The 144,179-nt window shown below is 40.7% G+C and overlaps 1 long non-coding RNA gene across 1 annotated transcript; it reads right to left on the bottom strand.

Annotated features, from left to right (window-relative positions):
- Nucleotides 1-82,091: 82,091 nt before the first annotated feature.
- Nucleotides 82,092-143,363, bottom strand: LOC122218577. Its single transcript, XR_006202012.1, has 3 exons — nt 143,275-143,363; nt 139,680-139,765; nt 82,092-82,409 (listed from the first exon to the last, which is right to left on the bottom strand). It is a non-coding gene; the product is annotated as an uncharacterized LOC122218577 (long non-coding RNA).
- Nucleotides 143,364-144,179: the final 816 nt, after the last annotated feature.

Raw genomic sequence — 144,179 nt, 5'->3', positions numbered from 1 at the left:
GGCAGACTGATGAGTGAGAAGAGCAGAGATCAATCAAGTTCTTTGAGGTCAGTCAAGCTCTTTTCAAGCAAAGGAAAATATAAGTTACTTTACCAAAATCCTATAATTCATTTAGATTGTTTCCTTTATTCCCTCCTCCTTGCTTTTCTTTTAATTGGTTATTTCCTATTATAAACACCAGTGAATATCTTTGAACATTTTATCTGTATGTACTTGCATGATTTACTCATAAGAAAACTCCCAGAATTAAACATTTGAGGTGGAAGGTAGGTACATTTTTTATCTTTTAATACATACTACAGGGTGAAATTCCCCCTAGAATGATTATATCAATTTGCATTCCTACCAGCAGCCTAGGAGAGTAATAGGCTTTATATTCCTGGAGCTTATAGCATAATTGTTCCTCATTAATCCTTCCTTCTCTAGCATTGTTGAGACAACCTGCAGATCCATCATACCCAATTCCTAGACCTTAGATAGAGACTTCCAGGACTCCTTCAGTCTACCATTCCTGATCTCCAAGATACATAACCTTTCATGCCAGGCCACCTCCATCATATGCCTTATATATGCCTGAGCTCTGACCCCGTATGCACTCTTGGTCCCTGCTCTAATAGATTGCTTGGGATCTCAGTTTCCTACAAAATGAGACTCCTGACTTACTATTAAATTTTCCCTCCTAGGAGCTGAAGACTTTCATTCCTATATCTAGATACACTCTGAAAATGGTGGACAAAACCTACTGATGCCAATTGATTCTCTGTACTTCTTAAGGTCACCCACCCTGAAATGAATGTCACTGTGCTTCATTTACTTATAAGAAGACTCCCAACAGGCCACCTTGAAGTACCTTGATTACATTCACACTTTTAAAAAAAAGTACTTTTCTATCATAAAAATCTTCAAAGCAATATCCAAAATTCATTTTTACAACCTCAATCACATCAGAGACATTCATGCATATTGAACACAGAATAAATAATTTGCAAGAAAGAATAACCTTAATCTGAACACAGTTTGAAACTCTTCATTGTTGCAAGGAAGAATATCTTTGCTTGCTGCAAGTGAGCTATCAGAAAACGAGAACCTCTTTTACTGAAATTTTTGAACTTACATTTTATAAAAACCTAATCTACTCCAGGTAAGAAAAAATCCTTTAATAGGAATAGATTAAAAAGAGGTTATATTTTAATTGGTTCTGCATATTTTGTGAATAAATGCATACATCTGCATTTTATTTTCTTACTTTAATGGTACCATATTTATAGTGTTGCATCATAAATTAATAAAGATGTATGCCTTTATTGGGTCTGCCCATTAATAGAGTTTTGTGTGGAATATAGCTACTGTATACACGGTATATATCTCATAATATGTAATGAGATGTCCAGGGAGAGGATAAGCCATATGTACACACATTACTATTAGCTAACTCTATGCAACATTCTTATCTTAGAATTTGATTATCTTCTTGTGATGTGCAGATACTAATCCCAGTTTCCTCTTATTCCCATACCTTGCCTCAGAGCAGTATGGAAAATCTAGAAAAGTCAGTAAGGAAATAATGGAAAAACACAACATATTTTATATTTTAGTACCATCATCACCTCACTCACATACACAGAAAAAACCTATAAGCAGGGTCATTAATTTGTTCTTACAACATAGGCAACAGGCAGAGAGAGTACGTTCACGGGATGGAAGCATGCCAGTGCTCCCTCCCTCACGATCAAGTGACCTTTTTTAGCCAGACAAGAGGATATGGAACAGAAATCTCAAGCGAGGAGTTAGTTGGTTTTCTTCATTGCTTGCCATGAATGGCAACCTGAAACGTGAAGTGGACACCTGCATTGCCTTGTCAGTCCAGGGAGCATGAAAACTGATGCTGTTCATTTTATTCCCTTGACTGTGGCCTCATATCCCAGCCATTCTTGCAAGTCTCATCTCCAATGCTGCCTCCTTCATGGAAGTGTTTTCTGATCTCAGAACAAATGGGAGGACTCTTTCAATCTTCCTACCACCATTTGTTTTCTGAAGGTGTTTTCATAAACTTTAATGTAAAATCAGCCTATGTGGAGGAGTTGGAAAGGCTTATGGGGTAAGATAAAAGAGGCACATCACCCAGAGGAAGTCAGGGAAGGTGTAGGATGTAAGAGATATATAAAGTAACATCTCAAAGACAAAAACAGGCAGACTGGCAAGTTGTTTCCAAACATCATTTGCCTAAATTTCTTAACTGAGTGCCTACTGTGCACCAAAGAATGTGCTAAGTGCTTTCAATGCTTTCACATGCTTTCTCTGCTTTATAAATTTCATTTATTCAGCATAAAGCTATGGGGCTCTCCTTGACTTGCGTCTTCTCTCATAACCCACCTATAAGCCATCAGAAAATTTTGTTGACTCTTCTGTTAAAATAAATCCAGAATCTAACCCTTTCCTACCACCTCCTTTCCCTTGACTGAAAGACTGAAATAGCCTCCTGATCCTTCTCCCTTTTTTATAGTTGCCCACACTCCTGATCCTCCCGTACTTTTACGATTGTACTTTCAACCTAAGTCAGATTATGTCACTCCTTAATAAAACTCTATAACGCCCCCACCCCCTTATCCTCACAAAAAAATCCCAAATTCCTACAATGGCTAAAAGGTCCGACACAAACTGATCTTTCCCTCTCATTGCCTATCTGACCTCATTTCCTAAAATTATTCCCAAGACTTACTCTGCTCCAGTCACACTGGCCTTTTTGCTCTTCCTTCAACATGTCACACTTGCTCCTGCCTCGGAGCACTGCCTTGGCTGCGTTCTGTCCCTGAACTGATCCTAAGCTATATGCTGGCAACCTTTCTCACCTCATTTCCTCAAACCTCCATGAAGCCTATCATATTTAATACCGTAGCCCCCTCCCTAGTCCCTATTCCCAGATTCCTTCTATCCTGTTCTACTCTCCTTTTCCTCCCATACCATTTATCAACTTGTCACATATTATACAACCTACTTCCTTATTACATCTCTCATTTAGTTTCAGTCTCCTCCCCCCAGAAGCTGAGCCAAATGAGGACAGATATCTTTGTTTTGTTCACCAAGATATACCAAGCTCTATTACAGTCTTTGATGTAGAGTAGGCAATCAATAAATATTGGTCCATTAAATCAGTTAAATTATTTATTTCAATGAGTCTATGAGGGAGGAACTTTCTTACACTTTTCTAAGGAGATAATTAACTGCATTATCTATTCACAGCTAGTTAATGTCAAAGTAGATTCAAATATACTCCAGAAGTCAAACCCTTAGTCCCGACTCTCAGACTCTTACACATCTGTAGTACTATTCTGTGATCTCCTTGAGGACAGAACTGGTATGGATTTCATATATCTTGATATTGTATCAGTGATACATACAGCACCCTGCACACAGTAGGTGCTCAGTAAACATTTATGTAATTGTGTTTGGCCAACTTTTCCCAAGCAAGACAACCTTGTTTGCTACAGCGGTCTTTCCGTGTTGGCTCTTAAAACACTTCCTTAAGGTCATGTGCTTAACCTAGGAGTCATAGAAATTATCTGAGTAAACCAAGGTTCAACCTGGCCCAGTGGCTTAATCAATGCCACATGGCTGCTTAGAGAAAAAGTCAACACTAGGTCCCAAATCTTCAGACTCTGCAGTCATTTTTCCTTTCGTGGTTTTAATTTTTAAATGGAGACATGTCCATACCGTTAGAGTGCAAGTATATGAAGGCAGGAATTGTGTTTGTCTCTTCCGTGTGCCCTGCAAAGGATGTATGCCAGTGGTAGGTCCCCAGAGGGTATTCAATAAATACTTGTTTATTTCCAACATGGCCCAAGTGGACTGTACGAACAGTCCAACCAATATAATTTACCTGGATGTTCAAGCAGAGATAATGACGGCAAGTAAAAAATGAAATAGCCCCACAAAAAACATCTAATAAGCCATCAATTTTACCTTTAAAAGTGATCACAGTTTCTGAGATGGGGTTGGGAATTAAATAGAATCTGGAAGATTTTCAATCAATATTCTTCATGGTTTTCATTTTAATTTAAGGGGGAAAAACAGCAAGGCCTTGAGCAAGACTGATAGATTGCTACTTGATCAATTCTTTCCTTGTCCCAGTTGTAAAAACAAAGCCATAAATTATACTAATTCTTATTTTGGCTAAATAGCTTATTTCGGCAGCATAGGTGGATGGTGACGGCCCAAGTCATCATGGATTCATCATTACACAAAGCCAAGAATTTGAGTGTTAGAGCTGTTCTCCCTTCTGGGGCATTGTCAAAAAAACTGTGGTCCTCTCAGAGTCAAACTGAAAGCCTGTTAAATAATTTAAATTTTTCATTTGTATTCAAATAACTTTTTCTTCCTTTCTGTAGCAGTTTGAGAATAATAGCATTAATTCTCATGATTGATAAGACCTGACCCAATACTATGTCACTTTTTAGCTTAATTTTTCTTACTAATGTATGATTTTTAACTTATGCAAAACTAGTAAATTTGCTTTGGGCATATGTTAATCTCAAAGGTCTTTCTGACAGTGCCTGTAACTATAGGCAGATGTTCCTTGTCTAATAGGAAAATGTTACACAATTCTGTAGCATGATCAAGAAAATTAAATGAAATCTAAAAAAAGAAAAAAAAGGAGGGGGTGGACATAGAAAAAAAGCATTAAAAGAGAAATTGATATGAACCTGAATCCCATCTCAGCCCTGCCACTCTTTTAAGCAGGCATGCCTTGCAAGAGGAAGCCATTTTCCATGAATTAAATCCACAAGTGACCTTCAAATGCTAAGGACTTCTGATTGAAACTAATATGAAAATTTGGATTTGCTTCATACCGAGTCCCCCTAATCATCTTCTTGCCCTGCCTTAAATCTATCTATCCGCTCCATCCTTGCCTTAGAGAGAAATTGGTAAGGAATTGGCTCACATGATTTCTGGGGGCAGACAAACCTAAATCTGTAGGGTAGGTTGGCAGTTTAGAAACTCCTGGGCAGGAGCAGGGTGATTTCTATGTCCACTCACAATCTATTTACCTATTACAGTCTTGAGGTAAAATTTCTTCTTTTTCATGAAAATCTCAGTTTTGCTGTTAAAGCCTGTAAACTGATTATATGAGGCCCACTCACACTGAGGGCCATCTCCTTTACTTAAAACTGATTGTAGATGTTAACCATATCCACATAGTCCCTTCAGGACAACACCTAGATTAGTCCTCAATAACCAAGGACTATTGTCTAGCCAAATTGACCCATCAAACCAGCCATCATAGGAAGCTTACAGTTTAGTGGGAGAGATAGACATTGAACAGATAAATACACATCAGAAGAATCACAACTGTGTTGTGAGGAACACAGAGGAATTGGGCTAGTCTAAGGATCACCAAAGGCTTCCCTGCAAAAGTAACATTCAAGCAGAGACCAAATAAATAAACAGTAGTTGGCCAGGACAAAAAGGAAGGGATGCTTTTCAGGCATTCTGTATGGGCTTATACAAAAGCTGAGTCAAGAATGAACCTGGCACATTTGAGAAATGAAAAAGGGACGAAGGTAGCTGGAGCCTAATAAGCCTTGCACTCATTGTCCTTAGTGGACAAAGCAGAGTTACTGGACAAAACCAAAAGCTTTAGTTTCCATTGGATCCAAGCACCAAGACTAGATACACTTAAGATATCTTTGGGGGAAATAGAATTTTTCTTAATCCATTGACCTATGATTAAAATCTTCTCACATGTAGAATAAATACTTTGTCTTCTGAAAGTTCTTAGAATCAGGTCCTGCCTTATTATCTTGCTAGTAACTGCTCCCACTTGCCTTCCTTACTACTGTGTATCTCTCATGCCTTCAATCTCAAAGTTGCCAATACTGATCTCATCTCAAGGCCCTTGAGCTTGCTCTTTCTTCTGCTCTCATCACCATTCCCTAAGATTTTACAGAGCAGAACCCTTCTCAGCTTGAAGATCTTAGCTCTAAATTCCAATCCTAACCTTCCCAATTTCACCATAACCCTCTATCTTCTTTCCTTAATTTCTATCTTCATTCACTAGCATAGAAAATCCATAATAGCAGAGACTTTGACAGTAAGCATTTCATATGTATTTTTTGAAAATATGGATTTAAATCTTCTGGTAAATAATCTTTGAGTTTAATTTTATTCATCTCTAGAATGAGACTAATACTGCATATTTTCTCTGTCAATATGACTGTGAGGCTGTGCAATGGAACATGTACTTAACACAATTGTAAAATTGTAAAGGGCTGCAACGGTGATTCTCTTATGTACAACCAGAGACTAAACTTTTTCTGGCTGACTTTGAGATCTTTTTGTATTTTTGGTTTTTGCTTGGCTTCTTTGCCAACAAATCCATGCCTCTCAAATAATAAAAGAGCTAGAAGGGGTCATGATTTAAACAATGTCCCAGATAAGCCATCCCAAGGTAATGAAAGATGAAGAAAAACTGTTATAAGAATGTCCGATTGTGAAGTAGCAGAAATGTTCTAGACTTATGCCCATTTTTTAGTTGAAAAGAAATGTCACAAAGTATGCTGGATGAGTAAGAAGAACACAAATTATAGAGTAAGATAAATGATGGTCTAAATCTTAGCTACTTGCTCAATTTTTATAAAATGATAAAAGTACTTAGCAAAAAAAGGTTGTCATGAGGACAAACTGAAGCATATATAAAAGCATATATCACTAAGCCTGGCACATCATAGGTGCTTAAAAAAATTATTATTACTGCTGCCAAAATAACATTCAGAGGGTGAGCATAGTACCATGTCATCCATATTGATGGACTGTGGGTGATCAGTTCAGATTATGCTAGAAGAAGTCTGGGAAGGAACTACTGAGTTATAGACACCAACATAATGAGGGCCCTCTAATGACTTTTAGCCACCAAATAAGAGCATTTCAGATGTTCCCAGACTCAATAGCTTTGGGCAGTGGCTCCAGAACTCAGAATTCCTCCATATCTCCTGATGTTGTTTTCATCTCAGTAGAAAAGGCACTGGCAGAGAAAATGTGGAATCTGAGCTGAGAGTTGCCCAGCCAAGAATGATAATATCTACTCTCTTTAAAAAGAAGCCAATTCTTCCTGTTTCTTGTAGATGGCTGCTGTATCAAACGGTATAGCACTTTCAAGGCATTTTTCTTCACTTGATGAAAATTTGATTCCTTGGTTCCCTCCTCCTTATTGATTTTCTTTCTGTACTCCTCTTGAAGTCTGCCTCTTAAAAAAAAAGTTAGTCTATATGCAAGACCACAGAACAAGGACACTTGGAAAAAGAGGGGAGTATTGACCTGGCTCCCTCACCTTCCCCAGAGCCTCTCTTTAGTATGTCCTCAAGGAGGTCAGCTCAACCACTCTTCCAACTACTCTTAGAATTGATTGTGGTCCAATCAAAAATGGAGAAACCACTGCCTTGGGATCAGACAGCAACTGTTTTATTGGTCTGTATGGTTGGTTGACTATTCGTAGACCATAATTTTAATGTTTATGTAAAAAAAAAATAAGACAATGCTTCTTTTAGTAGAAAGCTATGGCATCTTGTTAAATGTCTAAAATGTTTGGGAAGGCAGATTTTCTATAACTAGAACTGTTCTAGAAGATGGGATACAACAAAACATAAAACACAGATCCTGCTTTTAGAAAATCCTGCCTTTTAGGGATGACAGACCACAAAGCAGGCAATTTCTTTACAGGGCAAGTTATGAGAACATTGAGTGACGGAAACAAAAAGGCACATAATCTAGATAACCAGCTGGGGAGGGGAGGGCTACAGATGGCTTCCTAGAGGAATGAAGAAATACAACCCAGGATGCAGAAACCCCCCCTTCACATACAATGTCTGAGGACACCTGAAAATAAGATCAAAGGCCAGACACAAGGATGCAGAACTGCAGACAATATCTGAATCATGGCGTCACATGGAAAAAAGTATGGACTGGAACCAGGTTTCTAGATAAGAGGCAAATTCTCATTGTTTTTTCATCTTTGTTTTGATTTTGAGGAAAACGTGATCAAAAGAGGGGTGATAGAAAGACAGTGCAAGTAGTCCCATTACCTGAGATGGCAGAGTCAGCATTTAATGAAATCCACTGCCTGCGGGAAAAGACGGTGTGGGACTTTGCAACAGACGTCAGAATTGCTGAGTCTTTGCTCCCAAGACTCAAAGAGCCAGAAAAAGTGCTCAAGGCCATGTGCCACCAAAGCTTCAAGCACCAGCAGAAGCTCTTTAAATCATGTTGTGTATCTGACTCTGAAGATACAAAAACAGGAAGAGTTATACAAGACTAGTGAAAAAGAAATTGAATAGCAGAAAGAAGTCTTGGGGTCTATTATTATGTTGAACATTCCTTCTTGCTTTATATTAACATTTTGTCATAGATTATATTATTTCCTTTACTAGAATATACTTAATAGTGTTTACCAACTGGTTTCAATGAAAGATGTTTTATTTAGAGAGCATTTTGCTTTAAAGGTGGTCATAGCAAGATCACTGGGTCTGTGTCTGGAGAGACCTGTGCTCTCAGTTAGGTTCAAGAGGCTCCTGGTCAGCCCTGAGACCATCTCTTGTAATTAATTCTGATCTGCAGAGGCGAGGCCACCTGGATGCTTTCAAGATGATAAACCAATTTTACCATGGTAAATGTGGCTAGGAATATTTGGCCTAGAGAAAGAAGACCAGTATAAAATGCAGTGAAGGAAATTACATATACATGTATAGATACATATTTACACACACACATACATACATACGTACGTATACATATACATGTATCTGTAGACAAATACATACACGTTTGTATGTGTATAGCATACAATTTTCTGTATCAGCTTGATTATTTTCTCTCTAAAACTTTTCTCTCTAAACCTTAGTAAAATGGGCAAAGTTCATGCTTCTGTGTAGGTCTCCCTTTAAAAAAAAAAAAGAGGACACTTTTGATCTACGGGGATGGGGATAGTAATCAATTAGTAATTAAAATTCTCAAAATGTTCCGACATTTTTTTTTAACCTCTGAGGATCTTGGCTGATTCTTAAGACACTCCAAATTCATTTCCAGTCCAGGAAATTCCTTCGAAGTATAAAAAATCAATCAATTTGGAATTTTCTCCCTAAGCTTTCTGTTGTGGTAGTTCTTTTCCTTTGTTTCAGCATTATTCGATGACGGTGTTTGGGGGCAGGAAAGGAGCTCTGGTAATCAGAAAAATGTACTGTCAGGCAGTTAGAGAGCTGTAATAACCAGGCCTGCCATCGGATACAAAAGTAATCATACCACCCTCAGTCTTTCTTCTAGACTTTTTGGAAAATGGAGGGTATTAGACTTGTTATATAATTGCCTAGAAAAGTTTAAGGAATTAAAAATAAAAAGATTTAACTACAGGGTCTTAATTTCTTTTGAGTTTCTCCTGGTTGATAAGTTACCCTTCCACCTTACTTCTCCCATATTCCCCATATGTCTTCTGAGCCTCCTAATAATGCAATTTGATGTTCAACAATTGAATAAAACATAATTTGAGTGGGAATTCCTATTAACATCCAATATTCATTTACAGAGTCTGTTTTCCATTATCTTGCTATTCCCCTCATGTACAGTGCTGATAATGTAGTACAAAATCTGCAATTATAAGTGTCCTTGGTGAATACTACATTTGATGCTCAATAGAATATTCCTGGGGAAGTCTGCACATGGCAGTCTGGCCAACCGAGGTTTCCATTTGTCTTAGAAGCATATGGAAAATATGATCTTAAAATCTGATTTTATATTTTCAAGACTTATCCCCATACCCTCCCCTTTCACCCTTTTTAAGAAACTGCTTTGTAGTAAAGACAAGAGGGCAATTGCATCCCAAGGGAAGAAGCTCATTACAAAGTCTTGCATACTCAAGTATCATGGATTCACCCACTTAGAGGTGAGAACAGCTCTTTGAGCTTCACCCCACTTGAGTAAAGTATCCCTAATTACAGTTAAATTACTTAAAATTCTATAAAGAAAGCACCAAATCTAGTTATATTGGTAGAAGAAAACTTTTTAATGGTATTCAAACTTGGGTTTTAAGTGCTTCTTTCCACTAAAAGGATGAACCAGAATGAAGATCAGTTTAAAATCAAGGGAGAGAAAGTATCCTCTTAGGGAAAAGGTGGCCTTGTCTACTCCCTGCACCATTGAGAGCTGCCCACTGGCTAAGCCACTGTTTCAAGCATTACTCTCTGGGGAAAGAGACTGGAGAGAGAGCCAAGTGAATAATTGTCTCTGACGGAATTTATAGTGATCTAGAAATGTCAGGCTGGTTACCAGGTTCAAATTATCATGATAGATAAGCAAAGCTCTATGGGGATTTCCCTGCAGAAAAAAAAAAGAAAAAGTGACCTCATATATCCTGAAAATTCTGGCTCTTTAAATCAGCAGACATTTGTTGAGCACATACTCTGTGCTAGACCCAGAGGGAAACAGAAGAATGAAACCTGTATCTATGGCTCCCACTACTACAGAGACTGCCTAATACTTTAAATATTCTTTACTTTTAGAATAAAACTTCAAAAACTTGATAGATCCAACACACGCGCATGCACACACACACACACACACACACACACACACACACACACACACAATATACATAAATCCCATCTCTATCATCATTCCCTAACCTCAACCACGGATAAGTAGTCCATACAAAATATTTTCCCAGCTTCTTTCTAAGATCTAGACACAGGCTTCAGATACAGATTTAAGCACTTGAATGCTCTCAGCATGAAGCAGTAGCTAAAAGAAACTGAGGATGTGTTAAATAGATCATAAGACAATATGCTCACAGGGTTAGAGAGAATTAAGGAGTTACTGAACAACCATATATAAAGTAAGATAAAGGGTTTGCCTTAGCCAAAATTAATCAGATCATCAGGACATTTAGAACCTCTACTTCTAGGCAACTATACCAAAATATATTCATCACCTACTAGTTAATTAAATGGAAATCAAATGAACAAATACTTTGCTGCCAGAAGACTGGAATACTTGGTAGTGGTTATCTGTATTGATCATGGTCCTTTTCATTAGATCTTCCTGGAAGAGATGATTACAAGTAGTTGATGGAAACAAAACGCACAGACATGGGTGGATGTTTGTAGTGGGGAGAAAAGCATGTATCAGCACCTCCTCCCAACTCCTAGGCCAGGCTGTCCTAAATCTCCCAAGATCAAGAGTAGATTTAGGTTCCTCTGTATTCATTGCTCAGATTTCCTGTTCCAATGGTTTCTGAATATCTGCCTTGCACCACCTCTTTTGAACCCCATCTTTTTATTTTCGCCATTATCTTACCGCTTTGCCCTACACTGAACAGGCTAAGGTTCCTTCATTCTGCCAAAATAAACACTATCCCAATACTTTGGAGTGTAGCAGCCTTTTGATTAAAGTTGGGGGTGACAGAGAAAGAAGTGAAAGCAAAGCATAGAAATGATCAATGCAAGTTTAAACACTAGACTTCACTCCCCTAAAATTTCAAATCCATTCCCACCATGGAGAAAAATTTTGTTGGTCATGCCCTCCTTGAGGATCCTATTTCCTGCCAGTTTCTCAAGATCCTCTCCAGATTCCTGGTGTTTCTCCTCTTTTTCACCCTTCCCAAGCCTTCTTTCAGTGCTACCCCCACTTCAATAGAGCTGTTATGAGTAACAATGAATTTTCTGAGACTGGTTATGCAGAGAATAACTTTCAAACCACACCCAAGAGGAAAGACAACTCTTTCCATTATCAAAAACCGCCATTATGGTCTTTTTCTAACAAAAAACAAGCCATCCTTCTTTTTTTTTTTTAAGATTTTTTTATTTGTAAGTAATCTCTATACCCAACATGGGGCTCAAACTCACAACCCCAAGATCAACAGTCACATGCTCTACCAACTCAGCCAGCCAGGCATCCCATGACAAGGCATCCTTCTTAACAGGAGTTTTTACTTCCTTTGACATCAAGAGTCTCATCTTGTGGCATTCTTTTCAAAATAATATATTTTCTCTCCTTTTTTTTCATCCAGCCACTCTTTCAATAAAGAGTTTTTCAGTACCTACTATGTAAGCCACTATGCTGAACTTTGGGAAAAACGAAATCGCTTCAAATAAATAACTCAATTAAGCATTATCAGATCAAATACTTAAATTTATTTTTCTTCATCTCTACAATGGTTATGAACATCCCCATGAATGGCTCAATTAATTTAGAGTCTTCTTATTTTGGATAATGACTAGTTGGAAGCTGATTATTTGAATTTAACAGCTTCATTTTCAAAATAATGAATCCTATGCTTTCAACGAGCTGTTTTTAAATTTCTCAAAATGCCAGGCATAGCTTTAACAAGTCTGAAAAACATGATCCTATCATAACATACGCTCGTGTCTATATGACAACACAAAACGATTTCCTGAATTTAACACTGTCAACACAATAAAGCTTTCTGGCCATGTTCTTCTGTTTTATACAGAACTTTATTAGTCTCGATTCAAATAATTTAATTTTCAAGTGTTTTGATACCAATTGCAAACACCCTTTAGAGAGGAGATACATGGTAAGGAATGTGAAGAACCAATTTAATATGTTATTACCTAGGGATTATGTATGCAATACTTAAGTATTCCTACTTGAAGGTGTGACAGTGAGCTTTTATTTGTTTGTTTGTTTGTTTGTTAGTTTTGGTAAATGTATCATGCCAAATGTACCCTTTATGATGATAACAGCCTTGGGTGTTTGGAGGAACAGCAAAATAACTGTCTCAATTCATTGTGTGTGTTAGTCATGACCCAAGTGAAGGAAATGTGGTAGGTTTGTGTCAGCTGAGTCAGAGTGAACACCACAGCCTGGGAAAATTATACTTTGTCATAATGATATCTGAACTAAACTTTCCAGGTATCCACGCTAAATGGAGTGAGTCACTGCTTGGGCAGTGCATTCACAAGGTCCTAAATACCCATTTCTAACTACAATATAAAACCTACCTCATTTCCAGAAATGATCAGGTTTTATGTCATCCTATTATCCTCCATTTCTTTCTATCACATATCAGATTAATCTCCTCACAGAAGGTGCTCTCCCTCCTGGAATGATTTCATATATTGTTGTTCCAAGGAGATCAGGAAAAAGAAAAGCATTTGAATGTAAAACTGCGTTGGAAATGATTGCAAGGGGGGAAATGGTTTGTAATAGCAAAAAGGAAGCCTTGGCTCAGGCCACTGAGAATAGTAGCTCTTTCTGACTCATTTTTCTTGATTGGCCTTTTCTCAAAATGAAATCAAGGGTAGTGCGTTTCTTGGCTTAGTAGTGTTCCACGTTCCAATGTGCTTTACTATGGGATTTTTGGAGCAGAGTTGGTCTTAGTAAATTGTGGTACGGGTTTTTTATGGATTCACCTCCTTGCTCCGAGTTTCCTCACCATCCTTTTCTCTTAAAATGTCATTTCCTAAAAGCCTTCAAGAGCCAAAAGAAATCTAATGGTGGATTTTTCAGACACTCTGACATTGTAGATTATGGACCTTCTAAGGAGAAGATAAATCATATTCAATAGAATATAGTTGTAAGTATACAAAGGATGGCCACATTTGGAAGAGCCATGCATTTTCACACTGCTTTTTCAACCCATTCCCTCCATGTTTTTTTTTCCAATTTGTATTTCCTTTATTAATGAACATTTAAGTTGAACATGGTGATCTAACCTTCTTAGTGAGTGTCTGCTATGAGCCAGGCACAATTTTTTTCTACATACACAATCCATTTAATCTTCCCAGCAATCCTGCAAGGTAGGCATTATCATGCCTGTGTTACATATCAGGAAATTGAAGTCCAGACAAATTAAGTAAATGACACAAGGAGCTGTCAGTGCTGGTCTTGACTCAAACTCAAGCCTTTCTGTCTCCAAAGCTATGTGTTTTTCAATATGTCACTTTACTTCTCATGTAGCTGTGGGGATTACTCAAGACAGACAAGATAGAGCCAAAAGACTTTGTGTTACTCTGAGTTCCGCAGAATTCAGATAATTTTCTCTTCATATTTACTTAGGATACTTAAGTACAGATTCAGTATTTCTTACACCACACAACTCATTTTAATCTCATCGATGCCTTTTTTGTCCATAAATTCTTTCATTCTTTCTTCCTTTAAGAGGAAATGTAGGTTTGTGTCAGCTGAGTTGGGTCTTGTCTCCTCAAATCTTATTTGATTTGTAGAGAAGGAATGTTAAGAGCAGAAATCAAAACAAATACCTTGATACCCCATTCTGTGGAAAACTTTCACTAAAATACTCACTATAGGCCATGATAGCAAATGCACACTCCATTACTATAAAAACAAACCCAGAGAAAGAGAACTGTGGCCTGAACTTTCCTGCAGAAAGAAGGAAAAAGATTGGATTGGGCTTTATGTAAAACAGACCTTAGTCTATAACCACATTTGCCACTTTCTGACTAGGGACCTTGAGCCAATTACTACTCAGGCTTTCTCAACCATGGCAGTACTCAGTCCTTGTTTTTATCTGCAAAATAAGCTTAGAACCCCCTTCATTTATAAGAAAGGTTAAATTAAATAATTTATGTCCAGCATCTAGCTAGCTAGTTAGATAGGGCTCCAATATGTTCCTTCCTCTTCTACTCTTTCTGCCAACCTCTCCTCCCCAAAACTTGCAATCACCCTGCCTGTAAAAGTCTATTTTCTAAGTAACATAAATTTTGATGGATTGAAATGTTTCTTGTGTCTTCTCTCATTGAAGAGGTAAAATAGCAGCCATGATGTATAGGATCAATGTGATTGAATTATTTGGAACTATTTTGCTCCTGGAAGAGGCCATCTCAGATGGACAAGTACAATGTTCGAGCTGAATTTCACCATAAGTCAGAAACCATTAATTTAACATGACTCCTCTTCCCTCTCCCCCACTCTTGTTTTACTTATTGATTAAAAGGGGGAAAAAGAGTCTGTTGTAGTTGTACAACAAAACAGAATCATGATAAACGCTGCTGAGTTAACAAGTTCCCCGTGGCATCACATCAAGCTGGACATGAAAAATAAGAAAATAGGAGACTGATATCAGTTAAGGTCTTGAAATCAACTTCATATGAGACATTTCATTGTTTCTGGTTACCCTGCTGTGTTTCTGAAGGCCTGAAGCATGGTAATAAATTTGACAACCCTACCCAATTTACCAAATCCTAGCAGAAGACTAGAATATAAAATCTATCTACGCTGGTAGGTGAGATATTGTTTAGCAAACTTTCTCAGTGAAATAAGATGTGTCTGGGATTTTTTAAATGCTTATTTATTTGGATAACAGGGGGATGGTGAAGAGAAAGAGGGAACGAGAGAATCCTATGCAGGCTCCATGCTCAGTGCAGAGCCTGATGCAGGGGTCAGTCCCACAACCATAAGTTCACAACCTGAGCTGAAATCGAGTCAGGTGCTTAACCAGCTGAGCTACCCAGGCACTCCAATGTGTCTGGGCTTTGAATTATGATAAATATAAAGACATTTAACTCCTATGGGACCTTACTATTTTATTAACTCTGAGTTTGGGGGTCTAAAAACTTGGCAACATGGAAGATTTTGGCTTGGGAACACATAAGAGCTAGGAAATTATCTTGATTGTTTTATGAATTTGACTCACTTGACAGCATTGTTATTTCAATTTCTTTTGAAATAACATTTGCCATCATGGCATCAGAAATTCCAACATCAACCACCCTGACCTTTAGTACCCCACTCTGGGGTACAAATTGGCAAATTTCATATTTTATATATATATATATATATATATATATATATATATATATATATATATATATATATATATATTTCCAAAGTTAATTACCTCATCTTCATATGACCAGATGACCCTGAAATTTCTTAAAGTTTGCTTAGAGGCCTACCCTGCTCAATAATTCTTCAGTGAAGGAAAACTGGCTGATATGATGCACCCACTGGAAGCCCCATTTCCTATGTGTTGCTTTGTTGGGGGTTGGCTATACAGAAACTGCATTGCCTGGTGCCATCCCTCTCCACTGTGGTGATGGGAACTGGCAGTGGTAACTTAAGGTTTACTAGAGGAGAAAGAAAAATACTTCTACCCAGTGTTAAGCTCAGTCAAGGCCATCTTATGCCATCTGGAACCAGAGCATCTGATGTTTTATCTCTTTAACCCCTGCTGTCGCTCTAGATCTCCATGCAGCTCCTAGGATTTCCTGAAAGAAGACAATCTCATTCCTTCAGCACACTTTATGTTCAGCCAAGGGTGTTCAAGCTTGGACTTCCCTAAGGTCAAGTCTTGAACTTACATTCATACATTACATTATTTTCACTGAGCACTGTCTTAGCTCAGGCTGCTGCAACAAAATGCCATAGCCTGGGTGGCTGATGAACATCAGAAATCTGTTTCCCACAGCCCTGGAGACTGGAAGCTGCAGGTCAAGGAGGCAGCAGGGCTGGGTTCTGGGAGAGCTCTCTCTCGGGTTGTTGAAAATTGCCTTCTCCTTATACTCACATGTGACTGAGAGAGGCCAAAAGAGCTCTCTGGACACTAATCTCATTCATGAGGGCTCCACCTTCAGGACCTAGGTCTAACTACTTTCCTAATACATCACATTGGGAGCTAGGATTTCCATGTGTGAATCCAGGGCTTGCAGGCCATACAAACTGAGTCAATTGCAAGCATCAATCATAAGGAAAACTTAGTTTCAGCTGTTGATAATCCAATCATGAACTAGGTACAACCATTTGCCCTCCTGAAGTTTACTTTATTTCTGTTAAAGCACGCCATTCATCCCAGAGTGTCTGATTTGGGAAGGGCATTAATGTCCATCCATTTGCTGAGCCATAACCAGTGCCCAACCCCCAACTCCCAGTGACCTAAGCCCATGCACTGAATTCAGGCAAATTTCCTCAAGTCCCCTGAGGACCTATTGTCTTTTTCTGACAACAAACTCCATTAGTAAACAGATCACTGGATTCAGATCCTAAGTCCATACCTGCCAACGAGTTACTTAAATTCTGTCTCTGTTTCCTTATCTATAAAATGGAGATAATAACAGCACCTACCTCATAGAGTTCTTATGAAAGTGCCTGTTCCATACAAAGTGTTACACAAATGTTGATTAACTAACTACCATAACAAGTGAAGCTTTATGTGCTAATCATTATGTGCTCATTATTCTTTTAAATAGTTCATACATATTAACTTATTTAATCAAAACACTCTATGAGGCAAATTCTTATATTAGAGATGAGGAAACAGGCCAAGAAAATTCAAATAATTTGCAAAAGTCATACAGTTGTTAGGTTGTGACTCTAGGATTCGAATGCAGACATTCTGGATCCAAAATCAGAATTTCTCAAAACAGGGATTTTTTTTAGAGCAACATGTTCAGGAACTTGACATACTCTTTTTTTCTAAGTTGAGAAGGCTCTTATATAAATTCTCCAGGCAGCCAAGACACAAATACAGTCTTTTCCAATGTGATCCACTCTCTTCCAATTGGTAGTCTCTATTACTGAACAAGATTTTAGTTTCCTTCTACCCACACTCTTTGGAAGGAAGAATTCTAAGATGGTCTCTAAGTATAGGTAAGTATGTACTCTGATGTATATGCCTGTATAATGACCTCCACGTGGTTATAAGCAGGACCTGTGAATATAATGATGTACATCATTATGCAGCAGAAAGGATTTTGCAGATGTAATTAAAATCCCTAAACAGTTGACTATGAGCTAACCAAAAAAGAAATTTCACTTGATGGACTTCACTTGTTTCAGATGAGCCCTTAAAAGATGTCAGAGTTTGGGGCACCTGGCTGGCTCAGTTGGGAGAGCATGTGACTCTTGATCTCAGGGGTTGTGAGGTCAAGCCCCACACTGGGCATAGAGATTACTCTAAAAAATAAAATTTAAACATATCAACAAAGATTTTTTTAAAGATGTCGGAGCTATGCAAAGTTAACCAATTCTACTAGTGGACTTAAAGGAGCAAATTGTCATGTTGCCGAGGGAGCCACGTGGCAGTAAACACAGGTGGCCTTCAGGAGCAGAGAGTAGCCCCAGTTGAGAGCCAGCCAGAAAGTGGAAACCTCACTCATAAAACCACAAGACATTAAATTCTGTCAACAGAAAGGATCTTGAAAGAAGACTGTTAACCCCAGAAGAGAGCCCAGTCTGCCTTCTGAGATATTCAGAAGAGAACCCAAGAGATCCCTGCGCAGACTTCTGTCCTAAGAAAGGAATGTTGTTTTGGGCAGTGATTGTCTGAATATGACACACAAAGTACAAATAACAAAAGCAAAAATCAATAAATAGGACTCCATCAAACTTAAAAGCTTCTGCACTGCAAAAGAAATAACCAAATGCATAAGCAACCTTTAGAATGGGAGAACATTTTTGCGATCCATATAACAGATAAGGGGTTAATGTCTAAAATATATAAAGCACTCATACAATTACTAACAGCAAAACATCCAACTGAAAAATGAGCAGAAGAATTGAACAGAAATTTTTCCAAAGAAAACATTCAAATGGTCAACAGGTACATGAAAAGATGGCCAACATCTAATCTAATCATCAGGGAAATGCAAATCCAAACTACCTCACCCTGTTAGAATGATTATCGTCAAGAAGACAAGAGATGACAAATGTTGGATGTAAATAAAAGGAAAGCCTTATACACTGTTGGTGGGAATATAAATTGGTTCAACCACTATTAAAAAAACAATATGGACGTTCCACAAAAAATTAAAAATAGATCTACTCTATGACTCAGCAATGCCATTTCTGATTTTATACTCAAACGAAATGAAGACAGAATAACAAAGAGGTAAGTATACTTTCAAGTTTATTGCATCATTATTCATAACAGCCAAGATATGGAAACAACCTAAGTGCCCATCAATAGATAAATGGATAAAGTTGTGATAAATATATATACAACGGAATATTATTCAGCCATGAGAAATAAGGACATTCTGCCATTTGCAACAACTTGGATGGAGATCATATCATGATAAATGAGATAAGTCAAAGACAAGAAATATATGATATCACTTATATGTGGGATCTAAAAACGCCAAACTCATAAAAGTAGCAAATCAAATGGTTATCAGGGGATGAGAGTGTAGGGACAGGGCAGATGTTGTTTAAGGGTACAAAGTAACAATGAGTAGTAATAAGCCCTGGAGATCTAGTGCATAGTATAGTGAATATTGACAACAATATTTTGTTACAATCATCAAACTTTCAAAGACACTAGAACTTAATGATTCAAGAAAGTACCATTATGTAGCATGATAGAGGTGCTAATTGTCACGACAATGGCAATCCTACTACGATATATAAATGTATCAAATTAATATATTATACACCTAAATTTGCACAATGCTATATGTCAAACATATTTTAATTAACAAAAAGAAAAGAAGTGGACATTGTTATAATCCACTACTTTCGTGCTAATTCATTATTCAGCAATAGCAAATGAAGACAAAGGGGCACCTGGTTGGCTCAGTCACTTAAGTGTCCAACTTCAGCTCAGGTCATAATCTTGTGGTTTGTGGGTTCGAGCCCCATATCAGGCTCTGTGCCGACAGCTCAGAGCCTGGAGTGTGCTTCAGATTCTGTGTCTCCCCTTCTCTCTGCCCCTCCTTCACTTGCTCTTTGTTTCTCTCTCTCTCTCAAAAATAAATATTTAAAAAAATGTAAAAAAAAAAAAAAAAGGAAATGAAGACATACCTCATTGCTTTGTATACTGACACAGAGAAGAGTGACTCAGTGTGATAATTCAATTGCATAAGAGGATTTTCCAAACTCAGCAGAAGCATCTGATTCAGTCTCTTTACTATTCAAGTGAAGAAACAAAACTACAGGGGAAAAAGCTCTTCGCAAAATGTATACTAGAATCTATGTTACTCAAATTCGGTTTCATGCCTGACGTAGAACATGCTAAATGTAGAACTGAGACTTGGAACCAGGAATGTGCTTGTCTCCATCCAGTGTGCTCTTCTCGGAACATGAACCCTTCCTGCTGAATTGCTACCAGCGATGAGAACTGTGTGGCCAGAGGAAGACGTGGAAGAACCCTTCTTTATGGTTACACTATGGGACTGGCTGAGTGACTGACTTCCTGTGTAGAAAGGTTCCATGAGTGCAAAGATAAATGGGAAATAATTAATTTTTATATGTGAGTTGGATTTCAGTTTTGCCCTAGAACATATGCAGCTAACATCCAAGGCCATTTGCAGGCTCAACAGAGTGAGAAATGAAAGGTTAGAGTACATAAAAGGAGCTTTCTAATAGTTTAGTTTTCAATTAGTGGCCAACATTATACCCAGCCCCCATTTTATATTAAGAGGCTCATGCTGTGGTTGGTTACAGGCAGGGACCTGACTCTGCATCCTGACTCGTAACTTGAATCTAACTTTGAACCACTTTCTAGGTGTATAACCTTAACTCATATGTTTCAGTTTTCTCATTTCCAAAATTAAAATAATAAGTATAAGTATCTCATAAGGTTTGTGTGTATTAAAGAAGTCAATATAAGTCCAGAAACAATGCCTGAGATTATGGTCAGCACTCATAAATGTGAGCCAGGATTTCTTATGTTTCAGCCCCTAAATACTTGGTTTGAAAAACAAATACCCAGACACATCAATTTGCCAGGTGCTGTTATTGGGATTTTAACACATAAATTCAATGAGGGTATGTTTTCCTTCAGTTACACACAATTTAAAAAAAAATTTTTTTAATGTTCATTTATTTTTGAAGGAGAGAGGAACATAGTGTGAGTGGGGGAGGGGCAGAGAGAGAGGGAGACACAGAATCCGAAGCAGGCTCCAGGCTCTCAGCTGTCAGCAGCACAGAGCCCGACGTGGGGCTGGAACTCAAGAATCTCGAGATCATGACCTGAGCAGAAGTCAGACGCTCAACCGACTGAGCCACCCAGAAGCCCCTACATACCACTTTAAATGTCAAAAGAGGTGTTGTTTCACAAGTGACTGTTTTGCTTAATTCAGAAAAAGAACTATACTTGAATAAAGCCATTCAGTGAGTTCAGACACCACTCAAAGTGGATTCATAGAAAATTCCATGCCAACATTTTAAACCAGAATATACCTTGTTAAAGAACATTAGTGCATTACCCTTTGTTTGATTAAGTGTTGAGGGCAGGTGATGCCACGATGATCAACAGAAGAATCACTAATCATTTCCCCCCAAAACTGTGCGTTCTAAAGTTCCCTAAAATTGGACTAATGAGATTCTTAACTTTTTGGAAACACAAAATTTACCTATATGGACTAAATGAACTTGTGATCATTTGTAGGAAGCCGATAGTGTGTTCACAGAGCTACAATATTACCTAGAGACCTATTCAAAATACTCAACCTCCAAGATAGCACAAGGTTTTTTGTAAAGACCTACCAGTGCTTACTGGTAAAATAGCACTCCTATCTGTTAAAGCAAAACACTCTACCCCAATTCGAATTCCACTATTGTGGCTGGGGTTTGATGGGGACTTGGGGTGGAATTTATGCTAAATCATGGAAAATCTATTTATCAAGACATGCACTGGGATGAAGGATGAGGGATCAGGGTGCATTTCCCCAAAGGGATTTTGACAAGAAATATCACAAGTGACCATTATGAGGGAGCTAATTAAATTCCAAATGGGAAGTCTGAGATGATGGTTTTGAACGTTTCCAAATCCTTCCACGTTTTGGGGAAGGCCTATGTGTGTACTTACAAATTGACCTGAACATTCTGCATCTCGATCACTATGAAATATGCAAAGTACACGAAATTCAGTCTCTCCCAGAGAATCCCAGAGAGTCACTGTCTCTCTGTTATCACAGCGCATAATTTCTTGCTCTGTGTGTGACAGGTGACACAGAGAAAGTGGTAGTATGCTGTTGCCAAAGTAACAATGTCTATTTGCGACTCTGCCTGTCAATTATCCAACTGCTTTCTTCTGAAATTGAGATGTGTCTAGTCTACACAGAATGAGCTCATCAGTGACTTAGGTTTTGGATAATCACAAGTTATTCGTGAGTTTATGTTCATTGTTGTGTGTGTGCTGATAGGCAGAAACAAAGACAATGTTTCAATCTTAAATGCTGCTGAATTTCTGCCTGCAATTCAATGGGAAAAACTCCCTCAGGTTAGGGGAAGCACAGCAGTTAAAAGTAGATTGCAGTTGTTATAAAAATACTGTAGGAGAAAAAAAATACTATAGGAGAAACAAGAAAGACACTTAAATCTGGATTTTCAAAATACTAGATGTTATCTCCTTTCGCATTCCTTTGTCAAGAAAGAGTGGCTTTGCCAGTAATGAACCCTCAGTCATATTTAGCATGATGCAAATTTTATGAGACAAAGATTATGTACTCCTAACCCAAACAAGTACCTCATCCCCACATGTTAAAGCTAAACTCAAAACTAGACATGTCTAATATTTGACCTCGTAGCAAACATATTTTTTTTATCTGACCTCCATAAAATGATTCTTACAAAGAAGTTGCTTATTATGAAGTCAACAAGTTTTAGTTTGTGGAAAGTTATTCCTGAGTGAAAAATTTAAAGCCTTACCCACAGGCTGCAGGAAATAATGTCAGGGTTCTGAATGATCTGACAAAACCCAGAGGAACACTGAAAACATCTGCTGTTCCATTCATACCAGGCAGCATGAAAACACATCCTCCTACTACATCTCAGAGTTTCAGAATCCTACCATTAATTATTTGTTCACACTAGAACTTAAGGTCCACAGACATACTTTGTCTATCTTGGTCATTCGTAATAGCTCAGTGCTTAAAACAGGATCTGGCATATGATACTCAATTAACACTGAAACTTACTTCATAACAGGTACTTTTAAAGGCAACTTACATGTATTTGCTCATTTAATTCCTTCAACCACCCAATACGTAGATGCCAGTCTTATTCTCATTTTATGGACAGGGAAACTGAGGCACAGACCATTTTCACACTGTCTCCAACATAAAGCAAGTAGAAAGTAAAGAGTTGGGTGTAGAAATAATGTAAGGAGAAAGTACCAGAGGGGAGTTGGGTGGAGTGATGGGTGGAATAGATGATGGGGATTAAAGAGTACACTTATCATGATGAAATATAAAATAAAAGAATAGGGGCGCCTGGGTGGCTCAGTCGGTTGAGCGTCCGACTTCAGCTCAGGTCACGATCTCGCCATCCGTGAGTTTGAGCCCCGCGTCGGGCTCTGGGCTGATGGCTTGGAGCCTGGAGTCTGCTTCTGATTCTGTGTCTCCCTCTCTCTCTGCCCCTCCCCCATTCATGCTCTGTCTCTCTCTGTCTCAAAAATTTAAAAAAAAAAAAAAAAAGTTAAAAAAAATAAAATAAAAGAATAGAATAAAAGAATAAAATAAAATAAAATAAAATAAAATAAAATAAAATAAAATAAAAACAAAAGTAAAGAAAGCCTGGTTTCCAAGCTAGCCATACTGGCCCCAGAACTTCTACCCTGATCACTGCATGCTGATTAAATCAATCACAGAGAAAAGATTCATTGGAAAACATGGGTATTTACAAGAATTCTATCTAGGATCTGAACTCATAAATTACCCCAGCTATTTCAACCCTCTCTATAAAATGGAAGAAGTGGGACACAGAGCACCAAAGTTTATCACCAGAATCATCAAAATCACCACAGGGTCCCTAGCGGCACTACAGTGCTGACAGCGAACTAAATACTTAGTTCCTGACCATCCTATATCACTTCTAACAGAGTCTTTAAAATTTTGTTAATGTTTATTTATATTTGAGAGAGAGAGAGAGAGAGAAGAGAGCATGAGCATGAGCGGGGGAGGGGCAGAAAGAGACTGAGACAGAATCCAAAGCAGGCTCCAGGCTCTGAGTTGTCAGCACAGAACCCAATGCGGGGCTTGAACTCACGAACCACGAGATCATGACCTGAGCTGAAGTCGGATGCTTAACTGACCAAGCCACCCAGGCAGCCACTTCTAACAGATTCTTGTTCACATGTGGCATAGAAGACAAGACACTGAACCCAGGAACTAGGAAATGACAATGACTATCATTGATTAAACATGAACTTGAAGCCAGCCCTTGTCTGGACACAAACCTTGTTACACTATCTTATTTAATCTTCATACAAGTCTATGGGATATATATTTTTACTCCATTTGAAGGTAATGAGGTTAAAGAATTTCATCATATGGTACAAAAAGGATTTGGCCCTGTCATAGGTCATCGTCTCTCAGTGGTTGTTGAGCTCAAGCCCCAACCTCTGCCTTTGGTCTGCAGCCCAGCAGTGTGATTTTGATAAAGTCCGTTAGCAGCTCTCTGACTTATGTGTGGTCAGCTATGAACGTGGCAAGGATAAACAATAACAACAACAATAGCGTTTTATTATTCAGCCTATCCAGCTATTCTCAAGGTTGTTATAAGAAAAATATATTTAAAAAAAGAAAAAAATATATAAAGTGACCAGATTAGACACTTTAAAATTCATAGTGTCAGGGCACCTGGGTGGCTCAGTAAGTTAAGCATCTGACTCTTGATTTCAGCTCAGGTCATGATCTCATGGTTCATGAGTTCAAGTCCCACATCAGGCTCTGCACTGATGGTGCAGAACCTGCTTGGGATTTTCTCCCCCCATCCTCTGTCCCTGCCCTGCTTGTGCTCTCTCTCTCTCTCTCTCTCAAAATAAATAAATTAAAAAAATTTTTTTTTTAATTTATAGTGTCTCTCTCACTCAGCTACTTCCCATCCTACGTGTTCTACAAAATGAAATCAATACAAACTACAAAACCCAAAACTTAAATAAAATCTGCAATTAAGGGACACCTGGGTGGCTCAATCAGTTTCGTGTGGGACTCTTGATTTGGGCTCAACTCATGATCCTGCAGTCATGATTGAGCCCCATGACGGTTCCCTGATGGGAACAGAGCCTGCTTAAGAGTCTCTTTTCCTCTTCCTCCGCCCCTCCCCTCCCTCAAAAAAAATCTGCAATTAAAATAGACATCACGTTGATTTTCTTGTGGCAAAATTGTTGGTAAATTTGCTAAAGCTGGACTGTGCTCATTTCCTCAGACCCCACATTAGCTGTTGGCCTATTTGATAATCCTGCATTTGGAGGCAGGTTTATAAAATGTGAAACGCTCTGTGAAGGCAAGAATTCACCTCTGGCGTGACTGTTAGTATCATTTTACAACTAGTTGTCTTCCCGCCAAGCTCAAGAGCTCACTACCGTGCATCGTTCTAGCTCCACGCAGAGTCCACGCCTAGACACGCGCGCCGAGGGAAGCTTTCCCTGATGCACCGAGGCTGAACGAGGTGCGTCTCTTCCGCCTTCCCAGAGCGCTCAGCCCTTACCCCTGTCACAGCCCATTCTAAGACTTTGGGCTTACGAAGTAGACAGCAAAAGGAGAGAATACCCCCCTGCTAATCCACACCAGAGTTTGATGTTTGAAGCACTGGATCAGATTCATTATTCCAGAACGTGGAAGAAGAATGTCTGGCCGAAAGCCCCTGCCTGCACCCATTCCTGTTGCCTCTATCCCAGTAGCCACAGCCGCACTGCGGTGATAATGACCTCCCCAGGAGTTTGCCGACTTCCCTCCTGGGAGTGAATTCAAAAGAGGAACTCAGTGAGCGGTGTTTGCTTAACAGCCTGGCCCTCCAGAATTCATGTAGAAATCAATGACACACAAGGCGCCTTAGCACATCCTAATGGGATGAAGCCTCACTAAAAAGGCCAAATGAGCAAAAGGACGATTCGATTTCCAGGGCAGAGACCAGGCTGAGACAGAACACAGGCGAGAAAACCTCCCAAGGTGCGCTAAGACCGAGGCTGACTAGACAGGAGGTCTATAGCTTTCAAACCGCTACAAACTGGAGAAGAGGAAAAATCATTAGTGAGACCTGCCAGTGACCCTAGTCTGAGCGCTGAGCGCCGGCCAGGGGCTGGCTGGGAAATTCTAGAGAGGGAAAGGGAAGAGATAGAAAGCCATGTCTCTGTAAGCCCCTTTCCCTAGGAGCTCTCCTGATACACAGAGGAAGGAGGGGGTGAGGCACCCGGAGAAAAGGAGCGGTACCCCCAAACTGGTGGTGGGAACTTGTGGGGTCTCCCCCCCGACACAAGCAGTGAGAAGGTGAATGCCCCAGGGTCTCAAGGGTGCCAAGGAAAGGGTTGCACAAGGAGGAGGAAGATGGGGCGAGGCTCTGTAACATTCATAAAATCTGAGATCTGGGAATTTACCCTCATTTTTTATCAGAGCATAATTCTAAGAGTCAAAGGGTATGACTCTGGTTTAACCAAAAAAACAAAAAATAAAAAACAAACAAACAAACAAACAAAAAACAGAAAGAAAAAGGCAGTCCCCTTCTCCCGTTCTTCCCCACCCTCACTTCCTAACCTCTAGAGCCACCACCTTCAATTCTTCAGCTGTTTCTTCTGATATTTACCACCTCATTTCAACATAAGAAACCTATTTTGCTCTCTCCTGATTTTGTAGTTATAGACCTGCCCTTAATTTTTTCCTCCTAAGGGAGACTAGGGTTGGATTTGCTCAACGCCCTCTGTGTCGATCGTTGCTGCATTCTCAAACTCTGTCAGAGCTCCAAAACACTTCTCAGTAAGGTCACACATGCTGAAACCTGCTCCGCTTTTTTCCTTGGGGACATGTCTGTGGGGCTGGTCACCCACAGGGAACAGGGGTCCCCCCCCTTGGCTGGCTGCATTGTAGACATAATGGGCCTCCTCTTCTTTTACACCTCTCTCTACTCTCAGGGACCCTCTGTTTTCTGGATGTCATGCTTTTTGGTTTATTCTCTCATCTGCCCCTATGCACCCAGTGAGAGGCCACGGTAATGAATCCACGGACGTCTTTTTGCACGCCAGAAAACATTATTCCACGCTCAGACTTGATTTATGGTTTGGTTGAGAATGTGGTTCCAGTTAGAATTCATTCTCCTCAGGACTTTGAAGCTTTTCTCTGTTGTCTTCCAAATGCCAGTGTTGTTACTGAGAAGCTTGATGCCATTATAATTCCTGATCATATGTGACTGGCAATTTTTATTCCTGTCTGGAAGCTTTTAGAATTCTCCCTTTAGTGCTAATGTTCTGCATTTTCTTGATGATAGGCCTAGGTGTGGGTGTTTTTTCTTCATTCTGCTGGGCATGAAGTGGGATTTATTAATCTGGAAACTTATGACCTTCAATTAAGGGAAATAATTTGTTCTATAAGGTATTAAAGGGAAAATGTTAAAAATTCTAGATTCCAATTAACATCTTTTGGAACCTAATCTCAGGACTGATGTCCCATCTATTGGCCGTATTCTATTTGTTAGAGGCTGGTCAGCAAATTCAAAAGGAGGGGATTACACAAGCATGCACGGACCAGGAAGGGGATCATTGGGAGCCATCTTGAAGGCTGCCTACCACACCTTGCTTAAAAACAGACAAGAATCATAATCTCTTCACTTGATCTGCTTCTCCTGAGAATGAACCTATGTTTTCTGATGGCAGTTTGAGGCCTCAGATCTGATGGAGGGGATTTTCCTGAGAGAATTTGGGGGGGGGGGGAGGATATTTGATTTTCTTTTCCATAGATAAAAGTTTAAAACACTATTATTATTTTTTTTTTTTTGGTCAAGGAATGGAGAGTCAAACACTGCATGAGTAAATATGGTGAAAATAGTTTGTATTGCTATGGAAGACTTTTTCCCCCCAGAACAGCAACTACAATAAATCTATGAGATGACCTTATCCTACTAAGAATATTAACAAGAAAAATTACTAATAGGAAAATTAAGGTGAAGATTAGGATAATTAATCATTCAATTAATTTGAACAAAATATTCATTTGTATTAATAATTGAGGTGTATAAGGATAAAAGATTACTTCTCCAAACCTATACAAATCGATGTATCAAAATTTATTTTCACTTCGCCAACAGAGACATTCATTACAAAAGTGATTATTCAAACTCAAATACAGTTATCTCATTTCTCAAAGAGAAGCCCAAAAATCCAGTAAATTAAAATTTGAGTTTTGAGGCTGTTTCCATAACTCCATCACTTCCAGTGGGGAAAATACCAGGCATTGAACACAATCTTGTTGGTTAATTAAGTTTTTCTCACTTCTTGCATTGATCATTGGAACTACAGCACAGCTAGCTTTCCTTTCCCTATTTGCTGTAAGATAGACTAATTATTAAAATTTCCCAAACTCTGGGGAAAATGGATTATAGACTTTGGATTCAAATGTATAATTGAACACCTGTTCTCCCCTCTAATTCTGTGTGTGTGCACGCATGTGTGTGCATGCGTGCACGCACATGGTGTGCCATAAATGGGCTGAACTTTATATTATTCCTCTCTCACACACAAAAATATCATAAGTTAGCATTGCTTGTCAGTTAGGTGCAATATATGAGCTATTTTGAGTTCAGTCAAAGGTGACCAAATGTGACATTTTATTTAAGTGAGTTAGAAATTGGATGGGCATTGTGTGACACCTGCTCTCTCCGTGCCAATAGCTTACTTCCTATTATCAAATTCCACTCAAACTTAAACCTGTGGAAATTGACCAGCCCTGGAAGCAGTTATATGGTACAAGAAATTTTGGCCATGCTATTAAACTAAACTTTCCTTATATGCTGATGGAGTAGCTTATCATTTATTTGTGTGTTTTCAAACCAATGCTGAAATATTATTCTAAAATACATTTTAGTTAAAATAACAAAATTTGTGGCAAACCATAAGAGACTCTTAAATACAGAGAACAAACTGAGGGTTGATGGGGAGGGCAGGGGAGAAGGGAAAAAGGCTAATGGGCATTGAGGAGAGCAGTTGTTGGGATGAGGATTGGGTGTTGTATGTAAGCAATGAATCATGGGAATATACTCCCAAAGCCAAGAACACACTGTATACACTGTATGCTAGCTAACTTGACAATAAATTATATTTTAAAAAATAATAATAAAATTTTTATGTTTTAAAAAAAAACATTTTTTAAAGCTCCTGTTACGTGTCTACCACCAAACTAGGCATAATGGGACTGAAGGAGTAATAGAAATTATAATCCAACATTTTGCTGGTAAAACATAGCACATACAAGAGAATTTCACAATAGAAGTTATTCTATTCTATTTCCCACATATTCCTTTGGACTATGAAACTTGGAAGCACAATTCATGTTCTATTCTTGGAAGCACAATTCATGTTCTATTCAGTATATCACCAGTGTCTAACACAGTGACTGGAACAAAAAAAAAAAAAGATGCTTAAAAGATGGCTAATGGATGATGAATGAATCAATAAGAAAATCAATAATTAAATATGTAAATGAACCAGATGCATGATACAGAGTCCTATGGGAGTCAAACAGAGGAATATATTCCTGTAGGCTAGTGACCTAAGGAAATTATATAGGTAAGAGATGGGGTACCATAGATTGAATGTGTTGCCCTAAAATTCATACGTTGAAACCTAACCTCCAATGCAATGGTATTAAGAGGAGGGCCTCTGAGGATCATAAGGCACGGCCATCATGAATATGATTAGTGCCCTTATAAAAGAGACCCCAGAGAACTCTCTCCTCACTTCCACCATGTAAAGACACAGGGGAAGAACAGAGGTCTACGAACTTGAAGCAGGCACCCACCAGACACCAAGTGAGCCAGCACCTTAATCTTAGACTTCAAAGCCTTCAGAACTGTGAGAAAGAAATATGTTTCTTATAAACCACCCAATCTATGGTATCATTACTGTGTCAGCCTGAATGGACAAGACATGGAATTTACTCAACCATTGGAAAATTAGGAATATTTTGGTAGGATAGAAAGAAGACACGACTGATGTTGAAGTTGTTTTCCTGAGAAAATACCTTTCACCACGTTTTCCAAACACTCAGACACCAAGAGGTGGTCTCATAAAGACTAACTGGGCTGGGTTGAAATCCTTTCCCATTTCCTAGCTGTGGCAGTGTAGCTCACTGATTTAATTTCTCTACCTCAATTTGTCATAAACATTCTAGGAAAACTAACCAAACTGAACGAACTGCAATGATTAAATGGCATATGAAACCAAAGGGCTTAGAGCAGTACTCAGCACACCGTGAGTATTCAATTGGTGGTAGCTAGTTTTGCAGACCAGCCAGCCCCCCACCAAATTCTGTCACCTCTTTCCCATTCTACAGTGTTGTGACTGGAAAGAGGCTGTGCAGTCAAAGACATCCCCAGCCTTTCTGCACATAGGTGTGACCGAGTGTCTAGTTCTCACCCATAGAATGTGAGAAGTGATATGGTCCCTTCCAAAACCTTCTTTGGGAAGCATATGTGTCTTCTCTGGGGCCCTTTTTATTCCTTCTTCTCTCAAATGATTGGGCCCTGTAACAATTCACTAAACCATTCATTATGTAATGAGGCCTAGAATAATTTACTACTGAGAAAATTACTGAAAACATACCTTGCCATTATAATTAGAGACTCTTCGAGTTTCATCAGGATTACCTTACCTTCAATTGGAAATAGCCAGTAGGATAAAGCTTAGGTATCTTTTGACTTTGCTTTCTTCCTGAGCAAGATGGGACACAAAGGCCACAGGGTTCATTTGTGTGGGTATGTCCTGAAGTCAACATAATTACAGAAATACGTTCAGTGATCATCATGTCAAGACAGCAGGAATTATAGATCGTTTCAATGAGAAGAAGCCCCACTTTGAAAAGACTAACTTTAATAAAACTTGGCTTTGCTCTAACCAAAACATCTAATTTTGAAGCATCTTCCAAGAATGCTTATCACATTGCCAATCAAAAAAAAAAAGCATCACATGATTGGTAAGATCTTAGAGAATCCATGTGTATTAGTTTGCTGGGGCTGCCATAATAAAGTGCCAGACTAGGTGGCTTAAACGATAGAAATTTATTTTCTAACAACTCTGGGGACTAGAAATTCAAGATTAAAGTGTCAGCAGGGTTGGTTTCATACTGAAACCTGTCTCCTTGGCTTATGGATGGCTGTCTTCTCCTTGTGTGCTCCCTCTGTAAATGTCTGTGTCCTCATATTCTTTCAAAAAAATTGTAATGCCTAGTTATTTTTAAGAGAGAGTGAGAGAGACAGAGCACGAGCGGGGTGGGGTAGAGAGAGAGGGAGACACAATGCAGAGCTCGAACTCACAAATTGTGAGATCGTGACCTGAGCCGAAGTCGGACACTTAACTGACTGAGCCACTCAGGTACCCCTGTGTCCTCATATTCTTACAAGGACACCAGTCCTATTGGATTAGGACTTACCCTAATGACCCTATTTTACCTTAATTACACCCTTAAAGATCCTATCTCCAAATACAGTCACATTCTGAGACACTTGGGGTTAGAACTTCAACATATGAATTTTGGTGGCACACACTTCAGTCCATAAAACCATGTGATCCAGAAATGGCCAAATTCAAAAAATTGCAGGGCTGCCTCTATCAAAAACATCATCCTCCCCCAAACTGCCAGTATCCCTTCTAATATGTTTCAGATAGTAACGCGCCTCATTTTTCTCCTTTAGCATTAACTGGATGGAACTACCACGGCCTCCCAGTGGTTCCAGTATCTAAACTTCCTTTCTACCTAATACATCTACGAAAAGTATCTTTTTAAGAAGCCTTTTTTGGAAACCGGGATACAACTGATAACCTCAAAGAGTGAAGTGTTTATTTGCCAGACACACAAATTCATGGTGCTTTCTACAGATGTGTCACATGTCACACATGATGTTCATTTATGTTTCTGCTTTCATGAAGGAGGGAGCTCTATACATCATAGGGTGTCCTTGCTTTGTCCTGAAACCCCAGACAACCTCCGGCCCTGGGCTCGTTGTCTGCTGCCCTGAAACTGGGCTCTTTCATCGGAGCTAGGTTTTGAATCACAGCCTCTTCATGTGGTTTTGGTTAGGAGGAGACTGAATACAAAGACATCTTCTACACAGATGTTCCCTGGTGTAAAAGACGATGAGTTTTGAAGGACTTGATTGAAATTTGGACAGAAGTTACATGTTTTATGAGAAAAGTAAATCATCTTCCCAGAACAGTTGGAAGGGGTGGAGTTCATTTATGTCTTGGCTCAGCTGGCAGCTATCTGGGCACTTAAGAATGAAGTAAATCATTTAATTGGAAACTCTGCAGTCACCTTTATGAATGCTGCTGCTGGACAACTGTGGATTCCACTGGCCAGCTTGCCACATTGGAGGAAGAGATTAGAATCACAAATTTGTGAAAACTTTCCAATGCTGGAGGAAGCATTTCAGCAGACTAATGTTGAAATGATAATATCTAGTCAATTTGTCAGAAGTCTGTAGACACTCAAAAATACTACAAAAGTCTGCCGAAAATTACTTCTGTTGAGATGGAAAAAGGATTCATAAGTCTTTTTCTTGCAAACATACATAGCATCAATGATGAAACTTCTGGAAAGATACCCTTTGATTTGAGGACAAAGGAAATGAAATCATACATTCAAGCCCAAAAGAAAGAGTCTTGGAAATATCATAGTGTTTCATAAGTGGTGTTTCAAACCACTCTCACATAACAAAGTGCGTAATGAAGCATAATGAAGATGAATAAATACTCGGTTTGCCTCTTATTCCTTTATAATTCGGGGTTTTCAGTGCTATTCCTATGAAAATAAAAGTCAAAATCAAATGGATATCAAAGATACCTGTACATCAGTACTTCAATGTGCTCTCTACAATCTTACCACCTCATTATAACCTAACCAAACTGATATTAGGACAGTTTAGATCTTTCAATATTTTTTCAGAAAGTAGGGATAATTTTTATATGAAAAAATATTATTTCTATTCTTCATTATGAAATAAATTCCCAATCAATTGCTTTCATTGCAGTAATATAAGTTTCGTTTTAGGAAGCAAAATCAGGTCCTAACAAAACTGAGGGTTCACATCCATCTGGATTTCAGAGCTAACCCATGACTGCTATATGTCTCTCACCTCCCCCTTTTTGGAACTAGAGTGTTTACTACAGCCGTCCTATCTCTATACCAGCATTGTATCTTGGGTGTGTTAGGAGCAGACAACTTGCCCTTAGTTCCAAGATTTTTAGCTTAATAGAAACTATAATCAAGAAACCAAATCCATGGAATCACATGGATTTAAATGATAAAGCTCACTTAAATGATAAGCTCCTTGACTCAGAGCCTGAGCCTCAGGCCCCAGTGTAAAGACTTAGGGGGAAGTTTGGGAAGGAGAAAGCATATTTTATCAGTGGAGTGGTAAAAATAATTTGTGGCTAAAGGGAAGAATGGGGTCGTTTCAAAACGTACCAACATTTGTGGACCTTATTCCCATAGTGGGGATCCATGCCTGGTTTTCTAGGGACAGTCTGGGGGATGTCCAGCTGGGGACATCCAGCTACCATGTAAAAGTCCAATTTCCCTGGGACTGACTGTAAACACCAAAGGTAGTCATTCTGGAGGGCAACATTGCTAAACTCTCTATCAACAGCCAGGAAAAATGACCAGTCATGTAAATGAGTCATTGTGGAAATCCGACCCTGTTAGGTATTCCAAGGTCTGATGGGTGACTGCAACCACATGAAAGACTCCAAGTAAAAATGGCCCAGCTGAGCCATCCTCAAATTCCTGACCCCTCCAAATCATGAATTAAACGATTATTTTCAGCCACTTAATTTGTGGATGATTTTAAACAAAGCAGTAGAAACTTAGAACAGCAAACAGAAAATGACTCGGGCTAATTTCAAAGAAAAGTAACTTTATTGGATCCATAAATGTGGCTCATGGAGTCAAAGGGGCAGAAGCCAAGGCATATTCTTGGATGCAGGTATCAGAAACTACTTAGCAGTCTCATCTGAGTCCTTCAACTAAAATGAATGTGTTTAGCTCAGATTGCTATAACAAAATACTGTAGACCCAAACGACCATAGACTGGATGGCTCAAACAATAAACATTCATTTCTCACTGTTCTGGAGACTAGAAATTCAAAGTCAGTATGCCAACACAGCCAGGTTCTGGTGACGGCCTGGGTCATATCTGATAGACTAGCACCTTTTCATTGTTCCTCACATGAAGGAGAACAAAAAGAAAAACAAGCACTCTACTATCTCTTCTTATAAGGCACTGACCTCATCGTGAGGACGCTACCCTCATGACTTAATTACCTTTCATTAGCCCCATTTTCAAATACTATCACTTTGGGGAATAGAATTTCAACACATGAATTTGAGGAGGGGACAAAAACATACATTCTGTATCAGAATGATTACAAAAAAAAAATTTTTTTTCCATTTTTCCTCACCCAGACTCAAGTCCTTGATTGGGTTAGCTTTTGGCCATTATCAACAATTTGGACAGAACAGAGGCATAGTATTTACATTTGTAATTCTACTGTTTCAGTTAACTATTGCCATTATAATGCTATATCATAATGATAATAAGCAATCCTGAGTCTCAGTGGCATATACCAAGAAGTGTTGATTACACAAGCATCTAGCGTTAGCTCAGGGTCAGCTAGGAAGCTCTTCTTATCGGCTGAAATTGCCCACATATCTACTATTAGCTTACTGTTGGGTGAAGTCCAATGGCCTCAGCTTTATGTGCCTCTTTTCTACATGTCTCTCATTTTCCACCAGGCTAGCCCAAACGTTTTCTCATGTTTACAGAGACACAAGAGAACATGAGAAACACTCAAGGTCTCTATATGCCAAGGCCAGAACTGGCCTACCTTCACCTCCACCACATTTCAGAGGACAAACTTATACTTAAGGGATAGGGAAAATATACTCCCTTTTTTGTGTGACAGGAACTGCTAAGTCACATGTCACATGGCAAAGGCCATGGATACAGGGAGGGGTAAAATGCTGGGCCCATCAAAGCAACCCTTACAAAGGCTACACATAGTTGGTGGGAAAGCATTTATCAGAAGGAATCCACGCTGCCAAAAGAGGTTTAGGTTAAATCTGAGAAGCCAATTATAACCATAAAGTAAATTGTGTATAAAAGATTGTATGCATGTGTGAGTGTGTTTAGATTTCTTTCACTAAGTCGTCTAAAGTTTTCCTCAGATTCTCACACCAGTTTTAGAATCAAAACAACAACATTCACATAATCAGAATACATCGTGGCACTTCAGTCCCAATACATTAGCTATAAAAGTTTGACACAGCTCTGCACTACCTGGGCCTCATACTCTGTCTGTAAGCTGAAGGTGTTGCTTAGCTACTTAGCATTTATTAAGCAGAGTTTCCTATTATTCTTCCATTTTTCAAAAACCTCTGTGGACATACAATTTATTGAGATAGTAGTTTGTGTTTAGTCGTCATATATTCAATAACTCAGAGTAGCAAGATTAAAAGGGTAGACACTGAAACCAGGCAATGAAAACCTGTCGCAAATGTTTACTAGCTGTGAGAATTGGGCAATTTACTGAACCTCTTTGTGCTACAGTTTCCCCTTTCTATAAAATGGAAACAATCACAGTAGTATCTACCCCTCAGGTTGTAGAAAGGCAGAAATCACAGCCACTGCTGGAACTTTTTGTTCTAGCAACATACTATGGCTGTAATCCAGAGACAGGTTGCCAGCACTGAAACACTAGGATCTTGTTCATGCCCCAATCCCTGGCTCTCCTCACCCCTCCAATGCTGTTGGCTCTGTATCAGAACACCGCTATGTGAAAACCAGTACCATGGCTGTGCTTGACAACAGAAAATAGCAGCCATGGAAAGATCACCTGTGCCTCACTCTATCTTTCAAATCTCAGGTGAGTATATCATATTGGTAGAAATAAATTATATTCACAACTGCAGCTGCAAAGGAGCTTACAAAATGCAAGGTTCTTTTCTGCCTCTCCATCTCCTGCAGTAGACCAAGGCAGGAACCCCTGGAAGACACCATGCTCATTTTATCAGATCTCTCAAGGGAAGACGAGGGAGGAAGAATCTTATTTCCCTTAGGGTGAAGATTGTGGAAGCCATGAAGGCAAGGGGAGGGCAAAATCTCCCAAGAGGAGAGGATGGCTTTCTGTGGCTTCCACACAGAAACAACAGAACCATAACCACCACTTTGGAAACGAGTCGGAGCACACTCGTGTAGACCTCACCTCATCTCTGAGAGACATGAAGCCTATTTAACCTCAGCACTCACCTGCTACTAAAATCCTAGTATCATCCTCAAAGACACTGGTGAGAAATTAATGAGATGATGAATAGGAAAGCAGTTATTGCAGTAATGACAAAGCTACTGAATTCCATGGAGGGTCCCTCTGAATCTCCAAGGGCAGGGAATGTGCCCTGTTCTCTACTATTCACATGCATGGTGCCTGACCCAGAATTAGATGTCAATACATATTTATAGATTGTACCAACCAGAATGTACAATTCTACTGCTAATGATGATGCATAGAAATCTGGGGGTTAAGGAAGGGAATAAAGAGAAGAAATTCCTTTACAAAAATCATGGCAGAGAGGATATCTACTTTGCCTCTATGGAGAACAGGATTTTATCTGAACTAGAAGAAACATTTAGCAATCATTCCAATGAAGAGTGAGTTCTAAAGAAGCAAGATATTATTGCCTTTTCATATTAAATCACTATGCAAAGCACTTAGACTTCTTATTCTATGTTTCCTTATGCACTCACTTATTTCATAAATTTCTGAACCTCATCTTCATAGCTTGCAACCTTCAGAATTAACAGGACAGGTAAATTGGGTTCATTTGCTGCTTTGTAAACTATTATTTTACTACTTCTGAAATATACTAAAGAATATTAGGAGAACCAAGGCAATTCCCCTGTTTTCATGCATTTTTTTTCTAAAATCAGACAGTGTGCCAAGTACAGGACAGTCAATAGAGTATAGCCAACAATTCCTGAACCTCTACTCTGCCACTTACTCTGCTGGGCTGCTTACATAAGACATCTTTAAAAAGACAGAGGCTCTACATCAACTGACCTGTGTTCGTGCCACACTATCACAATGACCACTGTCACTTATCTTCTTTGAGCTGCTGTGTTCATAATTCTAAAAGGGTAAAGCCCCTGAACCCTTCCATAGGGCTGTAGATAATATCTACAAAAGCAAAATGTGAAAAATGTAAAATACTTACCACATTAAGAGGTTATTAGCACTGAGCAATTTGTAGAGTTTTAATTATTGAACTAGTCAGTTGATGTACTAAGACATAAATATTTCTAAAATACAAATTTGAATACCTGAAAATGACTTGCAGTTTGATGAATTTTCAAAAATTTAGCATGGGAAATATCAGTGACAGGTCACAAATTAATATGAGAAAAAGTAAAATTAAAATTAGAAACCTTTCTAGAATTTATACTTTTAGTCTAACAGTCATGCTACAACTACCTTTTAAAATTAACAAGTTCCTAACATTCTTTAAAAGTAAAGGATTCTTCACAATAACTTTTATGGAAATTTGTACTTTGCTTAAGCTGATAAAGACTCATATCAGATAGATAAAATATCTCTAGAGAAAGAAAATCAAATTACATGCATTATAAACTTCAGACTTGCAGACAGCAAATCAAATCTGGCTTGTCTATAACAATTACAAATCATGGAGTTGAATTTTGAATTACCCAAGTTTTGACTTTAGTGTCTCCTTAAAGTCCTGCTGAAAGAAAGAAAGAAAGAAAGAAAGAAAGAAAGAAAGAAAGAAAGAAAGAAAGAAAGAAAAAAAGAAGAAAGAAAGAAGAAATCCAACAGTTGTTAGCAATAAATGATTTTGCAAAATATAACCTGTCAATCTCTGAATGCCAGACTCCATATTGATTTTATCCAGCAAATCTGTAAGATGCTTGTAGAGGAATGAATATCATTTACATTGTCCAGGTAGGTGTTCTTTTAGATGCAAAAGCAATGACTTTAATATGAAAGAGAAACAAAGAGGTTGGCTTTTCATATCTCTAAAAACAACTGGTGATGGAGAAGCAAATGATTATTTTAGTGAGAACTTCTAATCAAGGTCTAAAATATCAGAAAATAAAGCTAAACTTAAGAATTAATACTGTACTGTTGGGGGGGAATGCAAACTGGTGCAGCCACTCTAGAAAACGGTGTGGAGATTCCTCAAAAAAAATTAAAAACAGAATTACCCTATGACCCAGCAATAGCACTACTAGGAATTTATCCAAAGGATACAGGAGTGCTGATGCATAGAGGCACATGTATCCCAATATTTGTGCTATCAAATATATCAACGATAGATAGATAGATAGATAGATAGATAGAGATATAAAATATATCAACAATTTGTGCTATCAAATATATCAACAATAGCCAAATTATGGAAAGAGCCCAGATGTCCATCAACTGATGAATGGATAAAGAAGATGTGGTTTATATATACAATAGAATACTACTTGGCAATGAGAAAGAATGAAATCCTGCCATTTGCAGCAACATGGATGGAACTGGAGGGTATTATGCTAAGTGAAACAAGTCAGTCAAAGACAGTTATCATATGTTCTCACTCATATGTGGAATTTGAGAAACTTAACAGATGACCATGGGGGAAGGGAAGGAAAAAAAAAATACTTACAAACTGAGAGGGAGTCAAACCATAAGAGACTCTTAAATACAGAGAACAAAATGAGGGTTGATGGGGGGAGGGCAGGGAGAGGGAAAATGGGTGATGCGCATCGAGGAGGGCACTGGTTGGGATGAGCACTGGGTGTTGTATGTAAGCAATGAATCATGGGAATCTACTACCAAAGCCAAGAGCACACTGTGTATTCTGTATGTTAGCTAACTTGACAATAAATTATATTTAAAAATATATCTATTCACCTAATAAATGGAAAGAATATTAGAGCTCATCTTGCTATTTGCAAGTAAAAGTACAGTGAATCAAGAAAATAAACAAATAAAAACAATTAAAAAATAACTAGTGCTGTAGGTTACTGCTTCACCTCTATTTTATTTTCATTTTGTCATAATTAATTCCTCATGATTGCCTATTCTCTCTCCCCTTAAAGTCTTCCTTTGCCAGTTCCAGCAGGTGGGATTTCTCTCCCCCAAGAGTGTTGGTGAAACAGAATGGTCTTCCTAGGTCTCCCTCTCTTGCTGGCTCTTTGTTTAAAGCATCTACCACCACAAGGACAATTAAAATCCACATGGGGATATTACAAAGCTTTGAAGTCTGTCATCCCAGTTGCCACTGAGCAGATGGCTTAGCTCCTCTCTTCATCCCTCCAACCCTGGGCTTGGTAGCAGCTTCCCACAATTGAAATTCTTGAGGTTCCCTTGTCTTCTGGTTGCACTTCCTAATGTCTTCATAAACACATGTGATAGATTCCTTTTATTAAATTAGCTAACATGGTTTCTGCTGGCAGGCCAAATCCTCTCTGGTAAAGGAGGATATGCTGGTGATTCTTTCTTCATCAAAGGCCTCACACAAAGTCACTTAACTACCTGGTAGCAACATTTTCCATGCCTCCAGTTCTGGTGAAAGAGTCATGGCAAATTTCAGCAAAACTCTAAGAAAGTCAGTGAGGTGGTTACTTCTAGGAAGATCAAAAGACCCACAACTGGAGTTTCAAACTTCCCACTGGGCTGGGCTGGTGTCAAAGAATTGCTTAGCTAACCAAACTCTCCAATAGCATTTTACTTTACAATTTGTACAGGTTTTTGTTCTTTATTATTATTATTATTATTATTATTATTATTATTATTATTTACTTATTTTGAGATAGAGAGGGCTGAGGGGCAGAGAGAGAGGCAGAAAGAGAGAATCCCAAGCAGGCTCTGCACTGTCAGTGTAGAGCTTGACATGGGGCTCAAACTTACTAACCATGAGATCATGACCTGAGCCAAAATCAAGAGTTGGACACTTAACTAGCTGAGCCACCCAGGTATCCCTGCACAGTTGTCTTAATTTCATGTAAGGTGATAAGAAAAGTAGTTCCAAGCTTCACATCCATCTCTAGAGTGGGTGGGCATGGTCTCTGAATTCTTCCTATTTAGCAATTCTGGAGAACCCTCCACATTTATATATATAAATGGTGAGCAAGGTAACTATGTCACTGTTTCAGGAGCTTTAGATTTATCCTTTCCCCAACACCTGTTCCTTCTGGACTTTTCTATTGAAGTCTACAGCAACTCAATTCTATTTGTTCCTCAGTTCCAAATCCCTAGTATCATCTGTAATGCTCTCTTTCTGTTATACCCTACATCTAACCCATCAGCAAGTTCTCTTGACAAGACTTCTCATCCCTTCTGTCCCAGCATATTCCAAGCCACCATCATCTTCTGCCAGGATGGTTGCAATGGACTTCAAAGTGATCTCTTTGCTTTTGTTCTTGCACTCCTATAATCCCTTCTCAACACGGCAGCTAGAAAGACCCTTTAAAAAATGTCAACCTCATTACATTATCCCTCTACCTAAAACCCTCAGATGGCTCTCCAACATGCTCAGAGAAAACCCGAAGTCTTTACTATAAGATCTAGAATATCTTATAAGATCTTGAATGGTACATAATCTGGACCCCCCTGTTCTCCTTTGTACCCTTATCTCCTACCCACTATCCCTCTTTCCAAGTCCATTACAGCAGCATGGGTACTTTCACTGACCCTCAAATATGCAGGTAAGCTCCATGCTCCCATAATTATTACAAGAGCACTTCCCAAATACAAATTTTAAAAGAGAATCAAGACATAAAGGAATGTAATTACTCATTAGAACATACAAGTTACATGGGGAGAAAATTTCCAAATGTCCTTGATAGCTCTCTATCCCCAGCTTTCGAAAAGCTCAAATGCCTATAAAAAGTGGTCACTGTTGAGTACAAGTGTTTCAAGGTTTCTGCCCAAGCTTTGCCTCCTGTCCTGGTGCTCTATCTGAATCTCTCAGTTTCCATCACTCACTCAAGCTAGTGTTTCATTACCTGTCTGTATGAATCTCACCTTGGTCTCTAGATGCTGTCTTTCATATCTCCATTTGCTCCACCATAATTTGCTTCCTGAGGGCAGATCACACTTCCAGCCCCATGCCCAATTCCAGCCCTGTAAATAATAGGTTTTAAATTGTAGTTTAAGCTTCCAATTTTTGAACAGAGATGACTCTGCCATTGAATAGCCAAATAAAGATTACAGAGAAAAATACCAATACAGACCCATATTTGAAGTCATTGTAGGATTGTGTTTCAGACTTCAGGATTGGCTTAAATTAAGCTCCATGGAAACACAGCATTATATGCTCCTAACCCATGTTTTAAAATGGTTTCCTGAAGTCACTGGAATAGTGATAACATTTGAGCCCTCTTGGCTGAAAGAAAATGAAGAGAAGCCAGGGAAATCAGAATGACATGGAAGTATTTATCTATTGCCTATAAGACACAAGAACTTAATATAAACATAGATGGCATGGAGAAAAATGAGTAAGAGGTGTATTTGGGATATTTGAACTTCTAGAAAAGAGTCACACAAAAGATGAGAAGCTCTTTTCACATCCTCCTCTCCTAGACTGTTAGTAAGCAAGCCAAAGTATGAACAGCCAGCATCCCCATCCCTGTTTCTCTTGTTCTTTCCCTGATAGATGCTGTAGTAATCTTAGTTACATTGGGGAAATGGTATAAAGTCTCGGTCTCTCCCTCTTATTAAAGGAGTAAATACTCCTGAATGTAAGGCATGATGTGGTACATTTAACAAAATCTCAGAAGAGAAAACAGAAATGGGTTCATAGACAGGTGGGTTTTCCACTCTCTCCAAATGCTTGAGACTCAAGTAAATAAGCCTTCTCAAAGGAGAAGGTTAATAGGGTCAGAGAAGGTAAATGGAGTCAAGGAAACTTGCTTCATCATTTATCAGTACAGAAGCCTGGATAGAATCTCCATATTTAGCATAAACAGTCATAGGAGGGGAAAAAAAGGATAATGAAGAGGAAAGAGAAGGTGAAGGAAAGGAAAAATAATAATGGAGGGAGACACTGAGGATGAAACACACAACAAAGATTTGGGAGAACTTTTTATGCCATAGACCCATTGTAGAATAGACTCAGAATGATATTTTTAAACTCATGAAATGACATACCTAAGGTTGTAAAAGGATCTAGTTACACTGTAAATACAGTTAGCAAATATTAAAGCAACAAATTTGTGATACAAAACATATGTGCTTCTTTATTATTCTATTAAATACCAATATACAATGGTAGCTATGAAACTACCATAGTTTCAGAGTGGTGATAGACAAAGTATTACAGGACCTCCATAGTTGTAATGTAATGTAAAAGTAGCTGTGATTTCTATTGATGACAAGGTCATAGTACAGCTAATGTGACTGACGGATGTGGCCAAAATTCATAATGAAAGACCTGTTTGATTTTAGCTAGAGATCAATGAAATTAAAAATGCAGTATTTCCCCCATCCAAGTTCATAGTACCTTGCCATTCTACTCAAGGATCCTTTGGGAGTCTATAGACCCCATACTCAGAGCCCCTGTAAAACACATATAAACCAAGGAACAAAAGGAAATTTCTTTGGAATGCCTCACACTGAAACTAACTAGGAAAAAATACCGATGAAGACTTTTGCTTCAAAAGTTTTTGTTTGTTTGTTTGTTTGTTTGTTTGTTGTTGTTTATGTGACTATACCCAATGTTCAAAAACTTCACTCTTTCTTAAAAAAAGAAAGAAATACAACTTGATGGACAACTCAGTTCAGTTTATTTTGAGGATTAAATAAAGAAATACAACTTTGCTACTTGATGGACAACTCAGTTAGGTTTGAGGATTAAGTAGAGAAATACAACTTTGCTACTTGGACAACTCAGTTCAGTTTGAGGATTGCTTCTGCAAGGCGAAGTTATGGATTTCATTACACAGCACATGTTGCTGTTTTGAGCAGTTTAGGTTTGGTTTTTATTTGTTCGCTATAATCTATAGAATGGGAACAAGATACCTGTTTCACAAGGGGGGTTACTGCTACAGATACACATTAAATGAATCCTCAAGGAAAGTTCTCTTCCCTTTTCATTCTTTGAACACCAGTGAGATCTTTGCACCAGCCAGGTTCCTGACAAAATGTAGCCCCTAGTCATAGGACAGAAATGTGAGAATTGATTGATATAGATCCACCTTCAGCACTTAAAAAAAAAAAAAAAAAGCATAAGGCTTTAACAGTCTCAGATAGCACCGGACGTTTAATTCCTAAATGCTGACATCTTATCTTTTTGGAGAAGTGAATTTTTATAGGGTTCATTTTTTTCTGAATAGAAATTATGTTTGGATTTTTAATAGGAATTACTTGTATCCAAAGAGATCTTTTAAAATGCTGACAAGAGCTTCTAGAAACACTTAAATTCCAAGGCTGAACCAGTTCCAGCATGCATTAAAACAATGGTGGAAGGAGATGAACTGAAAGGGCTACTTTCTTCTGTCTGGACTTGTGTACAATGCTTTTAAAGTCAGGAGTGGGGCATAAGCTCAGGGGATTAAGGATAATTCTCAATTTGGCAAGGGAATTTCCTTGAGGCAGGAAACACTAGCCCGAAGTGTATTAATGTACTTATGAAAGTGGTTACATCATTGTGGTTTGGGGAGTGATTTTTAAAGCTTAGCAAAATACAAAATTAATTTTTTATTTCTTTGTTCCAGATTTCTCTTCAAATCCCTACTGTGATAATTAAAAAAAATCTGCACTTTTGCTGGAAGCATATCCTTTTCCCAAATTTTGTCATTTGTTCAAATTTAAATTCATTCTCCCAAATATTTATCAAGTCTCTCATGTGTCAGATGCTGTGCTAGGAACCTGTCATACAAACTGGAGTAAGAGATGGTCATTCCCATCAATGGACTTAATACGGCAGATGGCCCACATCCAAATTAATTGCAACAGGTCCCTCAATGTATCAAAGAAATCACTGCACTCTCATGTTGATCTAGCATGGTTCATAATAGCCAAGACGTGGAAACACCCTAAGTGCCCATCAACAAATGGATAAAGATGTGGTATGGACACACACACATGTAAAGTGGAATGTTAGTCATGAGAAAGAAGAAAATACTGTCCTTTGCAACATCATAGAGGGACCTCAAGGGCAGAGAAGTCAGAAAAAGACACTGTATTATACCACTTAAATTTGGAATCTAAAAAAGCCAAATGTATAAGATCCAAGAGTAGAATGGTGATACCAGAGATTGTGGATTAGGGGAACTGAAGATCCATTATAAACCTGCAAGGGTACCACCTTGCAACTGGTAGATAAATAAGTCCTAGGGATCTCATTCACAGATAGTGATTGTAGTTAACAATACCGCATTATAAACTTCAGAGCTGCTAAGAGACTACCAGATCTTTTTTCTTTAATGTTTTATTTATTTTTGAGAGAGAGACAGAACACAAGCCGGGGGGGGTGGGGTGCAGAGAGAGAGAGAGGGAGACACAGAATCCGAAGCAGGCTCCAGACTGCGTTGTCAGCACAAAACCCAACACAGGGCTCAAACTCATGAACCGTGAGATCATGACCTGAGCCAAAGTCGGATGCTTAACCAACGGAGCCCCAGGCCCCTGAGACTACTAGATCTTAATAGTTCTCATCACAAAAAAAGAAAGACTAATTATGTGACAGAAGTGTTAGCCAATGCTACGGTGGTAACATTTTACAATATATAAATGTATCAAACCAACCAGTTTTATTCCTTAAACTTGCATGTTACACATACGGTTAAATGTTGTATGTCAATTCTATCTCAATAAATAGAAGTCAATTATTAACAAAAGTGTTTACCTAAAAAAAATAAATCCATGGACTGGCGAATGGATAAAGAAAATGTGATATATACATACAATGAAACGTTATTAAGCCTTACTTAAAAAGAAGAAAATCCTGTCATATGTTACAATATGAATGACCCTTGAGGACATTACGTAAGCGAAATAAGCCAGTCACAGAATGACAATACTCAAATACCGTATGTTTCCACTTATATGAAGTGTCCGAACCAGACTGATAGAAATAGAAAAGAGAAAGGTGGTTGCCCAGGGCTGGGGGAAGGGGAGGTAGGGAGTTGCTGTTCAATGGGTGTAGAGCTTCACTTAATGCAGGACGGAAGGGTTCTGAGGACCTGTTGTCCAACAACGTGCATGTGGCTGATGATACTGTACTGCACACATGGAAATGGTTTGGCTGATTTTATGTGGGGTGTTTCTTTTGTGTACAATAAAAAATAAGAATTGCACTAGAGAAGGTAGCACTGTTAGAGAAGTACTGAAGATGTAGACTGGAATGTCAGCACGGTGGAGGGAGCGTGAGGTGCTATCTGGGAAATCAATCTGGGATGGCTTCCCAGAAGATGAACAGCTTAGGATGAGATGTGACTGAGCACAAGTTTACCAGGCATGAGGCAGTGAGGACCTTGGGGACCCTACAAGGAGTTCCAAAGGGCTAGTGCAGAGTACCAGGTGCTGCTAAAGAGGGGTCTGCCGAGTTGGAGAGGAGGCAGGTGTGGGGCCAGGTGCACTGAGCTGAGACATTCTAATTGGAAAGAATGCTACGCATGAGAGAGAGCTCAAATCTTGGTGTCTTAGCTTATGTTGCTATAACAAAATACCATAGACCAGGCGGCTTACACAATAGACATTTGTTTTTCATAGTTCTGGAGGGCGGGAGGTCTAACATCAAGGTGTCAGCAGATTGAGTTCCTGCTGAGGTCCCTCTTCCTGGCTTGCAGATGGCCGCCTTCTCCCCGTGTGCTCACATGGCAGAGAGAATGGGGTTGTGTTTCTCTCTTCCTCGTCTTCTAAGGACACTAATCCCATCCTGGGGGTCTCACCCTCATGACCTCAAGTAAACCTGACTACCTCCCAAAGCCCCCACCTCCAAAGGTACCACATTGAGGGTCAGGGCTTCAACATTTGAATTGTGGGGCAGCGGGACATTCATCCTGCAATCCTTGGCTTCACGGACAGCAGACAGCTGGTATGGTAAATCTAGAAGAAAGACCACTAACTACAAACTTGAGAAAAGCAGCAGAGCATTACTCCCAGATTTGTGGACAAATAGTGCAGATCTGAAAGGGTATCTGAGGTGCTAGTTTGGACCTCGGGCTCTAGATTCTGACTGAGGTGGGGTCATATTCTGGCTCTCTGGTTCCTGGCAGTCGTGTGGCCTTAAGAAACCCATGTGGGGGCACCTGGGTGTCTCAGTCGGTGCAGCTTCCAACTCTTAGTTTCAGCTCAGGTCATGATCTCATGGTTTGTGAGTTCAAGCCTTGCATCAGGCTCCATGCTGACAGTGCGGGGCCTACTTGGGATTCTTTCTCACCCCCTCCCTCTGCCCCTCCTCTCTCGCTCTGTCTCTGTCTCAAAAATTAACTTAATTTTTAAAAATGCATAAAAAAAAGAAATTCATGTAATGCCTCTGACCCTCAGGTTCCTCATCTGTGAAATGGCGGTGAAAAAAATAATACCTACCCCATAAGGAGTCTTGGAATACCTAAATAAAGGAAGTTTAGTGTGACATCTGGTGGAAAATAAACATTCAATAATAATCCCCATGGTTGTTTTTATTATAATCTGACCCAAAAACTGCAAGCCACTCAAGAAAAAGCAGAACTAAAGAAGTTTAGATCACAGACTGACCTTTTAAGTATGCTACTTGGTAACAATCATTTTTTTAATGTTTATTTATTTTTGAGAGAGAGAGTCCACAAGCAAGGTAGGAGCAGAGAGAGAAGGGGACAGAATATTTGATGTGGGCTCTGCACTTACAGCAGTCAGCCCAACATGGGGCTCATATCAAGAACCTCGAGATCATGACCTGAGCTGAAGTTGGCCATTCAACTGACTGAGTCACCCACCTGCCCCACCAATGTTTTGAAGCTATCAATGAAGAAAACCCAGACACAGCATTTGCACACACACATACACCTTAAACCTCTGAGTAGAAAAATGCAGCAAATCTACCTTAGTGTGAACTGTACTTAATAATGTGCTTATTTGCATAAACTCCCACACATTAATGTTAACAGATGTACTGAAGAAGATATCCAATAAAATGCTAAGACAAAACAAAAAATAAGTGTCATCATTGTTTAGATCTTTTAAATATTCAGTAGTTCATTTTCATTTGTTTTTTTAACTGGCACAATTCTATTTTTACCTCCTTACGTAAAACATATCCAAGAAATGCATTATCCAAAGTAATTTCATTACTGGAAGAATATTCATTAAAATGTTCGTGAAGTCACGTGGTTTTGTATAATTTGCACTTTGTTCAAAACCTTTCAGGACTAAAGCATCTCGAATTTCAGAGTAGTAAACACCCTAAAACCTGTTCCCCACCTGCACTTCTTTTGGATGAATACTTTTCAATGGGCAAGAAGTCTATGATCCCAATCCAATGTTAGACCCAGACAAGCTGGATTCACTCAAACCGTTGTCAAAAACCAACCCCGGGACTTTGAAGCCAAAATAGAACACAAAGAGAGTTTGGGACAAGGAAAAACAATAGCTTTATTGCTTTGCTGGGCAAAGGAGGCTAGAGAGGCTGTGGCCTTCAAAGCACTGCAAGCCCCCTCCAGCCCTCCCTCCCCCCAGGAAGGGGCTGAGGAATTTTATAGGGAAATACAGGATCTGGCTGGTTTTGACAGGATTGTGTACTTGCTGCCAGGCTCCCTTGTCCTGTCTTTAGGGTGGTCCTGGGTGCCTGAAATAAAAGGCTGAGGAGGGAGGAGAGGAGGTTTGCAGAAGAGAGGGAAAAGGTTACTTTAAAATAGAGCTTCACTGGGGCGCCTGGGTGGCTTGGTCGGTTAAGCGTCTGACTTTAGCTCAGGTCATGATCTCACACTCCGTGAGTTCGAGCCCTGCGTCAGGCTCTGTGCTGACAGCTCAGAGCCTGGGGCCTGTTTCAAATTCTGTGTCTCCCTCTCTCTCTGCCCCTCCCCTGTTCATGCTCTGTCTCTCTCCATCTCAAAAATAAATAAACGTTAAAAAAAATTTAAAAAAAAAAAAATAGAGCTTCACTAAAGCATTAGTGCAGCCATTTTGATTTTTGTTCAACTTCATGTTTTTAAATGGTTTCAGTTCCCCCGCTGTCATTGTATGCTTTCCAGTACTCGGAAGAGGGGTGTCCTCTACTCATCTGGCTGCTTCCTGCTGGTCAGGGGCCATGTCAGGGGATTTTTACTACAGGAGGCTTTTCTACAGGAGTGTTTTTTACTACAGGAGTGTTTTTCCCAGTCACCTTTTTCTACCTCTTAACACAGATAGGGTGTGTTTACAGACATAAAGAGACAATAAAAGATGACCTTTCGCAGTGCATATAGACCTGAGACCAGAAATAAAAGAGTTAGAAGAAAACAAAACAAAAACAAATGTTTGAGAAGATGGATTTAGGCCCATCTGGGATCCATGAGAAAAGAGCTAAGAACAAGTTGGTCAGTAGGACCTGCACCCATTCCCTCCAAAAGAGAAGGGTGATGAGCTAGAGATTATTGTAACCAGGTGGACTGTTGCCAAATTTGTTCCACAATAGTTTCAGCTTGGGAAGAAGTATTTACGTATGCACATCAGGATGTATCTGCAATGGCATAGACACTCCCTTGCTCGGCCACCTTATAATCTAAGGCCATGTGATTCCAAATTGCTTTTATGAATATAATGGATTATTATGTCCCTATACATCACCACTTGGGATCGGGAAACCTTATCAGTAGTCCAGTGTCCATTAGGGAGTCAGATACAGTTCTGTACTGCATGTATGAATGAGTCACAGTGATCCAGTGTTGACTCTGTTCTTGGAAGGCAAATCCAGCACTCAACAGCCTGTGTAGATGAGGCCCATGTCTGAGCAATGCGAACTAGGGAATTATTTCTCGACCCTGCAGAGAAGGCAAGTAGAAGGCAAAGTGTAAATAACATTACACACCTATTTTTTTCTTAGATAAGTATCTCAAATCTCCCAAGGGTTGACTTTCCCACTGGGATTGGTTGGCTGACTTAATATATGGTGTAGATCACTTGTTTAACTCAAGTATGATGCGCCCAAGGTTTTATTCCTGCCAGTTTGAGGGATGCATGGGTCATCAAGAGAACATTGTGGGGTCCTTTCCACTTCTCTTCCAACTGATGGTTTGGGCCCTGTTCTTTCCAACTTTTGAGTAGCACCTGGTCACCAGCCTTAAAAGGGTACAGTGATGCTTCCATCTGTGCAAAGTTAATAACTGATTCAACTATTGGACGGTTTTAGTTTTGTTTCCTGAACCAAATGCATACCCTCCCTGCTATCTTGGGGAGTTAGGAATGGTCTATCATACAAAATTTCATAGGGGCTTAATTGGAGCCCACTTCTGGGGGGGGTCACCTAGATGCAGAGAAGAGCAATCGGTCTGATCCCATATCAGGTGTGTTGCCTAGCACAGCTTTCCAATGGTCCTTTTTAAAGTACGATTCATTGTTTTCTGTTTTTCCCATAGACTGGGGCCTCCGCGATGCATGTAATTTCCATTTAATGCTCAAGACCTTACTTATGGAATTGCTGCTGCAATGGAAGATGATCCATTATCACTTTGGATAGAAGTAGGGAATCCACATCTTGGTAGTACTTCCTTGAGGGCTAATAATTTGGCCTTTCATAATGACGTGGCTAAGAGAAGCGCTCTTGCTTCCATAACACGCTAGCCACTCATCACATCATATCCTGCTCGGCGCTGTCTGTGATCAAGAAGACTAGTGCCATCAGTGAACAAGTCCCAATCAGTCTGCGTCAATGGCTGGTCAGATAACTCAAGCGTGCTGGAGTACACGATTGCAAGAACTTCCAAAAAATTACGGAGAGAGACTGGTTCAAAGGAGAAGGCAGCAGAGTGGCTGAATTTCAAGAGTTCTCGGTATTGAAAGTGACATTTGGGTTATCCAAAAGAAAGTGCTTGCTATTTTCCCATTCAGCCTGCAGTCAACCAATAGCACTCTCCCCCTTTTGTTCTCATAATACTAACACTTGGTGGGGCACATGTATAACAACGGGCTGACCTAACATGAATTTCTGAAGCCCTGAGGGAGCACACCCCAACAATGTTGGATTCTTACCTGCACCTCTGGGTCTTGCCATTCAAAAGCCAATGCAATTGAGACTCACCTTCCAAAGGAATACAAAGGAAGGCATCTTTGAAGTCCAACACCATAAACCATCCATAGTCTCCTGGTGGTACACTCAATACACCGCACAGATTGGGTACTGTAGGATGGATATCCTGAACTATTTCACTGATAAACCCTTAAACCTTAAACAAAGTGATATTCCTCTGAATGGGGCTTCCTCACCAGTAGAATGGGAGTGTTGCAGGGAGACTGACAAGGGCTAATCAGTCCATGTTGTAAAAACCAATGGAGACTCAGTTGTATGGCTTTTAATGTTTCCTCCTTTAAAGGATTCTGTTTAACACAAGGACATTTTACTCCTTTTAATGATACTACTGCCAGAGTGGCTGACTTAGCTCACCCAGATATTCCCATGTGCCCAAACAGTGGTGCGCACTTGTTCATAGATATCAGATGGTTCTGGGCCTTCTTCCTTGTCTTCTTGGGTTATCAGCAGGAGCTGGAGCTTTAAGGCATTTTCAGGTGGAACTTGTAACCACAAATGGCATTTCCCAGGTGAGAAAGCTATCTGAGCATTTAATTTGCATAAAAGGTCTTGCCCGGAAAGAGGAATTTGGACAGTCAGGCTTGTATAAAAAGCTATGTCTCAACTTCTGTTCACCTAATTTACATTCCAGTGGTTGTAACAGAGACTGCTGTTGTGCCTGTCCAGTGATGCCCATCATGGACATAGAAGGGCTTAATGAAGCCAGTTTACTATTTTTTACTTAAAAAAATTTTTTTAATGTTTATCTACTTTTAAGATACAGAGAGACAGAGTGCAAGCATGGAGGGGGCAGAAAGAGAGAGGGAGACACAGAATCTGAAGCAGGCTCCAGGCTCTGAGCTGTCAGCACAGAATCTGACGTGGGGCTCGAACCCACCAGCCATGAGATCATGACCTGAGCCAAAGTTGGATGCTTAACTGACTGAGCCACCCAGGTGCCCCGCCAGTTTACTATTTTAAGACCATATAGGTTACTCCAGTATCCACCAAGATGTCTATCAACTGGGACCCGCTGTTAATTGCAGCCAGGACTCCTGTAGGGCTATTCTAATAGGGACCAGAAGCCCCAGGTCCCTTCATTCACTATCCCTGTCCAATCCTTTACTGAGAGTGACCATCTGTTTCCCAGACCTTTCAGTCTGGCCTTCCTTTCCCAGTCTATAAAACCGTGCAATCTCACTTCCAATGCCTTTCTTCTTTACAATATGCACATTGGTCTTTGCTTAACCTGAGATGGGCAAAATGGGCAAGGTCTCTGGGACTCGTTTTGTTTGTGTCCATTTTGTTTGTGTCCCTTTTACCAGGTGCTGACAGCAAAACTCAAATAAGCCGTGCCTTTTGTTTTTCCCTAGCATTATAAGTCTTGTAAGCCATCACCACCAAATGGGCCAGCCCCAGAGTCATGGCATCCTCAACTTATTTAGCTTTTGTCTGATGTCAGCCTGATTGACCAGCTATGTATTCTCAGGGGCCTTGGGATCTAAATTGGCATATCAGGCTATATGTTTTTTTAGGATCATCTTGACATGAAGGGTTTTGAGATTTCCAATTTAACAAATCCAAGGTAGAGAATGGACTGTGGGTCCAGTAATAAGCAGTCAGTTGGCCTTGCCTATTCACTCCAACATGTAGTTGGTGCAACATAAATTGTCCTGCCCCCACATCAGGTGGGCCCTGTCCAAATTGGATGCCCTGTTGGGTCTTTAAGGGAAAGACCATACCCATTCCCAGGTCATAATATGGGGGTCCCTCTTGTTTGCACCCTCTTTCCGCCCTTCCACCTAGTAATGAAGGACAGAGGTGTGGAGAAACAGTCTCAACTCTAGTTCTTTCTTCCTGTGACCGCAAAGGGGCTGCTGACTGTGGTGGTGCAAGGGGCTGACTGACCATAATTTGGATTAAAAGGATTCATTACACTCGAAATTAACAAGTCCTCTTTTATTTGTATTCTGGGGTTCAAGAATCGTCAAATACGGAAGGTTGCAATTTGCTTTGCACTGTCAACTTACTGCTGGTTGTACACCATCTTTGTTCTGCAATTGCAGAAATGCCTGTACGTATGGAATCTCTTTCCCATTCCTTTGACAAAAGAACTCCAACTATAATAACAGTATAATAATTCCAGCTTCCATTCAGTGGCCACCTTTCCTCACTTTCCAAAACATACATGGGCCAGGCAGTATTACGGTAAAACACCAATCTCTTTTTTGACATAGAATCATAGCTATAGGTCCACCCATCAGCTAAGATTCTCCCTAGGGGGATGCTTAAGTGAAACAGAAGCAGCACCTCCCACATTATGTCACATACAAAAACCATGCATGCTGTTCATAAAAAATCAAGCCCCAAAGCTCAGCCGTCTGACACAAGCTGGTATTCCGGTCCCCTCCCCAAAAGTCAGAGTTCCACAGGCTCAACCAAATGGCTACCTAGATACACTGAGAGCGCCAAATCAAAACCCCCTATTTGGAGGCAATCGAATGGGAGGAAGAAAGCTCCAGCTTCCTCTGTCCCACCAAGCCTGTGGCCAACAGCTGTATGGCACCTGCAACCTGAGAACCTCCATTTTCTCCTGAACTACAGGCAAGATTCAAGGGGCCTCAGTGTGCACACTGGGGGACTTACCCCCAATTACAGCCAAGGAGTGGCTATGTTTCCCTTTCCCTACGTGCCTTCTTCTCCCCAAAGAAATTTGGGCAGCCACGAGCAGGGCTGGGAATTTGGGCAGCCATGAGCAGGACTGGCACAGGAAGGTCCCCAGAGTGAAACGGATTTGGTGGCTGTTGAGGCAGTCCCGGAATCTGCTCCCCATGGGCTCCTCAAAGTACTCGTTTGGGCTTTTAGAACAGAGTTGGAACCAGGGAGCAATCCGCCTGACAGAAAACGAAGTCCTCAGTGGTCTGGCCTCCACAGGTTGTTTCTAGCTCTCTGCTCCTCCCGAGGGCAAGCTGGTGCAGAAATGGATCAAACCACACAGTGTCCCTTCGTGGTCACCAAATTTGTTGTCAAAAACTGACCTTTGTGCTTCGGAGCCAAAATATAAAGTTTGGGATAAAGAAGAACAATAGTTTTATTGCCTTGCTGGACACAGGAGTATACAGAGGCTATGGCCTTCGAAACTGCAAGCTCCCTCACACCCCGCAAGGAAGGGGCTGAGGGGTTTTATAGGGAAATACAGGATCTGGCTGGTTTTGACAGGATTGTGTACTTGTTGCCAGGCTCCCTTGTCCTGTCTTTAGGGTGGTCCCGGGTGCTTGAAACAAAAGGCTGAGAAGGAGGAGAGGAGGTTTGCAGAAGAGAGGGAAATGTTACTTAAAGATAGAGCTTCAGGGAGCCTGGGTGGCTCAGTTAAGTGTCTGGCTCTTGGTTTCAGCTCAGGTCATAGTCTAGTGGTTTCGGGAGTTTGAGTCCTACATGGGGCTCTGCTCAGGCAGTGCGGAGCCTGCTTGGGATTCTGTCTCCCCCTCTTTCTTTGCTCCACTCCCACTTGCATTGTCTCTGTCTCTCTCAAAATAAATAAATTAAACTTAATTTTTTTTTTTAAATCAAGCTTCACTGAAGCATTAGTGCAGCCATTTTGATTTTTGTTCAACTTTAGGTTTTCAAGTGGTTTCAAAACCAAATACACTGAGAAGCTGCTCCCAACATAGGTGTCTTGAGGAAGGCTGCGTCTCTCCCCTACTCCCTACTGTCTGCGTAATCCTGGGATATGAGACACCAGAGTTGAAAGAGGCTTTACAAACCCCTCTAACCAAAGAGTGGGGGAATGAGAAGGCAGCCACAGGAAGTGACTGCCCAAAGGCACATAACTTCTGCAGCGGCCAGGACGAGTCCCAGAGACCTGCCCCCTCTATTCGACAACTCTGTATCACCCACACCTTCTCCCCATCAGTAAAGCAAAACTGCCTCTTCACATTGCTTCTTCATAGACCAACACTACAGGAAGTACTGTTCCTTCCAACACCACACAGCACCTTGCACTGAGTTGGGAATAAACCAGGGTGGGGGAGGGGCTAGCCCCGACCTGCCACGGCAGCCAGCCTTTGAGGGGCAGGATTCGAGGGTGGTTGACAGCCCAGGCTCCACAGCCTATTGTCCACTTCCAAATTCCTAGCTTCTGACCTGGTCTTCCCATTCTGAGAAAGAAGAGTGGGACACTAGTTTCTTGACAGAAATGCTGTAAGGTTTTAATATTGCACGTAAAACACTTTTCACATGGGCTGACGTGAGTGTCACCAACTCTACCCAGTGAACGGCTGCTGGCGGCAGAAGCAGTTACTGTAACAGGGGTTGTGCTGGTGGTAATAATCACGTGGTAGAGACAGCAGTAGTCACTCATGGAAGAAATGGTGACCATCGTGGTAATAACAGCAATAGCAACAGCCAGCGCTGGAGTAAGGTAGTTATCAGTACTCACGGTGTCATTGATGCAATGGTTAAGAACCCTGGCTTATGGTGCCTGGGTGACTCAGCTGGTTAAGCGTCCGACTTCAGCTCAGGTCACGATCTCACTGTCTGTGAGTTTGAGCCCCACAGTGGGCTCTGTATTGACAGCTCAGAGCCTAGAGCCTGCTTCAGACTCACTCACTCTCTCTCTCTCTCTCTCTCTGCCCTTCCCCTGCTCATGCTCTGTCTCTCACTCTCTCAAAAATAAACATAAAAAAAAAAGAACCCTGGTTTTGGGGGAGGCATCTGGGTAGCTCAGTCAGTTAAGCATCTGACCCTTGATCTCAGGTCATGATCTCACAATTTGTGAGTTTGAGCCCCACTGATGGCACAGAGACTGCTTGGGATTCAGTCTTTCCTTCTCTCTATCCTGCCCCCCCCCCCCCAGCTTGTGCTTGCTTTCTCTCCCTCCCTCCCTCTCTCTCCCTCAAAATAAATAAAAAACAAAATAAAATTAAAAAAAAGATCCCTGGCTTTGGAGCTGGAGGAGCTCCACCCAAACGAGAAGGGGTAAGATCTCTGTACCATGCTCGTACAAAGCACACACACCTGCCCACAGATCGACTGGTGGTAAAGGCAACGAGGTAGCAGCGGGGTCCAAGAGCCGCTCCCAACAATGGCCCGCCCTCTACAGGAAGGTTGAAGAAACCTCATCCTTACAGGCCTGGTGCCGTGGCACTCCGCCAAATTAGACATTTTTAGAAGCACGCTGACATCTGATTTGCAAACTTCCTTCCCAGTGTCTGGGCTGAGAAATTGTTCTGCGCTTCAAAACAGACCTGCACTTCCTGACGGCAGCTATTGGTGCTCTGCAGGAGGCAAGCAAGGCCCATCTGGTGAGCCTTTCTGAAGATGATGTTAGCTAGAACCCTATGGGTCGTCACCAGGATAAGAGGGCTATAAGCTACTAGCAGAGGGAAAGAGGGGGAAGGAACTAAAGCAGGGAAAGAACATCCGTTTCCCGGAACAAGCAGCCCTTACCAAGAAGACATATGGCTACCACAAAATACCCCCTTGGGCAAGCAGGTTTGAGCTGACTGGAGCTGAACACCTGTGCAAAAGCCCCTCCAGTCGCCCTAAAGTTACCTTTAGCTCATTCTGATACCAAGATCCCCTCCTTGGGGCACCTGGGTGGCTCAGTGGGTTAGGCATCCGACTTCAGCTCAGGTCACGATCTCGTGGTGCCTGAGTTTGAGCTCCATGTCCAGAGCCTGGAGCCTCCTTCAGATCCTGTGTCTCCCTCTCTCTCTCTCTGCCCCTTACCCACTCATGTCTATCTCAAAAATAAACATTAAAAAAATAAAAAGTAAAAAAATTAAAAAATTAAAAAGAAAAAAAAACCTTTGCTTTCAACACTTGTGTTGTGTTCAATTTAATGCATCCCACAGGGTGAACCCTTGAGTTCAGTTATACAATTTGTAACCATTCATGCTAAACGTTTAACATTCATGCCAAAAGACATCAGCTAGCCTGCCCCATATATGGAGAACATACTTAAGAATCCACTATGATTGGAAACATTTCATTCTTTTAAAAAAACATTATCTTTGGGGTGCCCGGCTGGCTCAGTCAGTTGAGCGTCCGACTTCAGTTCAGGTCACAATCTCACAGTTTGTGAGTTCAAGCCCCGCTTCTGGCTGTGCTGACAGCTCGGAGGCTGGAGCCTGCATCAGATTCTGTGTCTCCCTCACTCTGCCCCTCCCCCGCTCATGCTCTGTCCCTCTCTATCTCTCCAAAATGAATAAACATTAAAAAAAATTGTTTTTAATTATCTTCTTCCTATTTTTGGTAGTTCTGAATATTAAATATGTTTTCCATGGGTTCAAAAGTACCTACATATATGACTGCAAGTGGAAAAATAGGGGATAGAAATCATGTACTGGTAGTTTTTCCATTTTCATTTGTGTCTGAACTTTTAATATACATGCAGAGACATAAAGCATTAATGCGAGTCAAAATGTTTCAGTAAACAGGTGCCACGGCTCAACTTTATAACAATTATAAATAAACCTGTTAGATTTTTCTGGACGATGCCAGCATTCGGATTTTTTTTTAAAAGAGGTCAATTTCTTATTGACAGTAAACAAACAAAACAAAAACAAAAACACTGGCTTTGGTACCAGAGTGTCTGGATTTGATGCATACTTCTGCTGCATACTGGCTAGACCAGTTTTGACTAATTATTCAATTTCCCCAGGTTTTCTTTCCTTCATCTGTAATATGGTAATAAGAAAAGTCACATTTTTTAACTGGCAACAAATCATTTGACACATCTCCTATCAACAGGTGGAGTCCATGTTCCTTCCCCTGGAGTCTGGGAGGGCTGATGTCTGCTTCTACCCCTAGAGTCCCATGGAAGGGACACCATGTGTTTTTCCTGTCATAAAAGGCTATGAAGTTTCCACCTTCTTCCCTGGATCACCAAGTGCCATAAGAGAAGTTACAACTTCCCCTAGGTGTCCATGTGGGAGAGGCTTGGTAGAAGAAGCACTTTGCGTGACAGGCCTAGCTATGCCCAGACTTCAAGCTAACCATCCGTCCCTGTCAAGGAACCAAATGTATGAGTGAAGAAGCCATTTTGGGAATGGATCCCCGAGTCTCAGCCCCTTCCGCCCCCAGATATTTGAGTCTTAGCCGAGGCTCCAGACATTGCGGGTGGATAAAAGCCGTGTTTACTGTGACCTGTCTGAATTCCTGACTCCCAGAACCTGTGAGCATAATAAGAGGGCTATTAGTTCACACCACTCAAATTGGGGAAGGTTTGTTAGGTAACATTAGTAAGAGGGACAAATAGCACCTACGATTATTTGGTGCATTAAAGGTGTTAAAATTGGTAACACACTTAGAATAGTGCCTGGAGCATTGCAACCCCTCAATAATATAAAATTATAGTATTATCGATACTTTTTTTTTTTCTCTCAGCTCTCCTTTTTTGCCTTTTTCTCCTTGTCCTGGGTCTCACAGCTCCCTGCCTCCAATTTTAAATTGCTACCACCAGCATCTGTGGGATGTCTTTTCCCTCAAAATTGGCTGCAGAGCTGGATTCAGTACCTCTCTACTTTCCTGCCACCCCAATTTCCTTCTCAAAGCAAGGACATGTGTCTTTCTGACTGGATGTTTTTATTACTAATCACTATGAGGAACAGACAAAGGAAAACCAAAATGAAAAAAATGCAAAAAGGTACAATGTGTTCTGAATTTCATAAAGATTTGAAAGCTGTGGTCTCCTCTAGAGACTTGGGCCTTGTTCAGAGATCATCAGTAGGAGTTTGGTCCCCTTTCTGCTCTCTGTCCTCATTCCTAAAGTAAAATCAGGACATCCCCATCCCCTGACCTCAGAGGAAGAACATAGTGACTCATCTATTCCTCCTTGAAGGTCTCTGTGCCAGCACTATACCTGAAGGATATTTGGTGGAATTTTGGAAGAAAGATGGACAGTCAAATAAGCCTCTCCGAGAATTTTTAGAGAAGTGTGATAGTAACCTCAAAGGACTTCTAAGATTGGAATGGTCACATTCCACCATTCTTCAAGCGAACATCTGTTCTTTACCTAATTTACCCACTGTTTCTCCTTTAAGCACTGTAATTCCTCTTCAGACTTCCATCTTCTCCCCCTCTTTTTCTCCTTCACACAAGTTCAGTCCAGCCCATTCTGCTCTGGGGGTGAGTCACTTAATCTCATTTCCTCCGTCAAAAGCAAACTCCCAACACAAGCAAAATCAAAGGGCTCATTTGCCTTTTTGTCCAGTGGGCTTATCCAGACAGGATGGAGTAGGTAGAAGTCTGTTGAAGGCCAGATGGCCTCCAGTCATGGGAAAGCATTTCTGAGGGGCAGAGGTGCCCAACCCAGTTAAGGAAAGGAAGAGAGCGCCAGCCCCGGGACAGAGGAGAGCAGGAGCCACCTCAGGCGAGTTGCTGGAAAGCATATCTTCTCAGCTTTGTCAAGTGCTATTTGTACCTGAAGGTCAGGAAAGGAAACGGATCTCTCTGCTGCATTTGATGGCATGGATTCCATCCTTGAAACTCCACTTGTTGTCTTCCATGGCCTTCTCTTCCCGTTCTTCCCTGGCCCCACGCCCTTCCTTCTCTTCCTTATTTGTGGTTCTCCTTCCGCCCACCCTCAAAATCTTGAGGCTTCAGAACTTTACTCTCACCCTGGCTCTTCATCTCACATCTCCTCTGGGTGATATCATTTATTCCATGGTTGTTAATTTCTGTTACAGAAGACCCCCAAACGTCTGTGTGTGCCATGTCTATCTGGCATAGCTGACCTGTGGGAGATGGTCTATCATCAAGTAATAAGCTACTGCTGTCTCTGTATTTACACAATGGCATACATACCTACAGAAAATGGTCTTTAAACAAAATAAGACATAGAAGACAAAGACACTTATAAAGCATACTGTTAAGAACACAAACTCTAGAGCCAGAGTGCTGGTCTCTGCTCAGTTCTTCCACTAATCTTGAGACCACGAGATTATCCGGGGAATTCTCCGCATCTCAGTTTTCTCATGAACTGGTGATGCTAATTGCAGTTTTCTCATGGTATTTTTGTGAATATCAAATGAGTGACGATATACAAAATTCTGAGAAGTGTCTCTAGCACCTAGTAAGCATTTACTAGATTGTTACTATTATCATTAATTATTTTTACAATAATTATTTTTTTTACTGTTTACTATTTTATAATAATAATTATTACTCATTTTTTACTTTCTCTTTCCCCAGCCTCTGTAAATATCTTTTGGAAAAGGATAGTCTTTGATCAGTCTTTTATTCTTCAGGAACTAGGACAGAGGTAGGCTTCATTGTAGATAGTCGATGATATTTAATGAGTGAAATAGCAAATGGATGTAAAAAAAAAAAAAGTAAAAAAACTGGAAGGTTGAGGTGGGTGACTGAAAAGAAGTGGAAGGACAGAAGAAAAAAGGACAAGATTTGGATTAAGAAGAATGAGTCTTATAGGCCAGCAAATTCTGACAGGAAGATAATTTGAATGAAAAATTACTAGAAGGGAATCGTGCTTCAGAATTATTGTGTCCTGTGGCATGGCATTTGATGAGAAATTCCCTTTTGCACTTAAATCTCCAAAGAAATTTCATCCGGCCCTCATGAATCAGTTTCAAAGTCAGGCTGAAGCATGAGTTTGGCCGTTGCCAAAGAGCAGAGAGCCGTCTTTCTCCAACCATTGGAGAGAGCGTGGCCTTTTTCTCACCGGGCTGTCCTCTTGGCCTCTAAGAAGGCCTCAGCGTCCTACTTGTCAGAGAACCCTCCGGATCCCTGCCTGCGGGTGGAATGAGCAACAGCGGGAGATGAAGTTTTGACCCATGATAACTTCACCCACTCAAATGGAAAGCAGGGAGCGATCTGAGGGCAAAGGAGACAATTCCTGTGAAAACGTTCTGAGAGCTTCCTAAGGATGAAGCTCTCTTTTTGTGAAATCTTGTTTTCGTTTCTTGTTAGAGAAGCTTCTTTCCAAAGTTCTTTTCAGCTGCTTTAGGATTAAAATTAGCATGGACTAATGAGAAAGCATATAATATGCCCCTCCTCAAAGGAATATGAAAGAAATGAAAAAATAATTTAAAGACGTGCCTAGCAAGGACCCATTCACAGCTCCTCTCTTCAAGTTATGATTTCCCTTGCCCAACCCCCACTTCATCATCTGTAATTTAGAGCCATTGTGCTTTTACCTGAATTTGAGACCTGAGCAGGTCACTTCCTTATTTTAAACCCTTTGTCCTGCTTGGCCCAACCTACTTGGTCCAGACTACCTCTCTCAAAACTCTTGTCTCCAACTCTGGACTCTATGCTTACCCAAACACTTTCAACTCTCCTGCAGAGCAACCTCCATGTTTGCTAGATTTAAGAAGTTAAACCTACTAGATACCTATTTAAATCTGAATTTTCAATAAAATTTTTAGTAGAAGTATGCCCTATGTAATATTTTTAGGACCTATCTATACTAAAAAATTATCCATTGTATATATAAGGTTCAAATTTAACTGGACATCCTATATTTTCCCTGGCAGCATTCTACCCCACAGCCCATCCTTCAGGACACAACTTCCTGAACACATCTTCCTGCTCTCCCCAACCACCTAAGTCTGTCTGAGCTGTGCGGCTTCTCCCATGTTTACCCTTTTTATAGAACTGACTACACTCTTTACAATTGTCTGTTTACTTCTAAACCTCCGTTATTAGATTATAAATTCTACAAGGTCAGGACTTATGTCACATTGATCACTCTATCCCCAAAGCCCAAAAGTGCCCACAGTATAACAGTTATTCAATATTTACTTATTAAATGAACAGAAATTCACTGTTTACAAAGCACCTTCACAACTCAGCAAATTATTTCTATAGTTTATAAATGGAAACTTGTTTTCTGCCCCAGAGTAATCCAAGGGGATCATTTTAAGTATCTGTCAGAGCACTTTATACTTTTGATCAAAATCTTCCAATAACCTGTTACCATCATTAGAATAACCCCCCAACTTCTTTATGGTTCACAAGTCCCTGTGTGATCTAACACCTGGCTGTTACCTCCAGCTCTCTAATATCAGTCTTCTCCTTGCTCACTTGTCACCAAGCACTGGTGTCCGCGATGTCCTTGTCTTTGATGCTTCCAACCAAAGTTCTACTTCAGGGCCTTTGTGCTTGCGTGTCTCTCTGCCCGGAATCCTTTCCTCAGGTATATGCAGGGTTCCCTGCTTCACTTCCTTCAGACTGGAGAGTCTCCTCCTAGTGAAAGCCTTCCCTGACTACCCTCTCTAAAATAGGCCTCTTGTCACTCTCCAGGTCTTCACCCCACATAAGTTTTGTTCAGAGCACTCGTCATTTCAGAAGTAAAATATTCAAAGATGGCAGAGGAAGGGCTTGCTACCTAAGGGCTGGGTTACAGAGTAATCCAGGAGGAATAAAAACCACAAACAGAAGAAAACGTTGAAGTAAGTGACTGATTAAGAGAGAAACCATGGCTCCTGCAAAGGTTAGTTCAACTTTGTCCTTTTGGTCCCTGTGATACCTCCAACCTCCATCACCAACGTGGCAATAGACATGTTTAATTGCCTACTCAACATCCATTCCCACTTTCTCCCTTGCTAACAAAACACATTTTTGTTTGGAACAACTGATTTCAGTTGTATTTCAGTGGATGGATCATTACCTGATCTAAGCCAGGAGGTGGTAAATTTTTTTCTGAAGAACCCGATGATAAATAGATTAAGATTTATAGACTGTATGGTTGCCATCACAATGTGCCATTATAGTGTGAATGCAGCCATAGAAAATATGTTAATCAATGGGTGGGGTTGTGTTCCAATAAAACTTTATTTACAAAAACAGGCAACAGACAGATTTGGGCTAGGAACCACAGCTTCCCAATTCTTGATCTAAGCTATCCTGTTCCCTATATTCCCAGTCTGCCACATAACTAGAAACAGGTGATTCTTTAACAAACATGAGATGAGGGATCTAATGGCTGGCTGCGGGGGAGGGCACAGGATGGTTGCAGGACTAGCTTTCACTTTCCTGACAAAAGAAGAGGGATGACATCTCTTTCTTTTTCTTCTTTCTTGGGTTACCACTAATATGGCTAGAGCTGCAGCAGCCGTTGTGAAACCATAATGGATAGGACAGGAGAATTGCTGAGTCTTAGCCCTGCCACCACTAAATCCTTGATCAATAGCAGCCTACCTCCAGAGTTCCTGAAATGTGAGAAAAGGAAACACTTGCTTACTAAATCTACCCTAGTTTGGTTTTCTGTTGCTACCAGCCATATGCATTCTTAATTGACCCAAAATACACATGCATGTGCACAGCCATGCACATGCACAGAGAGATACACACTGGTACACAACAGGCATAAGAGTGTGTTCACCAAAGTGTTAACAGTAAACATCTCTTTCCCAAGTATCTGGTGGCCTCTCCTTTATACTTTTCTGTTCTGCATTATTGTTATAATCACAAATAACTTAGCATCTTTTTTTCATTTTAGGAAGAAAGAACAACTTTTCATTGTTTGGGCTCTCTCTGCTGATTTATTCACAAGAACCACTAACTTATTCCCTAAAAGTCCCTTACCTGTGCAGGAAAAAACAAGCAAACTTAAAGATCTGGCAAAGGAAGAGGAGGAACCAGGCAGATGGCCAATCACTGACTCAACATAGCAATGGCAGTTCTGTTGGGAAACTGCTCACTCAGACCCTCTTAACAGAAGAGTCAGAAGCTTCTTCCACTTGGTCCATCTCCATCCCTATTCTTTCTTGAGAAGACATTTGGGACTTGTTTCAAGGGTTGATTTTTGCATATTACCATCTTCTATGGTTTAAATTGTGCTTCTAACCACCCCCCACCATGCCCACCAAAGATAGGTTGAAGTACTAATCCCCAGAAATTCACAACATCAACTTATTTGGAAATAGGGTTATTGCAGATTTATTATCTAAGTTGAGATCACTCTAGAGCAAGGTGGCCTCCAATCCAAAACAGCTGGTATCCTTATAAGAAGACAACCTTACATGAAGACACAAAGACACACAGGGAAAATGCCACATTAACCACGAAGGCAAAGATTGGAGTGATGTGTCCCAAGCCAAGGAAGGCCCTGGATTGCCCATAAACCACCAGAAGCTAAGAGGAGTCAAAAAGGATTCCCCTACAGGCTTCAAAGGGAACACGGCCTCACCAATACCTTGCTGGCCCTCTGAACCATGAGACAATAAATTTCTATTATTTAAAACCACCCAGGTTGTGGCAGCCTTAAGAAACTAATAGAGCGTTTTTGTTTTTGCTTCTTTCTTCAAAGATAAAAACAATTGCTAAGCAACTTTTGAAAACACAAATATCCAGAAACGTACTTCACTTCCCAAACAACCTTGTGGAATAGGTGAAACTGTGTGTGGGTGTTACACATATATTTTTTAATGAGAAAATTAAAGATAAAAGGTTCTTTTTAAAAAAAAAGTTTATTTTTGGGACAGCAAGAGGGTGGGGGAGGGGCACAAAGAGCGAGACAAAAGATTATTGGATAATTGGAAATAATTGTCTCCCAATTGGAAATAATTGTCTGGAAAGACTGTGGTCTTTAAATTCCTCACCCCCCCCCCCAAAAAAACAAAGGATTCTCGGGGAAATGTACAACCAATGTAATGTCTGGGGCATGAAATACACAACATCAACATTGTCCATAACATTGGACAGAAAGAATGCTGTCATAAATAATAAGGCGTTGACAAAAAGACACAGGATTAAACTTGAAAGGCTTTCCGTGGGCCACCGATGGGACCGTTTAAGCACCAAAAAGAAATTAATGACAGCAATGTGGTCAAAACACACAAATAAATAACACTTCATGAATTCATAATAATACCAATGACAACAACAACCAAGAAAACCCTAATTGGTCACCTTAAATTGTAGCAAAACCACCATCCCCATATTCTGAAGCCTAATGAAGAGAAAAAACTCAGGCATTTATCCTGCTTTTTGTATACCAAATGTTTTCAGGGAAACTAAATTATTGATAAAGTTCTTCCTTAGAGAAGAATTCCAGCTAATGAATGCAGAAGGAATGATTAAAAAAACAAAAAATAACCAGCATTTTGTAACCGCAAATGACAACAGATCTGAACAACAATTATCAACAGCTGCTGAAACCACTAGGCACCAGTCCCTGAGAACGTTATGGGTCCCACTCACAACACCTGCATCCGCTTGTATTAGTGATCTATCCCTGTCCTAATACCACACATTTAGCAGCTTAAAACAACATACATTTTGTACCTCACCGTTCTGTGGGTGAAGAGTCCAGGTGGGCTTGGCTGGTCTCCCGGCTGCAGATTTTAGAAGACCAGAACCAAGGTGTCAGCCGGCCTGGGCTATAACTGGGAGACTCTGGAAAGACCCGGCTTCCTAGTTCATTCAAGCTGTTGGCCACAGAAGCTTTGGATCTGGTGCTGCCCTTGGCTCCAGAAGGCTTGCTCAGGACCCCATGGGTCACAGCCAGCGAGGGCACACCACACCTCTCATGCCCTCAGTCTCTCTCGCTTCCCCCCTACCTCATTCTGCATCTGTCTCCTGCTTCTTCTGACTTCGGCTGGGAAGGTTTCCTGCCTTTAAAGAACATGTGACTCAACTGAACCCACCTGGACAATCCTGGCTCCTCCTATTGGAAGGTCTCTAACCTTAGTTACAACTACAAACTACCCTTTGCCCGGTAGCATGACAGATTTACACGTTCCAGGAGTAGGGTACAGACATCGTTGGAAAGTGGGGGAATACTTGGCCTACTATACCACTGACCAAGTTTAACCTCACTAAGGTGAGGCTGTTCAACCTCACTAAGGTGGCCATCATATAACCGCCATGCTGTGAAAGGATTTCATTCTCAAATGGAACTGGAGGATAGAAAATGGAGAATTTCTTGCATGTGTCCTCAGGAGAATGAAACTTAACAGACTGACAGACTGGTTTCCCCCTAATTCCTGATTTATAGAAAACCAAAACATCCCTCAGCCAATGAACACCACCAAGAACCTCCACCCACCCCCAAGCCAATAAACTTGCTGCTTGAACTCTAGCTAAACTCCCCTCTCTTTGCACTCCCTGACCATAAAAACACCTGACCCTAAACCCTCAAAGACACACCTGTAACTTGCCATAGTTTGTGTGACCTGAACGGCAATTCCTCTGCTATCCCTGAATAAACTCAATTTCTGGTCATTCGAACTTGCCTCAGTTTACCTCTTTATTTAGGTTGACAGTGCAATGATATAGATAGGACATGGTGTCGTCTATGAATTATTCTAGCCGCTAGATCTAGCTAACAGTTTTACAGTAAGTTAGGAGGATAAAGAAACATTTTTCAAATGCCACCCGGTGCTATCAGCCAAACTGAGTTATATGAGAAATTCTATAGAGCAAATGACTCAGGATTCTCAACAACAACAGCAAAATGGCAGAGATAAATAAAAGGATGACTAAAATTCAGAACACTGACAACATCAAATACCCATGAGAATGTGAACAACAGGCATTCTCCCTCATTTATTGCTAGTGGGAATTCAAAATGGTACAGCTACTTTGGAAGACAGTTTGGCAATTTCTCAAAAGTAGATATCCTCTTACCATATGGTGAGCAATCATACACACTGGTATTTACCCAAAGGAGCTGCAAACTTATGTCCATAAAAAACCTGCATATGGGCATTTATAGTAGCTTTATTCATAAATGCCAAAACTTGGAAACAACCAAGATGTCCTTCTGTAGGTGAATGGATTAAATAAACTGTGGCACATGCACACAGCAGAATATTTTTCAGCACTAAAAATATGTGATCTACCAAGCCATGAAAAGACACGGAGGAACCTTATATCCACATGGCTAAGTGAAAGAAGCCAATCTGAAAAGGCTACACACATAATTGCAACTATATGACATTCTGGAAAAGGCAAAACTATGGAGATGGTAAAAAGATCAGTGCTTGCAAGAGGTTGGGGTAGTGGAGAGGGATGAATAGGGCACGGAGGAATTTTAAGGCAGTGAAAATACACCGTATGGAACCATAATGATGGATACATGTCATTATACATTTGATCAAACTAATAGACAGTACAATACCAGGAGTGAACCCTAAGGTAAAGTAAGTACTTTGAGTGATTATGATATGTCAATGCAGGTTCATGAGCTGTAACAAACGCACCACTGCTGGAGGACGTGGGTAACAGAGGCGGCCGTGCATTGTGTCGGGCACAGGGGGTATATGAGAAATCTCTGCATCTTCTCAACTTCGCAATAAGCCTAAAATTGCCATTAAAAGTACAGTCTTATAATAAAAACATAAAATAAAATTAAAAATGTTAAATATAACTACATGAAAATTTGGGAGGAGGTAGGCAGTTATAGATTAGAGAGATGTATGAGGCACATTAACCAAATGCAATGGGTGGGCCTCCTTTGGATCCTGATTTGATCAAACTAACTCTAAAAATACATTTTTGAAAAATGTTAGTAAAACTTGAAGACACATTGATTTTAGACTGTAATAAATAATTATTAGTGGGGCGCCTGGGTGGCTCAGTCAGTTAAGTGTCTGACTCTTGATTTCTGCTCAGGTCATGATCTCACAGTTTCATGAGTTCGAGCCCCACATGGGGCTCTGCACTGGCAGCATGGAGCCTGCTTGGGATTCTCTCTTTCCCTCTGTCTCTGCTCCTCCCCTGCTTGCACGCTATCTCTGTCTCTTTCAAAATAAATAAATAAATAAACTTAAAAAAATAATAATTATTATCTGCTTTGTTAGGTGAATATTGTGGGTTTTCATGTGTGATATTGTGGGGTTTTGTGTTCTTATTTTTGTCTTTTTTTAAGTTCTGATTTGTTGGAGACACATACCAAAGTATTGATGGGTAAAAAGATGTGATGTCTAGGGTTTGTTTGAATATCTAGGAAGAGAAAAAAAAAGAGTTGTAGGAAGACACAAGCAAAACATGATTGGCAAAATCTGTTTTATTATTATCACTGAGGTATAATTGACATATTATATTAGTTTCAGGTGTACAACATAATGATTTGATATTTATATACACTGTAAAATGATCATCACCATAAATCTAGTTACTAAATGTCACCATACAAATTACAAAAAAATTTTTCTTTTCTTGTGAGGGAAACTTTTAGGATTTATTCTCTTGGTGACTTTCAAGTATGCACTACAATATTATTGACTATAGTCACCATGCTATACATTACATCCCCTGACTTATTTATTTTATAATTGGAAGTTTGTACCTCTTGACCTCTTTCACCCATCTCACCCATGACCAAATCTTCAAAATTGTAAAATCTGAGTGGTGGATACAGAGTTCACTTCACTATTCACTTTACCTTTGTGTATGTTTGAAAATCTTCTAAATAAAATGCCCTCTATGTGACTGGAGTTCTACAGCAGGAAAGCCAGGTCAAATCCTTTGGTTCTGCCTTCATAAAATATCTCAAATAAAACCATTTCTCACTGCAGCCATGTACATCCTAAGTTACTGTAATAGTCATCTGATTTCCCCATTTCTCCCCTTACTCTTCACCGTTTTCCACAGAACAGCTTGAGTGATCTTTCTAAAACATAAATCATATCATGTCATCCCTCTGCTCAAGCCCTCCAATAGGTGCCTACTACACATCAGTAAAAGTGAAAGTCTTACCAAGGTCTATAAGGCCCCATGTAATGTAGCCTCTAGCTTTGTGTCAAATTTATTTATCTATCATCCCTGCTATCTTGGCTTAATCCTCTTTAACTACCTGGCCTCCTTATTAGCTCCTCAAATGAAGTACACTCCTGGCTCAGGATCTTTGCACGTACGATTCTCTCTCTCCCAGGAACATTCTTCCCCAAAATTCATGTCTTGTTCTCTCACTTCCTTCAAGACTTTTTTCAAATATTAACCCCTGAGAGAGTTCTCCTTTGACCACTCCCTCTAAAAGAGCACTCAACACCCTTCTTTTTTTTTAATTTTTATTTTTTAAGTAGGTTCCAAACCCAATGCGGAGCTCAACACAGGACTTGAATGCACAACCCTGAGATCAAGACCTGAACAGAGATCAAGAGTTAACCAACCGAGCCACCTAGGTGGCCCTCTTAATCTCCCTGCCCTATTTTTCATCGTAATGATCACCATTTATTTGACATTATTATGTGTCTCCCTCACATGATAAATATAAGCTTCATGAAGGCAAGAACAATATTTGGTTCAAAACTTTATCCCTGGCACCTAGTATGGAGCCCGATGCTCAAATATTTAGTCTTTGAATGATATTGACTGAATGCAAATTTGAAGGTAGGTCTTTTTATTCACAGCCACAGTACCTGGTCATTTGTCTTCTTCATTTCTTTAGTCTTTCATTTTCTGATATTAAAAGAACCTAGCAAATTCTAGGTGTCTGAAAGCAAAGGCTACCATGTTATGACACACACAACCTCCTGAGTGAACTTAATATCCTTCTAGAGCTACAGAACCAGAGAATATAATTCATCACCTGGAAAATTCTCAAAAGATGATTTTCTTGTGGATATGGTTTTGAATTCTTTGGCTAGAGCATGAAATTGCAGACATTCAAGTTTCCCTTCTTATTGTGAGGCCAAGCACCCAAGGTTCACTTAACTGGGGTATTATAGTCAGATACAATTTTAAGGGTTAATCACGTGGATAAGGAAGAAGCACTTTGTCCCCTTGGTTTATAACCTTAGGCAAAGTCCCGACTTGCCTTAAAGTGCATGAACTGCTCATGCTTCAGTTTTCACTTCCATGTCCCTGAGCTTTGTGTTCTTGCTTTGTACTTTCCCTTTGTATCAACGCTCTATTTTTATCCACAGGCTAGTTACCCAGCTTTTACCTTTTAGCTGAGACAATTTAAGGTAAACCTGAAATTAAACTGTACATTGGCACAGAATTTGGCACACGTGAGAAACAAATAGCAGTATCCCAGATTTTTTTAACGCTTTCATTTTTACTTCTCTTCAAGATAAACAATGTGAGCATATATATTCTAATGCTCATGCATGTATTTTAATTAGTTTAGTGTAGCCCATGACTGACCATTACCGAATGGCAAGGAAGCACCTAAATTAAATCCTATGTTAAAGCAAAGGTTGCTGGAGAAACAGGTTTTTCAGAGATACTAGCTGGAGTAGTGTTACCACAGGCCTGTAAAGTTTACAAAATATCTTCCTTCTGGTCTATTATTTCCTTCTTCCCTTACCTCAACCTTCCAAGGAAAATTATTCTTATTTCACAGATGAAGAGGCTAGAGTTTAGAGGGAAATGACCTACTTCATGTTGGAGGAGATCATTGAGAGGATATGACCACTGGTTGACCCACCAGCTAGACCTGGGTAATGAGTGGCTCTTCAACCCCATCCCCTGTCCTTAGAAGGTACTTTCTGCCCACCATTCCCACAGTAGAAGCTGTTTCAAGGGCACAGCCTTGAGACAGTAAGGTGGTATTGAGAACATCTGGACTGTGTACGTACAGTTAAGGCCTCTATAAATTTTAGAAATTTAGGTGGGTGGGTACAGAATCTATTCATGTTGCATCCATCCAAGACAAGCCTTATATATAAGTAATCTTGTTTATTAAGCTTCCCTCTTACAATGTGCCATTCTAGGTATTTCCTACGGGATTTACCCTACTCTCCATTCTACCCAAGCCCAAGGGTTAGGGGAATATGACCTTGGCCAGCTACTGAGCACTCTCCATTCTCCTGACCATAGTGATTAGTTTGGGGACCCAAATTTGGTGGGTTTTGTGGAAACATAGTCTCTTTCTCTGTGATCACAAGTTTTAGGAAAAACTAAGCCAAAATTAACTCTGGCAAATCTCCTGGGTCAAATTTAGACAATATCTTCAATATGAGAAAGCTGGCCAACAGAACCAGTGTCAGAGGGAGAAAGAGATTGCATTTATTGGCTGACACAAACTTGAGCTGAACTTCCGGCCAAAGTGTCAGTCCAGAGTATAGCGAGACTAGACTCAAATCCAGGTACTACAATGGCCAATTCTCTCTTTTCATTACACCCAAGCAGTCCTAGCCTAGTAGTATCATAAGAGTCCATGTCACAAGCTTTTTGTCACTCAAAGGTTTTACCTCTATACTTTGGTGTCACAATAGCTGCTTTGGGGGCATCTAGGTTGCTCAATGGTTAAGCAACTGGCTCTTGATATCAGTCAGGTCATGATCTCATGGTCATGAGATAGAGCCCTGGGTTGAGCTTCATGCTGAGCATATAGCCTGCTTGGGATTCTCTCTCCCTCTTTCTCTGTCTCTCTCTCTCTCTCTCTCTCTATCTCTAAAAATAAATAAACATTAAAAAAAAATAGCTGGTTTCAAGGCCTGCTGTATCACTTACCAGTTCTGTGATCTGGGGCGATTTACTTGACCCAAGACTCAAAAGCGTCATCACTATAATGGGAATATATATCATGGGAGGACCTGTCTCATAAAGTTGTTACTGTCTGTCAAATATTTAACTGGCACATAGTAAACACCCAGGATATTATAGCTTCCATTGTCGTTATTCACTACTGAATGAGAGAACTTTAATGCGATAAACCAGAGAAACATGAATCTTTCAGAGACTCATGTACCAATACATAAAAATCATTCAGTAGAATACATAGCAGACCTTATAGCAGTGTTTGGTGCATGGATTCCCAGGAAATGGGATGGGAGAGGGGAAGGAGAAGGCCAGGAATTCTGGGTTTTGTTGAAAAGCCTATTCAGTGCTCCTGATACTAACAACTTCTTATACTGAAGAAAAGTTATTTAATGATGGATAACAAAAGAAAATTGGTATTTACTGAGTATCAGCCAGGTGTCAAGCATAAACAACACAACACTTATTCCCTACAAACACCCTATAAGGAGGTAGGAATTATTACACCCATTTTATGGATCCAACAACTAAAGTTCTGAATGTAATGAATGGAAACACACTACTAGCAGGTAGAGCTAGGATTTAAAAGCAGTAATATCTGGTCTCAGACCCATGTTCTCTTTCCATAGTGGCCCATTTCAAATGCACCAGTATAGCAACCTCTACATATTTGGAAAACACCTAAGTTCTCCCATAGATGTGGAGAGATAACTATTACTCCCAGATCATAAACTCCTACAGGTATGTCTAGTGTCTCACTTCTGAGAGAAGGGGACCCAACACCTTAAATCATGGAACCAAGAGAATCTTATGCCAATTGTATCCCTCATTCCAGACACCCCATCTTCTCCCCTTCGATTCCTTCATGATTCTGAACCCTCAGTGAGTTGAATCATTATCTACTAGAGCCCCAATAGAGTTACCATCAAAATATCCGGATTGTGTTTCCAAACTTCACTTACTACCTGTGTGATTAAGAATTTTCTCTACCTCTCTATCTATGAAATAGGAATAATAATATTTGCATATTATTATTGCATAATATTATCTCATATTTATTGAGGTAATGTTAGTAAAAAAGCCCAAGAGAGAACCAACCATAGAACAAAATGAAAACTGCACTTCATACATGTTTACTTGTTTCACTCCATTGTATTTGTTGTCTTTTCCTTCTTCGTTTCAACATAAATTCTTAGGGAAGCAAACTATATTTCTCATTTTTCAATTCCAATGCCTGACCCCATGCTGTATGCACAACCGGAACCTATTGATTTATGAACCTTTCACTAAACCCTAGAATACTACTTCTTTCCAGTTCCTTGGTCTCCAAACCAACCTCCTAAGATTGGGGTAGCAGTTATAAATGAGGCTTTGTAACAACTGAAAAATAACTTCACAGCATCCACAAAGAGACTCTTCGCCAGTTACCACATTTTCTGCCGCCCTTCCAATGTGCAGAAATGACCATATCAAAAAGCTCCATAGTGAAAGGTTGTGGATGTGATGAATCGCACAGTATTTTTAGCACGTGTCCTGTTCCAACTGCAAAATATCTTAAAATGTCCATGTAATTTGTAGCTGTCTTGGAAGGGACTGTATCATCAAGGAGAGTTTGCTTTTATTAGTCTTACTGTAGTTCCCCTCCAAACGTTCAGCATTTTCACCATCAAAGATAGTCTTGGTTTTAGCTATTCTCAAGCACAGTAAAATAAAAACTACTGCTTTCTCTGTTTATTAAATATTCCAGGACATTGTTTTTGGACCTATGCCCCAAAACATAAAAATAAAAGCAAAACCACAAACATGTAAGGTGGTCAAATAAATTTTAGAAATGTTGCCCATTTAAGAACCTTCTTGGAAATGGGGCACCTGGGTGGCTCAGTCGGTTGAGCGCCCGACTTCGGCTCAGGTCATGATCTCAGAGGTCATGAGTTCGGGCCCACATCAGGCTCTGTGCTGACAGCTCAGAGTCTGGAGCCTGCTTCGGATTCTGTGTCTCCCTCTTCCTCTGCCCCCCGCCACCACTCACACTCTGTCTCTGCCTCTCAAAAATAAAGAAATAAAGTAATAGTAATTAAAAAAGAACCTTCTTGGAAAGTCACAATGCTCATTTGCATATTTAAAATTCATAATAAACCTGCTCTAAAGGAGTCTTTTAACTTAACATAATTCTTCCCTTCATGGACCTTGTTTAGGTAATACTAGATAACAGTGAAGAATCACTGTTAATTTTGTTAGGCATAACAATGTCTGTAGTGGGTGCTACATGGGCCACCCTGATCCACCTTCAGAAGTTAAAGATTATTCTCTATGCTGCTGGGAGTACTGCCAGCTAACAGCCCCCTGCTATGTGCCCTCTCCAGAAACTTCCCTCAAATTGCTATTGGCTGAAGAGAGACACCTACTTCAAGGTTATACCTGCTTTCTAGGAACAGCACAGTCAATATGGGAGCATCATAGGAGTATAAAGGCCCAACTTCCTCCCCGAGACTCCAGACAACGGAGAAGTCCTCAGCTTTGTAGCTTTCCATGGGGGCCAGCTGAGTCCTTTATAGAGCCTGCCTACCAGCTCAATCTTGTTTCCTTTCCTTCCCTCCTATGGATTCTAATCCTGAAAAGCCTAATAAGCTTTCTGCCTGCTACTCCTCATCTGAGTTTGCTTTACAGGGAACCCAACTTGCAACAATAGCATGGGGGAATGTTTTTACCTATTGGAGATGACCCTTGAAGAATTTAAGGATGAGATGATATGATGTCTCACAATTGCAAAGGGAAAAATAAATGTGTGGAAATAGAAGAAAAAAAAATCGGCAAAATGCTAGTAATTGTTGAGACTGAGCAAAGAGTGCATAGAGGTTCTTTGTAACATTAGTCTTTTGTATGTGTTTGAAATTCTCCATTTTAAAGTGTTTTTAAGATATTATTCCCGAAGCTTCCAGAGAATCCTCTTTTCAAGGAATACTGTCATCTTGGGACATATTTGATGCTCCTTTTGTCTTAACAAGGAGATAAATCAACCCTGGAGGTTTCCCAATCACTTCCTAGGGCACAGAATAATTTTCACTGACTCTGAATCTGAGTTCTTCAGATGGACCTCATTAATACTCACGAAAATGTCACAGATGCTAATGAACAGCCAGCTCCCTACAACCAGCTGAGGTGGCTGGAGAGGCTTGGAAATCAGTTGTTGCCTGATGATAGACCCACCCTTCAAAGTAACCTAAAAGTGCAGAGCTTGCTGGACTGAAAACTCCTTCGGACGTAGGAGAGGGAGTGGAATGATGTAGAAAGAGCCTCGGGAAACGAAACCAAGACAGCAGAGCCAATCAACCATCGGCACTGCCACTTGGACAGTTGGAAACCAAGAGCTGTAATTACTTCTCATCTGGAACATTAGCCTTTCCTTGAAATCCTGGGAAATGACCTGGGCGCAGCTCCAGGGGACCTTGTAAATAAGACACAGAACAGGATTCTTTGCCTCTCAGACCTGAGTAGCCCAGGATGGATCCGTTAGCAACTCAGAAATGGAAGAATAAAACAATTAATGATGGAAGGCAACCCGGTTGGCTATCGGGCTTTTTCCCCCTTAATTAAGAGGCCCTTTCTTGGAGTAGCCTCAAGTGTTGAGGTCCTATTCGTCGAGGCATCTGCTCTGCCTGCAGTTCCCCTCCCCACATTTCCTCCCAGAGGAGTCTTTTGAGCTTCAAGACGGGAGGGACCTGCCTGGAGCTGAATTGCATTTCTCACTGAATCTATTTTAAGGTTCCTTTTGTGAACCTAATGGCTATCTCCTGTCATTTCCCACTTTCCATGACTGATGGTGTCTCCTCTGAAGACTGGGGAGAGCCCATTTCTCCCCCAGGGTTTCTGTTTGACATAGACAGACACTCACCACTGCAGAAACGTCTGGCATGGCAACATGTGACAACACATTCACCTTCATCCTTCAGGGTCAGAGAAACAGATTGCCCCAGAACTTTCTCTGTTCCTCATTCTCACAGACAAGTGCCTCATTCAAGAGTGCCTTTGAGCCAAGAGCCGTGTAGTCTCCCCCTAGTCCAAAGTGCTCCTCTGATTTATCAGACTCTTTGTGACCCACGGCCTTCATACTTCTTGAACCTTCACTTCACCTTTTAGCTCTAGCCATGCTGGCTTCCTTCCAGGTCCTAAACATGCCAATCACATCGCCTCTCTACTTTGCACTTTGCACTTATGTTCCCTTCCCCGAAATGTTCTTCTCCTGGTCACTGTTGCATGGTTGGCTCCTTCTTGTCATTTACATCTCAGCCTGAATGTCACCTCCTCAGAGAAACTTTCCCTGACTACCCAGACTGGAGTGGCTCCCTCGTCACCCTCTATCACATCACTCCACTGCAATTGTCTGCACAGCACTGATACTTTCATTTGTTTCTTTCCTGTCTCCCTCCCCCTCACCCGGTACGACAGCTCCACAGGACCACAGACTTTCTTCTGCTGGTTCGCTGCTTGCCCACAATGCCTGGAACTGTATCTGGCATGTCATGAGTGCTTAATAAATCGTTGTTGAGTTAATTAGTGATTAATTGATCCTGTTTTCCATTGCATCTTCCTAACAATGCCAAAGGTACACGTGACTATTCCTTTTTAACAAAGGAGTAAAGGGAGGTTTAAAAATTAAGTAAGACATACAAGGTCACTCAGATTTAGGGAGGAACAGGTTCAGGATTCCAATCAATGGCTGATTCTACCTTCTTGGAAGTCAGGTCTGTGAGACCTCAGGTGAGATGTGAGAATAGGCCAATCCAATGTGTGTCTGCAACATCTACAGGTGTAATTTTGCTTTGTACCTGGGATGTGTGGCCCATAATGCACATCAGGGACTATCTCATTTTGTGCCACCCATTGTGCTAGGGAACATGCCAACCTGCCAAGGGAGAATGACCGGACCAAAGCAAACACATAACATCCAAAAGTGACCTTCAAACTGAGTTCCCCTGACTCCTCATTCCATGCCACACCATATATGGCAGCACAGGTCCTACCTTCCTGGAGGTGATGGAAGAAAAGCCGGGCAGAGGCCAGACTCCAGGGGCCCTCCATGCCAAGTGCCCATATGGGCCTGTATGTGCCTCAGAAGAGGGCGCCATATTCCATTTTACACATTATTAAACGGTCTGCCATCTCTTAATTTACTTGCTTCCTCACAGAATTCAGATGTCTGGAAGTAAACTCCTTTCAGCCTATTGGACACTAGAAGTTTTTGGAAAAGTAGCTGAAGGCACTAAAAACCTATTCATCTCAGAGGGGTGAGTTGTTAGCTCTTGATCAGTTGCTGACTCATCACTTCCCTTCCTAATTAATAGATGAATCTAAATGCGCAGTATTGTAACTAAGCCCCAGTCTGGGAGTTCACAAAGATGAAATACTATTACACTGAGGGCTTTTGCATCTTGTGCGTCCAGCGTTTTTCCCCCTTTCTCTCTCTTTCCCTTAGAACGTTCATACTTCAAAATAAAATCCCCCAGGGTGCCTGGGTGGCTGAGGCGGTTGAGCGCCAACTTCGAATCGGGTCACGATCTCCGGGTTGGTGAGCCTGTGCTGACAGCTCAGAGCCTGAATCCTGTTTCAGATCCTGTGTCTCCCACTCTCTCTGCTCTCTCCCCCACTCATGCTCTCTGTCTCTCTCTCTCTCTCTCTCTCTCAAAAGCAAAATATAAAACATTAAAACAATTTTAAATAAAATAAAATAAAATCTCCCTTGGGAATCCACAATATTTGATGAGTAAGATATAATGAGCATAAGCCAGGAATCTTTCAATTCTAAAGCATGTTAAACATTGTCTAGAAGGAGATGTACCAACATGTTTACAGTGTTTGTCTTTGGGGGTGGGACTTGGGATGAATTATTTTCCCTCTGCATATTTCTGTAGTGATGTCCTACAGGAAGCATGTATTACCTTTACAGTGAAGGAGAAAACACTGGATCTTGGAAAAGTCAGTGAAACCAGAAGGTAAAGCTGTAGCTAACAGCTCCAGGCTGGGTTAGGGAGCCACACGCAGAGTTGGCTTCAGCCAGCCGAGCAGGAAAAGGTACTACAATTTAAAGTTTTTGCCATTCAAAGCAGGAATAAAACCATGGGTCCTTCCCTCGTGACAGCAGAAAGACAGCAGGACCTGGAGCTGGGAGAGGTTAAAAAAAAAAAAAAAGACCCAAAAGAGGGAATTCTTTTTATAAGCACCTTTGATTTGGATAGCAGGCACATGGCTCTGTTTTTAAGGAAGTGTTGCTGGGCTCAGCCTCACCGCCTTACAGCAGGTGGCCAAAACCAGCAGGCTTCTCACAAGCCACTCAGTGCTGTTTGTTTCCTTTGTGCTGACTTTTCCTGCCTCCTATAAAATAGTTAGCAGGGGAAGGAGCCTCAGGAAGCGTTCAGAGATGAGCACTGAAGAAAAGAGTGTGTCAAAATGAAACAATAAAGCCTAGGAAAACCCAGGCAAGAGAGGAGAGAAAAATCTTCTCTGTGCTCTTAAACAACTAGGAAAAGCAATAGTTGAAAGAAAGGTGCGGCAACCCTTTGGCTTTTCTATTTGTAAATACTTTCTTCCCCTATGCCATACTCCCACCTCCCTCCAAGAAAGTCTAAAAACAGAACTTTTCCCGAGCTGGGTCTAAGACCTGCTCCAACTGCTCCTAAGCCCCCACGGTGGCTGGGGGTAGAGGTAAGAGGATGTCAGCCAACTTGGGTTTCATGGCCCCTGCAATGCAGTCTCAGACCCAGGGATTTCCTGGGGCATCCTGCAACAGAGAAAGCACATAGGTTTGTTCATGAAGGCATGCTAAGGCTATTGGAGAGAAGGCAGCTCAGGGCCAGAATTCTCAATAAAAACACAAGCCCACAGCTAGAAGTGAGAAGCAAAAGAAAAGAAACCAGGACTTTCCCTTGGAACAGGATGCAGTTACAACCTGGGTGGTGGCGCTGTGAATGTGTGGTTGGCTTTGTGGGGGTTGAAAACTGATCCAGGGACTGATTCAGAGTTGGCAACTTTGGCAGGATGCTCACGTGAGTTTTACGGACCTCAGCAAAGGGACCCTACTAGAGGGGACGACAGCCAGGCCCAAAGAGAATGTAAGGCTTTCTGAGACTCATTTATTCATTTCCTTTGACTGGTTGTACGTATGAACTTGGGACGTTGGGCCAGGCACTAGGAATACAACAAGGATCAGAAGCACATGTGTGCTCACCCCTTCATCCCCCATGAAACTTATTAACTAATTAGGAAGACAGATATTAACCATATACAAATCATATACAAAAAAGTCAGAATTAAAACTACAGTTAAATGATATGAAGCATTGTGGCTTTGGAAGGCTAATCTCACTACGTGAATTATGAATTTTCGAAAGGTACAGAGGATTCAGGCAGATAGAGGCTGATAAAAAGCTGGTCTGCAGTGCAGGGTTAGGTGTGTGGCAACGGTGGGCCACCTGACTACAGCTTTGCTGAGGTTTGAGCTGCAGGAAAGACACACTTACCTAGCAAGACTGTGTTCAGCAGATGTGGAAACAGGGCCCAAAAGGGTTATACCAGTAACGATCAGACACCGACCAAGCAACGCACCCCACTGCCTGAGGCGATCAGGGCAAGGCTAGAAGCCAGGACTGTTTAAGGAAAATTCCTCCTCTTGGACTGCACGAGTAGGAATAAGAATCCCTCCCCCACATTCCCTGTATTTGTTCTCTCAACCCATTGGGTTTAGCCATGAAGTCTATGGTCAGTCAGGGTCGTGTGGTCACGTACCTGGGGAAGGCTCAGCAGACTGCGTCAATTAGCTCTGACCTTCATAAGTCCAGAACACAACACCATTTCTGGTTATTGGAGTATCTTCCTGGGCATTTTTAGGACACTTTGCCCCCACAAGGTCTTTAGATAGATCTGAAGAATATAGTAATAAAACTACACCCACTTTCTATTCTATTTTTCATCCCAAACTATATCAGCTATTAACAAATATATGACCTTTTGAGGGTGAAGCCACTGTTTGGGAGTTGCAATACAAGACCTTGGCCATGACCAATGCAGTGGACAGAGAAAAGCCAAACTCAGATCGCATGATAGGGAGTGACCCCTAAGATGTTGTGGATAAGTCTCATTATCCACATGGATCATCACAAATCCAAGAGTAATGGTTTCTTAACTTGTTCCTCAATGCTATTCTAAATAACAGCCTCACCTAGGCCAAACTTAGATGATTTAAAACTAGAAGCTCTCTCTAGGGACACCTGGGTGGCTCAGTCAGTTAAGCATCTGACTCTTGGTTTTGGCTCAGGTCATGATCGCAGGGTTTGTGAGATGAGCCCCGTGCTGGGCTCTGCACTGACAGTGTGGAGCCTGTTTGGGATTCTCTCTCTCTTCCTCTCTCTTTCTGCCCCTGCCTCAGTCATGCTCTCTCTCTCTTTCCCTCTCAAAATAAATAAATAAACATTTTTAAAAATAAATAAATAAAACTAGGAGCTCTCACACCAGAACTTTCTGGTAGAAGCATACATGGTGCTTAGTTGTATCTTGAACTCCTGACTTACAGACGTGGCAGAAAAACCATGTAAATGCTAAAAATAACTATTCTGTCCACTAGACTCTTAGAAGTATGAACTTGGATGGTGTTGAGAAAACTGGACAGCGACATGCAAAAGAACGAAATTGAATCCCTTTCTTACACAATACACAAAAATAAATTCAAAATGGATTAAAAACTTAACTGTGAGACAGAAAGCCATTAAAATCCTAGAGGAGAACACAGTCAGTAACCTCTTTGACATTAGCCATAGCAACTTCTTACTAGATATGTCTCCTGAGGCAAAGGAAACAAAAGCAAAAATAAACTATTGGGACCTCATCAAAATAAAAAGTTTCTGCACAGTGAAGGAAACAATCAACAAAACTAAGAGGCACGTGACAGAATGGGAGAAGATATTTGCAAATGACATATCTGATAAAGAGTTAGTATGCAAAATATATAAAGAACTTATAAAACTCAACACCCAAAAAACAATCCAGTTAAAAAATGGGCAGAAGACATGAATAGACATTTTTCATGGCCAATAGATACTTGAAAAGATGCTCAACATCACTCATCATTAGGGAAATATGAATCAAAATTACAATGAGATATCACCTCACACTAGTCAGGATGATTACAACCAACAACACAGGAAACAACAGGTGTTGGCGAGGATGCAGAGAAAGGGGAACGTTCTTACACCGTTGATGGGAATGCAAACCCGTGCAGCCAGTCTGGAAAACAGTATGGAGGGTCCTCGAAAAAAGTTAAAAATAGAACTACCCAACGATCCAGCAATTGCACTGGTAGGTATTTACCCAAAAGATTCAAAAACCACTGATTTGAAGGGATCCATGCACCCTGATGTTTATAGCAGCATTATCTACAATAGCCAAGCTATGGAAACGGCCCAACTGTCTACTGACTGATGAATGGATAAATAAGATGTGGTGTATATACAATGGATTGTTACTCAGCCATAAAAAAGAATGAAATCTTGCCATTTGCAACAGCATGGATGGAGCTGGAGAGTATTATGCTAAGTGAAATAAGTCAGTCAGAGAAAGACAAATACCATATGATTTCACTCATATGTGGAATTTAAGAAAGAAAACAAACATGGGGTGGGGGGAAGAGAGGAAAACCAAGAAACACACTCTTAACTATAGAGAACAAACTGATGGATACCAGAGGGGAGGCATGTGGTTAAAAAGGTGACGGGGATTAAGGAGTGCACCTGTGATGAGCACTGGGTATTATATGGAAGTGCTGAATCACTAAATTGTACACCGAAAACTAATATTACGCAATATGTTAACTAACTGGAATTTAAATAAAAACTTGGAGGAAAAAAAAAAAGAAGTATGAGTTTGGAAAGGTTCTCTTTTTCTTATTACCAATTTTTTATTTTTTTTTTAATTTTTTTTTTCAACGTTTTTTTTACTTATTTTTGGGACAGAGAGAGACAGAGCATGAACGGGGGAGGGGCAGAGAGAGAGGGAGACACAGAATCGGAAACAGGCTCCAGGCTCCGAGCCATCAGCCCAAAGCCTGACGCGGGGCTCGAACTCACAGACCGCGAGATCGTGACCTGGCTGAAGTCGGACGCTTAACCGACTGCGCCACCCAGGCGCCCCTTTATTACCAATTTTTTAAAGAGCTGTGTTTGCTCTCGAGTCCTGCACGTATAGAATAGTGCCAAACCCAGCATCACTGAACTGTGTGCCGTGTGGATCACCACACAATGTAACAGTGTGAACTGCACGCAGTGTGAGCTAACACCCAGTGTAGAACCGTGAACTGCATGTGGTGTGAGTTAATACCCAGTGTGGTGATGTGAAGTACATAGGGCGTGAACTCACACACACAGTGCGAACTAATACACTGTGGAGCGGTGTGAACCGCTAAGCAGTGTGAACAAATGTGAACTCCAGTAGTGTGAACTAATACACGGTATCATTGACCCTTGAGCAACACGGAGATTAGGGGCATCATACCCTGCACAATCAAAAACCCATGTATAATGTTAGACTTTCCAAAAACTTAACAATTAATGGACTACTATTAACTGGAATCCTTATAGGTAACAGAGTCAATTAATACATATTTTGTATATGTATTATTTAGTGTATTGATACAACAAACTAAGCTAGGGAAAATGTTATTAGGAGAATCATAAGAAAAAAATACATTCACTGTACTATATTTATAAAAAAAAAACAAACCCCACGTATTAGTGGACCCATGCAGTTCAAACCTGTATTACTCAAGGGTCATCTGTTTGGTAGTGTAAACCTTTAGTGTGGACTAATACACAGAGTACTGACATGAACGGATTAACCATGTAAACAACCACACAGTGTAACTGTGTATACACTGCAGCCTGAACCACCACATCATGTAGTAATAGGAACCATCATATACATAATAATATTCATAATAATGGGACGCTTGGGTGGCTCAGTCCGTTGAGCGTCTAATTCTTGATCTCAGCTCAGGTCACGGTCATGGGATTAAACCCTGCAGTGGGCTCTGTGCTGAGTGTGGAGCCTGCTTGGGATTCTCTCTCTCCCTTTCTCTCTGCACCTCCTCTGTGCACGTGCTCACTCTTTCTCTTTCTCTCTCTAAAAAAAAATGTTTAAATAATAATAATAATAATGTTCAGTACCACAGTGTTAACTATCACACAAGTTTTTTTCTGTGCAGGTCATACAATCTTTGAAACTTTTCCATAAACCCAGAATGACTCCAAAATAAAAGTTATGCTCAAGAAAGATTTCACTAAGTTGTATTGTCTTCAGTTTTCAAACATCCTCCTGTTCCAGCAGCCTATTACAATATCTCAACCTAAATATGTCAAAATAATTATTGTAGTTAAGTTGAAATTTGATTCTGAGCTTTCTTACTAAAAATTGTGAAACAAGCAATTACAGAATTCCTAGTATTAGAAAGAATGAAACTTACTAGTTCCTTAGCACAAGCATAAGCTTTTCCCGGAAAAATCATCTCAAGTGAGACTTTATTAATGGGACACCAAGTGCTATGGAGGGCAATGTTCTCAGAGGCAAGTGCAATGATAAATTTCAAAAGGTCTTTGAAGTGACTTTCCATGGAAGTTAAAGGTAAAGCTGCACAATAATTCCAGGAAAGCAATTCCCAAAAGGCTAAATAAGCTAATGCTAGATGTATAAACAGCCTGGTGGCACAGCGTGATAAGGTTACAATGCAGATCTCCTGGGAGGGAGGCAGAAGGCATGCTCCGTTCACCATTCTCCACAATTTCGTCTTCCTTCGGGAGGGCTTCTGTTTGGAGCTGGGAAGCAGAGAGCTCAAAGTGGGCTCTGATCTAACCTAGAATACAAAGATTCTGAGTAGCTAACCGGAGATAATACCTATGAAATGAAGAGACAGGGTTACAGGATTGTACATAAGAAGGGAAAACTTCTTGAATTTCACACTTAATTGATAAAACAATGGACACATTACTCAGTCTCTTTCAACAGTGGATAATGATGACTGCCTTGCAGAACTGTCGTGAGCACCTAGAAATCCACCTGGCCGATAATGATTACTGACGGTAATAACACTTACAGACAACAACACTAGCTGTCACGTGGAGTGCTTGCTCAAGTCATGCTCGCATGTACATACTGAACCCTTTAGAGTTATCATCTTCCTTAATCTTCATTATTACCCAATATTGTTGGTATTTTCTCATTTCTTCAGAAGAAGAAACAGACCTAGAGAGTTAAAACAACTTACGGAGGGCACAAAGCTAGTATTTGTCACAGCCAAATCTGAATTCAAAGGTCAGCTTCAAAACTGACTAGCTAAGTCACCTTGGGTAAGTTATTCAACTTCTATGTGCCTTCGTTTCTATACCTGTGAAATGGGATAATAACAATACTTCCTTCATGGGGTTGTTGCAGGATTACACGAAACAAGAAATATAACATGTTTAACACACAGTAAATCTTCAACGAATGACAGGTTTTTATATTATGTAAACATCAGATGGGAAGGAGTTAAGGCTAACACTTTGTAAAAATGGAGGCAAGGACTTAACCAAACTTTCACTTGGATCAAAGGCTACCAGAGCTCTCGCTGGGAAGCAAATTGTAGTAAAACTAGACTTTTCCTCAGAAGGCAGCAATATATCTGATGTAACATATGGACAGCATTTAATGTAGTCTTCAAGGTTTTATGAATCATAACCACCATTACCAACATACCGTTTTTGTCCCTAATCGAATATACATCAAGGAACTTCAGACCACAGAAAGAGGTACAACACCAAGGGTCCTCCATTTGCAAGATTAATATCCCTGATTAAGGTTCCATTTCTCTTTAAATATTATAAGAATGCTCATGTCCTATTTCCATTATTTCTGCCATATATTCATGTAACAGATTTTAATATTATAAATTTTCTTTAAGGTGAATCACTTTTTTATTAATTCAGACTCTACTGAACTACTAAAAAAAAAGTACCATCCATAATTAATATCTGTGTATGTGGATCATGACCTTAAGAAAATCGAGATGATACTAAAATAAATTGAGAGTTTAAGAAAAACCAAGCAGCAGGCTTACGTTTTAAAGACACCACTGAACTAGGCATTGAAATGGATTTGGATGCCAAACACTGTTGGAATCTCTTCTATACTTACCTTCAAGTGATCAGCTTTAACATCTACTGGAACAGAGAAAAATATGACCTCCCACAACCAATCATTTTATCTTTGTATTCAGGTTCACCATGAAACCAAAAGTGTGCCACCTCCATGTAATAGCTTCAGTGTGTCTGACTCAGGGCAACTTTCTTGCCTCATACTTACAAAACCTAAGTTGTTATTATATACACTTCTTTTTGAAATGGGACAAGATTCTATTAGTTTTCAGGAAAATATAAATTAAAACTACAAGACAGAATTACTATACACTCAACACAATGGCTAAATTTTAAGAAGACAGACAATATCAAAAGCTGGTAAAATATGGAGAACAACTGAATTGTCCTGCCATTGGTAAAGTAAGTTTGTACAAATACCCTGTACAAAACTTTGGCAATATCTGTCAAGCTAAACCCATGTCTATCATATGACCCAGCAAATCCATTTCTACTTAAACACCCAACACAGTTGGGTTTTTGTGTTCACACCAATGAAAACAACCTAAGTATTTATGAAAGGTAGATAATGCATGTAATGCATAATTAAACTATAGTATATTCACACCAGGAAAGCTACACAGCTGTGAGAGTGATCAATCTACAAATGCCCACAGCAGGATAGTTGCAGACATAATACTGAAAGAGAGTAGCTGTGATCTTTCCTCTTTCATCTTTGATTTTATCTATTTGGGTCCTCTTTTTCAGAAGTCTGGCTAGGGGGTTATCAATTTTGTTTATTCTTTCAAAAAACCAGGTCTTAGTTTCATTGATCTGTTCTACTGGTTTTTTGTTTTGTTTTTGTGTGTGTGTGTTTTGTTTTGTTTTGTTTTTAGATTCTATATTGTTTATTTCTGCTCTAATCTTTATTATTTCCCTTCTTCAGCTGGCTTTGGGCTTTCTTTGCTGCTGTGTTTCTAGTTCCTTTAGGTGTAAGGTTAGGTTCTTTATTTGGGACCTTTCTTGCTTCTTGAGATAGGCTTAATTTGCAATTTATTTTCTTCTTAAGACTGCCTTTGCTACATGTTTTCATTTTCATTTGTTTCCATGTATTTGAAAATTTCTTCTTCAATTTCCTGGTTAACCCATTTATTCCTTAGTAGGATGTCTTTAACCTCCACATATTGAGGGCTTTCCAAATTTTTTCTTATACTTGATTTCAAATTTCGTACTATTGATTTCAATTTTCATCTGAAAATATGCATGGTATGGTCTCAGTCTTTTTATACCTGTTGAGGGCTGATTTGTGACCCAATATGTGATCTATTCTGGAGAACGTTCCAGGTGCACTTGAGATGAATGTGTATTTTGTTGCTTTAGGATAACATGTTCTGAAAATATCTGTTAAGTCCATATGGTCCAGTATGTCATTCAGAGCCATTGTTTCCTGGTTGATTTTCTGCTGAGATTATCTGTCCATTCTGTAAGGGAAGTATTAAAGTCTCCTATAGTTATGGTATGAGAATGGCAACACAAATGGGTTTCTACTCTTTAATTCCACTTACCTAAATTTCACATTTTTCACATGTATAATTCCATAAAAAATTCTAGCAGATACAAAGAATATCTCTGCTTATGAGATTGCATATTTACCACCTTATTTGAGAGGGTTCTGACCCTGATGATTTTCTATAAATATATTATTTAATTTGCTCAGATTTGACACAAATCGAATCATAATTTAATTGAATTTAAAGTGAAGGGTACTGGTTGAAATTTGTAAGTAAAACAATTAATTATTTTTTTATTTTCATTTGAGAGAGAGAGAGAGAGAGAGACAGAGCGTGAGACTGGCAGGGGCAAAGAGAGAGGGAGACACAGAATCTGAAGCAGGCTCCAGGCTCCACGCTATCAGCACAGAGCCCAATGCGGGGCTCGAACTCACAAACTGTGAGATCATGACCTGAGCCGAAGTCAGACACTTAACCAACTGAGCCACCCAGGCACCCCAAATAAAACAATTAAACCTTTCTCTAAGTTACATACTGTATATATTTTTTTGATATTCATATCTCCAGTTTTTCTTTGGACAGAATCCCACTGGTCTCAAATTTCAAGTATGTTCTGTTATTAAAAAAGTAGCTTTATCGGAAATATTTAATTTAGTGTAGATGGCAAATATGGAGTACAGAAACCACCACCCTCCGCTGGAATGCTCACAGAGGATATGACAAATCAGCCACATATTCTACTCCATTCTGTTGGGAGTCTCCATCTTCTAGTCAAACAGCAGTTCAGAGAGACAGGAGGTATAGAACAGAGTTAATAGAAGATATGGCGATACTTTTCATTTTCCATCACCCATTTGTTTAACCCAAATTAGTCTTTACGCTGCATAGTCGCCCTCCTGTTCTGCTGCTCCAACCAGACTAGTGCAATCTGTTAGGGCAGGGTGGGGAATCCACGCTGCCGGGTCAGGGGGCAGGTGCACCTTTTATAGCTCAGGGTTCCCTCCAAGCACCATTGCCAAAGAGGGCCAGGAAATAGAACATGGATGGGCCACGGCTGTATTTATTTCCTACACGGGCTCCAATCAAGGTCAGCAGGGGAGTAGTGGAAGGTCATCTATACTCAGGGCACTCCCCAGAACGCGGCACCAAAGCAGCCTTTTAATACAATCTCAAATTCTTCTCCTTTCTCTGATTGTGAGAAATCCCTTTTATTTATTTTTAAGTTATATTTATTTATTTTAACTTTTATTTTTTTTTGAGAGAGAGCGAGCGTGAGAGCATGGGGGAGGGGCAGAGAGGATCCAAAGAGGGCTCTGTACTGACATCAGAGAGACCAACGAGGGCTCCAACCCATGCCCTGAGATCATGACGGGAGACGAAGTCAGACTTCCAACCATCTAAGCCACCCAGGCGCCCTGAGAAAGGCCTTTTAAACTCTTCCAGACCTCCTGTGGTGGAAGACTAATAAGACCACACGTGGACCTACCTCTCATCACTCCTCACGTCTCTGGCGGATGTTCTTTCTCATTATAATGCTATTATAATCGGCTGGTATCTCTTAAAACCAGGGCACCAGAGGGGCTTTGGCCCAGCCTTTCACTCGCTTTAGTCATATTCTTTCTATGCTCTCAGCTGCTCTCAGCTGCACGCTCAAAATATGCAAACTATTCCTAGTCAGCATGTTTTCTCTTCTTTTTGCAAGGTCTAACCTGAACATTGCTACAAAACAAAGCACGCCTCTGAGCAAGACATCCCACTCATCACGAAGAGCCGGCCCAGTAAGAAGCTGCCAGTCCCTCACCCAGCTCACCACCGACATTCGAAAGCCATTCCCCTTGTGACGCCCTCACTTCCTGCTTCCTTCCCATACTTCACCTCTTCACTCCTGCCCACCTGTCTGGCTTCACGTTCACCCATCAGATCACCAAATCTGATTTTGCTCCTGTAGTACCAATCATGCCTCTCTTCTGAGACAACAGCATTTGCCCACAGGCCCGTGCAGATGCGTGGTTTCTGGGGATAATAACTGCAGAAGGAATAATATAGAAAAAGAAACACTGCGAGCACGAGACAAAGATGCCTGTTTTTTGTGGCTGAGCTTTCCGGCCATCCGGACCTTAGAAAGCCCTAAAACATCTTATCACCTACTAACTAGTTCCTCCTGGCTCACTCAGCTCCAGCCACAAGAGCCTCATCAAAGCTTCCAGAACACGTTAGCCCCTCTGGGCTTTTGTACTTGCAATTCCTGCAGCCTGGACTGCTTCTCCCTCAGGCATCTGCCTGGCTCGCTCCAGTGCTCCTTCATGTCTTTATTCAAACATGCCCTTCTCAGTGAGGTGGTCTCTGATGACCCCAGCTAAAATGGAACATTCCATTCCCCCCGTGTCCCATCCCCCTTTCCTGCTTTACTTTCCTCCCTAGCATTTATCAACTATTTGTAATACAAGGTATTTTAGGAAGACTTATTGATTTTGCTTGTCCAACTGTTTCCGCTTTTGGAATGTAAGCCCCGTGAGCAGAAGGATTTTGCCTCCTTCACCTGCTGTGTGCCCTAGAGCAGAGCCTGACACATGTTAGGTACTCAATACATATTTGTTGGCTCAATAAATCAATGACCTGGTAATAAAGTGTTAAAACAGGAAGTAGAAACCTATTAGAATGTATTTTAGTCAGCTTGGGCTGCTACTATAACATAATACCTTAGACAGGTGGCTTAAATAGCAGATATTTATTTCTCACAGTTCTGGAGGCTGGAAGTCCGAGATCAAGGTGCTGGCAGATTCAGTTCCTGGTGAGGGTCTATTTCCTGGTTCATCGGCAGCTGTCCTCTTGCTGTGGCTCATATTGCCTTTCCTTTATGAGTGTAAGTGAAGAGATCTCTCTTCTTTCTTCTTCTTACAGGGTAGTAACCCCATCATGTGAACCCCACCCTCATGATTTCATCTAAACCCAATTACATCCCACTGGCCCCAGCATTAAATACTATTACACTGGGGTTTGGGGCTTCAATATAGGAATGGGAGTAGGAAGGGATGCCTGAGTAGCTCAGTCTATTAAACATTCAATTCAATTTCAACTCAGGTCATGATCTCAGGATTCATGAGTTCGAGCCCTGCTTCAGGCTCCTAGTTGGCAGTGGGGAGCCTGCTTGCAATTCTCTCTCTTTCCCTCTCTCTCTGCCCCTCCCCTGCTTGCTCTCTCTCAAAATAAATAAATAAACTTTTAAAAACAAGGAATGGGGATAGAGTGATATAAACACTCAATCACTATGGGGTGCCTGGGTGGCTCAGTCAGTTAAGCGTCCGACTTCAGCTCAGGTCATGATCTCACAGTTTGGGGGTTTGAGCACCATGTCAGGCTCTGTGCTGACAGCTTAGATCCTGGAACCTGCTTCAGATTCTATGTCTCCCTCTCTCTCTGCCCCTCCCCTGTTTGCACTCTGTCTCTCTCTCTCTCTCTCTCTCAAAAATAAACATTAAAAAAATTAAACATTCAGTCAGTAACAGAATATAAGCTTGATAGCAGCAATTTTGTCTCTTTTTGTTTACTGATGTAGTCCTTACATCTAGAATAGTGCCTGGCATATAATAATCACTCAGGAAATATTTATTAAATAAGAACAGGAGAAATTGTAATGTAATTGTCAAGCTAAAATGCAAGGGCCATCATCAAATCACAGAAGTAACAGTAATATATACGGATGCAATTTTTGCTCTCTAAACATAGGGATTTCATCAAGACTATTAGTTAAGATGTTGGTTTTTATGCTGCTAGAGGAGACCCAAGTAAACTGTGGTTTAAGCTGGGGAGCCAAATATAATGAACTAGATAGATGTGTATTTCTCTCTTATGTAACAATCCAACCTGATAGAGCAGTTCAATTCTGCCAAGTCCTCAGAGGTCAGAATGCTTACTATTTTGCTGCTCTCCCATCTTTAAGGTGGCCTGCATCTCTGGTACAAGACGGCTTCCTTTCCTTGTCTGCAAAACAGACACCTGGAGAGGAAGAGGGTAGGAGATACCTTGCATTACAGGGCACTCCTGGAAGTTATGCCCAGTGATACCATCTAGGACATATCTACAAGTTTTGCTCATATCGCATTGACTAGAAATGAATCGTGGTCACATCAAGCTATAACTTAGAAAGGAAAATTTAATCTCTATTTTGAACTATAAATCCAGGCTTTTATTATGATAGAAGCAGAGGTGAGTAGATCTGGGGGAGAAGCAGCAGTCTATGCCATGGCATACAATTTAAAATGACTATGTAGGGGTGCCTGGGTGGCTCGGTCGGTTGAGCGTCCGACTTCGGCTCAGGTCATGATCTCACTGTCCGTGAGTTCGATCCCCGCGTCGGGCTCTGTGCTGACCGCTCAGAGCCTGGAGCCTGTTTCAGATTCTGTGTCTCCCTCTCTCTCTCCCCTCCCCTGTTCATGCTCTGTCTCTCTCTGTCTCAAAAATAAATAAACGTTAAAAAAAAATTTTTAATGACTATGTAGAATTAAGACACACGTTGTATAATTAGTTATTGAAGCTGGATCCTACACAGAGTTTCATTGCACTATTTTCTCTAACCAATGTCTGTTTGAAAATTTCATGGGTAAGAGTTCTAAAAATTAATTGCCTCAGCCCATATTGTGGGATTTTGATGGTGTTTGAGTTAAAAGGAGGATTTGTCAACTTCAGTGAGAACACAGTAAGCAAACAAAGGTTTAAGTGCTTGCTTGTCAGGACTTTCCTTCTCTTGCTGCAGTTGAAGACATCGGGAGGAACCTGAACTAGGCTGCTGAAGGGTGAGAGTCCATACTGTTAACCTTAAAAATAAAACTGTCAGTTATTTTACCAGCAAAAATCGGTTCATGCAGGAATAGCGGAGAATTGCAACACAAAAGAAGCAAGCTATGGGAAATCCAGCAAAGGAGAGGAACAGTATTTTATGGAGAAGGAGGAAATTGGGTGAGGCTGTTTGAACAAAAGCCCATTGGAAAAAAGCAAGAATTTAAGATGATGGTTTTTCATTGGCTGAGTTGCAAGGGTAGTCCATTTCTTGTAGGAGATGCAATGTGTACCTTTTCCCTGTCCAGGCCTGTAATTGACAATTCTTCCTGCAATTGACAAGTTGTATGGCTCCCCTTCCAGCTTCCCAACTCCACTTTAATGTGGTTTCCCATTATTAATTTCCACAATATGGAGGAAGATGGGAGATACCTCAGCTGACAGCTTGCCTCCCACCAGATATGTGAGTGAAGTCATTCTGGATCATCCAGCTGAATTCACAACACTAGCCAATCAGAGACCTATGACAGACATCAGCAGAGAGAAGCTAGATAACTAGATGTCATCCAAGGATAGAAAGGGGTCGGGATAGATGGGGCTTTGCAAGACTCCTGAGGAGATGGGCAACTTATGTGGTTCTGCAAAGCTTCACCTGAGCCAGCCACCATCAAAAAGCAGAAACAAACAAAAACTTGACCTGATAATTCTTTGAAATTCCTCAATCTCTAGGTCATTCTGGTGTCCTCCCCAGAGGACAAGTACCTGGAATAAGGATTCTGTTTCTAAGAGACAATTTTTGATTCAGGCTCTTCCAAGCAATGCCTGTCCCACCCCGATTGTGCTCTAGGGGCCTGCCAGGGGGCCCCCCACACACCTGCTGCTCCCACTGGTTCTGCTCCAATGTACAGAAAAGGAAAGTGGGTGCTTTTGGTTATTCTTTTTAAAGACCTTGGGATACAGCTTAATAAATCTGGAATTTGATTTTGTAAATATCCCTTTCTTGTTGCAGTGTTTAAGTTCATCCCTAACCTAAAGCCTCAAACAGAGTACCTGCCCTCTTGCAAATGAGATTTTTGCATTTAGGACTCTAAAGGGTTTACTGGGACATCACTTCTCAGAGAACAACTTGCTAGCTCTGCGGGCTAATGTAAATTCTCCCATTCATAAATTTTGGCACCTTAGCAACTTGAGGAAACTGAGGCCCATTTCCTTCATATATGCAGTGAGGATAATAATAAGGCCACTAAAACCAGCCCTAGTGAAAAATGCATCAAAACATAAGTGAAAGTGATCTTTAACTATACACATAAGGGTTTTTTTTTCAAGTTTCTATTTCTCCTTAAAATTAATGTTTGTAGGGATTGAGGGACAATTTTCCTTAAGTTCTAGAAAGTTCTTCCTTGGCTTCAATCCTACTGGTGATAAAATGAGGATTGCATTCAGAGTTTTACACTGTGTTCTTCTGACTCTGCATCCACCCATGATTGTAAGACCACCAGTTCCCTTTATTGAATATTGTATCCTTATAAACTCCTGGGGCTCCTCAGAGGTATTTCCTGAGTGCTTAGCATTTTAGTCCTTTCCAATACAAGGTGGCTTATGCCATGGTTATTCTTGCTCCTTCCCTCTCTAATAATCTGCAAGGCCTCAGAGTCTCACAAAGCAGTCACCACAGTCCAGGACATCTCTGTAAGAGAACTACAGTGGCTCAGGTCAAACATGGAAGATGTTGATGTGCAATTTCTGTTCTTGCCTTTTGGTTCTTGCTTCCACCTTCTTATCGTCAGCCCGACATTGCCTCTGTTTGGAAATTAGTCCCATTTTTTTTCTTTTAACATAGCATACATTACTATCCCAAGACATCAGTCTTAGCTGGGAGTGCTGTCAGATGTCATCTCCATAATGAAGGGAAGACAGGCTCTCACCACCTTCATATTACACTCAGTTCCATGGGTCTTGGTGCTCGGCTTCTGGTGCTCCCACTTCTTAGTGAGAATTTGATGAGCCTGCCCTTCTTTTTATACATATATATATATATAAAAATTTTTTAGAGAGGGAGGGAGTGAGGCGAGGGAGAGAGAGAATCTTAAGTAGGCTCCACGTCCTGGCACAGAGCTTGACACAGGGCTGGATCTTGCCATTGTGACATCATGATGTGAGCTAAAATCAAGAATCAGATACTTAACCAACTGAGCCACGTAGGTGCCTTCTGATTCATTTTATCCCTTTCTTCAGTATACTCAGCCACGAGTGCATGACACTGAGCTGGAATGTAATTTACAACAAGGACATTGTACCCCAAATCTCCTTCCTCTCTGATCTGAGGCATGTTATTGAATTAAGCTAGTATTTTTCATTTCTTCCTTCCCTCATCAAAATTCTACATACGGATGTGCTTTTGCCCTTCATGCATATGGACTCGCACCATCACTCCCTGTGCCCAGGCACTTATAAATTCTAAGAAGGACACAGCCCTGGCCAAATCTAAAACAGCCACCACGCTTCTTTTTGAGTTGTAGAAGTAGCAATCTCTTTTCACAACCTTACACGAGAAATGAAATTCCATGGATTTGTGAGCTAGTTAAACTATTTAGGTCACTCAAGTTTGTCATTTGCCAATACCTATGGATTACTACTAGGTATGGAGCAAGCATAATTGGGATTTGTTACAAGTACCATGTAAACTCTGAACTTGATAAATGTCACCATGTAATCATCTTTCATGGGAGAGAAAATTGGAATATTGTGATTAGCTGCATGTTCTCCTTTCTCATAATATTTCTTGCTTCTTTTCTTCCTGATTTTTAGTCTTATTTCTGGATCTTAATAAACTCAAAATAGATTGTTTACTGCTTAAAATTTCTTTGTTTTATGCTTTGAGGTATACCAAGATAAAAAAAAAAAGTTACCAGTCAATCAAACATACCAAGTCTTTGCTATAAAAAGAGAGAAAAATATTCAGGATATTCTAGACATAAAACTATTCCAATTTTTAATCCTGTTTTACAGAAATTGGAGACTTGGCTCTAAATTTAGCTGGCTCTGACCTGCTTCACCTAGACTCACTTACCATTAACAATGAGAAAGAATTTTAAAACTCCCCAATTCCTGTCAGTTCGTGTTATTAATAAAAAGCATTTCCTTAATCCTTCACCTAAAAGCAGTTTCACTATAGTTTCAAAGTTCATGGGGAGAATTCTGCTCCAAATGTTATCATTTTTTAAAGAAAACTTTATTTCAAAAGAAATGGAAATTAAGCAACTTGATAACACTATGTTTATAAACTATTCACTTTTTAAAAAGGAAATTCAAAGGGACAGTAGGTTCATCTCATGAATTTGTCCTAAAAATTGCAACTGTTTCTTTCAAGACTTGTGGAACAGCAGGTGGCCAAGGGGTCATCTTTATTAAAATAAAAGCTTTTGACCCTGAGTCACCAGCCTTTGAATTTTCCTCTGGAGGGGGAAAGAGTTAATTTATATTTTTTTCCATTTTTTTCCATTTTTTTCCCATGAAGAAAAGGCCTGAGGCTCTGAATTACTGAGCTTAATGCCAAGACTGCAAAAAAATAATGAGAACCTAATTATAGACTATTTCATCAACATCTCAAAGGGCTTCATACCTGTTAAAATACCACTGTACCCTTCCTGTGTAGATAAGCATGTGGTTTGGTGTGAGAGCAAGAAACTAAATCTCTTTGCAAACACCTTTTCCTATTTGTTTAACTTTGTCTTAATTTCTTTGCATTCCATTCAGTACCACAAATTAAGAGGCTGGTACTTAGCCACTCTGGCCATGCCACTCCAAATAGAGCTTGACACGCCAGCTAAAGAAAAAGCCCCCAGGAGCAGCTTACAGGTCTGTCTCCCATGACCCCCCTTTGACCAAGAATGTGGTCCTCAGGCAGTATGTATTTCAGTCCTATCACTTTGATATAAGTAAATCTTCATCCTTTGAAGGGAGGGACTGAGCAGAGGGAATGAGGCAAATTCAACCTGAACTAAGGCTGATGATGCAGGGTACTTTTGGTAATAGAACTACATTGGAAAGAGCTGGTATCAAAGAGACATCTGTGTTGGGGAAATATTATTGGCAATAAGTCCAATTCCTATAGTGACCATTAAAAAATGATAACGTATTTGGAGATACACGTTATAATACTTTTTTCGGCCTTTCTGTTTTATAATCATAACTCCATATTTGAAACCAGAGAGTTTTCCAGAGGTCTGTACCTAGGCATCTCAAGGCCAACTTTCATTCTAAACCTAATAATTATTATGAGATCATATGAAGTATGAATCTTAGCCCTAAGTGTAATCTCCCTATCTCTGAGTCCACCCAAATATTCATTTTAACCTTTACTATTATATTTTTATTTGCTTTGAATGGTCTTAGAATGAGGGAAGTTGGCATACACCTAAAGAAAGAGAACATAGCTGAATAAACAAGCTAAATGAGTCAGACACTGCAAAAGGAGTAGGGGCCACAAAGAATAATGAGACACTGTTCCTGTTCTTGAAGAACCTACAGACTAATGAAAGAAAAACAGTAACAGAGAAACATGATTTCACCATAATATGACAAGTACTATAGAAAGATATGCCCTGGATGCAATGAGGGCTCAAAATCAGGGTATTTAGTCCATCCTAGAAGTTCAGGATAGACTTCTTGGAAAAGATAATGTCTAAGCTAAGCCTTAAAATCATAAGTAGGGGAGGGGCCCCTGGGTGGCTCATTCGGCTGAGTGTCCGACTTTGGCTCAGGTCATGATCTCGCAGTCTGTGAGTTCGAGCCCCGTGTCGGGCTCTGTGCTGACAGCTCAGAGCCCAGAACCTGCTTTGGATTCTGTGTCTCCTTCTCTCTCTGCCCTTCCCCAGCTCATGTTCTGTCTCTCTCTCTGTCAAAAATAAATAAACATTTTTAAAAATTTTTTTAAATCATAAGTAGGGGAGAAACACTTCCACTGCAGAGTAAGGACCTCCAAAACTCCATTTCTCCATAAGAGCAATGAGAAAACTGACAAACTATTTTTAAAAGCAACTTTTCAGAACCCTGGGTATTAACTAAAGGCTTATCACAATATGAGGAGTGTTTATTAAGTAAAAACAGCTAAATCATGGTAAGAAAGGTGAGTTTACTGTGCTTTAACCTCGTTCCTGTACTCCTCTTTCCAGCTCTTCAGTAGCCTTGGAAACTAGCATTCTCACAACTATGATAGCTGTGAAAAAACAGCAGTCTAAGAGACACAGGATGGGGCAGAATGGATTTGAAGCACTGCAAAAAAACCCATCCCCACAGAATTGTCACTATTTAACCTTTCTGATGCTCCCTTGTAAAAGTCCCAGTCACAGGGTTTGTCCTCAGGTAACCTGACTCAGCTACGACTCCTTGGGAAAATTTCTTTTTTTTTCTTTTTTTCTTTTTTTACCTGTTTATTTATCATTGGGAGACTGAGAGACACAGAGCGTACAGGGGAGGGGCAGAGACAGGGGGAGACACAGAATCCGAAGCAGTCTCCAGGCGCCGAGCTGTCAGCACAGAGCCCAACACAGGGCTCGAACCTACAAACCGCGAGATCATGACCCGAGCCAAAGTAGGACACTCAACCAACTGAGCCACCCAGGCACACCATCCTTGGGAAAATTTCTAATCCCGGGGCATTTGTCAGAAGTAATCAGCAGCAGTTGTTAACATCATAGCTGCCTAAGCTGGGGATATAAGTTGGGACTTAAGAGGCCTCCCAAAAATCTGAAACAAAAATTCTAGGGAATGAAATGTCTATAGCGGGTTTTGAAAATCTCTGGCATATTCCTGGGGATCTAGAAGGTCATGTCCCTGCCAAGAAAGATCTGGGAAAATGCTAAGCTTTCACCCCTGACTAACCTTGAGGCTCTTTGCAAGTAGTAAGGGAAAGATAAGGTGGAGTTATAAGTTGCCAAAGTGTTGAAGGCATGACACAACAAACTATACAGAGTCCCTTGGCAAAGAGTGACAACTAATTGCTGATAGGATTTAAGGAAATTTCTGTCCAGTCATTAATTGATCACTAAGCTAACTGAGCAGAGACTATAGCGATCATATACAACACGGCATACAGATATTACAAAATTAGTTCAGAAAGTCATTAAACAAACAACAGACATCAAAACAACAGACTCTAGGTAGTGGAGGAGGATTTGGTTTCCAAAGTTGCTGTTCCAAAATATATGAGAAAAACCACAAGAAAATTAAAGTGGAACAATAGAAAATATCTGTTTAACACAATAGAAGATAGTAATGGAGAAATAGAGAAAGAAAACAAATCATACAGGAAAGAAATAGCAAAACAATAGATATAAATCCTATCTTATCAGGAACCACATTAAATGTAAATAGAATAAACACTCTAATCAAAAGGCAAACTTTGGAAGAATGGATACAAAAACATGATCCAACTATTGACTGTCTACAAGACACACACTTCAGATTCAAAGACACAAATAGGTTGAAAGTAAAAGAACAGGGGCACCGGGGTGGCTCGGTCAGTTAAGCATCCGACTTCAGCTAGGGTCATGATCTCACGGTTCATGGGTTCAAGCCCTGCGTCAGGCTCTGTGCTGACAGCTCAGAGCCTGGAGTCTGCTTCGGATTCTATGTCTCCCTCTCTCTGCCCCTCCCCTGCTCATTCTCTGTCTCTCTCTCTCAAAAATAAGTAAGCATTAAAAAAAGTAATAAAAAAAAAGGAAAGCAAAAGAACAGCAAGCAAATAATAACCAAAAGAGAGTCAAGTGACAATGCTGATATTGGACAAAGTAGACTTTAAGATAAAAATTGTTTCTAGAGACATAAAATAGGTTATAATGATAAAAGGAACAATCCTTCAGGAAGCTATCATAATTACAACATATAACTTTTGTTCCCTCTTCTTTTAGTCCCATAGGAGAAAACAAAGATATATAAAGGAAAAGATATACACATACACCCCAAATGTATTCCAAGTGTGGAATAAAATACAAATATTAACATAAAGAAAATATCTGATTAAAAAGAGTTATTGGTGGAGGGTAGGAGGACTGGTTTACTACCTTGGGCTTGTCTTTATATACTCTGAAATTCTGAATAATCGTGCTTTGGCTAGAGATTTCGTTTATTCACCCTTGAAGGGAGGAGGAAACACACACAAACACACAAACAGGCACACAGACAGCACATATGCACACACACAGACATGACTAGATCAGAGTCCAAATTCTTACTTTATGCTTATCAAGTGTCCATAGAATTAACTGAACCTTCCAACTTTCAGGCAAGCTCAGGCTCTTACTCCCTGCAGAGGATGTTTAACAGCGCTGTGCTGACCTTCAGAGAAAAAGCCTAGAAGGAGGTCCATGGGAAGCAACATCAGAAAACCATGTCATTTCACAAATGCTTTGATGTATGTTTTATGTATGTACTGTGTAAGAAATCCTTACATATTCATAAATTCTAGTTAATTCAATGTATGTATATAATTTTACATGATTTTACAATGAACACAAGGGTGATTGATTCGTAATTTTATTTTTCGATAAAATTTGCTTCTGTGAAAAAATAAAACTGATGGAATGAAATATTGTCAAGAAAATTACTAATATGTCTTGTTTTGCTGTTAATTTTAATTATCCTAATTAATCTGGTCTCTCCTGGTCTTGTCTTCTGGCTCAGACATTAATCAGTGACTTAACCTTATACAAGTCATTTTTTCTCTTTACCTACCTAATGATGAAGTTGCACTAGAAAGTCTTCAAAAGTTTCCTTTCAGCTCCACTAATATTTGCATTTCTGAAGTATAGATTAAAATTTTGTCATAATCTAATTACATATTAAATTCCCCTTGCCCCACCGTACAAGCTACAGTAAGAAAATCACTAATAAACTAAACATCAGAGAAAATGTCTCAGTTTAGCTCAGGAAGGGAGGTAAATGGGGAATTAATCTCTTAGTTGATTAAGTGTGGACTTCACAATTGCTTATTTTTCTGTAATTCCCAAAAAATCCAAAGCATAGTGCCAAGTCATAGCCAGATCGCATACAAGACGACTTTTGGAATTTTAGAAGGTTTAGAAGTACTTAACTATTCCACTTTTAAACTGCTTGCTTCAGAAATTTTTATAGAGTAACTAATAGAAATGTGTTTTCAAAGAAATGTACGTATTTCTATAAATGTAAAACTGCTCAGCATCTATCTCTTCGGCCTGCATAGCCCATGGAAATGTATGCCATGATGGTAGAAGAGTCTCCTAGATTATATAGCACTGTTTCTGAGCACAACTACCACACGGTAAATATTCTGTAATAGATGTGTGACAAATGTTGTTATTATCTCCATTAAGTTATTCAGTTAGAGGTTATACTTTCATTGCTATGCAAATATGTTTAAACAATGACCTATATGCAAATATGTACGTCTACAGCAACAAGAGTAGATAATACCAATATTACATTTCCTCTGACTTCAGCCAAGCATAAATGCAACAAATGGGTTTATTGCTCCACTGTGTTGAGCTCAAATGGGGAGATTTAAATTTGAATGGTCCTAAATGGCTCTCTACACTTAGGTAGCACTCCCTTGACCATCTGCCAATATGCACGTTTCCTAATATAGAACACAATTCCTGCGGGCAAATTCATTTCCTCAATTTTCTAGAAGCTACAGAAAAGCTCAGCATAGGCACAGGCTCAAATCTTCCCTTAGAAATGGTAAACACCTCAAACAAGGGAAATCATCCATTTCCTTGAAAAATTAAAATACAATTTGGCATACATACTCTCTGGGCACGACCTACCCTTAGTAATCCTCAGTGGTTGACTAGATATTTATTTGAATCATTTAGGAGCTATTTGGAGACAGAAGACTTTAAATCACATCTTTAAACAAAGCAAAATAGATTTAGACTTCCACAAACATCTGTTAATTTTTCATACACACTCAATCCATTAAGATAATTCACCTTATGGAATATCTTACAACAAGGAGCTCCTTTCATAACACTGAAGAAGGGAAAATTCAGTTATGCAAATGATTTCCATTCAAACTGTGCCCAGTGAATAACAGAAAGGGTAAGTGATTCAAACTGTATGCTAATCATCTTCACTTCTACAGAGCTCTAGGAAAGCCAAAGCCAACAAGGTCAAATTTACAGTAAGATTTTAGAATGACAGTATCCTGAGGGTGGAAGTCCTTTCAGATCTTCCATATAATGGAGAACAAATCTGGACTGCTAGGAGTTTTCTCTACTTGTATCTACTTCATGGATGACATTTTCCTCTGCTAACATATTAGAATGATTTGTGGAATGAAACAATACCTGATGATCTTCCTCAAACTATTCAACTTGGACCAAATTAAAAAGTGGTTGTAATTATCCTGCAGCTGTGCCTAAAACCACCCATGGTCCTTGGCAACTGAGGGGGAGATAATGGCTGCCACTACTTGGTCGCAGCCCCAGGAAAATCTGAGTAGAGAAAGATCAGTCCTAACTTCTTGTGAGACTTGAGATTCCATTGAGGATGACCAAGAAGAAGATTCTGTGGCTGAAAACCTTGGCCAGGGGTCACATGGTATTTGGGACATCTGCAAGGTTCTGGTGTGTTTAGAGTAGCAAATTTTGGTACAGAGGTGTCTTTCAGATATCTCCCACACTGGTTTTAATGCAGTTACAAAAAAGAAGATAATTCTACCGTTCCTTCGGTTTCCCAGGGGCTTTCTATTTTGAGTAGTTTTTAAGTATTGAGAACTTACTTCTGGAACAGACAGTGTACTAAACAGTATGTAATTTTATTTAATCTTCAGGACAATAATATAAAATAGAAAATGTTACATTCATTCTGCATTTGAGGAATCTTTAGGTCAGGAAGTTTAAGTAAGTTATTTACACCAAAAGCAAGGACAGAACTAGGATTTGAAACCTAGTCTGAATGACTTCCAAAGGCCATGCTCTTAGACAGATGCTCTTAGACAGAAATTAACTAAGGTGTTCATATTCATGCACTCATTTAGCTACAGGTAGTCATGTAGAAGACAGAAGGTGAGTATCAATGGAATGTTTCTCAAAAGGATAAAGATGGGGTGCCTGGGTGGCTCAATTGGTTGAGCATCCAAGTCTTGATTTTGGCTCAGGTCATGATCTGAGATCACAGTTTATGCGATCGAGTCCCACAGCAGACGCCGTGCTGACAGCACGTGCTGACAGAATGTGGGATTCTCTCCCTCTCTCTCTCTGTCCCTCCCCTGTTCATACCTTCTCTTGCTCTCTCTCAAAATAAATAAATAAACATTTTTAAAGGCTAAATATCTTTTATGGGATGAACTATACCCCACCACCTATTCATATATTGGAGTCCTAACCCCAGAACTTTAGAATGTGACTGTTTGAAGACAGTGTCTTTACAGAGGTAATTAAGTTAAAATGAGGTGATTAGGATAGACCCTAATGCAATATTACTGGAGATTTGGACACAGACAGGTACTGAGGGGAGACAATGTGAAGACACAGGGAGAAGATGGCCATCTATAAGTCAAAGAGAGGATCTTAGGAGAGACCTTCCCCCATGGGCCTGAGAAGAAACCATCTCAGTCTCTGATTTAAGACTTTCAGCCTCCAGAACTGTAAGAAAATTAATTTCTGTTGTTTAAACCACCCAGTCTGTGGTACTTTGTTATGATGACCTCACAAATTAATACAGACCTCCTTCTCAAGAATAGGAGGAATTTTTCCCTTCAGATGGATGTGTTTATTATTCAAATTTAAATTTCATTCTTATAAGATTTTGATCTATTCCAAAGGATGGGATAAGTGCTAATTCAGATTAGGTCTCCCAGGACTTTTGCCAAGCGGGTTGGTCAAGTAGGAAGAAGTCCAAACGCACACTATTTCTCCAGGAGGCATATGGACCAATTGAACCTCAGTTGACATCTTCAAAAGCATCCTCACCAACACAGGATTGCCATGTTTTCTCATGAATGGCTTTAATGGCAGGAATTAAGATTCTTGGAAAGGAGTACAGAATAGTCCTCTGGTAAACTACCAAGCACAGTTTAATTCCCCTTACCATCATGAGGTCCCAAGTCTTCTGGTTGGGGGCAACATGCTAAAAGTCAGTTCATCTATGGGTTTAACCTCCAGACTGTGTGCTCAGTAGGAGCTGCCCAGGAATCATAAACAAGAATAACAGGTGACAGTGTTATAACAAGAGGAGATTGGTGACTAGACTATTCTTTTACCCTTAGAATTTCCTGGCCAGCCAGAGAAAACTGGGGCTGAGAAAACTGAGCCATGTGTTCATCAGGATTGGAGGGATAAACGCAGGAACAGGAACATGAGTAAGAGATGACAATAGTTGGGTGCTAAGGATCAGCAGAGGGAAGTGAGGACTGAAGTCAGACGTAAAACCTCCACTGCAGAAGGTCAGCATGGCTATCTCTTTAAAGGATGAGAAGGCACACTCTATTGCATGGAGGATGAGCGTTTAAAAAGGGTGAACTACCCATGAAAATAGATATGTTGGAGGGCAAAGACTCGACTGCAAGTGAATGAGAGTGGTACCTAAGCAACTAGGAAGAAAAAAGAAACATTTTCACCAAGAACAAGATGCTCTAGCAGGCGATGTCGCCATGGCATTTCAAAGTGCTAGTTGCACCAGAATCTTGGCTGTAAATTGAAATGGAGCCATAATCAGGTTGCATTCAAATGCGGGCATATTATAATTAAGTAATTTTTTGAACCAATGTTTTTTATTAAGTTTCTCCCCACAAAAGTCAGCACTTCTCTTCAATTCCTGTCACATTCATGTTACCTAGCTCCTGCTCAAGATTTCTTGGTAGAAAGGCTAAATATCCAGCTTCCTTGTTTATAAATAATAACACAATGATTTAAGCTAAAATATTGGAAGTGTATCGCTTATTAAGATATAGTCAAACCTCTTTAGAGCAAATTGGTCACACGTAAGGAAAAATTATAATTTCAGAACCAAATACATGCTATGAAGACAATATTGGTTAAGGGGATGGAAAATAACTCAGGAATTATCTATTTGCTTCTCTGAGACAAGGATATTTGAACAGAGACCAGAGTGATGAAAAGAAAGCAGGTGTGAAAAGATCTGAAAGGAAATCCTACTAGAGGAACTGGAAGTGCAAAGGCCCTAAGGTAGGACTGAACCTGACACGATTGAGTGACAATAATAAGAGCAGTAAGACTAAAATGTAGTGTGTGAGGGGGCAAATGGGAGAGATGAGTTTGGAGATTCAATAGGGGACAGACTGTGTAAGACACTGTCGGGTAAACTAAGGAATCTGGATTTTATTCTAAGTGCAATCAGAGACTCCTAAAGACTTTTAGCAGAAAAGTGATATTATCTGATTTATCTTTTCCAAAGATCCCAGGGGCTTTTCTGAGGAGACTGAAAAGAAAACAAGACAATCCAGGAGGCAATTTCAAACCAAACGATGAAGGTGGCTTGAAGTACAGTTTGGTTAGTGGTGATGGTGAGGTAAATGGTCAATTGACTGGAAGCTGTGAGGAAAGAATGAATCACAGAAGAGTCGAAGAGGAATCTTGGGTTTAGGGCCTGAGGACAGTGATACCATTTATAGAGATAGGAAACCTTGGGGAAGAATAAATATGCTCAGAGGGACTATCAATAGTTCTGCTTTGTTCATGTTAAGTTTGGGATACCAAGTAGGCCTCCACACAGAGACAACGAGTGGCAGTTAAATATATGAACCTTGGGCTCAGATTAGCATGTTGGAATAAACCTATGGATTTGGGTTCCATACTCATAAATCTGGTACACTTTAGCAGCATAAGGTAGATAAGATTATGTAGGGTGTGATTTAGGGAGCTGAGAGAAGAACTTCTGGGTCATTCCCATATTTTGAGATCCGGTGAAGGGATGAAGCCAGTAAGGAAGGTAGAGAAAAAAATGACCAATACAGGAGGAAGAAAACCAAAGTAAAAGGGCATGGTCAACCATCACAAATGCTGCTGGGAATTCAAATTTAAAAATAACAAAGAATTGACCATCAGGTTTAGAATTAATGGGAGTGAAAGGGGGTGGACACTGAATAAAGCAGACTCATGAAGTTGTTCTTTGAATAGAGAACAATGAGATGGACTGGAGGAGGTTCTGAGGCCAAGAGAAAGATATTTTCTAGTAGGACAATGTGTATGAATATATGGTAAGCCCAGTAAGAATAATCCAATGGAGAGAAGTTGATTGATTGTAATAATTAGGCTAGGCTAAGTTATTCTGCAATTAGAAGTGAAAAACAAAATCTCATTTGAACACAATAAAATTGTATTGCTCACTTTCAACCATAATTACTGGTGAAGGGAGAGCTGGGTTGAGGGTGCAGTTCTCTGTTTTGGTTTCCACAGTCATTCAAAGGGGCTCCTCCCACTTCAATACAAACCCTCTAAATTCCTTTAAGGGAGAGAGAGGTTTATGGGGATCGGGGGGAGGGGGGCGGGGGATGTTTGATGGAAAGGTCTACAAGTGGTTTAGTATGTGTTACTTTTCACCCACATCCTATTGGCCAGAATTCCAGTCATATGGATCCACTAATACAACGGGAGAATGACCAAAATGGTCTTCCAATGTAGTCAGCAGGAAAACCAGGTTTGATAGATACCTATCATTGTCACAGCAAATGTCCCTACTTATGGTTTCCAAATATGTAATTCATTCTTTTTCACTCACACAGAACATGCTCACCCTTCCCCAAGGAGGCAACCCAGAGATCCAATCTGCAGTGAAATTAACTCCAAGTCCAGGATTTCCGGGTGACCTCTCCATTTCTGAATGTAGCTTTCATTGTACTAGCAGTTGTGAACTAAAGACAGTTACCTTCCTCCACTTCGGCATACAATGTGCAATGGTGGGACAGGGACAGAATAACTATGTAGACACTTCCAATCATAAAAAGGAAGATTGGAAGATGCTTAGTAGCCACTGGTCTGTACCAATTCTGAAATACCACTGGGTCAACTTTGTGAAGGTCTTCTACCACAGAAGATGTGAAGCTCCTTGAAAGACCCCAATTCTGCTCTCTTAAGGAGAAACTCACTTGCCCTTTGTTCTTCATAATTCTTGATTTGAATCTAGGATCTTCTGGTTTTTTAATCCATGTTGGCCACATCTAATGTGGGTGTTGGACAGCATGCCTTCGTTGAGAACTGCAAAGCTCATATGGCCCACTTCCTGCATGAGGGCTGTTTTGAGATTCCCTGAACAGTGAGGTTATCTTTTAGGCAAGGCTCAAGAATCCTTTAGCAGCAAACTCTCTCAAAGAATTACTATGCTTCTGATTTACTTGTCTCTAGTGAGATCCATGAGCTGTTTACTATATTTAAGGTTATTTTATAGATTTGGATCACAGATTTATTTCTTTAGTTCTTCACCACAGACCTGCCTCTCTCTTTAACTTGAGGTGTAAAGCTTAGTAGACAGGCCATTTCTTCTACTCAAAGTTGATCTCTGCCTTAAAGCTGAGTCACTCCATTCAACTAAGAAGTCACATTGGGTCTTTGTCTCTCAAGACCTTTTGAAACAACATCTCTTCCTTTGAGTCCAGTGGAATTGACTTTTCCAATTCTGCAGGACCTTGGCTTTGTAGATCTTATTCCTTTTCATTTTTGCATATAACTGCCTATTTTTTCCTTAGCTCATCTCTTTTTTGCACCATATTTTATTGATTATAAGATGCCCATTTGTTTCTCATTTTAATATCTTTGACACTGGGCTGCATTTCATAACTGATGCAATAAAAAATCATTATGGGAGAGCTTAATTGAATTTTCTCTTCCATTCTGAGTAGTACATAAAATAAAGGTGTGTCTTACAATCTATAACATAACATAGTCTATGAACTATAGAAATAACTTGCAAAATGTAATTAATAATAAGCAATATAAATCTATTAACATTACTGTTCAATCCCTTCCTTAAGAACTATAAGCTCAGGGGCACCTGGGTGGCTCAGTCAGTTGAGCATCTGACTCTTGATTTCAGCTCAGGTCATGATCCCAGGGTCGTGGGATCAAGCCCCACTTTGGGCTCCATACTGAACATGGAGCCTACTTGAGATTCTCTCTCTCTCTCTCTCTCTCTCTCTTCCCTTTGCCTGCTCATGCTTGCTCTCTCTCTCTCTCTCTCTCTCTCTCTCTCTCTTCCCCTTGCCTGCTCATGCTTGCACTCTCTCTCTCTCTCTCCGTCTCAAAAAAAATCTTATATAAAAAAAAGAACTGTAAGCTCAGTATATAGGTGTCTTTCCAAGTGACCACAGGTGTCAGTTTTATGAGTTTTGCCACCACATATGTGGATCTTCCATTATCTAGATTTCTATTCTTGTTTTCTCAACACTTGCCACTCAACTGCTAAGCAAATATCATGATACCCTAGGCAGGCACAGTAGTTTTCCCTGCCACCTCTAAGAAGATGCTATATACACATGCTTGCACAGTTTGGTTTGGTCTTTTGCTCCTCCCTTCCTGTGAGAACAGTATATCTCAAGTAAATCTGACCCTTCGGTCTAAGTCTCAAGATAAGACCTACAGGGCAGAGCTGAACAAATGAGAAACACCATGAAATCCAAAACATACTAGGTTTAGATGATTTTAGAGATGATTTCTATTAACCATTCAAGGAATAAATAATCCTTGTTTCATGTAAATTGCATCACAGAATATTAAAAAAAGAAATATACTAACTCATTCTATGAGGTTACTGTAACATTGGTATTAAAACTAGAACAGAACAGCACAAGAAAAAAATATTTAAGCCAATCTTATTTAAAAATATAAAAGCAAGGGGTGCCCGGATGGCTCAGTTGAGCATCTGACTCTTGACTTTGGCTCAGGTCACAATCTTAGGATTTGTGGTTTCGAGCTCTGCCTCAGGCATAGAGCCTGGTTGGGATTGTCTCTCTCTGCTACTGTTGTTTCTTGTGTGTGTGCTCTCTCAAAAATAATTAAAAAAAAAAAAAAAACAACCACTTAAAAAATATATAGAGGCAAAATTTTAAACATATACAAGTCTAACAAAAGTAATGGTGTGTTAAAAATATAACTAAAATGGGTTAATCCCAGGAAAGCAAAGAAAATCTAATACTATAGTCACCAGAAGAACATACTAAAGGAAAAACATAATTATCTCAGCCAGTGAAGAATCACTAAATTCTACTCCTGAAGCCAATATTACCCTATATGTTAACTAACTAGAATTTAAATAAAACCTTTAAAAAAATCACCTAAAAAAATAATACCATGAACAAAACCTCTATGCAAACTAAAAAATAAGGAAAATATTTACCTTAATAAAAGTTACATATTAAAAGAACCACACTATATTTCTTTCCTTACAACCAAACATTAAAGGGATTTCTTAGAACAAAAGTACAAAACAAGTATACAACTAAGATCATTTACATTCAGCAATGTACAAAGCCCTAGCCAAGATAAAGAAATAAAATGTAAGAACTGAGGGGCTCCTGGGTCAGTCAGTTAAGCATCTGACCCTTGATATCAGCTCAGGTTATGATCTTGAGGTCATGAGATGGAGCCCTGAGTAGGGCTCCAAGCTGGTTGTGGAACTTACTTGGGATTCTCTCTCTCCCTCTCTCTCTCTCTCTGACCCTCCTCAACTCGCACACCCACTCTTTCTCTCTCAAAATAAACTTTAAAAATGTAATAATTGAGAAATAATAGAAATTATGTCCAGATTTGTAAACAATATAATTATAAGAATTCCCAGATGCTCTGCCAACAAACTATCAGAAACTAAGATAATTCAGCAAGGTTTCTAGATGAAATTGACCCCCCAAAAAATTGAGCAGCCTTCCTTATTTGGCTAATAATCAATTAGAAAATAAATGGAGACAGAATTCAGCAGGTACGCAACATGGAGAGCTGAACTCAGGGAGCAAGAAGCCGCGAAAGGTAGGGAACCACTTTTGTGGGAGGAGAGAGGACAGAGACTGGGCGGGGGGTAAGAATATGGGACAAGCACCCCTCCCCAAAAGCAACTGGAGAGAAAGTGGAAAATTGGAAACAGGCACAGGGACTAAACTCCAAAAGGGAGAAAGGACAAAGGAGAGGGTTTAAATTCCAGTAAGACTATAAACAAGGGGAGCACAAAGGCTGCAACTCCACAGCTCGATACCTGGCGGTACTCTGGTGGGAAGGGCGAATCCCCAGGAACAGACTGGGGTCTGGGAGGTTCTCGGGCCACATGGGGAAAAGCAGTTCCACTGCTGGAAGGACATTTGGTAGAGACTGTTGAAGCCACCTGGTCCCAGCAGACCCCAGAAGGCGGCCACATTCGCTGGTGCTGGGGCAAGGTCGTTGAGGGTGAAGCCTGGTGCCAGATGTGTGTTGTGATTTTCCATAACCCCTGAAAAGCTGCTGCTACACTGTCTCGCGAACATTTTCTTGGATGGGCTGGCACCTGGCCGCAGTCTCGGGGCACAGGCAACAACAGGGTCCCATGGGTGTACCTGGGTGCAGCCGATATTTGGCCATTGCTCATTTGGCCATTGCTCGGTGAGACCTCCCATGGAGGGGCAGAGCGGGTCAAAGCCGCAGTCCTTCGGAAGTAAGGGGACGGGAAAAACAGCCACATCTGAGACAAAACTCAGGAGAGAGGTACTGCCTGGGACCTGGTCACGGAGAGTGAAGAAGCGCAGAGTGGACAAGAGCTGAAGACAGAGGACAGGTGCGCAATTGCTGATCCAGGAGAATAGACTGGGTAGCTGGGTGGCGCCATTTTCACCGCTCCCTTGCATGCTCATACGCACCTACAAGCACTGCAACAATCCACCCAAGTAGGCTATTAGCGCCACCTAGTGGAGAGCAGAGCTGTTACACTTAGCCCCGCCCAACTGGGCCAACCTCACTCTTCAAGAACACAAGTCTCACCGCCTGGTTAGTTTATGAACTATAAAGCGCATCATAGTCTGACTTCTAGGGGAAAATGAAGCAATTTCAGTCCTACTTCAATCTGTTACCAGGTTCATCTATTCAATTGTCTTTCTTTTTTTTTCTTTTTTCTGTTTCTCTTTTATAATTCTTTTCTTTTTCTGGAATACAGAAAGAGAAAAAAATTCATTTTTACTTTGAATTTTTATTAAAAATATTTAATTTTTATTACTATATTTTTTACTTTTGTGTAAACTTTTTCAAATTTTACTTTACTTCCATCATTTTATTTTAGTCTACTTCAGTGTATTCACCTTTTCAAATTTTCAAACAATTTCTTTTTCTTTTTCTTTTTTCTCTTTTTCATTTCTTTTCTTTTTCTTGAATGCAGAAAGAGAAAAACTTCATTTTTACTTTCAATTTCTATTAAAAATATTTTTATTTAATTTTTATAACTATATTTTTTGCTTTTATGTAATTTTTTCTCAAATTCTATTTTAGTTCCATCATTTTATTTTAGTCTACTACAGTGTATTCGCTTTTTCAAATTTTCAAACGATTTCTTTTTTTCTTTTTTTATCTTTTTTCTTTTTTTTATTTCTTTCTTTTTCTTAAATACACAAAATGAAAAAAAAAATTCATATTTATTTTTAATTTTTATTAAAAATATTTTCCTTAATTTTTTTTCTACTATATTCTTCGCTTTTGTGTATTTTTTTCAAGTTCTATTTTACATTCATCATGTCATTTTAGTCTACTTCAGTGTATTCATTTTTTCAAATTCTCAAACGATTTCCTTTTTTCTCCCCCCCCCCTTTTTTCCCTCTAATCTGTCAAACCACTTTCAATACCCAGACAAAAACACACCTAGGATCTAGCATTATCTATTCGATTTTTGTGAGTATGTGTGTTTTTAATTTTTAATTTTAATATTTTTTTAATTTCAATTTTTTCTTAATTTCAATTTTTCTACCTCATTAATTCCTTTTCTCCCTCCAAAATGACAAAATTAATGAATTCATCCCAAAAGAAAGAACACAAAGAAACAACAGCCAGGGATTTAACCAACACAGATACAAGCAAGATGTCTGAACCAGAATTTAGAATCATGATAATAAGAATCTAGCTGGAGTTGAAAATAGATTAGAATCCCTTTCTGCAGAAATAAAAGAAGTAAAAAATAGCCAGAATAAAATTTAAAATGCTATAACTAAAATTTAAAATGCTATAACTAAGCTGCAATCATGGATGGATGAAGCGGAGGCAAGGATGGAGGAGGCAGAACAGAGAATCAGCGATCTAGAGGACAAACTTATAGAGAATAATGAAGCAGAAAAAAAGAGGGAGATTAAGGCAAAAAAGCATGATTTAAGAATTAGAGAAATCAGTGAGTCATTAAAAAGGAACAACATCAGAATCATAGGGGTCCCAGAAGAGGAACAAAGAGAAATAGGGGTAGAAGGTTTATGTGAGCAAATCATAGTGGAAAACTTTCCTAACCTGGGGAAAGACACAGACATCAAAATCCAGGAAGCACAGAGGACCCCCATTAGATTCAACAAAAACCGACCATCAACAAGGCATATCATAGTCAAATTCACAAAATACTCAGGCAAGGAGAGAATCACTAAAGCAACAAGGGAAAAAAAGTCCCTAACAAACAAGAGAAGACAGATCAGGCTTGCAGCAGACCTATCCACAGAAACTTGGCAGGCCAGAAGGAATGGCAGGATATATTCAGTGTGCTGAATCAGAAAAATATGCAGCCAAGAATTCTTTACCCAGCAAGGCTGTCATTCAAAATAGAAGGAGAGATAAAAAGTTTCCCAGACAAACAACAATTAAGGGAGTTTGTGACCACTAAACCGCCCTGCAAGAAATTTTACAGGGGACTTTCTGAGAGGAGAAAAGATGAAAATATATACATATAAATAAATAAATACCAAAGGCAAAAAGATTAGAAAAGACCAGAGAACACCACCAGAAACTCCAACTCTACAAGCATCATAATGGCAATAAATTCATATCTTTCAGTATTCACTCTAAACGTCAATGGACTCAATGCTCCAATCAAAAGATATAGGGTAACAGAATAGATAAGAAAACAAGATCCATCTATATGCTGTTTACAAGAGACCCACTTTAGACCTAAAGACACCTTCAGATTGAAAATAAGGGGATGGAGAACTATCTATCATGCTAATGGTCAACAAAAGAAAGCCAAAGTAGCCAAACTTATATCAGACAATCTAGACTCTAAAATAAAGACTGTATCAAGAGATCAGAAGGGCCTTATATCATAATCAAGGGGTCTACAGACCAAGAAGACCTAAAATTATAAACATTTATGCCCCAAATGTGAGAGCACCCAAATATATAAAACAATTAATCACAAACATAAAGAAACTCATCGATGGTAATACCATAATAGTAGGAGACTTCAACACCCCACTCACAGCAATGGACAGATCATCTAATCAAAAATCAACAAGGAAACAATGGCTTTGAATGACACACTGGACCAGATGGACTTAACAGATATATTCAGAACATTTTATCCTAAAGCAGCAGACTATACATTCTTCTCCAGTGCACATGGAATGTTCTCCAGAATAGACCACATACTGGGACACAAATCTGCCCTAAGTAAGTACAAAAAGATTGAGATCACACCGTGCATAATTTCAGACCACAATGCTATGAAACTCAAAATCAACCACAAGAAAAAATTTGGAAAGGTAACAAATACTTGAAGACTGAAGAACATCCTACTAAAGAATGAATGGGCTAACCAAGCACTTAAAGAGGAAATTAAAAAGTATATCGAAGTCAATGAAAATGATAACACCACAACCCAAAACTTCTGGGACGCAGCAAAGGCAGTCATAAGAGGAAAGTATATAGCAATCCAGGTCTTCCTAAAGAAGGAAGAAAGATCTCAGATACACAACCTAACCTTACGGCTTAAGGAGCTAGGAAAAGAACAGCAAATAAAACCCAAAACCAGCAGAAGACAGGAAATAATAAAGATTAGAGCAGAAATTAATGCTTTCGAAACCAAAAAAACAGTAGAACAGATCAATGAAACTAGAAGCTGGATCTTTGAAAGAATTCACAAAATTGATAAACCACTAGCCAGTTTGATCAAGAAGAAAAAGGAAAGGACCCAAATAAATAAAACAAAGAATGAAAGAGGAGAAATCACAACCAACACAACAGAAATAAAAGCAATAATAACAGAATATTATGAGCAATTATATGTCAATAAAATGGGTAATCTGGAAGAAATGGACAAATTCCTAGAAACATATACACTACCAAAACTGAAACAGGAAGATATAGAAAATTTGAACAGACCCATAACCAGTAAGGAAATCGAATTAGTAATCAAAAATCTGCCAAAAAAACAGGAGTCCAGGGTCAGATGGCTTTCCAGGGGAATTCTACCAAACATTTAAGGAAGAGTTAACACCTATTCTCTTGAAACTGTTCAAAACATAGAAATGGAAAGAAAACTTCCAAACTCTTTCTATGAAGCCAGCATTACCTTGATTCCAAAACCAGGCAGAGACCCACTAAAAAGGAGAACTATAGACCAATTTCCCTGATGAACATGGATGCAAAAATCCTCAACAAGATATTAGCCAATCGGATCCAACAATACATTAAAAAAATTATTCACCACAACCAAGTGGGATTTATACCTGGGATGCAGGGCTGGTTCAATATCCGCAAAACAACTAACGTGATTCATCGCATCAGTAAAAGAAAGGACAAGAACGATATGATCCTCTCAATAGATGCAGAGAAAGCATTTGACAAAATACAGCATCCTTTCTTGATAAAAACCCTCAAGAAAGTAGGGTTAAAAGGAGTATACCTCAAGATCATAAAAGCCATATATGAACAACCCAATGCTAATATCATCCTCAATGGGGAAAAACTGAGAGCTTTCCCCCTAAGGTCAGGAACAAGACAGGGATGTCCACTCTCGCCACTGTTATTCAACATAGTATTGGAAGTCTTAGCCTCTGCAATCAGACAACACAAAGAAATAAAAGGTATCCAGATCGGCCAGGAGGAGGTCAAACTTTCAGTCGTCACAGATGACATGATAGTCTATATGGAAAACCCAAAAGATTCCACCCAAAATCTGCTAGAATTGATTCATGAATTCAGCATAGTTGCAGGATATGAAATCAATGCACAGAAATTGGTTGCATTCCTATACACCAACAATGAAGTGACAGAAAGAGAAATCAAGGAATTGATCCCATTTATAGTTGCACAAAAACCATAAAATACCTACGAATAAATCTAACCAAAGAGGTGAAAAATCTATATACTGAAAACTATAGAAAGCTTATGAAAGAAATTGAAGAAGACACAAAAAATGGAAAAAGATTCCATGCTCCTGGATAGGAAGAACAAATATTGTTAAAATGTTGATACTACCCAAAGCAATCTACATATTCAATGCAATCCCTATCAAAGTAACACCAGAATTCTTCACAGAGCTAGAACAAATAATCCTAAAATTTGTATGGAACCAGAAAAGATCCCGAATAGCAAAAGCAATCTTGAAAAAGAAAACCAAAGCAGGAGGTATCACAATCCCAGACTTCAAGCTATACAACAAAGCTGTAATCATCAAGACAGTATGGTTCTGGCACAAGAACAGACACTCAGATCAATGGAACAGAATAGAGAACCCAGAAATGGACCCACAAACATATGGCCAACTAACTTTTGACAAAGCAGGAAAGAATATCCAATGGAATAAAGACGGTCTCTTCAGCAAGTGGTGCTGGGAAAACTGGACAGCGACATGCAGAAGAATGAACCTGGACCATTTTCTTACATTATATACAAAAATAAACTCAAAATGGATGAAAGACCTCAATGTATTACAGGAAGCCATCAAAATCCTTGAGGAGAAAGCAGGCAAAAACCTCTTTGATCTTGGCCGCAGCAACTTCTTACTCAACACATCTCCAGAGGCAAGGGAAACAAAAGCAAAAATGAACTACTGGGACCTCATCAAAATAAAATGCTTCTGCACAGCAAAGGAAACAATCAGCAAAACTAAAAGGCAACCGACAGAATGGGAGAAGATATTTGCAAATGACATATCATATAAAGGGTTAGTATCCAAAATCTATAAAGAACTTATCAAACTCAACACCCAAAAAACAAATAATCCAATGAAGAAATGGGCAAAAGACATGAATAGACACTTCTCCAAGGAAGACATCAGATGGCCAGCCAACACATGAAAAAATGCTCCACATCACTCCTCATCAGGGAAATACAAATCAAAACCACAATGAGATACCACCTTACACCTGTCAGAATGGCTAGCATTAATAACTCAGGCAACAACATATGTTTGCAAGGATGCAGAGAAAGAGGATCTCTTTTGCGTTACTGGTGGCAATGCAAGCTGGTGCAGCCACTCTGGAAAACAGTATGGAGGTTCCTTAAACTAAAAATAGATATCTTAAAATGTCAGTTTAGGCCAAATCACTTGTTGAATACAATGCAGTTTCAATCAAAATTTCACAGGGCTTTGATTTGTTGCTCTGTAGTATTATGCCTTGTGGAATGACAAGCCAAGTGTAAATTTCATTATGGAAGACAAAATATTTTAGAAGAAGGTAAGAGAGTTGCCCTATCTGAAATCAAGAATCATCACCAAGTTGCAGTAACTGACACAATCTAGTATCAGCACAGGAATGGAAGGAAAGACAACTGGAAAGGAATAAAAAAAAAAAAAACAGAAACAAACCCTTGTCTATATGGCCCAGACAGGGTATCAGTTTTCTATCACTGCTATAACAAATTACCACAAACTTGATGGTTTAATGACACAAATGTATTTATATTACATCTCAATAGTTTAGAAATCCAACATGGGTCTTATCGAACCAATATAAATGAATAAGCAGTATTACGCTTGTTTCTAGCATCTCTAAGCGTGAATCAATTTGTCTTTTCCCACTTCTAGAAGCCACTTACATTCCTTGACTTGTCACCTCATCTTCAACTTCAAAGCCAGCAATGTTGTCTCTCACCATTCTCTGGAGTCATATCTCCTTCTGCCTTCTCCTCTTCTTCTGTCTTCCTTGTCTACTTTTAAGGATCCTGGTGGTTACACTGGGTCTACCTGGGTAATCAAGGATACTCTCCATATCGTAAAGTCAGCTGATTAGCAACCCTAATTCCATCTGCAACACCAATTCCCTTTTTCCATGTAACCTCACATATTTATTTACAAGTCCTGAGGATTATGATGCAGACCTCTTTGAAGGGCTGTTACTCTGCCTACCACAAGACAGCATTAAAAAAAATCCTTGGGCACCAAATGCATCCAGGCTTAGCAAAGCCTGGAGTTTATACAATTTAGAACAGTTCTAAATTCTCTTTAAGAAAAAGAATACAAAAACATTTTTGGAATTTTTATAGAAATATATGACTGTGTGATCACAGTGCAAAAACTCTTTCTGCGGTCTTAGAAGGGTCTACTAAAAGTGAGGATACTTGAAACTTGTAGTAATTCTGCCCCTGAGCAAAAGATAGACTAATATAAGTAAGTTGGAATCATTTGTCAGCTATATGGATAAAGATAAAAATAAATACCTACATCACCTCTACACAAAAAAAGATAATCAGTAGATTACAAACATAAATACAAAACAAAGCTTCAAAACATTTAGATGAAAATAGAGAAAAATATTTTTATAACCTTGAGATAAATAGGGATTTTTAAAGTATTAATCCTAAGGACAAAATGGAGATTTTAACCACATGAAAATTTAAATCTTTTATTAAAACTTTAAACTCTCCAGTTTCCTTTAGACTCCCACTCTGCTGTGTCTGCATTCAGTCCTTGCCCCTCCTGTTCTGGCTTCTTGGTTGCTGCAGGAGGGGAAAGATTATGTGGCATGCTGTCCAAGGAAGTAATAATTTCAGGGTTGGCTGTACAACAAAGACAGATGGTCCCTTGCATAGGAGATGGACAGCATGCAGTTCCGGTGTCACACTGTCCAACACCCTCTCTGATGGGAGGAACTCAAAATCTGCATAATCATTGAGTGTTCAAGACTGCTGGAAAATGTCTGCTCCATGTAGCATATTATCCATGAAAGAATTGCCTTGGCTAGTCTTGTAATAATCTTCCTGACTATGGTATTTTTCCTTCAGGAAGAAAGGGGCTTGGATGAGAACTAGAAAGCAGGAATATTTGGAATTAGAGGGAAAAATCAGCATGGAAGAAAAGGCACCCATCGTCGTCAGTCTTTCCCACCAGGCTGCTCTACACTAAATTAAGAGTTTCCAACGATCACCTCATGTTCAAATGTAAGCTCCTGTTTATATACAAAAAATGAATTTAAAATCTAAACAACATCATCTAAAGATTCATACATTTAAAATCTTGTAAGAAATGCTGGAGCCAGATTTCAAGCCTGGGGAGGCTCTTGAGTGCTCATGTTTAACGAAGTCCTGCTTCCTCGTCTTTGGATCTTCTGCCACAGGTAGAAGAGCTTAACTAAAACACACAGCCACCTTTTCATTCATGCCTGTGCTGCTCTAAATCCTGAGATTGCACAGAGAAAAAGCAATGAAGTCTGGTCCCCAATGTTCCTTTGACTGCCATTGCTTCCAAGTGCCAAAGGGAGCCAGGGAGCTTGAAGGTTGTCACAGACACTCTCTTGAAAAGAAATAGCATGTCAGATGCCTCAAATATCTCCTGCTTTCAGCCAATTCCTTTGGCAGCTGGCACAAGTGCTACTGTCTCTTGAATTTCTCTGACGGAAGCAAGGAAGGGGCCAACTAGGTTTTCTTGAATCCGTGTCTTGCACAAACACCCGCCACTTCATGCTTCTGCCATTGGGTCTGATGGCTGCTCAAGCTACAACAGCCAGCCCCAATTTTTGTTGGGTTGTATTTGCCATTCCTGTCATTACCACAACATGGGGAGGAGGTAGGAGTTAAGGAGGAAATGACATGCATCTAGTATATTCTGCTACTTGTTTCTTTTCTCCAAGACTTTCTTCTCTCTCTCGGTTTAGGAAACCAATGCTAAAAACAGCAGGAAGTGTGTCTGCATCTCGGCAGCAGCAGCTCCCACCATTTTCTTTTCATGCCAATGAAACTATGTGCTGAGACCAGTTATCTCAATCCCCCCTCGTGTTCCCTTTCTTATAGTGTATAAGTCCCACATCATTCGTCCAACAAATATATCTTAAGCAACCTTCCAGGGCTGTGCACTCTCTCCTAGAGATACAAAGGTGGATGGAATATGGTTTCCTGCCAATTCATGAGCAGGACAGTGTAGAAATGCTAACAATATAATGCTACCTAGGCTGTGTGTGGGAGCACAGAGGTGGAGCCCCCAGCCCAGCCTGGAGGGATCAGAAAGAGCTTCCTAGAGGAAGCAACACCGCTGCAAGGTCTTACATGAGTAGGACACATCCAGCTAAGGAACAAACCAGGCAGAGGGAATGATAAGCAGGACTTCTCAGTCTTGGAACTACCAGCATTTTGTGCCAGATAATTCTTTACTGCAGGGGAGGAGGGCTGTCCTGTACATTGCACAATGCTTAGCAGCATCCCTGGCTTTTTTTAAATGTTTGTTTATTTATTTTGAGAGAGAGCAAGAGCACACGTGAGTGGGGGAGGGGCAGAGAGAGAGGGAGAGAATCCCAGGCAGGCTCTAGGGGCTCAGTCCCACGAACTGTGAGGTCATGACCTGAACCAAAATCAACAGTCAGACATTTAACCGACTAAGCCACCCAGGCACCCCAACAGCATCCTTGGCTTCTATTCCTTAGATGACAGTAGCATCCTCTTCCTCAGTTGTGGTAATCATAAATGTCTCTGCACATTGTCAAATTTTACCCCTAGGGACAAAACTGTCACTCTTTGAGAACCACTGCACTAAGCATGGAAAAGCTAGAAGCAGCTTGGCACAGCTGGAGTATAAATCACGAGACCGAGAGCAACTAGCATTGGAGGTGGAGAAATAAGCAAAAGCCAGATCTCCAAGGGCTTCTCAACTTTAGGAAAAAGTGTTCTCTCTTTTGAAAAATGGGAATAGTGATATGTTCCCCAGAGGAAGGTGGTAAGGGCTAAGTGAGATCATATATGTAAAGAACATAGCACAGGGCTTGTCACACATGAGAAGAGATTTGTTCCCTGTCTCCTGCTCAGTCCCACCATCCAGCACAGGAGTTAGGGGGCTGCACAAGGAGGGAAGTGAGTGGTGGGCAGGGCCTCAGAGGCAGGAACAATGAAGCCACAGGCAGAGTTGTCAAATGTGGAGTTGGACCTGCCCCCACAGGCTAATGGAAGCTTGAAGTCCCTCCATACCCATGACATTGACTTTACCCATTTCTGAGCTTATCTTTCCAGAACACCTGGCTCACATGTGTTAGTTAGTCAGACACACTTCTTTGTGTAATGTTAATCTCAACCCAGCAAACAGCCACACTGTTCCTTATATAGACATACTAGGTCATGGAAAAGAGGGAGTCGACATGATAATAAATAGAAAACCCTTCAGGACCTCCATATCTAGGGTGGGGAAAATAGCAGCCCTGCTCCTCCTGTCAGAAAAAAACGACCCTGTCTCTAAGCGAACAAGGTCAGACCCCAGTCAGGCATCAGTGTCTCTCAGAAGCCAGTGCTGGTGGCTTCCCTGTCCCCATCAGGCCTTGAGCTTCACTTCTCCAAGCGACTCACAGCACTCATACACCCCTTCTATCGCAGCCATCAGCATGCTGCATTCTAATTGACTTGTTGTTTGGTTTGTTCACTAACCAATGACTTAAGTAACTCAAGGGCAAGCATCCTGTGCTTCTCTGATCCTCCTTGAATTAATGTGCCCAGACACACAGCCCCAGTACAGAATTTCAAACGGCCCATTGAGTGTGAGCAAGCAAAGATTTTAAAACTAGGGCATGCTTGCCCTCGCCACATGGCACAGGTGCATCACATTGTAGCTGGCACTCAGTGTGCTTTCAGTTCCTTATCTCAGAGTTTTTGAGGTCCTATGTTGGTTTCCTAGGGCTGCCGTTAACATGCCATAAAATTAAAACAACTCTGATGACTTAAATCAACAGAGATTTATTCTCTCACAACTCCAGAGGCCAGAAGTCTGAAATCAGCATCACAGGGCCAAAATCAAACTGCTGGTTGGGCCATGATCCATTCAGAGGCTCTATAGGAAATTCAGATCCTTGCCTCTTCCAGATTCTGAGGGCTGTGGGCATTTCTGGGCATTTTGTGACTTCAATCTCCACCTCCATGACCACACTGTTTCTTCTTCTTCTGTGTCTGTCCTCTGTGTGTCTATTATAAGGACACTTCTCATTAGACTTAAGACCTGGATGTTCTAGGATGATCCCTTGATCTCAAGATCCTTAACTTAATTACATCTACAAAGTCTTCTTTTCCAAAAAAGTCACATGTGTGTGTTCTGGGGATCAGTCAAGGACATTTCTTTTTGGAGGTCACCAGTCAAGCCACTATCCCATACTTCAACCAAAATGCATTGTTTAGAAACCCAGTTGGGTATGGCTACTTCCTCTAAGATTTTAGCCTGTTGGAATCCAGCTTTATATATTTAGAATTAAATAGAGAATGTGGGTTCTTTTGAGCTCCACATAGCTATATTATGTAACATGTGCTGTTTAGAAATATTTTTCTTTCCTCCAGCATGTTGTAGCAGAAAGACCAGTGTGCTCGTAGTTAAGCATATGAATGGAGTCCCAGGTTTGCACCTTGAAAACAAATTAGCTACACGTTCCTTATTTGTAAATCAAGGGCCTTGGACAAGTTCACGGGTTTCTTTACCTCATTACCCATATCTTCTTTCATTTACTCTTCATAAAAAGCCTTCAAGGTGGGAACTATGACAATACTGATTCTTATAAATCAGGAAACTGTGATTTAACCTGATTAAGCAATTTTCCCATTATCACAACGCAGGTCAGTCTAAGACATGGTCTGGTGTATAAGCCCAGTCTTTGCTAGGCTCCAAACTCTCCCCTTTCCATTAAACCATGCTACCATGTCTTCACCCATATCTGAGAAGGAAGCTCTCCATTTTACCCTCAATTACTCAAATATAGGATTTGATCAAAGATCCATATTCAAAATACTACACACACACACACACACACACACACACACACACGCACTTATGCACGCACACGCACTTATGCACGCACACGCACATTCTCTATTCACAAAAGATTCTATAAATAATTGAAGATCTGTTTCCATCTGCCTTGCACTAAGTGCTGACAGGGCCCTGAACAGAGGCCTGTGTCAGCATTCTTTAGAGCCTTGCGGGTATTTGATAACTATTTGCAGTGAAACAAACTCACTGTCAAGTAGGCTAGTTTTGGTATGAAAGTTTCTGCAAAGCAAAAAATCTCTTCTCCTGGATTATCAACCCAACCTCAAAAAGGTAGTGATCCTGTTATGACTATTTTCTTGTCATTGCTGGCTTTCATCCTGATTTTGTGGTCCAGCAGACAAATAGCCAACTCTAGCTGAAGGCCAAACTTGAAGTAAGATAAGAAAGGGAAGAGCAATAAAAAACTGTCAACTGTCACCTCATCTGGTGAACAGGTATTTCCTCCAAGGAATCTATATTTTGAAATATTTAGTCCTCCATATTGCATTTGCAAAGTAATAATCCATCTTATATTTTTTGAATTGCAGACCCAGGTAAATGCCAATCAGAGATTCTGCTGAGAAGTTCATTAGCATTTCCATTCTGAGTGAATGTACTTCTATGAAAAAACTCCAGCTCGAAGCACCAAGATCTAATACTATCCTAGGTCTTAACATCTCACGTGAGATGTTAAGGATGAGAAAGTCAGAGTACTGGGGAGTCGCAAGGGGTTGGTGAGGTGGAGAAGGGGTAGGAAGACAGCACCTTGAGTTGCCTCTAGAGGCTGGAGTACTGACCCCCCACATTTGGGGCTCTGAGATGGAAAACCACCATGGTAGGCAGAGTGGGTGTCATCCTGGAGCAGGGCCCATACTGATGGCTCATGCTGACTGCAGAGTTTATGAGCTTGTGACCACCTGAAGGCAAAGCTAGTCTGTCACTGAGAAATGACAGGTTACACCTTCAGTTTTCTCAAGAGTCTTATGAGGCCAAGGTTTTGAGACCAAACTGCACATACAACATTTAGCTCTGACTTCACCCATGAGCAGAGGTTCACCCTTAGTCTCCTGACTAGGCAGGATGACCGAGTTTCCTGGACACAATGAACATCATTGCACCTAAACACACATGCCACACTCCCTTCCTCCTTCAAACCTTTGCTTAATGAACATCATCTCAACAACATATATGACAATCACTCTATTTTAAATAACCCTCCCCCTGACCAAGGCACACCTGATGTTTCTTATTCATCTTTTTCTTGTAGCTATAGTAATGGCCAGCTTTCAATAAACCCTCTTATTATATGTTCTATTTCTTTTCTACTTTCTATCTCCCCTGGTGGAATATAAGATTTGTAAGATCCATGACGACAGGAATCTTTGTCAGTTTCATTCATGATGGAATCCAAGCACTTAAAACAGTGTCTGACACATTGTAAGCTCTCAACAAAATATTTAATGAATAAATGAATGCAAACATTAGCACAAAATGGCAAGTATAGAAGATCTTAACATAGAGAGATGGTGAATGGTAGAATTATGTTTGGAGGATGATCTTTTTGGTTTGTTGAGGGTAAAATATCTTTTATTTGTTTACTTACTATCATAGAAATGACCACCAGTAATGCTGGGGAACCACATATATGTGGTAGAAAATATCAGGAAATGCTTCCTGGCAATGCCGAGGTACATCCCACTTCTAGAGACTCCTTATTTAGAGCCCAAACCTTGGAGTCAGCTTCCAAAGGCTCAAGCTCTGAGTCTACCACTTTCTTTACCTTGTGCATGATAACTAAACTCTCTAGATATCAGTAAACGGGAATATGAAGGTAGTAATAATACCAGGTTTAAGTAAGATAATCCATGGAAAAACCTAGAACTTTGTCTAATAATTTCCACTATTATTATATATTTAAATTAAATCCTAAAATACTTTTAGTTCATCTTGACTTGATAAACTTTCAGCTGATAGAACATAACCATGTATAAATCAATAAATAAAACCAACCACAAACACCCAACCATGCTCAGAGTGATTTCCTAGAACCTTACTAAAGTATAGTCAATCCGTTTCAGAAAATCTGTCCCACCAAGGTCCCAGTTCATAAGTCTGTTTTTTTAAGGTTTATTTATTTTTCAGAGAGAGAGAGCGCACAAGAGAGTGCACAAGTGGGAGAGGGGCAGAGAAAGAGAAAGGGAGACACAGAATCTGAAGCAGGCTCCAGGCTCCGAGTTGTCAGTGCAGAGCCTGGCGCGGGGCTGGAACCCACAAGCTGTGAGATCATGGCCTGAGCAGAAGTTGGACTCTTAACCGACTGAGCCACCCAGGTGCCCCGCCCCGCTCCATCGCCCCAGTTCACAAATCTTATTTTATATTGCTGATCTCATTCTATCACTTTGGCTTCCCTAGCTCCTAATGCTGCTTCAAGAAATCTAACTCAGATTAACTCCATCAGCTCTTCCAACTTCGATCAAGTAAGTAGGCTACGCAACCAGAATAGCACATCAGGATCTGAAGTTGTGAGCTGCTGCCTAACCAACCCAACTGATTCTCCTTGACCAAAGGCCTTAAACATTCTCAAGCAGAGAACCTGAATCCACGACTTATTTTCTTTTATGTTATACGAGATATTTACTCATTCATTCATACGTTCAGTGTTCACTGAGCATTGGTCTATGTGTTTATGTACTGACATTAATGCCAGGATAAAATAATTTAATATACAAAAACAAAATATACTGTGTAAATTATCCCCAAGACTTGCAATATATTCAATGACATGTAATACATTTTCTAGCATAGTCAATAGAAACTGGGTGACTGTACATCTTGCTACCTGTGAATCACAGTAATAAACCATCAAGGCAAAAGGCAGATAGACCAATTCAGATCAATAGAGCTTAATGTTGCTGCAAACTTATTAAATGCCATGCCACCGCTGCCTCTCTCATGAAGGATGAATTGCCTAAGGAATATTAATAAATTTCCAAAATGAAAAATCTTATATAAGACCATATCTAACCGAGACATACATCATTCCTTTTACAATTCAGATTTTCACATCCATAAATGGGACAATAAATTTTGGGGAAAGCTATTCAACAGGCAGTGGCTTCTGTTCTTGCTCCTGGCATTCTCTGTTAGTGATAGTATCATCGGGAGTCCAAAGAATTGAGCTCTGTTTTGATCTTGGGAAAATCCAATTCTGACGCCACAAAAATGAACTACTCTTTTCTTTTACCATTACCATTACCATCTGATCACGGTAAATGCTATCTCTCTGGTTTGATGTGATTAAATTACAATCCCTTGTATTGTTATTACCCTCGCTCCTCTCCAGTTGGATTTTTCTAAAGGACTCACTCTTTGTGGGATGCTAGCCACAGTGACGTAGCATGGTGCACAGAGAGCCTTATGAAAGTTGTGCCTTTCAGCACTCGGATGACATATGGTGGCACGGACAAGATTGCAGAGGCAAATGACAAAGTCTGCAGGCTTGGAGTTGAAGGAATTTAATTATAGTTTTAGCTCAGAGTCTGAATTTCTTGGGGCACATCCAAGGTCTCTACCTCAGTGTGGGCATCTATAAAATAGGTAAAGCACGGTTCATCATCTGGCTTCTCACAAGAAAATTATCACCCACAACAATTCCTATTCAGGAGCTCTGGCTCTGCAAGGCTAGTTAGATGGGAACAACAATCTTTAAAACACAGGTGGAGATCTGCTGGTGAAATTGGGCAAATTAAACCATCATAATTATTAAATATAGAGCTAAGGCAATAGAATTAAGACAAGAATAGTAACGAGCACCATTTCTTGAGCACATGGCAGATGCCAGCCATTCTGCAGGCTGCCCTACGAACCTCCTTGTGAATCCTCACTGCCACCTTGTGAAATAAGTACTTATCCTTTTATTTTTTTTATTTTTTTTAATGTTTATTTATTTTTGACAGAGACAGACAGACTGAGCATGAGTGGGGGAGGGGAAGAGAGAGAGAGGAAGACACAGAATCTGAAGCAGGCTCCAGGCTCGGAGCTGTCAGCACGGAGCCTGATGCGGGGCTCAAACTCAGAGACCGAGAGATCGTGACCTGAGCTGAAGTCGGACGCTCAACCGGCTCAGCCACCCAGGCTCCCCAAGTATGTATTCTTATTCCCATCTTTTCAGACAAATGAACCAAATGAGACTTATAGACCTCAAATAGCTTGGCCATGTGCCCACATCTAAGTAGCAGAGCCTGCAGTTAAATCCAGCTTCCCCTCTGATGCCTATAAACAAGCTGTAGCTATGTAATTGTCATGCGATTTAGAAGAATTCAGGAGGAAGAGGTGAGCCTCCATTCGTTTTACAGATATCTCAACATCTCCAGTGATTAGAAGTGTGTGTCCATCTGTCGGTTTGTAAAACACCAACTCACATGCCTCCTTTCTTCTCCTTTGTTAGTCATTTCCTAAATCACAGCAAATCTGCAGCCGTCTTTGGGATTTTCCACAAAACAATGCGATTTCAGCGCACCAGCTTCAGTGTGTCACTTCTGGTAACAGCTCATATATGTGCAACAGGGATTTTCACTACTCTTTTCTGTCATGATTCTAGAGTCTCTGGTAGCCATCAGTCTCCCAAAGCAATGGAAATTCCCATGTTTAAGGCTCTTGTGTCCACATCTGATTTTTTTTTTTTTACTTCTAGTGAGAATTTACCATTGGAGGATGAACAATCTGGCGGGTACACCACCTGTCCACTCCACACACTCCCCTTGCTACCTCTAGGTCTTGGTCCATGCTGTTTTTCTCTACCTGAGAAAGGTCTTTCCCTTCTATATCTGGCACAGTTGTACTGATTGTGTTCATCCTTCACGGCCCAGGTCAAATAGCACAGCTTCTAGAAAGCTTTCTCTAAACACCCAGATAAAATTAATCTCTTTTCTGTGTTTCTGTTAGTACTTTATACTTTATTATGAACATTTAGCATAGAAAAAGCTGTGTTCATCTCCCCTGTTGTACCTCATTCCCTGCACCTAATACAGGGCTTGGAACAAAACACATTCATGGGATTGCACTGACAAATTACCCCGACTTGCAAATTTTGAGGAATTGGAAAGATGGTGTGTCAAGGATCATTCTGGATACACTGCAAAGGCTACCTTGGGAAGTAAATACTACATTACGTTTAACTTTCAACTTCTATGTAAGGATTTTATGGAGATAAAATTCATTCTGAAAGGATTGAAGAAAGAGAAACAGAAGATTGGGCTGGGTGGGGGCACAAGCATAGGGAAGGCAGTGAGGCAAACATGGAAGCCCCCATGGAAGCACATTTGCTCGGCCTCACAGTTCTTATCTGTAGCCTTCACTACACATTTGTGAAGTGCTGGGCAGCTCCCAAAAATACCTATTACAAGAATCATCTAATGCAAGAAGTGTGACCCCTCTTTGCTAACAAAAATAACTGAGTTTCAGAAAATTGCCTAAAGGTCACATTGGAGATCATACAATTGGTCGGAGGCTGAGATAACACTAGGACCTAGGTGGGGCTGGTGGGGGGGGGGGGGGAGAGTTGTTTTGTTTAGTTTTGTTTTATTCTACTCTGTGCTCTTCGCCTTGCAGCATATACGGTGTCAATCAATAACTTTCAACTGGCAGTTGTCCTCAGCTCACTCTTCTCCTTCATTATCCTTTTTTATCACTTTTTCCAAATCCCTTCACTTTTCTCCCTGAAATCCCTGCATAGACTCTTGTATATTGTCACTGTGAAGAAAGAGCCCTGTAAACAATGCCAGGTGCTCTGTCTTGCCTTAAATCATTAAACCCCGAGTCTGCAGCAGGAAAGTGACTATTGGCAGCAAATTGGTCTTTTCAGATACACCTGTTCATACAGAGAACTGTCACTCCTGGGAGAACCATCCTAAAATATTGGCTGTTCTACTTTCAGAGTTCTCCAAGGTACTGCCATTTAATGCACTTGGGGGGAAAAAGTGCTGTTTGCTAATAGTATTTCATGTCTACTGCTCTATAGCTGCACAAATTTCAAGTCAACAAAAGTATATTGAGCATCTAATACGGGTCATGCCCTGTTCTGAACACTGAAGATTCTCCAAGTTAAATGAAATATGGTCCCTCCCATCACTGTGGTCTTAAGAATAGCGAGTTATAATACAATCACGGGGTGTAACACAATAGGGTGGAGTTGTGCATCATGAACTGAGCAGAATGGTACCACTACCAGTTTATGCCTTCCCTCAGCTTTTTCAAAGCCACTAACCTGTCCAGCCGACACACTGCCTCTTCCCAGGCGACATTCCTTTCTATTGTCTGCAACAGTTCATACCCTCACCACCCCTCACCTCTCTCCCACCTGACACTCGATCCTTATGCTTAGCCAAAACTTCGTCTGTTACCTGTTAGAAAAAATGTAAGAAGTCCATTAATCTTCTGAGCACTGCTGCCCCATCCAGTGTGTCAGTACAGACTTATTGCACCTGCTTCCCTCTTTGTCCCTTGCTCTCCCATCTTGTAGAAGTGATGCTTCTATTTGCACTGGTACCCCGTATCCTCTTGAGTCTCCAAGACCTCACAATACCAAACAGCCTCTACGCGTGCTTTCTAGCCAACATTTTCCACCATCCCTGGTCCTTTGCTCTTACCAGACAGATATACAAGTCCCTCCCATCCTCCTAGTGTCCAAGTCAGAAACCTAAGAGTCCTCCTTGACTCTTCTCCCTTCCTCTGCATCTAATCAGTCACCACACATATAGATTCAAACTCCTAAAGACCTCTTATATCCACCCCGTCTGCACTCAGTACCACTGCCTCAGTTCGAGCCACAATCCTTTCTCACAATGGTCATTCCAGTAGCCTGACTAGTTCTCCCTTGCTCCATTTTGTTCTCTCCAATCTAATGGACAACATGCTTCCAGAGAGCTTTCTAAAATCTGCAAATAACCATGCTACTACTCCGTTTAACATCTTTTCATGGCTCCCTTTTGCCTGTGGAATAAAATTAGACTCACTTACATAATGCACGAAACTTTCCCAGATCTGCCTCCTACCTACCTGGCCAGCCATTCTGCCTCTCCCACTGGCATTGCAAACTTCTTAAACTGGTTTCCTCCCACATCTTTATTCCTTTGTTCATGCTCCCCCTCTACCTAAAACACATTGCCTCTTCCATATTCTAGCCTTGACAAGTCCTTTTCTTTCAAGAATTCAGAAAGATTTCCCTGATTTCTGTTAGGTGCCTCCCCTGTGCTCACATGCACCGACAGTGTGGTCTGTAACGTCAGATGCTTAGAGAAACCCGAAAAGGAAAGTAATTTCACCCATCAAAGTATTGTGTGTCTTGGGGACTTTATCCAAACAGTCCATGTCTTATTTGGGGCTCTGCTTCTTTGAAAATCTAGTGCTAAATTATCGTGACCTCACTCATTTCCCTTTTTGCTATGAAACTCTTGTTTGTATAGAGCCTAATTTTCATGTCAGGGGGAATTGCTTCAGAAATTCCAGTTGCAAAGCACAGCAGATGCAGACGGCTCTGGGAAAAGAACAGTCAAAGGCAGTTAATCACGAGCCCCTGCTTTTCAGTGAGCAAAGCCAGATGCTACCGTTGTAGGTCAGTGACAGGTAAACTGCAAATAAAGTAAATTATCACAGAGGCCATTTCAGGTGCCGAAGCCTTTATTGGCGTTCTTCATTCTTCAGGAGAAAACACGCACTTGTTTTCCATCAGAAGTGAATAAAGACATCGCTCCTCTGTCTGGATCATAAAAAGATCGCCCGGTTATATATAATCAGTCCACTGGTAGCCCCTGTCCTCAGGATAGGTTCTGACCGTTACAGAGGTGAGCCAACAATGGTGCACTGCCCAGGTTGGCCTTGGGAATCCTTTTGCCTGGGTTTAAACCCTGGCTTGGCCACCTACTGGCTGCATGGCCTGAGCGTGACCTTGACCTCTCAGTGTTCCAGTCTGCTCCTCTACAAGAGGAGATTAATAAAGGCAATAAAAGTTACCTCACAGGATTGCTGCAAAGATTAAATGACATCCGCAAAATACCCAACACAAGGTAAATGTGCAGTAAGTGGTCTATCGTCTCAGTGCTAAATGGCAAATTCTAATGGAATCCATTAAGAGGCAAGCGCTCTTCTTACACAAATTTTGCTCACATTTCACCCCCTCTCCTAAGCTTTACCTCTAACCATTGTTCTCTTGATAGCACAGTGCAGCTTCATCTGGGACCGTGGTTGAAAAGAGGTTTGGACCGATGCAGACAATTTTACCGCAAAGACCTTTTTTTTAATTCCAACATTTTTTCAATAATTTTAATTCCAGGAGGGAAATCTGGAGTCCCTGACTCTATATTTCAGGAAAAGATCCCTGCCCAAGATTCAGTTTGATCCCTCCATTTTCCTATAGGAAGGTCACTCAGAAGCCCCCCAACTCAGGTATTTTTTACTCAGTGGGTTTTAATTCATTACTGTCACTATTCATCCTGATGTTCAACTTGTCACATATTTGGCCAGTAGCATGTCTTTTGACCTATGTCTTGTGTCCTTAATGGTATGTTTCTTTCATTTTTCATATATTTCTTTACTTTTTACCTTCTGCTTTAAGATATTGTAGGCTCATCTTGTACACTCCTTGTCCCAGAGCTGGAATCAGTTATTTTTCCAAGGACTCCTGGTTCTTTTTAGTGGGGAATGCAATTTGAGAAACCAGCAACTTATAGCTATTATTGCTTCTGGACCCCGTAGCTCTGCTTCTAGGTCCAGTCGTCTGATAAAGGGGTCAGTGACATGGTAGCAACGCTCAAAGCTCAGAGCACCCCACTCCTTGATCTGCCTAGGGATGAGGTCTCTAGTCATGTTGACTTTTACCATCTTCTCTTAATGAATTCAACAGCAGGAAGCTATAGAAGGATCTTCAGGACCCTTGAGTGTTCCACCTTCCTATTAGAAGGTCAAGAGTGCACAGATGTTTCATGCCATCATACTGGGCACGTGGGGCACAGAAGGATCCCTCCACAAAGATTAATGTTGCCCAGACTGTGAATAAAGAAAAATGCCCAACACCTGCCAGATGTAGAGGTCAGCAGAACTTACTTTGGTGCTTTCTTTAAAAACTTGATTATGGCCCTTAGTACCTAAAGCAAAATTTTAAGTTCATCAAAACTGCAGAAGATATTCCAAAGTAAAAGGAAAAACCTATTCTGGTATTTATTTTGATATGATCACTTCAATAAAGAAAGGAAGGAAGGAAGTGGGGGGAGGGAGGAAGGAAGGAAAGGAGGGAGGAAGGAAGGCGGAGAAGGGAGATGATTTCAACTTTTTGTTTTATGAAATCTCACTTTTTACTTATTTATATATCAATGCAAAAAATCTATCACTAATTAAAATATATGGACAACTATGGACAGATGCAGTCTGAGCTATGGATGAAGAGACAGATATAGATATATACTGTACACACACACACACACACACACACACACACATACACAAAGTATTTAGGATGGGTCGAAATCAGAGGAAACATTTTCTAGTTTCTTTTTCCAAGGATTTGAATCTTTTTTGAGCATGTACAATCCATTCTGTTACATTGTGCTCTGTCCTGCTTTTTTGTTTTTCTCAAATTTGTTTCATCATATTCCCTTAAGAAAGAGTAGCCTATAAGTTCATTGAATTAAAAGAAAATTGTCAAAGGATAAGCAATTTCTTGTGTAGGAACCAGGGACTGGGTCCAATGCTTCACAGATGCAACCCCAATTGGTACCAATGTAAGGAGATTCTGCTGTTGTCCCCATTTCACAGATGCAAATGAAAAGAGACAGCTAGGCATGGGCACTTTTCACTTCACAGAACTGCCTCATCCTGCAACATTCTTAGCTCTAAATTTTGCAATGTCAACTCTTACTTTTTTTTTCTTAGCACTTATTTTCCATTCTCTTAATGGGTCTGAAGGTTCTTCTGAGATCTTCCTGGAGTCTTCAGGTCTATCCTGTGGGTCTATTTTTGTGTCTCTCGCATGCACGAGTGCACACACATACACACATGCGTGTGCTTGTTTCACCATAGACCTAGATTTCCTCATTCACTCAACAAATATATATGGAACACCTGCTCTGCTCCAGGCTCCATTCTACACATGAAGGATACAAGAAGCCTATGTGAAGCTTGCACTTTGCACCTGTCACAGATATTAAAGAAATGTATCAAACAAAAAATCATTTATTACAGTTGTAATAAAATGCCATAGTAGATGTAGAGTATGGAATTACAGCTCCTAACTTGGGGACCTAACCCAAAGTTGAGGGGGAAAAACATCATTTTTATTAAGGACATATTGCACTGATCCCTCCGCGAGCACATCCACCTGCTTCCTGATGGTGTGAACTAGTTCCACTCCTCCCCCTTGCTTTCTCACTGCTTGAAGCAACTGTACATCTTTGCTCCATGATACCTTGTCCCTATATCAGACCAAAGGCTGCAGAAATCTCAAAGCTTTTGAGGGTTCAACAGATGCCTGCATTCTGATTGTCACGATTCATTCTCCTATGCTAGTTGTTTAACATACATATGCCATAGCTTCTATCTTTAACCTATGGATATGTGTCTTTGGATTTGACATTCTGCCTCAGGTATCCTTTCTCCTGATTGCTCTTACCTGTTAAATGCATGCTATAAAAATTGACACAGGAGGGTTTTTACTGCACTTAGCTCTTCTTACTCATTCCCTCAATCACAAAATGTATACTGGACACTTACCATGTGCCGGGCATTGTGTTACCTACTGAATACATAACCCGGGAACAGAGAAGGCATGACCCCAGCCCTCACGGAAGATTCTCTGTTGCCATATGATTCCTCAAATACTTACTAAAAATTTTTTTAAAAGGCTTAGCACTGTCATAGATGCGATGCAGCAGAAAATAACACCTCTGACCCTGCAAGAATTTAAGTTTTTATGAAGGAGACAACCCCCAGCACACAAAACAATACATGAGAGTACCCTGTTGACAAAGGAAAGTGGAGAGGGATTTGAGTGTCCAGGGGAGATTTATTTGAGGAGATGAGGTTTCAAAAGTGCTTTGAAGAAAAAAATAATCTTGATAACTGATGAGAAGAGAGAAGGCCATGGACAGAAATAATAGAGGACCACCTAAAAAAGGCTGGAGAGAAGACAGCAAAGAGACAGGATTATCCAGATTGCAAGCTCACCAAAAAAAAAAAAAAAAGTGGGGCATTAAGTGTTAAGTTATTGAGGATTGGTTTTTTTTTTAATTTTTTAAGTGTTTGGTTTTTTTTTTTTTTTTTTGAGAGAGAGAAAGCTTGAGCTGGGGAGGGGTAGAGAGAGAAGGAGACACTGTGCTGTCAGCACAGAGCCCGACGCGGGGCTCGAACCCACGAACTGTGAGATCATGACCTGAGCTGAAGTAGGACGCGTAACTGACTGAGCCACTCAGTTGACCCGAGAATTGTTATCATAGATAATGTGAAACTAATCTTCTCATGGTAAGTGAAGAGTTCATGGATCCCTTTCTAGTCATGGTTACACTGTGAAAATTGTCTTTGAAAATGTATCTGGGTATGAGGAACAAAGAAATAAGAGGCAGGGAGACAGATGAGAACATTGTCGATTTGATTCAGGTGTGATGAAATGTGTACAAGTGTGTATCCAATGGGACTAGCAGCAAGGAATCCAAGAGATAATATATAAGCCTGTGCTACAGTCTGAATGGAAGGGATGAGGGAACGGTGGATAGGCATACCGGAGAGGGAATGTGGGAGATGCGGGGGTGAAAGATAGACCAAATGGATAGCAGAAGAATCTTGGTTAAGTTGGGGTTTGTTGTATTTTATTCGGTGGTGGATCTTTTGCATGAAAATGTCCTATGGTCACTTGAAACCATGGGCCCAATGCCTGGGTAAGAAGTCTAGCCTGGAAATCAGGATATCATTGAGGCAGAAGGGATGTTCAACTCTGAAAACAGATGAGCTCTGTGGATAGAGGGGATGCAGAGATCAATTCAAACCTTCAGAAGCCAGAACAAGTTAGCAGTGACTATCTATTAGAAATAAGAAAACAGAATAATTAGACTTCAGATGATAAGAATGTCTATGCCATTGACACCAGACATTTATTATGCTTATACATTTCTTGGGAAAATGTAAATGCTAATTTGAAAAAAAAAAGGAAAAAAACCTCTTCCTTAAGTTGTCCACGTTCTAATTTTGTGGTTTCTAGAGAGGTCAACACTGTTGGTTTATAAGAGGCCAGCTTCCATAATTACCTGACAAATGTTCATGATGGGTGGGAAAATGGTGAATTCCCCATAAAGACAATGAGAAGATGGAAGCTGATTTATTTCCAGTTCCTCCATAAATCATAAGAAAACTTGAAAGTTTCAATTAAGAACAAAAATGGCCTTCAGACAATTTAGTAAAGGTAGGGATCGTTTTCCCCCAGGTTCTTGTCACTGTTGGTTTAAGGCCTATGTTAAAAAGCTTCGGTGATGGGTAACAAGCTTCTATTTCCAAGACTCTTGCAAACAATGTGCAATCTTGTCATGGAGTATGTTCCACATATACCAACGTATTTGTCAGTGAACTCTCATGACCCCTCTTCCCAATCACATATAAAAGAAGCATTTAAATTTTAAATTGCCATTTCACTTTTAAAATACCAGACAGTGAAGATATAGTTGGAAAGATATAATCCATGAGATTTATTTCTGAATGCAGACACCAGTTCCAATAGTCAAAACTTTTAAAAAAATCAAAACATGTTCCAAGTGTTAGTATTCAGTCTTAGTCTGGCTCTGCCTTAAGTGAAGCATGTTTCAATCCATGTACTATGCCTGCGTTCAGGAAGTTGTTCCCAACTGGAATATTAACCATGGTGTTGCTAGTTCCTTGCCTTTAAGTGTCTCTCTCACTAGGCAATAGCTGATAGTTTTAGAATCTCACTCCATCATCTTGGTCTGATGAGATCTTACCTAGTTCCAATGTCATTTTCCCTCTGAAATCATTCGTTCATGCGTTCAACAAACGGTAAGTGCTGGGTGGATACATACAAAGAAGACAGAAGAGATCCTTGATCTTGCAAAGCTTTCATCTGTGAGTTTGTATGTGCGTGTGGAGGGCCAGAGCGGGGAGGGATTGGGAAGAAAAGGTAAACAAATGAGAGGCCAGCACAATTTCAGAGGTAAGTGCTGTGAAGAAGGAAATAAAGAGTGAATTGAGCCAGGGTGGGGAGGGGACTCCTGAGCTCAGGTCTCCAAGGAAACAAGGAGCTATCCATGAGCATATCTGGGGAGAGCGAGTTCCATGCAGCAGGTCTGAGGCGACAGCAAGCTAGACCTATGTAGAAATAGAAAGAAGGTTGAGATACTTGCAGCACTAAGATGGCACACCGATTGTACATGTCACAGCTGTTATGACTTAGAGCCAAGAGGAAAGCGGAGAGAGAGCTCATGTTGAGCATGAGACAGCTCATGGGACAGCTCATGTTGAGTCTTAGAAGTCTTGGCTGGGGGCTGGGTTTTATTTTAAGCATAACAGAAAGCCACTGGAGAGCTTGAGACAGGAGAACATGATTTGTAGTTTTATTTATTATTTTTATTTTTGAGAGAGCATGAGCAGGGGAGGGGGGAGGGAGAGGAGACACAGAAGCCAAAGCAGGCTCCAGGCTCTGAGCTGTCAGCACAGAGCCTGACATGGGGCTCGAACTCACTAACCGAACTCACTAACCGAACTCACTAACCGTGAGATCATGTCCTGAGCCAAAGTCGGACGCTTAACCGACTGAGTCACCCACACGCCCCTGGTTTGTATGTTTTTAAAACGTTACTTACTGCTGTGCAGAGAAAGCACTGTAGGGTGACAAGAATGGAAGAAAGGAGACCAGGGGAACCGGTTACTGGAGAGGACCCGAGGAAAGTGCACAACAGCTTGAATTTGGGAGAAAAGTGGGAATGGAGGTGAACTGGCAGGTTCAAAATTTAGGGGAAGGGTGTGGCTGGACCAGCTGATGGACTGAATGAGGGAGATCAAGGAAAGGGCCAGTTCATGGATGATGACCTCTATGTTTGTGGCTTCATCAGCTGGGAGATGTGGAGGGCCAGAGATTATTTGGAGGGTTGGAGCAGGAAATTAAGGGATCACCCCCCAACTCTTACCAGTAACTTCTTATTAGTAACCTCCTTAACACTTTAAATACATCTTGTCCCGGTGTGTGCCATGTTTTATTGCAACTTGCATTTTAATAGATTTTGAGTCCCTAGAAAGGATCCTGTTTTATTCATATCCCAGATACTACCAAAGTGTCTGGCACATAGTAGGTGCTCCAAATATACTTACTCAATAACACATGAATTGAAGTACGATGTTTCAAGTCCAGTTGCTTGTCTTTTTGGAAAAGTCGTGTTTGCGTAATTGAATATAACCTTTTACTTTGATTTATAAACTATGTTATTCACACTGGGAAATAAATACCATAAATTAAAAAAAGAGCTATAATTGTGATTTAGATGTATTATAATTAAAAGAAGCCTCTATTTACATGTAAAACAGGTGATATATTATGTAGAGAAGAAACCACAGAAGTTGTTTATACACAAGAAATCTTTGGAGTCCCTACAGGGCTTGGATTAGTCCCTCTGAATTTAGTAGGGTTTCCATACATATTTATTTAATAAATGGAATTGAAAGTGATGGAGTATTTTACCTAAAAGCCTTCACTGGTCTATAAAAATTATATACAAGCAGAGTACTTCAAAATAAACTATTAAAATCTAGGAAGGATTTAAATTTGCTATCTTGGAAAAGAGAACCATTGATATTTAAAGGCCCTCGTAAGGTATCAAACAGTCAACTTTTCATGTGAATTGACCCCTGGAGATTATACTTTCTGGGGCTGCACAGCATTTGCTATTTCAGTACAGTGTTCATTGCATGTAACTTACTGTTTTTGTTGTGGCTGCTTCACTATATCTCATACTTATAGGAAAATGAAATGTTTAAACCACAGAATCCCAGGTGGTTCAGCCGACAGGTGTAAAAGCAATGTGATACAGAAATAAAACACTGTCAGTTTTTGATTACTGGGAGGAGAAGTTTTGATGCAGCATGCAGGCTTGAGTTTTTTTTTTTCCTTTTCCAAGCCAGAGTGTTCTATAAAATCCCCACCTACACAACCACTAACAAAAAGCACAGAGAAAAATCATCCCCTGGGTGCGGTAAGGAACAAATTGGAAGAAAGGCTGGTCTTCCTTCCATGTAGCTAATATACAAGAAATTACAGAAACACATGAGCTCAAATGGAGAAATAGGATGGATGAGGACTCTGTGGTTTATGGCTGAAAACTGAAGCCACTGCAAGCCAGGAATTCTGCATTTCCTGTCTATCAGGACCTGACCAGTCGGTCACGGGGTAAGGTGGGACACAGAAGAGGATGGATGCTAATGAATGAAGAGCCAACAACAATAAACAGAAGCATTACCCACTGGAACTCTTAGTAAACAAGCCCTGTGCCACACACATGGCCATAAGCTTTGTGTTTGTTGTCACTAAGTCCACAATCATGGCAAAAGAAACGGCAATTCAAAAAGATTGAGAAACGTATTCGAAACTATATTTCTTAGGACACCTGGGTGGCTCAGTCGGTTAAGCATCTGATTCTTGATTTCAGCTCAGGTCATGATCGAGTTTGTAAGATTGAGCCCCACATCAGGCTCTGTGCTGACGGCGTGGAGCCTGCTTGGGATTCTCTCTCCCTCTCTCTCTGCCCCTCCTCCACTCACGCTCTTTGACTCTCTCTCTCAAAATAAATAAATAAATAAATGTTAAAACAAACAAACAAACAAACAAACATAAAACTATGTTTCTAGTAAGAGGCAGGCCAGAATCCAAACCCAGGTACACTGGATCTAAAACATTGCCTTGAACTAGTGAGTGATGCAGGCTGGTCTCGCCTTATCTGCCAGGGACTTCAACAGGAGGTTTGGGGGAAAGGTTTAGCACTGCAGTCTCCTAAGCGGCTTCGTTAGAACCACCTGTGAACTTTTTTTTTCCCATTTGGGGTGCAGAACTCTACTGTACCTCAACTTCCCTCTCTGGCACTCAGGAGTTCGGAGCCCGTGTTCAGAGGTACCACAAGCAAAACTCATAGTACCTCTTTGGCCACAACATGTAAGCGTCACCAGCTCTCCAGCCCGCGTGTCTGTGTCTATGGCACTTACTACCTAATGGCTAAGCCAATATCACATGTTTAGGTGAAGTTCAGGAACACAATTGAAAGGGTGAAAGTCTAAATGAGAAGTATGTTGCACGGGGTAGGGGGGGGAAGTACGATGGGAATCCATCAGATCGAGTTTCTTACCTCAATCTGTCATAAAGTATTGGGAATAATCTAAAGTGCTTTATGCAATATAGTCCTTGAGAGCAATGAGAAATACAATTCAGCATGTTTTTTCAAGATCTTCCAACATTGTATCATATTATCAAAAGTCTTTCCAGACATTTCATATGTTTTCCCCAAACTGCTTTAGATTGCAAACACCCAAGTTCTTTTCCTGCTAACATCTCACAAAAGCCCTGGAGGAGGAAGCTGTGATATGTCTTCATTCCAGGGTGCTGTCCTCACTCCCGGTGTTCACTGCTCCAATGCCGACTCTCCTGCAATGCCCCTCATGCCCTCCGGTTAACCTGTACTGGAAGCCTTGAGTTTAAAGCCAAATTCGTTAAAACTCTTAACTTTTCACTTGGGCCCTGAGAGTGACTTTGGGTCTTTATGAATGTGTGTGCATTCCTCTGATTCTAATAGAAAGTAATAATGTATATATGTGTGTTTGTGTATTTCTTGGCAAAATGAATAAATCTCTTATCTCTTTCTTTTTTTAATGGTTATTTATTTTTGAGAGAGAGAGAGAGGAATCGAGAGAGAAACAGAGGATCCAAAGCAGGCTCTGTGCTGACAGCAGAGAGACCAATGCGGGACTTGAACTCATGAACTGTGAGATCATGACCTAAGCCACAGTCAAACACTAAACGAACTGAGCCACCCAGGTGCCCCTGAACCTCTAATCTCTTAATTACAGTCTGAATGCCAAAAGAACAGATTTTAGGATTCGACCTATTTCCTTTCCTTCCAGACAATGTGGATTGACTTTTCCTTTTCACGGGCAGGTAAGTAGATAGATGGATAACCGATAGATGGAATTGATAGATAAATGGATGGATGAGAAAGAGGGGTGGGGGGTGGGGTGACGGGCAGACTCTAAATTTTTTATTAATGTTTATTTATTTTTGAGAGAGAGAGCAGAGGAGGGGCAGAGAGAGAGAGGGAGACACAGAATCTAAAGTAGGCTCCAGGCTCTGAGCTATAACACAGAGCCCAATGCAGGGCTCAAACCCACGAACCGTGAGATCATGAAGTCAGACGCGTAACTGACTTAGCCACTCAGCACCCTGACAGACTCTAAATCTCGGTTTGGGTCATCCTGAATGAAAACCTATTTCGGTGCTCATAAGGCTCCTGAGAATGATCCTTCTGTCACCTCTCGCTCTCTTTGAGCCGTGTACTCTGGTCTGCTTTCTTCCTTCCATTTCAAAGCAGTAGGTAGCTAAAGCAGTTCCCCTGGAAATCTTGGCCTGCTGTTTCATAGACTCATTTATCCTGTCTTCTGCTTTTGACCCCAGCTGCTTCCCCCACCTCGTGCACTCCGACTCACTGGCCATAACAGCAAAGGCCCAGGGCGTTCCGTGAAGTTTTCTTTCAGAAGGCCATGCCGGGCTTCTAAGTTCACCAAAGGGGTGTCCTCAGCTTGGCGAGTGCTGCAGACAGCAAACCACCAGCACCAGCTGACACGTCAGGTTTCTGTGCAAAGCCTGCCCTATTGGGCCCTTCCTGCCAACAAATGTGCTCCATCAAAGAAACACCAGGCAGAGGTCCTGATGCTCTTGAGCCTATGGATTCCAGAGTCAGCAAAAGGAAAATATGGTGAACAACCAGTTAAGGTCCCCTGACCCCAGAGCCAGCTCCCAGGTGAAGGCAACAGTTCCAGAACTCTGCTCCTCCCAGTGTGTGATGCTATATCAGTTAAAAATTTATTCTTATTGACAAGCACCTCAGTGAGAACTAAATTAGACTGGTTTTTTTCGAATATGTAGCCATTCTCATCTTCACAGAAGCAAGAAATATTATTAAAGAGGGAGAGGAAAAAATAACGGGGCGATACAGGGCATGTGAGGAAGAAACTAGAGAAGTCCTAGGTAAGACTAGCAAAGTGCCCTATTGGGGGATGCGGGCAATAGGAGCCTAGACCATTTTAGTCTTGGTGTGAAGGCTCTGAGCCTTGGAGAGGGTGATGGGGGGCGGGAAGGATCGTGTCCTTTCACTACCTGTAAAGTGGTGGGAGGCGTGGTTCACAATCGAGTAAACCTCATTTCTCATTTCTCATTACTTCTATTCAGGTTCTCCTTCACACCCCACTCAGGCCCCTCCGGCCCCTTCTGACAGTCTTCTACCATCCCAGACACGTCACCCAGAATTTTCCCTAAGCCCTTTCCTAACTTACTTTCTATCACTTCCTGCCCTCTAGCATGTTTTACACATTTTGCTGACATATAAACAGACTTCCATCTGCGTTGTTCCCCCACCATAGCTCCACTGTAGCTAGAGAAGGGCCTGGCTAGGGCAGACCCCCACTAAGCATATGTTGACACTTTGCATGAATGAATGAGCAAAGGACAGCATGGCCACCCACAGAACCCGTTTCAAGATCCGACCTCTTCTCTCCTCCTTCAGACACTGTGGTTTGACTTTTCTTGTTTATGTTCATCAGAGCAGAAGTCGACATCCTGATCACCTACTACTAAGACAAAAGAAGGGGTCACGTTCACGAGAATCTCAAAGTTATATAAGCCACACCAAGTGAAGGTGAGGCCGTAGATGGGAGTTTGTCAGTCTGGGCATGCGTTAGATTCCACAAACTAGCATGGTTGAGGCTTTCAACCACCTGCATGCTGGACTTCAGATGCCAGAGGGTGCCTGGTGCTCCTGCAGCACAGGTGAGATCAGGTGAGCAGGACGAGAACAGGGACTGAATGACCGTGTTGCTGCCTGGTAACACGGCTGTGTAACAGCATCACATGTGAGGCTGCTGCACCTGACCCAAACCTACCTGCCGGGATTTCCACGGTCCTTTCTGGAAAATGATTAGGGCCGATTTCAATACCCAGATAGGACTGAGATCCAGTGGTTTAGGGAAACCACTTACCTTGCCTGCAATCCCTCCTCAGGATTTCTGTAGCACAACAAACAGCCTATTTCCCTACGGGCCATGTCGCACAAGGGTAGGTGTGTTACAGGATATAAAGCAAACCTGTGAGTGTTGTAGGGAAGCTGCTAAGTATAAATGCCAGGCTTCCAAAATCTGGCTGTGAACCCAGTGCCCAGGAAAGTGGGTTATACCACTTACACCATTCTTTTCATGTGAAAAGACATTCTCATTTCCCAACCATAAGGTCACCAAATAAATTCTGAAGTGAAATTGGTTTATAATTTGGGACTTGCCTAGAATACTGCAGATTTAAAATCCATAACACAAGGCAGATAAATCACAGATCACACTAGCAAAGACACATCCTGACAAGTATACTGGGCAATTTATGAACTGTTTACACTGGTTTTATTGAAATCTGGGCAGAAGCTATGGCTAATGGCTTGCGTTACCCAATGCATAGTAAGAGCTCAAGCGATAGTAGCTGTATTTTAAGAACGACAAAGGCCAAAGACTATGGTTAGTGTCTGATGTGGAAACTCTAAGACACCGCAGTGGTGGTTTTAGAAGATGCTCTTTATAAAGATTTTGGATTATTGCCCCTTTTAGTTACTTAGGTGTAAGAAGGTATTTTTCTTCTAGGCTTCCAATGTCTTTTTTGGGCCCTAAATCCAATCACCTGTGAATCTGTGCACACTTCTGAAGGAGCTCTGTGTTAAGGGACTCTGGGGATGCCTATACCTTCTTTCCAGGTGTGTTAGTTGCATTAAAGGGCAGTTGTCTCCCCAACAGTCTTCACACCTTCCTCCACAATAAACATATCAGGTATTGCCTTTGCAGCCCAATCCTGGAGGCCAACGCACTCACACTGGGGAACGAGCAGGCGCAGAATCACTGAACAAGAATCAGCAGCATGGGAGCACCTGAGTGGCTCAGTTGGTTGAGCGTCTGACTTCCGCTCAGGTCGCGATCTCATGGTTCGTGAGTTCGAGCCCTCGCATCAGGTTCACCACTGTCAGCACAGAGCCTGCTTCGGATCCTCTGTCCGCCTCTCTCTCTGCCCCTCCCCCCACTTGTGCTCTCTCAAAATTAAATAAAAACATTTAAAAAACAGAATCAGTAGTATGGCTATGAGCTGACCTCCTTTCCTACTCCTACAAATATACAGTCTTACTTTATATAAATTATATTGACCTATAAATCAGGTTCTCCCTCTTTATTAGTTTCCACTCAATAATATCACTTTCAAGATGTACACAGGTGCTGTATGATTATTGCTTCTTCATCCTGATAACAGGTTTTTGTGTGCCTTTGTCTCATTTTACTTACTCTTTCTTCAGCCATGGTTTCCTCCAGCTTCTCGCTACCACAAACTGTGATGCAAACAGGGATCCTTAGACGTGTTGAAGAGAAGTCTATAACCAAGAACAGGGTTGTGGGAGTGTTAGGAGATACACATATAATTTCATTAGTACTGCCAGATTTCTCTCCCGCAGGTTTCTACCAGTTTATACTTTCTCCAAAATATGAGAATTCCCATTTCATTCCCATCGCCAGTGCTCGCTATTTTCCTAATTATCAATCTCAGAAGTATAAAAAATTGTATCAGCCTTGTATTATCCATCTGAGGAGTATAAAGGATTATATCTTTACTGTTTTAATTTATAATTCTCTGATTATTTGTAAGCATAAGAATCTCTGATACTTAAAAGCACTTAGGTTCCCCCTGCTTGTGAATTACCAATTCACGTCTGTTCATTATTTTCTACTTTATTTTATTTTAACTGCACATCAACAGACACTTCTATTATGTTCTAGAAAATAATCCCCGTGGTTTTTAATGTTGCAAATATAGTTCCTGGTTCCCAATTGGTAAGTTGTTTTGTTACCTTTACTGACAAAAAAATCCTTCATTTTCTTGTAGTCTTAATCCAACAGCCCACTCTCTTTTTGAGATCTTAAAAAAAATTTTTTTACATGTATACATTTACTTCAAAGAAACATGTCCACAACATACTGTTAAAAGAAAAACAATGAGTTCTAAACCAGCATGTATACTATGATCCTACTTATGTATAATTATTCACAAGCAATAAGTATGCCCCCTTCATTGGTTTGGGTATAAAATAAAGTCATATTTCTTTTACTATTCAAATTATAATATCACCAATCCTATTCTACTCAGTTTAACAGAAAATATCACTTTTCCTTCTTGGCTCTCCTTGCCCAAGATTCCTCAAAGTTAGTTTTGTTGATCTTTTCATAGAACTAACTCTTGGTTTTGTTGATTTGTTCCTACTGTTTTTCTATTCTTTATTTCATTTATATCTGCTTTACTCTTTATCATTTTCTTCCTTCTGCTAACTTTGCTCAACCCACTTTTAAGTTTTAGGGTATGTGCTTCAGTGTTTTATTTAGAAAGTCACATTTTTAAGTGTAGCTTTCTAATTGGTATAGACTTTAAAAACATCAATTTTAACTTTTTTCACATGAAAAGCAAATTTCTTTAATGATATCAACTAAAAAGTCCTTCTTTGTGGTGTAATTTGTATTATTTAATAAGGACTAGATTCTGAGCTCTTTATATTTTATCAGCCCTCTTTGAATTCATTTATTCTTTTATCCATTAATTCACTTAACAAATATTTACTGAGCTCCTGCTATAACTGAGATATTATTTTATGTGCTGGGAAAACAGACAAAAGTTCCTGATTACCACAGAGCTTATCTTGGGGGTAGGTAGGAAGTGTAGAGCCTTAAAAGTCATTTTAAGCATTTTGGTGTTTTGGTGCCTGGGTGGCTCAGTCAGTTAAGCGTCTGACGGGTCATGATCTTAGCCCCATGTCGGGCTCTGTGCTGACAGCTTGGAGCCTGGAGCCTGCTTCAGATTCTATGTCTCCCTCTCTCTCTGCCCCTTCCTCGCCCATTCTCTGTCCCTGTCTCAAAAATAAATAAAACATTTAAAAAATTAAGAATTTTGGAGTTTACCAAAATAACAATAATAATAAAATAACAGCTGATACACATATTGCATTACCATATGCCAGGCACTGTTCCAAGGACATTATACATATTAATTTACCTAATCCTCTCGACAACCCCACCTGAATGATGAGGAAGCCACAGCACAAATAGCTTAAGTAACTTGCCCAAGATCAGGGAGCTGGGTCACATGACTGATTGGGTCTGATTCTAGAGCCTGTGCTCTTACACACTACCTTGCACAGTCTCTGACTGGGATGGGAAACCACTGTATGAATACCATAACTGATCTAGATGTTAGGTTTAGTTAGGCTATTATGTTTTCACCAGGCTATAGGTGGGGCAAGAGTAGAAAACGAAGACCAATTAGGGACTATTTCAATAGGCACAACAAGAGATGATGGTGATTTGGACTAATTAGTAGCAATGGAGGAGGTATGAGGAGTCACATTCTGGGTTTGTTGACAACTGGGCAGTGGAGTATTGAAGAGAGAGGAGTCACTGATGATTTCAAGGTTTTCAAAGATGCAGTTGTCATTTTACTAAATGGGGAAGAGTTCCTAAAGAACACATTAAGGGAAGAAAACTCCCTTAATCTTTTAGATGCCATTATATAAGGGGGTCAGTAAGATCCCTTTTAGATGTCATCAGACACTCTGGTGAGATTTGAATAGACTGTTGTATATGTGAGTCTGGAGTTGAGAGTCCAGATCTGTCCAAGAGATAAAATTTGTAACATTACCATATCAACTTAAAAAACTAGAAGATACCACCAAGGAAGAGAGAATAGGTCAAAAAGGTCCAAGGACTGATCTTGGTGTATTCCAGCATTAAGAAGGCACAGAGATGCAGAGGAAATGAAAAAAGAAAATCAAGATGAGCAGCCAGTGAAGGTGGTGTAAAACCAGGAGGCTACAGTTCTATAGAAGCCAAGTGAATCGAGTGTTTGGAGGAGAAAGTAATCTACTTTATCAAATACCAGTAATAGGTGACATTTAGTACCACTATTTGTTTTTCTAAACTGATGTTTCAGCAACACTGCCACAAGATCTTATTAGTCATAATCATTTAGTGGTTTTCTTTTATTTCTTGTTGGTTTATGTAAAAACTCATAAATCTACAAGGAGATAGTTTTGTGTCCTTTCCTCATTTCCTATGAATATGCCTCTGTGGTAGTTGTTAGAAATGTCCACCGATATTTCCGTATCTTCCCCTTTCTAGGCCCATTAATAGGATTCCACTTCCTGCCTTGCCAGTACATGGGTGGGGCCATGTGGCTATTTCTGGCCAACTGAGTTTTGAGCAAGTGACATTGTTGCTTTGGAACCACAGCATTTAATTGTGGATGCCAGACCTTCCCAAGTTGTCATCTTCCCTTAGACGTAATGACTGGCAATGTTTAAGATGATGGCTTTTCCATCAGCCTCCCTCTCCGAGGGACAACGAGCCCGACCCCTCTGCCAACCCATAAGGAACGTTTAGTGTGAGCAAGAAATAAACTTGTGGAGGCGAAGCCGTGGTGGCCGCTGTCCCGCCCTCAGCTGTCTCGTGGGACAGTGATCACAGGCAAGTTCTCAGCTCCCTCCTGCCTTGGGTTCCGGCCGGTGCTCTTGCCAAAACGGCCGTATCTCCCCCGTGGACCCAACCAAAATCACCTTCCAAGTGTCTTCACAAAGATTTTTGGCCAAGGAGACCTTGTACCTGCCTCCACGACGGCATCCTCAGCCTGGGGCGCCGGAGCTCAGGCGGCCCCGCGCAGCCCCCCAGTGGAGCGCGCTCCGGGAGCCCCGCGCAGCCGCGGCCGCCGCTCGGGCTGCGGTGGGGAAGCCCTGCCCCCGGCCCGCCTCCTCGCCCGCACCCCGGCTGCGGCGACCGCGGCTTCGAGGACCCAACCCCCGGCCCTGCCGGAGCGAGGGTGACCGTGACCCCAAGGGCAACGTACAGCGCCATCTTTCCCGTCTTCAGCCGCATCTCCCGGGAAGTGGGCCCGGAGACCGTAGACCACGGATACGCGCACACCGCGCTGGGGGCGCTGCCTACACCTAGGAGACGCTCGGGCCGCGCAGAGTTCAGGGGGCGCCCGCAGCCCCGCCCCCCGGGCCTGCGCCAGCCCCGTCCTTCCTCCCGCCGGCCTCCTGGCGCCCTCTGGACGCCCAGCGGTGGGTGGCTCAGGCGGACGGCCGGGGTCTCGGCACACCTGCCCGCCTCCATCGCCTGCCGCCCGTGGGGGAGGAGGGCGCCGTGCGTGGGCCCAGCAACTGGCTCAAGGGCCTGACCGCCGTGGGCGTCAACTTCACCACCTTCGACCTCGTGCAGCTGGTGCTGAGGCATCTGCAGACCAGCCGCTATTGACACAGGGAGCTGAGCTTCGCCGTGCGGGGGACCACTGACCCTTTTGTGTCTGAGCACGTGGGGCCAGGGTGCGCTTGGTTCCACCCTGGGAACCACCTCGGAGCACGCTGTAGAACAAGCTGGGCGCCTGGACTCTGTCCCAGAGTAAAGCCAGCGGCTCCTGAAATGCCACGTTGGGACTGGTGGGCGGGGGCTCCCAGAGTCTCCCCCTCCCCGCTTCCCAGGGCTGGCGCTGTCCCCTGGAGGCTTTGCCTTAAATGCCCAGAGCTGGGAGTGACCAGCGCCACCTCCTGGCACTCTGTGACCTTGGACATGCTCCTAGTTGTACTGACCACCTGCCCAGGGGACTGAGAGCCAGACTCCACCTGCACAACGGGAGGAAACTCCACAGAGTGTAAGGAGAGGCCTGGCCTCCGGGCCCTAGTGAGGTGGGGCCAACCTCCTGCTCAGCTGGAGCTATAAATGCAGCCTTGCCCAGCCCTGCCCCTCCCTACC

This window comes from Panthera leo, chromosome B1 (assembly GCF_018350215.1).
Source record: "Panthera leo isolate Ple1 chromosome B1, P.leo_Ple1_pat1.1, whole genome shotgun sequence".
Taxonomy (NCBI): domain Eukaryota; kingdom Metazoa; phylum Chordata; class Mammalia; order Carnivora; family Felidae; genus Panthera; species Panthera leo.
The sequence above is the reverse complement of the archived record's forward strand: the minus strand, read 5'-3'. Positions and strand labels throughout refer to the sequence as shown.